The sequence below is a fragment of the Lynx rufus genome, unplaced genomic scaffold (assembly GCF_022079265.1).
Source record: "Lynx rufus isolate CCGP_SWC_20201006 ecotype Redwood Valley unplaced genomic scaffold, mLynRuf1.p SCAF_13, whole genome shotgun sequence".
Classification (NCBI taxonomy): domain Eukaryota; kingdom Metazoa; phylum Chordata; class Mammalia; order Carnivora; family Felidae; genus Lynx; species Lynx rufus.
This window is the reverse complement of record NW_025814827.1, coordinates 50,173,936-50,318,114: the sequence shown is the minus strand read 5'-3', so window position 1 is coordinate 50,318,114 and position 144,179 is coordinate 50,173,936. Positions and strand designations below refer to the sequence as shown.

General features: G+C 36.1%; 1 protein-coding gene across 1 annotated transcript; it reads right to left on the bottom strand.

Annotated features, from left to right (window-relative positions):
• Positions 1–28,795: 28,795 nt before the first annotated feature.
• Positions 28,796–137,330, bottom strand: LOC124508304 (peroxiredoxin-1-like). Its single transcript, XM_047074689.1, is given in 5 exon segments — positions 28,796–29,008; positions 31,765–31,913; positions 31,916–32,060; positions 32,266–32,363; positions 137,171–137,330. Coding segments are annotated over 5 exon segments (765 nt in total).
• Positions 137,331–144,179: the final 6,849 nt, after the last annotated feature.

Genomic DNA, 144,179 nt, shown 5'->3' with positions numbered 1-144,179 from the left:
CACTATATAAAACAACCAGCCTCTAAAACTGGTCACCCAGTACATGCCTGGCCCCAGGGAACGAGGCTCGCCCTAAAACTCACTCCACCCAATCCCCAAGAACTGAAACCCTCAGAAATGTTTCATTTGGTTTTTGGTGAAAAGTGGCGCTTCCACTCTCAAATGCCAGGTCTAGCGTTGCTCTCCCGCATCATATTAACAGGCGATGTTAGCCTTCCCCTACGTGTTTAGGCTGCTAATGCGGGCCACTTAACGCACAAAAATGCTCATCTGTGGAGATTTTCCCAAGGCTGGTCGCGATGCTGGCTCCTTTTTCTTTTCTTTTCAGGGCACGTCCATTCCTCCCTCCCCCTCTGGGGGCTCAACAAGGGGGTCCAACAAGTTTCAGCGAGAGTGTGAGAGCCCTCTCCTCTATCTCCTGCCTGTCAACCCACCCAAGGGGTTGTACATTTTTGGTTTTCCCTCAGGAGCAGGAATAAATGGATGCTTCAGCCACGGCACTGGGTTGCCTCCGTCAGTTAACTTGCCTTCATCTTTCCTTTCGGCCTCCTCACTTCAGTCTGTGAAAGCAGCTCAGGACTGCATTCACAGCTGCCTCTGTATCCTTCTTAGCCCTAGCCTTCTGAAGAAAACTCTACTGGTTTTCTTTTCTGATGGCTGGAAAGCTGGGTTGGAGATGCTCTCTGTATAGGATTGTTTACGTGTCGTTTGTGGACGTTTGTCTAGTTTTAATAACTTTATGGAGGAGACTGTCTGAAGGAAGGAATCACCTGAACCTAGATGATGGCTTTTGTCATATTCTCTTACTCTTTTAAAGTCTGGCCTGGGAAAATCATGTGTTCTCATGATTCACATGTATCAAGTTTCCAAGGAGAAGGCCATCGGGGAGAAAATAAAACAAAACTAACTTTATATGTAGTAAGTATTACTCACTGGGTTTTGGTTTAAAAAGATTATTGTCTTCATGGCTCCCATCGGGAACATTTTTGCTTTTTAAAAACCTATATAGACATGAGAGCAGAGTTTTACACCTCTGGTTCTATCAGTCTCTCCCTATGGATCCTTAGGCAAGTTACTTCAGCTTTCCGGTTCTTTCTCTCTTCATCTAAGACATAAGTGATCTGCATTCATTAATATATAAAATAGCATCCACTTACCAAAATATCAACAACAATAAAAACAATTCCCAAAACCATAAGATTTTTTTTTTTTTTCTGGAAAGCCAGAAGAAAATCTGATTCAAACGACAGCAGCGACATCTAGTGACCATAGCGCTCAATAGTAGTGATGAAGGTGTGGGATAGTTTACTGAGGAATGGATTTTCACAGGAGAGAGACCTGTGGTTTTTCTAATTAATCTTGATTGTCTGGAAAACAGTACTCTCTTGATATCAAAGGATGTTTTACTGAGTTTATATTATGGTAGTAATATATAGAGAGAGGAAAAGACGTTTACCTCGGGTGTCTGCACACAGGGCAATTGCAAGAAGATTCTTCAAAATGTTTTAAATTCCATGTCAGGGGACGTTCTAAAAAATACTTTTGGGCAGTGTACTTTATTGAACCAGTTTTCCAAATTATAATCAAATGTGTTAATACATAAATACTTAGTAAAATTGGAAAAGGAAGAAATTCCTGAGATTTCCTTTGGTCTGGACCAACCATTTAGTTGATTCGAGATTGCTGTTTAGTCAATATCAGGAAACATATTAAAGATAACCCCTCCTTTAAGTTACCACATATAGGGGCGCCTGGGTGGCGCAGTCGGTTAAGCGTCCGACTTCAGCTAGGTCACGATCTCGCGGTCTGTGAGTTCGAGCCCCGCGTCGGGCTCTGGGCTGATGGCTCAGAGCCTGGAGCCTGTTTCCGATTCTGTGTCTCCTTCTCTCTCTGCCCCTCCCCCGTTCATGCTCTGTCTCTCTCTGTCCCAAAAATAAATAAACGTTAAAAAAAAATAAAAAAAAAATTAAGTTACCACATATATTCTCTGCCTATATCATATTTGCTCAAGATGTTTTGAAGTTTGAAGAAATGGGATTCCCATTCCCAGATGGGCGCCATCTCCTTAAATGGAATATCTGGGCACTGGTGAGGTCTTAACAATGGCAGAGACTTAGCAATGGCCCAGGACTTTTCAGAATAACAATTTTAGCATTTGCTTGGCATTTAACAATTTAAACAGAGGTAACAGAAGAATTCATCTCATTCCCTATGACTTTATAAATTGGCCATGTGTGTGGGTGTAGTTTGTGCACATACTCACTGAAGCATAAGTGTGTTTAATTTCGTATTAGCAAAGCAGCTGATGACTACTGGAATATAGAGATCCATGTTTTGTAACTTTAACGGGGGCCAATTTTTTAATTCCATTTTATTTTTGAACAATTTCTGTGCCTTTACTATGGGGTTTGGTCATCGAGTGGCATGCTAGCTATTTAGCTATGTAGTATTTTAAACTAATAAGATAACTGGACTTGTTGTTAATACTTTGGAGAATCTGAACTGGTCACCCAACTTCTCTTGGCCTTAGTTTCCTCCTATAGAAATGAGAAGGTTGAACTCTTCGTTGTCCCTTATAGCTGGAAAGAGCTATAAGTCAATAAACCAGGAACCCTCATTCGGGAAGACTCTCTGTTTTTGCCCCTGTTGTCATTTGTGACCCTTCAGTGTCAGTTCTGAATTTTCCAGTTAGGCATCTCATCAGAAGTAAGAATTAAAAGAACTGACGAAATCTTCTTCGTCATGTCCCTCCCATCTTCTCCTTTGTTTGATTTAAAAGTATGACACAAATTGGGGCACCTGGATGGCTCGGTCGGTTAAGCGTCCGACTCTTGGCTTCAGCTCAGGGCATGATCTCATGGTTCGTGAGTTAGAGCCTCTCAGCCGGCTCTGTGCTGACGGCACGGATCCTGCTTGGGATTCTCTCTCTCCCTCTCTGTGTTCCTCCCCTGCTCTCTCTCTCTCTTTCCAAATAAATAAACTTAAAAAAATTAAAATAAACGACAAAACTCATAGATTTTCCAGTTAATGTTCATTCAGGCGTTGGTATGCACTCAGCTCTCTCTTGCTGTCCATCCAGAAAAATCACAGCATAGGAATGGGACTAAACTAACACAAAGCTGAGGCAGCTGTATTTGAGTTTCTCTAACACGTTCCCATATCCTTAGAGTAATGATTATTATTGGTATTAATTTTGGGGGGAAGGGGGACCAGAGCCAAAGTATTCTGGCGGCAAACAGCCCACATTTCCTCCCAGCTTCTGTGACCCTATGAATAAATTCCTTCAGGAGGCGGCAGTAAAATATCTCCCACTTGTATCTGGCTTGGAACATCATTATACACATTTAGCAAGGAGAAGACTGTGAACAGGAGGCAAATATTACTCCATAATGCAAATACACTCATCATTTAACATGAGTTCCAGTGAGGAGGAACTCTCCTGACCTGGATTGATAGAAAGAACAAGGTTCATTACAAAGAAAATTCTGAATCTGCCAAAGGTTTAGTTTTTAGATGCTTTCCTGTTGTTCTCTAGGTTATCTTCCTGCTTTTCCTACTACTCAGACTGATGATAAAAATACTGCATATTTGTATAAAATTAACAAGGCTTGCTTTTTTCTGTGAATTCCTTTAGACCCAAGAGATATTCTTTTTTATTTTAGAGGTGAGGAAACTGGGGCTCCTGGGTGGCTCAGTCGGTTGAGCGGCCAACTCTTGGTTTCAGCTCAGGTCATGATCCCAGGGTCGAGGATCGAGCTCCGTGTCAGGCTCCTGCTAAGCATGGAGCCTGTTTTAGATTCTCTCTCTCTCTCTCTCTCTCTCTCTCTCTCTCTCTCTTCCCTTGCCTCTCTTCCCCCCCTCGTTCGCGTGTTCTCTTTCTCTCAAACTAAAAAACAAATAAAATAGAAGTGAGGAAACTGACCTAGAGAGGTCACCTAGCTGACCTAAACTCACATCACTAGGAAGACACAGAAAAGGAGCATGGATCCTGGCCTTGGAGGGGGTGCATGTTACTCCTGGTTGTCCTTAGGGTGGGGGCCCTCACGGTGAGACCCGGGTAACTGATTGAACCTGCTACTGTTTGTTAGGCCTCAACAAAGTTTCCACCACACATATGTGAGAAGTTTCAACTTTTGGAGGATTCTAGGGACCGCTTGTGACAAGAGAGACTTTGTGTTTGCTAATCTTCCTTCACGTATGATTTTATCCTCTTAATGCTAACAATGTTATATTTTTAATATATTATTTCTATTTCCTACAGGAGAAGTCTTCTTTGCAAAAATATTGTACTTAAAACATGCTCGTTAACGATCTTGGGGATGTAAGATTTTGGAGTTGGAATGAATGCGAGACATCATCTGTTTCAGCAGCTCTGGAGAGAGATCGCTATCTGAATCGATGGCTCCAATGAGTTGTGCTTAGCTGGAGTCCAGATTATCCTCAGTATCCTGGCATTGTTTCCTGCCCATCTCCTTTGCTTCTTGGCTTCATATGTTAACGTATTTGGGAACTCCATTTTTGCTGGCTACCCTGTGGTCAGGTTTTCCAAGCGGGCTGCCTCGTCAATAGTGCAGTGTAGATCTGGCCAAGGACCTTATTTTCAGCTGGGAGCTGTTAAATCTTCCTCTTGAAGGTATTTTCACTCAAGTAGCTCTCTGCTGCCCTCCACTGGCACTCAGCCACAAGAGCTAGCTAGCCTTCTGCCTCGGTGCTAACTCGGTGCATCCCATCCCTGGCTTCAAAGGAGGTATGGGAACTTTATTAACCACCCTATAGACGGCCTTTGTAGCCCTGAGAAATAGAACCCAAGTCCCTCCGTGTCTACTTATAGTCCATGCCCTCACGTCCTACGAGTTTGCTGATGGGCTGTGAAGGAGTATATCTGACTTTATTTAAGTATTTGTGCTGGCGTATTTGGAAGGGCTTCTTGAAAGTATAAACCTTCTCTTTAATTATCAAGCTGAAATATCCTTCAGCTGACAGAAGACTAGGCCGTAAATTTCTGAACTTGCTGTATTACTCAGTCTTACAGAAAGTGAAATATTTTATTTTTAATGTTATCAAGATACGATTAATTTTATAAAGCTCCCAAATAATATGTACCCTTTTCATTTATTCCACAAACATCTATCAGCCACTATGTATATTATGATATATGCCAGGCACTATTGTTGGTGCTGAGAATACAGCATTGAAAAAAGGAGACAAAAAAAAAAACCTCTGAAAATCACAAAACAATGCTCTGCCTCTCTTGAGCTCACTTCTTAGTTGGGAAAGTTAAACACTAAAACAAATTAATAAGCAAAATGCTCTTTAAAGAAATATGGTATTACCATATCTCTTTCCTACCATAAACACACGGTAATGATCTCATGTATTTAAGAATGCTGGCATTAAGAGAGGCATAATCAGAGGTTAGATAGGGTCTGTGTAGGCTACAAATATTCAGTGTTTTTCTTTCACTTATTCATAAATTTACTATGAGTATAGTATGGGCCTATAAAAATAATTGATGCGGATGACTGTTTGGATCTCTCAGCTGCAAAGATGTTTCGTCTTTTGATTCCATTACAGTCTTCTCTCCTGTTAAAATGTCTGGTGATTGCCACCTTGTCACCCCCTGTAATAGCTGTCTCGGAAGTCCCTGCTATTGCTGGCCTTGATGATGGGCTCTGTTACAGTCTTTCTTTTTCCCTTTGTTTTTATTACGTTTTCTTTCTATGTCTTTTACTTTTTTCCCACAGATTAGCTCTAAAAGATACAACTGGCCAAATGGAATACGTTTGTCCTTTCCTATAGGGCAGAACTATCAATCACAATGAAGCAAGTATAATCCCCTGGCCTTCTCTTCTCTACCGGTCTGTTTGAAGTAAGTGTTTGTCCCAGGTGAAACACGGTTTGTTTGGAACCAAAACAAAACAAAAACAAAATAAAAAAGTAGGATTGGCATTAATTACACATAGAATTTTTTAAATATTTATCTTTGAGACAGAGAGAGAGCACAAGTAGGGGAGGGGCAGAGAGACAGGGGACAGAGGATCTGAAGTGGGCTCCATTCTGACAGCAGAGGTCCTGAGGCAGGGCTTGAACTTGCGAACTGCGAGGTCATGACCTGAGCCAAAGTTGGACACTGAACCAACTGAGCCACCCAGGCACCCCTAATTACAAATATAATTTTTAAGAAAGCTGTGTTGGTTGAAGAGTGCTTCTGAGTGCGTTTTCAGGAACCCAGGGTTGCGACAAGTTGCCTGTCCTTCCTCAGGAATAATGCCATAGCCCTCACCCAGGTCTGCCAGGTCTGAGCCGTCTGCCAGAGATGTATAAACTCGTTGTCAGGAAAGCAGCTTGTAGCTCTCTTAATTGAATAGGAAGTTTAGTTGGTTTCATACTCTTATATTTCTTATGGAGCTTAGCTGTTCAGTTGCAGTCTAAGCCAGAGCTGGCCCTGACACATGCAAAATATTTTGGCCATAGGCATCAATAGCCTTTCTATATCATTCATGGCCAACTTGTAAAGGTCACGTAACATGTCTATATAGCTGCATAGGTACTTTCCTTGCCCAGACTCTATGAAACTGGTATGTGTCCTTCTTGTTCTTTGCACTAGAAACCAATTCTTTTTGGTCAAGTTAAGTAGTTTATTATCTTTGTGAGAAGAGCTCTGAACTTAGAAGATGGTCTTAAATTTTAGACAGTTTGGCAGTTTGGTGTTTAGATAATCAGGGCTTTACATTATTAATTTGAAGTGATTGAATGGAAGAAGTGAAGGGTTAGTTTGTTTAATTGAATTGAATACATTGTCCATTGTAATGTGCACCATTGTTTCATAGATCATAACGACAGAAAAACAAGTGCTGCAAATTATCTGTGACATGCTATAAATTGTGAGATGCATCCATACTTCATTGCTATTAAAATGTTTACATCTCATAATTGCATGCAGTGTGGTACTTCTTTATCTGCTTTGAGATGGATTCAGGTATAGTGACGGTATAGCTTCTTGGGAAGATACATCTAGTAAAAATGCATACTGACTACAGCATTGTAAAGAACCAAAAACTATGATATCAAAAAATCTTTGTAATATGACGATTATAGATTTCAGCATGTTCTCAGACATCTAAAAAATAATTGCTGGAAAACCTTGAATTCTTCTTTTTTAAAAACTTATTTATTTTGAGAGAGAGAAAGAGTGAGCATGAGCTGGGTGAGGGGTAGAGAGGGAGAGAGAATCCCAAGCTGTGAGCACGGAGCTTGACGGGGGCCGATCCCACAAGCTGTAAGATCATGACCTGAGTCGAAATCAAGAGTCGGGTGCTTAACCCACTGAGCCACCCAGGTGCCCCCAAAATCTTTAATTCTTAATAGGAATTGTGAGAAATCTCAAGGTTTCTAAGTAATATGTTTGTATGAAAAGAAAAAAAAATAGTCCATGTTTTGGAAAAAAGCTTCATAATATAAAACTGATTCTGGGTTGTTGTGCAAGAAGTTTTATCCTTCCCTTGGAGGATTTTTCTGCGTTGAACTTTCTAGTCTTGTTATTATGGTGTAGTCTTATGGTATGGTCTTCTACTAGGCAGACATGCCATTATCTGCAACTTGTGGACTCGGGCAGCTTATAAGAATCTAAATTCTCTTCTGTCTTTGTATGTGAGTTAGAAATGTATATTTTTAAATAAATTATTTTATAAAATTTACAAGTTTTGCTTCCTTCTGATTTTAGCTTAACACAGACTCGCTATACAAAATTTCCCAGTGTATTATAAAGAAGAAAATCAGTATAAATTACCTATTGAAACAAACCCAGTGGTGACTTCAGTTATCATTTTACATAATTTTTAAAAACCAGGACTTCTCCTGTGTATAAAGGTCCAATACTATATGGTACAATTTAAATAATTTGGAATATCCTGTGAGGATGCTTTGTGTTCTGACTTTTTTCATTTAGTGTTTTACCATGGGCATTTCCTCATCACTATTTTATTTTTGAAAACCACTATTAACTTATAGACTAACATGTTTATATAATTTATGGATTGACAATGAATAGTATAACCATTGATTCACATTTAGGTTGTTTCTAATTTTTCATCATTAAAGTGACTTGAGATGTCTCTACAACTCTGATTATTTCCTTTTAATAGAGTTTTTTTAGGGGATAAATTTTTTGGATCTCACAGTATGAGTTTTTTTTTAATATAATTTATTGTCACATTTATTGTATGGTTTCCATACAACACCCAGTGCTCATCCCAACAAGTGCCCTCCTCAATGCCCATCATCCACTTTCCCCTCTCCCTCACCCTCCATCAACCCTCACAGTATGAGTTTTTAAAAGACAGTGCCACATATTATTCAATTATACTTCATTAGAGTTCCACTAATGTATCTCACACTGGCAATCTATGAAAGTATCTATCTTATTGAACCATTTTTAAATGTGAACTTTTGCCAGTTTAAGAGGAAAAAGAATAATATTTAAAACTTGTTTTAATGTGTTTTTTTAAATCTCCCATCAAGGTTGAATAAATTTTTTCAAGTATTATTCACATGTTTTTTTTTTTGCTTCTTCTATGGGTTATCTTTATGTCTTTTGTCTGTTTTATGCTGTTTTGTCTTTTTTATTGCAATATAGTGCCTTTGTTATTAACTTATAAGGCTTTTCTATGAAAGTCTATTAACCCTTTGTCATCTGGCTCAAATATGTTTTGCAATTTTTAATTGGTCTTTTCAATTTATTTATGCTTTTGGCCACAGAAAAATATAAATGTTATGTATATTCAGATACTCAAAATGTAATGAGGTTTAAACCTCAAAGTTTAAATGCATGGTGGCTGAAAAACTCAAGCTGTAAAGTTACACTGCCATACTTTGAGTCTGATTCCATCACTTTCTAGGTATGTGACCTTGAATAAATGATTAAACCTTTCCGTGCTTTAGTTTCACTAAGTGTAAAATGAGAATAATAATGGTAACTATCTCATGATGTCTTTATGAGGATAAAATATTTTAAATTCATAGAGAAGATATTTATACAAGTAATAGGGAAATAGTAAGCCCAAAATAAACATTTGCCATTTGCATTATTGCTTTTAGTAGTTAACTTTATGAATTTAAGGATTTTTTCATTGTTCTTAATAATAAAAAGTAACATACACATCCAGAGGTAAGTTGAATACTAACATGTTGTATTAACTAAACTTCAAATTTAGCTAAATTTTGGGATACATAGTCTCATAAATTAAACGAATGATTAATTTGATTATTCTGGGGGAAATACTATTATGTCTTTTTGTTCATGTATCTAACAATTTTATTCATTCTTTCAACACATATCTTCTACTATGTGCCAGGAACTGTAGTTGAACAAATGGTAAATAAGACAGTTAAACAACTTTGCTTTTGTGGAGCTTACATTCCATTTGGAGAGGCAATAAACAAAATAAATCGGTGTCATGAAAAATGTAATGGAGAATAGAGGGCATAAGGAATGTAAAAGAGAGTGGTTAGAATTTTCAGTAGATTAGCCAGGAGAAACCACTGATTGTATTAGATTTCTATTGCTGTCAAAAATTACCACAAACTTAGTGGCTTAAAACTTCACAAGTTTATTACTTTGTATTTTCTGTGGGTCAGGTCAAGAGTTCAGGCACAAGCTACCTGGGTCCTTGGCTCATAGCCTCACAAGGTTGAAATCAATGTTTTGACTGTGTTCTCATTCTCATGGTCCTCATCTACAACTCAGGGTCTTCTTCCGAAGTTATTCAGGTTGTTGGGAGAATTCAGTTCCTGGTGGTTGTAGGACTGAAGTTCCTGTTTTCTTGCTAGCTTGTGACTGAATTCACTTTCAACTCCTTGAAGCCACCTGCATTTTATAGGCATGTGACCCTGATGGGCAATTATTCACAACACAGTGGTTTGTGTCTTCCTTGAGGCCAGCTAGAGTGTCTATTTGACACTTCAATTTCTTTAAAAGGCTTGTTAGGACAGGCCCACATATCATAATCTGAATAACAACTCTTGATTAACTGACAGTCAACTGCTTAAAAACTTAATCATGAGTGATATTCCTTTATATTCACAAATCCACCCACACTCAAGGGAAGTGAGTTATATAGTGTGTATATTCCAGGGGGCAGAAGTCTTGGGGACTTCTTAGAATCTTGCCTATCATATAAAAAGTGATGTTTGGACAAACATCAAGGGATTTAGAGAGTGAGCCATGTGGGTAACTGGGAAAAGTATATTCTAGGAAGAAAGAATACCCCTTGCAAGACCATGAAATTAAAGCATGTGGTATGTTTAAATAACAGCAAGATTGGAGGGAGGGTCTGTGTAGCTGAAAAGAAACACTGAATGGATGGGAGACAACGGAAGTCATGGTATTATGTAGACTGTTGTAGGTTATTGTAAGGACTTCAACTTTAATATGAGTAAAATTGATGCATGGATAGACCATGGTGGAGGGTTTTCAGCAGATGAATAATATAGTCTAACACTTTAAAATAATTCCTCCTGCTACCCTACTGAGAATAAACTATGGAGGGTCAGTGTGGGAAACAGTAGACAAGTTAGAAGATATTGAAAAAATTCAGGTGAGAGTCATGGGGTTCTTGGACTAAGTCAGTAGCAGTGAAGGTGATAAAAAAAAGATTGAATTTTGTAGATATTTTGCAGGTAGAGCCTATAGATTTGCCTGATGGGATAAACGTGAGATGTGAAAGAAAGATAGGCACCAACATTGATTAGAAAACTTTTGGCTTGAACAATGGGAAAGCTAGAGTTTCTGTTTACTAAGAATGGGGAAGCTTTGGGGACATCAGGTTTGGACATGACATCAGATTATTGCTTTTGGTTATGTTAAGCTTAAGATGTGTAGTTGACATCCAAATGAAAATGTCAAATGAAGGTTGAATATGTGAGTCTTCAGAATTAGGTTCAGAATTAGGTCTGGAATGGAAATACAAATTGTGAGTTTTAACATGAATAGGAGATATTTAAAGCCAGTAAGGCCAGATTATTGCTTTTGGTTATCTTAAGTTTAAGATGTGTAGTTGACATCCAAATGGAAATGTCAAATGAAAGTTGAATATGTGAGTCTTCAGAATTAGTGTTCAGAATTAGGTCTGGAATGGAGATACAAATTGTGAGTTTTTAGCATCAATAGGAGATATTTAAAGCCAGTAAGCCTGGATGAGAGACACTTTTCTAGAGAAGACATTCAGATGGCCAACAGACACATGAAAAGATGCTTAATGTCACTCCTCATCAGGGAAATACAAATCAAAACCACACTGAGATATCACCTCGTGCTGGTCAGATTGGCTAAAATGAACAAATCAGGAGACTGGATGCTGGAAAGGATGTGGAGAAACGGGAACCCTCTTGCACTGTTGGTGGGAATGCAAACTGGTGCAGCCACTCTGGAAAACAGTGTGGAGGCTCCTCAAAAAATTAAAAATAGATCAACCCTATGACCCAGCAATAGCACTGCTATGAATTTACCCAAAGGATGCAGGAGTGCTGATGCATAGGGGAACCTGTACCCCAATGTTTATAGCAGCACTTTCAACAATAGCCAAATTATGGAAAGAGCCTAAATGTCCATCAACTGACAAATGGATAAAGAAGATGTGGTTTATATATACAATGGAATACTACTTGGCAATGAGAAAGAATGAAATCTGGCCATTTGTAACAACATGGATGGAACTGGAGGGTATTATGCTAAGTGAAAGAGGTCATACAGAGAAAGACAGATACCATACGTTTTCACTCTTATGTGGATCCTGAGAAACTTAACAGAAGACCATGGGTTAGGGGAAGGGGGAAATAAAGTTATGGAGAGGGAGGGAAGCAAACCATAAGAGACTCTTAAATACTGAGAACAAGCTGAGGGTTGATGGGGGGTGTGGGAGAGGGGAAAGTAGGTGATGGGCATTGAGGAGGGCACCTGTTGGGATGAGCACAGGGTGTTTTATGGAAACCAATTCGACAATAAATTATATTTAATATAAAAAAAGTAGTATATAGAGAAGACCAAGGACTGAGTTCAGCAGACTCTAATATTAAGAGGTTGGGAAGAAGAAAAGGAATGAACAAGAGAGTGAGAAAAAGCAGTAGCTGAGGTTAGACAAAAATCAAGAGTACATAGTGACTTGAAAGCCAAGGAAAGGAGTGTGTGTGGTCAACTGTATTAACACTGCTGGTGGGCCCAGTAAGATAAAGACAGAAAATTAGTTTGCCTTAGCAAAATGGAGGTCATTGGTGGCCATGAGGGGAACAGATTCATTACAATGGTAGAGATGAAAGTCTCTTGAGTGATGATTAAAAATGAATGAAGGGATGCCTGGGTGTTTCAGTTGGTTAAACCTCTGACTCTTGATTTTGGCTCAGGTCATCATGATCTTGTGGTTCATGACTTCGAGACCTGCATCGGGCTCTGCACTGACATTGTGGGGCCTGCTTGGGATTTTCTGTCTTCTCTCTCTCTCTCTCTCTCTCTCGCTGTCATTCCCCTTCTTGCTCTCTCTCTCTCAAAAATAAATAAATAAACATTAAAAATATGAATGGATAGAGAAGAATTCGAGAGACTGTAGACAATTTATTGAGCAGTTTTGCTAAAAGAGAAACAGAAGAGGCATTAGTTAGGAGAACACGGAAAGAGAGAGTTTTTGGTTTGTTTGTTTTTCTAAAGGGAGAAAAAATATGTTTAATTGTTTATAGAAGTGGTCCAGTAGAGAGAGAGAATTTGATGATACAGGAGAAAAAGGAAAGGCTTTGCTCCAGGCATGGTTTTGAATGGGGAAATGAGATGGGACCAAGAGCCCAAGATGGGAGGGGTTGCATGGGTACAGAAAGTTGTGGATGTTCTCCTTTGATTGCTTCGGTTCTCTCAATGAACTAAGAAGCAAGGTCAGCAAAGACTGAGGACGATAATGGAAGTGCATGAAGTGTGAGGAGGAAGGATAAGGTATGAAATCCTTCTGCAGGTGAGCCGGAGAGCAAACTGACTAGGCACATGTAACGTGATTGTTAGGCAGCACTATGAACCTACTTGAGATTCATGTTCATGACTTAATATAATAAGACTAGTTTATATTCTGTGTGCTTTTTTCCAGTCATGTTAGTTGCAGAGGTTCCAGAAAAGTGTATATAGAATAAAGAAAAAGTGATTGTAATGATGGGTCATGGAATTTAAGCTGGTAAGAAGGGAAAGGAGTATATGATGGAGGAGAGAAAAGTGAAAAGCACACATTGATGACCTGCTATGTACTGTGGTAAATTGTTAGAATAGATTAGTAGATTACTAGTCTTTCTTTAAAACCGGCTTGGTGATGATCTCAATGTTGTATCATATAAAGTGTTAGGGGGAAGTCAAGTGGTCATAATCTCTGGCTCCTGGTGGGCCGAAGGTAACTCATCACAGTGATTTATTTTGATTTCAGAGTATATCCGTAGTTGCTGTATCTACTGGCACACCAATGAGGGAGGAAAGGGCAAGAATTAATATCTTTGCTTTATATCTAGATGTATACAGGTAGGCATGGAGAAAGGATCCCTGGACAAAGTTGTAAAAACAAAGTTGGAATTTATTATTCACTCCAGTCAGTATTTCTCTTTGGGACCATTGGCTTCCTCAATTCAGCTCAGCACCCCGTGCTGCCATATGGTTGTTCCATGTTGGCCAATCAGTCTCCCTCCCAATTTCACGGGGAACACCCATGCTTCATAATTTCCTCTTCTCTCAGGTTTCCTTTGTTAAAAACTGCACGTGAAGGGTTCATTCCTACTGAGTCATACATTAACCACTTTGGTTAACTAATTCCAGTTTGGTTAAGTTTTCAATATTATTCTCTCTCTTAGAAAGAATGCTATTTCCATAGTAAGAACCACATATATACTACAACCTGGAAAAAATGTATAAATGCCTGGAAACATATAACTTATCAGTTTTGGAAGAAATAGAAGATTTAAATGGACTGATTACCAGCAATGAAATAGAATCAGTGATCAAAAAACTCCCCAATAAAGAAAAGTCCAGGACTAGATGGCTTCACAGATGAATTATACCAAATACTTAAGGAAAGATTAATTCCTATTCTCAAACTTTTTCAAAAAAAATAGAAGAGGAAGGAAAACTTCCAAATTCATTTTATGAGGCCAGTATAGTAAAAAACACAGTTTATATCATGAACCAGATCACAAATACATGTATCTACATAAACACCCCTATGCAGCTGAAGAGATTTATGAACTCATGCCCCTACTACTTGTGATGCGCTCTGATGCTTTCTGTTATTGTATTCAATTTAAAAACTTACTGGTTGGGACCCTCTAAGTGATGTACCAACCACCAATGGGTTTACAGACTGCAGTTTGACAGTAAGAGGAATTTTGATACTTATAATGCAGGCCAGTTATAATCATGGAGGAGATTTAAGGCAGGTTCCAGCAGAGCACAGTTTGAAAATGAAAGACCTATTGGTTTGTCTTAAATTATTTGTAGTAATTCAAAAAATAAAAAATAAAAAAGAGGTCGGGGTGTCTGGCTGGGTCCACTGGAAGAACATGCAATTCTTGATCTCAGGGTTGTGAGTTCAGGTCCCATGCTGAGTGTAGAGATTGCTTAAATTACTTACTTATTTAATTTTTTTAAAAAAGATTTTATGTTATATGCTAGTGAAATATATTGGTATACTTAGGAGAAATAGATTATGGTCTTAGTTCTACCAAAAATAATGGCAAAGATACTAAAAATAAATAAATCACACTGCGTCGAATCTTTAAAAATAAATTCATGGAGTATGCTAAATAAGGATAACAACTAAGAACATATTCATTAATTTTGATCACCAATTTCTCTTCTTGAAGGCATTGATATGCTTTACTTATTTGTTCAAGACAATAAATGCCAGTCACTATTCTAAAAGACTAGTGACTTTTAGAAGTCCCCCATGATAATTCCATTTTGTTGTTGTTGTTGTTGTTTTATAGTTCTTAGTCTACAGATGAGGAAACAGGCACAGAGATTAAGGAATTTGCCATAGGTTCCCTGGTAAGTAAGAGCGTCAGGCAGTTTGGTTCCTAAGTCCATGCTCTCAACCACTACCATATGGCTACGACCACTACTTAGGGGTGGCTAAGTCAATGTTTTGTCCGCTTTGGGTTTCTTGTATCATATTTCTCATTATGCTACAAGGGACTCAATGATTTCTGGCTATATTAATAATGCTAATAGCTGCCTTTGGGCTGTTATCTCTTTTTAAACTTACGGCACCCATAAAGTAAATGTTTTTATTATTTCTTTGATTATTTTTCACCTTAGACTACAGGTGAGAAAACTGAGGCTGTGTAACTAATTTGAGAGCATGCATGGGTGGTGGAGATAGGTGTTAAATCCAGGTCTCTGTACTGTAGGACTGGGATAAGATTTGATTACTATTAAATCTTTTTTTTTTTTTTTTAATTTTTGGGACAGAGAGAGACAGAGCATGAACGGGGGAGGGGCAGAGAGAGAGGGAGACACAGAATCAGAAACAGGCTCCAGGCTCTGAGCCATCAGCCCAGAGCCTGATGCGGGGCTCGAACTCACGGACCGCGAGATCGTGACCTGGCTGAAGTCGGACGCTTAACCGACTGCGCCACCCAGGCGCCCCTGATTACTATTAAATCTTGATGCTCACTCTATTCCCCCCACTTCTCTGTGAACTCCATATTTACAATGTAGTTTTTTGATTTTCTTTGTGTTGATTTTCTTTGTGTGCCGGCTGCCTTTCTATCACATTTGCTCTCCTGCTCTGCTTCCTCCTCTAAACCTTGAGCAACCATTGACTTTCCATAGTTGCTTCTCTTCCACCGTGGAACTCACGCTGTCACTGACACTGTAGTGTCTGTACTGACTACTGAGGGAGTCATGTTGTCTGCTTTTTAATTATTACATAGCTTGTTCTTTTGAAACTGTCTTCTGACATGAATGAAGGGGCTATTTATTTCCAATAGGAAATTTCATTGTTTGGGGTCAGAAGTCTTTTTTTTTTTTTTAATCAAATTGCTACCTTTACTCTGGGAAACAAGAACACTCTTTCCCTGTACTGGTTCCTGTTTTTCTATTATCAACCATTCTCCGAATACAGAAGAGCATCTGGTTTTACTGTTCACCATATGAGGGTTATGTGTTTATGATTTTGGAATGCCTTGATGGATCTGAGGTATTAATATTAAAGTCCACAGTGGTGAGAAAACATAGTGTAGATGTTTGCCTGCTTGATGGCATGGGTTATGTGGATCTTAAGGTACCTAAGTGGCTTGAATCAAAGACGCTAGATAGCTTACAGTTAGTTCAAAATACTAATTTTGTTTTCTAATATTCCTAGAATATAGTTAGAAAAAACGTTCTAGGTAAAAGTAAAATATATTATTTCAAGGAGATATAACTGTAACCAAGTCAAGTCAAGTAAATACAAACAAAAGATACACACACATACACACACTTGCTAAATTTTAAAATAACAGAGTTTCATTTGTGCTTCTTCAAATTGATCAAAAAGATCATTTTAAACATAAAGATATTGTAGGTAGCCTTCTAAATAAAGCTTATAAAAATGTGTTTCTTAAACTCCTTTCATAACCTGTTAGAACTCACCATCCCTCCTAACTGCTTTATTGGGCAGGTGTAGATTATTGCTGTAGGTGTTATATGAGGCTTCTATCATTTCTCCCATTTACTCATAGCCATTTCTTGGGATAGGGGAGTGGGAGAGGCTTTAAAAATTACTTAGGGCAGCTCTTTCTGCCCACTGGTCCTATCCCTGTGCTTTAATAAAATCACGTTTTTGCACACACACACACACACACACACACACAAATAAATAAAAAAATTACTTAGGTTGAAAATGGCTCATCACAGGTTTCAGTATTTTCCAAAATGGCTCTTAATTGAGTCCTGATAGGATACGTATGTTTTAGTAGCGAACAAGGACTGGAAACCAGCATTTAGTGGAAAGACCATTGAATACCAGAAGATTCAAATCCTAGCATCCATTCTGTTACTTAATAATTGTGTGAGGTAGGGCTTCTCATTCTAATCTCTTTCATGTTCCTTTTATCTGAAATGGAGTTCAAAACACCTGCTGGGTCTAACTCAGAAATTTATTCCCCAGAGCAAGGGAGATGTAAGTGATGAAAGTATATGAATAGCAAAGGCAGTGCTCTGATTTTATTTCTGGATTTGATTTATGTTAAGTCACACAAATCCCCCAAAAGATAAGAATATTCATTGTTATCAACTACTTACCTCTGATTGATCTAAAGTCCTCATATATTCTACAAGTATGCTGAATTAATTGTTTGGATATTATACTGTTCCTTAAGTTTTCAAAATAAATATCACCAGAAAATCCTGACAACTTAAAATAGATTACATGCTTTATATGGTGTCTAAAACTTTTCATGCATTGTAGTAAAAAAATAGTCATATGTTTTATATGACATTCTGATATAAATCCACACATCAACTTGGAGTTTTCTTCATAGCTTATTTGTAATACATTAGTCATTGTTGGGTCTATTAGTCAGAAGTTTCAAATCTATAATGTGGTTGTCATTTTTAGTAATTATTTTTAAAATGCTAACATACAATTTAGTTTGTTGAAATTCAGCTTTATTCACAGATTTCTCCTTCTGTTCTTTTGCAGATCAATGTGGATAATCTCAAAATAACAGTGCCTCTCTTACAGTAAGCATTTTAGATGTGTCATCATATTAATCTTTTGCCCTTTACTATTTCCGTTAATTAATTTTGCCCTTTAACTTTTGCTGATCAATGTGGACTAAATTGTAATTGCAACATTTCTATGAAATAATACAAAATTAAGGCTGATAGTAGCATGCTGTGAGTTAGTGAGAGATATTAACATTTTTGAACTTGGTAAGTTGATTTAAAACCAGTTAGACTTAGAATCAACTTTTGATTTATTTTAAATTGTAGGTGTGAGAATTTTGAATATTATATTGTGATTAAAGTTTTCTTGCAGTGTCTGATAAATACTGATGGTTTGGAAACATGTGGCTTTACATCTCTATTACATTCATTGTCATTACAAAGTTAAAATATGCAGTGAGGTAAGGAAAGGATTAAATATCTCATGAGTGTCTATATTAATTCCCATAAATGAATTGAAATATTGACTTTAATATAGATTAACCAATATGGGGCACCTAGCTGGCTCAGTCAGTAGAGCATGGGAGTCTTGAACTTGGGTTCGTGTGTTCAAGTCCCATATTGGGTATAGAGCCTCCTTAAAAAAATTGATTACCCATCACAGTTGATAGTTTATTCACTAAGTGAACATATAATTATGACTTACCCTGTACCAGATAATGTATGAGGTGATGAGGGTAGAGTGATGAATAAAATTTAATTCCTCCTCCAAAAGAACTCAGATTCTAGTGGAAAAGATGGACACATAGTCATAGGTGTATGTTAAAATTAGTGCCACATTGGAGGTATGTGTTTGGTACTATGGAAACACACAGGAAAGCCACTTGGATCTTCAGATTGAGGGAAGGCTTTCTGGAAAGCCTAATGCCACCTAAGCTCTCTCTTCAAAACATTTAGAAAAAAATTATAAATGGAACACAAGAACATGTAACAATAATGAAATGATTTAGAAGATCTTGTAATCAAAGAAACAGAACCATTTCTATTCAGTGGCTAATTGGTTTCCTAGGGTTAAGCTCTTTTAAATATTTTTGCTTGCATTTCTTTTGGTGATTTCTCCATATCACTAAATTATATGATTAGACCTCCTTGGTGTCTTTTAGAGTTACTTATCATTTTATTACTTCTACAGGTTACTTTTGTGTTCATAAATAATGACCCAACACATTGTTAAGAGATGATACTATCACTTCTGCTGTTTCCTCCATCTTTTTACCTTTGTCATTCTCCACCACTTATCAGCTACCCTATTATTTTTATTTTGTTGAGATTGTTATCATTGTGACTTGATAGGAAACAGCAAACAAGTTTTTCACTTTTTCTGCATTAATAGACTGTGTACATTTATGTTTTTATGACTATGCTGGGTCATGTACTGTGCTCTGATGAAATGGATTCTCTTTTCTTAACTATCACTTACTTAAAATCATGCCAAAGATGCATATTTTCCACATTGGAATCATGACTTTTTACACAACTTTACTTCCCTCTGCCCTACTGTACTTTTGGTTAGAAATTGACTTTTCTTTCTTGTTTTAAAAAAAGGTAAGCCTCCTATGCTTTCAGTTAGCAATTGACTTTTCTGTTTTAAAGACTTTGTTTTCTAGGCCTTACCTTTTAATTGCACTTAGTTAAATTTCTATTCTGCACTTTCCAGCCTCTAGCAATTTGTTGCTCTCTCTCATTTGCTCATATTTCTCTTACCTTCTTCTTGGTTACATATTAATTCTATTTTTATGGATTTTTGTTTTTATTTTAGAAGAGTCTCAGGGGAGTTGAAAAATAGAGATGTATCACTGAGACGTAGTATGAGTTTATAGGAAACTACAAACAGTCACAGATTGTTTAAGGTTGAAATGTTAAACAGCAGGACACATGACTGAAATATTGCTAGGCATCATATCATGAGGACCTTACAGATACATTTACTGAGGACTTTAGACATTATCTTATGGGAGCTGAGTGTTTTAATTGTGAAAGTAGTATGATTATGTGAGGGAGGTATATTTAAAGACTAGAGGCAGGGAGCAAATTTAGAAAGCTGTTGAAAGAGTCCATATTGATAATGAAGATCTGATCTAAAGGGAAATGATCAGAGTGAAGATGGGAAGGAAGTAATAAAGAGATGGTGCAGCAGAAATTTCCAACATTGATTAAAATATCAAAGCAAGAAATGCTAAGAGTCCAAATAGGATAAATGCAAAACCAAACAAAACTGGCAAATGAGGATAAAACTTCTGAACACTACAGATAAAAAGAAAAAGCAGCTAGAAAAAAAAAAGATGTATTACTTTGCAAGGAGCTAATAAAGGCAAGATAAGGGTATTAGCTATTCTTTTTCTAAAAAAATACAGTGGACGCCAGAGGATAATGGAGTGATAATCTTTAAAATGCTAAAATAAAATAAGGTGAGTCATAGGTTATAATTAAAGTCTAGTCTATTTCTACTTTTGTTTGATTTGCTATGTGATAAGGAACGCCACTGTTCATTAAGACAATATTTTTCTGGAAAAAACACTGACTTAAATTCAGGAGATTTGGAGATCACCATAAAAAAGTGTAATTTAAATAGTTAATTTTGGAAGATAATGGGCTAGGTAGAACCACTAAGAGATTTAAACACTCACCATTTAATATGTTCTGAATGGTTACAAGTCCTACACAATCTAGAAGCAAGACTTAGCTTTTTAAAAATTCCCTTCAGGGGCACCTGGGTGGCTCAGTTGGTTAAGCATCTGACTCTTGGTTTTGGCTCAGGTCATGATCTCATGGTTTGTGGGTTTAAACCCTACATTGGGCTCTGTGCTGAAAGCATGAAGCCTGCTTTCCATGAAGGGATTCTCCCTCTCCCTCTCTCTGCCCCTCCCCCACCCGTTCTCTCTGTCTCTCTCTCAAAATAAATAAATTTAAAAAAACTTAAAAAAAATAAAATTTCCCTTGGGCTCTAATGTTTAATAATTTCTAAATCTCTTTTTCATTATACTTAAAAGAAACTTGACTCAGATTAACTATGGCAATATTTGTAAAACATATTAAGGTCAATAATATAAATGAAATGAAAATTATAAGAAGGCCATGTACAATAGAGCGTTTATAAAGAGACAGGTCAGAGTGGGTATTTTCAAGAATGGTTAGACAGTAAATATGAAAATAAGACTATGCGATGTTATGTCCAGGCAGGTATTATGAAAACAAAAGTGAGAGGCAGTACAACATAGTGATTAAAGGTATGAGCTTGAGAAGTCAATTTCCCAAGTGAAAATGCCATCTTTTCAAATTATTAGCTGTGTAACCTTCAGAAGTTTCCTAACCCATCTGAATTTTAGTTTCTGCATCTATAAAACCTTTTGAAGATTGTGGCATAAAATCATAAGCATTCTTCACATGTTAACTGTTATAATGATAGGTTGGCAAAGTAAGGTTAGTACATTCATAGTAATTGTGTAATATTTTTTGCTGGATTCTGGTATTTGGCTTAGGCAAAGGAAGTACCTGAGGAACTTCACATTTTATATAATAATGAAAGAGTGAAAACAGAAAACAAAAAATTATTGAATTCCCACTGAATGGTACGAATTGTGTTGGCACTCCACAGATATAATTTTCTTTAACCTTAAAATGAGTCTATAACATAGTATTATTTTGTTATTTTACAGATGAGGAAGCTGGCTTAGAGATGTGAAGGATCCTAGATCACTGTCAATTTAACAAAATGATTTCTTTTTTTTTTTAATTTTTTTTCAACATTTATTTATTTTTGGGACAGAGAGAGACAGAGCATGAACGGGGGAGGGGCAGAGAGAGAGGGAGACACAGAATCAGAAACAGGCTCCAGGCTCTGAGCCATCAACCCAGAGCCTGATGCGGGGCTCGAACTCACGGACCGCGAGATCGTGACCTGGCTGAAGTCGGACGCTTAGCCGACTGCGCCACCCAGGCGCCCCAAAATGATTTCTTTTATCAGTGAGAAAGTGGGGTGAATTTCAGGGAGGAGACTGATTTCCTTATATGAATCATAGAAAAAAACACAGTAGGTGGTTAACTGCTGACACATAAAACTGATTCATACCTGTGGATATAGCACATCTCCTGTTAACAATGCTGTGTCCCTGCCATCTATGGATGATTATTTGGTCCGTCTGTTGATTTCTTTTCTTTTTACTATCACTTTATTTGCAGTAGAGTCAATCAATTCTAGATGGAACTGAAAAGTAGATGAGTTATATCTTTTCACCTGAAGACGTACCTCTTTCCTTTCTACTTTTCATGTACCCTATCTTTCAGTAAAAACTATTTTTCTTTTTTTTCTTTTTCTTTCTAATTTTTTTTTTAAGATTTTATTTTGAAGTAATCTCTACACCCAAGATGGGGCTTGAACTTACAAGCCTGAGATCAAGAGTCATTCATTTTACCAAACAAGCCAGCCAGACACCTCAATAAAAACTGTTTTTAGAAGAACGTCTGAAGTCAATCATTTATACCTGGATGTAAATTCAATTTGTTTTACCTTCTCCTCAGAAGATTATCTCAAATCTTATCTTCCCTTTATTAGACATTTCACTCTATTAAAGGAAATCTGGGCATTTTTGAGTAAGCAAGGCATACTTTGGGAAGTTGGGAAGTGATCTTTTCAGGATTTCCTGAAATATAATAAATTAAGTTGGAAATAATTTACCTGTATATCAAATAAACCCTAAAATAAAACAGAAGCCTAAACTGGTTATTAACTTTTCAAGCAGTTGTTGAAAATTATTTAAATGATAAAAAAAAATCAAACATCACTTTGTAATATGTCTTTTCTTTATTGGTCTCCAGACTGTGCCCTAAAGTAATGCAGAAGTTCCAAGTTTTTATATAAAGTCAAATCATGAAACATGGTTATATACAGCTGAATTTAGGTATTATTACTATATTTGGATTATATTGGTGGGGTTGCCTTTTTGCTTGTACTTAGATATATGAATGCCTTGCCACTCTCAATTAGTCAGGCTTATATTGATCAAGAATAATTGGAGGGCACGTGGGTGCCTCAGTTGGTTAAATGTCTGACTTTGGCTTAGGTCATGATCTCATAGTTTGTGAATTCGAGCCCCGTGTCGGGCTCTGTGCTGACAGCTCAGAGCCTTGGAACTTGCTTGGGTTCTGTGTCTCCTTCTCTCTCTCTCTGCCCCTCCCCATCTTGTGCTCGCTCTCTCTCTCAACAATAAATAAATATTTAAAAGAAAAAAGAAGAAGATCTTGAGGTCATGAGTTTGAGCCCCAATTTGGGTGTTGAGATTACTTTAAAAAAAAATAACGAGGAAAAGTACTTATGCTGGTAATTCTTGAATAGCTTCTGTGGATAGGAAATACTGGTCTCTATTAGTTAGGGTTAGAGTAGGATGCTATACTAAAGAGAACAATGTTTCAGTAAGTTAAATGAGATGAGATGATTTCTCCTTTACATAAAAGTTCAAACTGAGTGGTTCAACTGTGCTCTATGAGGTTATTCAGAGATACAGGTTCTTTCCCCACTGGTTGCCCTGTCATCCCCTAGAGCTGTCATCCTCTGCATGGCAGAGACCAAGTCTCTGTAAATCCCAGCTGATAATAAGGAGAAGGACAACATGGTGGGTGTATAGTCATGGTCCCAAGACTCAGGTCCATAACAGGCATATATCACATTATCTTCTATGGAGAAAAACAGTCACATGACTTCATTATAAAAAGGAGGCTAGAAAATTCCATTTAGTTTTGTGTCTAGGAATGAAGGGAAAATACATTTGGTAGACAAACTAACAGACTGCCTTATGGTGTGTGCTATTTCTATTGATCATGGTAAGGCTTCCTGATTATATACAGTTTTTTTTTTTTCTGAAAAGGGTAAGAATTGGTATAATTTCTGTATGGACCCTTAAACTGGAGAAATAATAATGACTTTTATTTTTTGCGGACTGTGTGCAGTATTACACTGTGACTATAATGGTGAGAAATTATAATCTTTCTTTGAATAAGATCCTCCCTACTCTTTTTAAAAAATTGATTTGATCTCAGAAGGATAGGCAGCAATATTAAAAATTGTGATTTGCCTATGTCTTGTGAATTTGTTCCTAGTTCCTTTCACTGAGAGGGGAAAAAACCAGCTTCTACTACCAATGCTGCAATGAAAAACATACTTCTTAGCAGATCAAAACGTTTTAATCTCCTTTCTTCCTGAATCAGTGCTTAATTTAAGCATTGCTTAGTAGATATTTTCTAATGTGTCCTCTTTTAAGATGATCTAGAGTACAGGTAACCTTTAAGGGGAGGTTTACTGTAAAGGCTTTCTTTATGGTTAATAACTCATTCTTCAACTGGGATTGAATATTAGATACCTTACAGTTAGATAGAAAAGAGAATGGTGTCCATTTGTGTAGGGTAGTAATTATTCTCTAGTTTTATATTCTGACCAAATATATTATTGATGTAACATGATTTCTGTGTGTGTAACAAGACCCAAGAAGTTCCTTATCACATATTATCATCCCTATTTACTAGCATATGTCTCAATTTCTCAATTACAGATTATTTGTTTTGGTGTAAGGGCTTGCCTTTTTGAAACTCAACTACCTCTTGGAAACTGACTCTTTAAACTTTATAATCATTATATTCTATTTGGCTGAATTTGTTCTTGAGTTTCTTGAGGTTTCATTTTGATAGGAGCAAGCAAGTTGCTTGAAGTAGCGGTGAACAGGTCCACTGATGAGGGAAATGGACACAAAAATATTTTTTTGCTTGAAAGATGAGGTTGATTTGTGGAAATGTTCTTCATGGAGGGTCGCTTTCAATTCTAACTGATTTAAAGAGGATAAATTAGAGTTGATCGTGTCCACTGAAAGAATTTTTTTATGTGCAAAAGGTATGCAACATTCCCTGAATTTTTGGTATTCATTTTTAAGTTAGAAAATTACCATTGGAGATTTAATGGAAAAAGAATAAAAAAAAAGCCTCATTTGCAAAATCATAGTTAATTGAAAACACCAAGATTTCATTTTCATTAATCATGCTAAAAGTTTTGATGAAGGTATTTTTAAATTTATATAGTACCTTAATGATAAAATATATTGGTGATAAATCCAAAGGATTGGTGAAATAGGATTTAAGTAACATACTTTTGTTAATAAAGGTATTGATCTATTGCCGATATTATAAAGATATTAGTACAATGTTAGCATTTATTTTCAGCCCTGAGCTTTAAAAGAAATTGCAGATAACATGGCTTGGTGATGAGAAAGAGCTTTTCCCCTAACTGGACAAAAAATATGTACTGTCCGTTTTAATATTATCTTAATGTTTAGGCCTTTGTAAATTGTAAAAAAATAAAAGTTTAAAATTTGTGTTAGGTAAATCTCTCAGTTTAAATTGAATTCAAGACATTGTTGTGGTTGCCAATAACTGTACTCGTGTGAATCCTTGAACTCTAAGTTTTAGATTTAGATTTAACAGATAACTACATTGTCGACTCTTGTAAGTGCATCGGCCCTGTTTTGTTCTTTGTTTGTTTTTACAATTCTTTTTTTTTATTTCAAGTTTTTATTTAAATTCTAGTTAGCATATATGGTAAAATTGGTGTCAGGTGAAGAATTTAGTGATTCATCACTTACATATAACACCCAGTGCTCATCACAAGTGCCCTCCTTAATGCTCATAACCCATTTAGCCCATGCCTCACCCACCTCCCTCTATCAACCCTCAGTTTGTTTTCTATAGTTAGGAGTCTCTTAGGGTTTGCCTCCCCCCTCTCTTTCTCTCTCTCTTTTTTTTACCCCTCTCCTATGTTCATTTGTTTTGTTTAATTCCACATATGAGTGAAATCATATGGTATTTGTCTTTCTTGGACTGACTTATTTTGCTTAGCATAATACACTCTAGCTCCATCCATGTGACTGCAAATATGGATTTCATTTTTTGATGGTTGAGTAATATTCCGTTATGTGTGTGTGTGTGTGTGTGTGTACCACTTCTTTATCCATTCATCGGTTGATGGACATTTGGGCTCTTTCCACAATTTTCCATACTGTTTTCCAGAGTGACCGTACCAGTTTGCATTCCACCAATAGTGCAAAAGAGTTCCCCTTTCTCTGCATCCTCGGCATTGGCCATATTTTATTAACCTTTCTGTAACTAGTTTCTGGCATATACTAAACATCTGTAAATATTAAATGGCTATTCAATACATCCTTACTAGATTTACATTTAACATAATTCACAAGTAATTATTGATTCATTTTTAAAATTCAGTGTACTAAAGAAGGGAAAAAGATGAGTAGAACAAATGGTCTGGTTAACAGAGGAGAGCCTAGACAAGTGCAAACATAACTAATATAAAGTAGGGTGAGCTGAGTATCCTGAGATAAATGTAAACAATGTATAATAGAGGTTCAAAGGGCAGAGAGCTTGCACAGAGTTTGAAGATTGAGGATTGTCTTCAGGAGGATGTGACATTCAAGTTTGAACTTAAAGGTGGTCATGCACCTGCACAGCGGATTGGAAGGACAGTCATGGCAGAGAGCATATTCTATATAAACAATCAGTGCAAATCAGCCTATTTGCTACCTCTGAATGGCTATAACTATTCTACAGGGATCACTTCACAATATGTAGTAACAACTTTGTACCAAGGTTGTTATCCTGATTCTCTCCACTAAAACGTAAACTTTTTATGGGTTATAGGTTGGTACATTTTGTATCCTCTGCTACATCTATGAACTCTCTGTATGTAAAAATATTTTAAAAATTTACTTGGCATCTTTCAAATTACCAAAGATTTTACAGTGTTACTATTTATGTTAGGTCTACTGATTGACAGCCAAAATAGCTCCTCAAATGTGATACATAATCAACCATTTCTAGAACAGCAGCTAAGGGCTAAGGCACTGGAGTTAGGACTGCCATGTTTTAATTACTGGTTTAACTACTTACCAACAATGGGATCCTGGCAATGTATCAACCACAGAGGACTCAGTTTTGTCATCTATGAAAGGGAATGATAATCATATTTATCGTATAGAGCTCTGTGATAGATTAAAGATGTCTATAAATACTTTGCTACCCTTCTCTTTGAGGGTGATGTTCAATTTTCATCTCTTTGAGTCTAAGTTGGCCTTTGTGATGCCCTTAATGAATCGATTGCAATGGGAGTGGGATTCTGGGACTTTTGGAGTGAGATCTGAAGCTCTGCAGTGTTTGCTCATCCCTTTTTGAATTCTTGCTCTTGAAAAACTGTCTCTCAGAGTCCTTAGCCAATCATATAAGAAATTTGACTACCCTTAGACAACCATGCTGGAGACACCACATGTAGGTGCTTGGGTTACCAATATTAGCTGAACTCAGCTTTCCAGCCATTCCAGCCAAGGCACCTGACATGTGTGTTAAACCTCTGGGACTCTTCTGAACAGCCCATCCACCAGCTGAATAACATATAGTGACATCAGCTGACTCATTGTGGAGTAACAGTATCACCAATTCTAACCATATGTGATTTTTAAAACGGATTTCATTCATCATGAAATATAATAAATGGCTGTTTTAAAACACCAAGTTTTGGTTTAGTTTATTAATGGCAACAAATAACTAGAACAGGCTATTATGAAGATTAAGTGATTTAATGTATATAAAACACTTAGCACAGTGTCTGGCACAGAGTAAATATTTCATAAACATTTTTTTCTATTATGGTATTATTGCACCATAACCACAATGATGAAATCTGCATTTGTGTGTGTGTGTGTGTGTGTGTGTGTGTGTGTGATTTGCAAGTACTGAGAAAATAAACTCAAGATGAAAGGCAATAATGTGATGCACTTTCATATAAAATAGTCTTTGTTAAATTGTCCTTCTATAAGGAATTCTTGTTTTTGTCTGGCTAAGCATTAAATAATGAATTAAAAAAAATTATTTTAAAGTTTATTTATTTTTGAGAGAGAGAGAAAGAAAGAGCACAAGTAGAGAGCACAAGAGAGAGAGAGAGAGAGGGAGACTCAGAATCCAAAGCAGGTTCCAGGCTCCCAGCTCAGTACAGAGCCTGCCACAGGGCTGGAACTCACAAGCCATGAGATCATGACCTGAGCTGAAGTTGGACACTAAACCAGCTAAGCCATTCAGGCGCCCCGTGAGTTTTTTTTCTTTAAGGTGTTTTTTCCCCTTAGATGTTTTCTCATATTACTACATATTGTCCATCTGAATGATCTTCACTGCTTTGTTGGCTTCAGTTTCTATCATTTGTTAATCCCAAATCTTTACCTTTAGTTCAACTTATTTTTGAACGTCAGACGTGAAAGTTCAGTTGCTTACTGAAAATCTTCACCTAAATGTACCATGTGGCAAAACTGAACTCATCAGCTCCTCATCCTTTCTCCTCAAATTTCCATTGTTCATCACCCACTCAGGTGTTTACGTCAAAATCTGAGTTTTAAGGAAAAAATCTGGCCTAAGACCACAATTCATATTGGTTATATATGTTTATTAAAATAGGATCCTGTCTGTAGGTGGTAATTGCAGACTTTGAAGCTTTTATAATGTAGCTCACGTACTATGATATAGGAATTTCTATGTTGTATGAAGCAGCAATGTATATAAATAGTAAAGAACACTGTCCAAAGTATCTGATATTTTGAATATGCTAAGGAAGCTACAAAGATACTTGGGATGTAGACCTTTTCTATTGTTTCTTTTTCATGCTCAAGCCTGCAGAAGCTTGTGACTATATACATTCATCCAAATTTTAATCTGAAGGATGTCAAATAGCCGTATAGAATTCATTTGTCTATATATTTCTTTTTTCCCCTCAGTTCAAGTTTAATAGAAACAACAAATAATCTAAAGTGATGCCCCACTACTATACACATCGGTTGTCCTGCCCCATAGCACAGCTCAGGCCACTCTCTCTAGAGGAAGAAAGGGCAGCCTTCCCAACCCCTGCAGGAAAGGCCTGTTCTGTTCCACACCACATCCGCACTGAACCTAAAGTCTTATGTTTTAAGCATGACAATTGTACAAATGAAATCTTGTCTTCATGGTTACCCACTGCAGCCTGGCCCTAAAATGGCCCAGCACTCACTTCTGCTTGGAGAAATATTCTTTGCTCTTCTGGACATCAGGCTTGATGATATCACTGCCAGTCTTGCAGCCTTGGGCACAATTCCCATGCGTGTCAGTAAACTTGAAGGCCTGAATTAGTCTCAGAATCTTATCCATAGAGTGTTCCAGAAGGAAGTCATTCACAGTGATCTGCCAAAGGATGCCTTTATCATCAATGATAGAGAGGCCCTGAACAAGTTACATTCATCAGCTTTAACATTCCATAGTCCTAAAGGCCATATACAAAAGACCCACAGCCAGTATCACCCTCAGTGGGGAAAAACAGAACTTTGCCTCTAGGGTCAGGAACAAGATAGGAATGTCCAGTCTCACATTGTTATATAACATAGTACTGGAAGTCCTAGCCTCAGCAATCAGACAACAAAAAAGAAATAAAAGACATCCAAGTCAGCAAGGAAGAAGTCAAACTTTCACTATTTGCAGATGACATGATACTGTATGTTGAAAACTCAAAAGTCTCTACCACAAAACTGCTAGAACTAATACATGAATTCAGCAAAGTCACAGGATATAAAATCAATGTAAAGAAATCTGTTGCATTTCTATACACCAATAATGAAGCAATAGAAAAAGAAGTCAAGGAATCAATCCCATTTACAATTGGATCACAAATAATAAGATACCTAAAAATAAACCTTACCAAAGAGGTAAAAGATGTGTACTCTGAAAACTATAGAACACTTATGAAAGAAACTGAAGAGAACACAAAGAAATGGAAAAACATTCCATGCTCATGGATTGGATGGAAAAATATTGTTAAAATGTCTGTACTACCCAAATCAGCCTACACATTTAATGCATGCCCTATAAAAATACCACCAGCAGTTTTCACAGAGCTACACATCCTAAAATTTGTATGGAGCCACAAATGACCCTGAATAGCCAAAGCAATCCTGAAAAAGCAAAGCAAAGCAAAGCTGGAGGCACCATGATTCTGGACTTCAATTATATTACAAAGTTATAGTCATCAAGACAGTATGGTACTGGCACAAAAAAAGACACATAGATCAATGGAACAGAATAGAAAATCCAGAAATGGACTCACAACTATATGGTCAACTAATCTTCAACAAAGCAGGAAAGAATATCCAGTAGAAAAAAAAGATAGTCTCTTCAACAAATGGTGTTGGGAAAACTGGGTGACAACATACAGAAGAATGAAACTCGACCACTTTCTTACACCATATACAAAAATAAATTCAAAGTGAATGAGAGACCTAATTATGAGACAGGAAACCATCAAAATCCTAGGAAAGAACACAGGAAGCAACCTCTTTGACCTTAACTGCAGCAACTTCTTACTAGACACATTTCCGGAGGCAAGGGAAACAGAAGCAAAATGAACTGTTGGGACTTCATCAAGATAAAAAGCTTCTGCACAGAAGAAATGGACAGAAGACATGAACAGACATTTTTCCAAAGAAGACATACAAATGGCCAACAGACAGATGCAAAGGAACTAAGCATCATCTGATATCTGATGAATATCAGAGAAATGCAAAACAAAAGCACAATGAGATATCACCTCATACTTGTCAGAATGGCTATTACTAAAAAGATAATGGCAGGTTTTGGCAAGGATGTGGAAAAAAAGAGAACCCTTGTGCACTGTTGGTAGGAATGTAAATTCATGTAGCTACTATGACAACAGTATGGAAGTTTCTCGAAAAATTGAAAATAGAAATTCCATACCATCCAGGAATTCCCCTTCTGGTATGTGTCCAAAGAAAATGAAACACTAATTCAAAAAGATATATGCACCCCTCTGTTCTTTGCAGCATTATTTATGAGTGCCAAGACATAGAATCAACCTAAATATCCACTGATGGATAAATGGATAAAGAAAATGTAGCACAGCTAAGGAAACAACAAAACCAAAAAGCAGCCTACAGAATGGAGAAGGTATTTGCAAATGACATATCTGAAAAAGGGTTAGTATTCAAATCTATAAAGGAGTTATCAAACCCAACAGGCAACAGCCAAACAATCCAGTTAAGAAATGGGCAGAAGACACGAATAGACGTTTTTCCAAAGAAGACTTTCAGATGGCCAACAGACACAGGAAAAGATGCTCAATATTACTCATCATCAGGGAAAAACAAATCAAAACTGCGATGAGATTCCACCTCACCCCTGTCAGAATGGCTAAAATTAACAACACACAAAATGAGATGTTGACAAGGATGTGGGAAAAGAGGAACCCTCTTATGATTTGGTGGGAATGCAAACTGTGCAGCCATTCTGAAAAACAGTATGGAGGTTCCTCAAAACATTAAAAATAGAGCCACCCTACAAACCAGCAATTGCATTACTAGGTATTTACCTAAAGGATACAAATTACAGATTTGAAGGGGCATATGCACCCCAGGGTTTATAGCGGCATTATCAAGAATAGCCAAACTACAGAAAGATCCCAAATGTCCATTGACCAATGAACGGATAAAGAAGAGGGGATATATATGTATATATATGTATATGTACATGTGCATGTATATATATGTATATGTATATATACACATACACACAATGGAATATTACTCAGTCATTAAAAAAATGAAACTTTGGCATTTGCAACGATGTGGATGGAGCTAGAATGTATTATGCTAAGTGAAACAAGAGTCAGAGAAAGACAAATACCATATGATTTCACTCATATGTGGAATTTAACAAACAAAACAGATGAACATAAGGGAAGGGAAAAAAAAAGAGAGGGAAGCAAAACATAGAGACTCTTAACTATAGAGAACAAGTACTGGCAGGGGATGGGCTAAATGGAAGGCACTTGTGATGAGCACTGGGTGTTGTATGTAAGTAATGATCCAGTAAATTCTTCACCTGAAACCAATTTTACTAAATTAAACTAGATTCTTCACCTTAAACCAATCTTACCTTGTATGCTAACAAACTAGAATCTAAATAAAAACATGAAAAGAAAAGCAAAAAAAAAGATTCCATTGTCCTGGACACTGGACACTGGCATGCTTGGCTTCTGATACCAAGGGAATGTTCCTGGGTCCCAGTTCTCTTTGTTTCTTGGGTGTAATGATCCACGCCAGGCAATAGAAATGAGAGCCACAGATGCACCAATCATTTAGCAGCTGAGTTTCTTAAATTCTCCTGCCCTGTAACTGAAAGCAATGATCTCTGCAGGACACACAAAGGTGAAGCCAAGAGTGTAAAAGAACACAACGTATTTTCCTTTGTAGTCAGATAGGCTGATGTCTTTTTCTAAGTTTATTTATTTTGAGAGAGAAAGAGTGCGAGCAGGGAAGGAGCTGGGAGAGAGACAGAGAGAAAATCCGAAGCAGACTCTGTGCTGTCAGCGGTACTCGATCTACGGAACTTGGAACGGTGAGATCATGACCTGAGCCGAAATCAGGAACTGGATGCTTAACCGACTGAGCCACTGAGGTGCCTCCCCTGATGTCTTTAAACTGGCCATCTGGCGTAACAGCCATGGCTTTGAAGTTGGAGTCAGGATGCCCAATTTTGGCCTTTCCTGAAGATATCTTGTCATCAGCAGCTGAGACAGAATGCACCAAGGCCAGTCAGGAAGAAGACACTATCCATACATTTTTTAATGCTTTAAATTTTTAATGCTTTAGCATTAGTAAAGCTAATTGTTGTTGTTTTTTTTTTTTTTTTGGTTGGCACACCAACCAGAACTTTGCTAATGTCATTTTTAATACGATTTTTATTTGTATCTTAGTACAACTTTATGATAATTTATGGTGCTCTAATCTTTAATCCCAGAAAAACTTTCAGCAAAAATTTCTGTGACTTAAATTTGGAAAAAAACCCTTTCTGTTGAAGATTTACCATATATTCTAAAATACTTATATTCTGAGGAGTAAAGGCTTGCAGGAAATTTATACTTGTTTAGCTTGTTTAATCCAGTGGTTGCCCTGCAACTTAAAAAAAGTTCACATTTATCATGCTATTTATTCTTTAGTTTGAAAGACTTAGAACTTTAAAATTGATATTCACTTTAGTTAATTTCATGAATGCCTTTTCTACTGCATTGACTCAGTGAGAGAGGGAATCTTTTATGGGTATACTTTCCACTTGGGTAGACTACATAAGCGTCTTTTTTCTCTTTCTTAAACAGCTTCCCTAATTGTTCACTATTACTTCAGATGACTTCTGAAATTCCTTGACAATCAGTGTTAGGTGAGTTGATTCTGAAGGTGAGACTTTCTCCTTTCACTGCCCGCATTCATACATTGCCAAATCTGTCGTATTTCTTTTGATTCTTTGTCTTTTTCCTTACCTTTTTTTTACAATGCAGTCTTTGTCTTGCCAAGGCTCTTTCAGCTTTACAGAATATTATTTTTGTGTCCCACAATGACTTTAGAAGAAAATTTATCCGTTGAGGATAGCTGTATAGCTCAGAATATTTTATTTAACAAATTATTTTGCATAGGCTTCCTTTAGCCTGAAATCTTCTCTGCACCTCAGACAGGTACCAAATATCGTTGACTTTTCAGAAATGCATCAGTTGTATAAAATGAAGCATATCTATAATATGCTTACAAGCATGTGCTAATGTAATAGCACTAAAGGAAAAATAGTGTTTTGGCAGAGAAAATTTTAATTAGTTGTTTTAGTAAAAATAGCTACAACTCTCCATCTTCTACTCAGCACAGAAAATGCATTTCAGTCTTTAGGTCAGCTCATGTAAGACAATTAACTGGCAGGAGAGTCCGCACTCTTCACTACATGGATCCAACAATATCAGGGAAGTGTTAGAATAACTTAAACTTCCCTAATGAGCTTCAGGGCTTTAATGAGAATATTTTCTATTCTTGTATGATTAATATTGCTCTTTGATAGAAAGAGGACTCGTGTGTGTGAAGGAAATGTAGAACGAAAGAGCTCCAGATAAACCGTTAAGAGGAAGTTAAGAAGTGGTTAATCCCTTAGAGCCCAGAGGGAATTAATTATTGATAACTAGTAACTGCCACCAGCTTGAGTAGTTTCTCCAAATAATTATAATAGCCTACAATAAAATAGCAAACAACTATTTTTAAACTACCAGCATTTTAACCATTTATTTTCTGAATTTAGTCAACTAAGCGATCTGTCCTGTCTGGCTATATAATTATGTAAAATGGTGAACCTATATCATGTATTTAAAGACACTATTATTATTTATAATAGTCTTATTTTTTTGTGCATAAAAATAGTCGTTGTAAATCACTAAGTCAGAGTGGATGAACCAGTTCTGTGTGTTTGTGTATGTATGTGTTTGTGTGCACGTATGTTTGTGTAGGTACACAGCTCTGTGTGCGTGGGTACGTTTGGAAAGTTAGAAAATTAGAACAGGATGAAGAGGAAAGAATAAGAAAAAGAGACGATCCAAAAGAGTCACTGATATTAAGTAAAACATTATTAGAATATGGGGACATACATAATCAGTGGAATTTTTGCACAAACACAAGTACAGGTTTCCCTTGCTTTCCTAGAGTTCGCGTCTATGAAAGACTTACATTAATATCTGCTTTCACTAACCCAAAAGAAAGCCAGAGAGAATTTTCACTTTTACGCAATGGTGACTGCTTCTTCGTTTTATGCCATTTCAGCTTATGTCAGGTTTCATAAGAGCACTCTACTTTCAGAGAGTGGGGGAAACTTGAAGTTTTTAGTTATTGTTTTTCACTATCCACTTATCCACTGAAGCAGACTGTAAGATGTCAAGAAGTAATGAGAATTTAGTGAGAGGAAGTGACTAGAAGTAGTGAGAAGTAGAAGTAATGAGAAGAAGTGAGGATGTTAAGGATGATGAGAAAAGTAAGATACAGGTAGATGGTCATCCCAGTATATTTATATTTATTTTTTTAAAGCTAATCAGTGTTTTATTTTTTATCATTATTACTTATTTTGAGAGATAGGGAGCTCAAGTGAGCGAGGGGCAGAGAGAGAGGGAGAGAGAGAGAATCCCATGAGGGGCAGAGAGAGAGAGAGAGAGGGAAAGAGAGAGAGAGCGGGGCCTACCTGAAGTGGGGGCTCAAGCTCACCCAATGAAGGGCTTGAGCTCAGTGGTCATCACATTGTAATAGAGTTTAGCCACGTACGTTGAACAAACACTGGATAGAAGTTTGATGAAGCGTAGGAGACTAGGATGGCTTTTTAAATTGTAACTGGGGAAACCGTGGTGATAGAGAAAAAGGAGCAAGAGCAAATACAGAAGTTGGAGGAGGGAACCATTTTGTTGTTGGTGTTGTTAGCTGTCTCTGAATGTGTGTTCAGAAGGTTTTAATTTCAGCAGGAGACGTCATGTGTATTTATTTAAAAAGCACTTAAATTGATGATGTCATGATCTAGCTATACTTGTTGAAACTTGTTAAGAAAGACAGTCTCTTGCATGCAGTCTTTCAGTCCCAGCTTGGCCCAGAAGAATGGGCCTCTGGCCTGGAGTACATCCCTTACCAAGAGATAGGGAACCCACACTACCTTGCTGGGCTTATTACTTTGTGTGGGAATATCTTTCCCTGTGTCAAACTCAATGCACTCCTTTGTTCTGCTGAAAGACACGCTTCAATGACCCTCAGGCACACCTTGAATTTTCTGTATTTCATATCCTCTAGGGGAAAGATTGGGGTCCTTATACTGCAGCAAAAATTGGGATGCGTGCAGTCACGCTGCCTGTGATAGCTATGGAATAGATTTGTTGGCCGAGGGGAACTAGTGCATTGCAAAGGATTGGATTTTGTGTACACGTTCTTCCTTTTCTTGCTACAAATAAATACGGTACCACTTGGACTGGTGTGTGTATTATCTGTTCTCAGCAACCTTTAATATTGCACTAGTGTCTTCCCTGGGTGTCACTTATTTGCCTTTCAAGCTTGGCTGCACTCGTGTTATACTCTATCAAGCACAGCCTGACCACCCAGTGGATGGTGAAACAAAGGTTTTCCATCTCAAGCTTCAATAAGGATTGTGCTATGGTTTGGAGGTAGGAAGGGAATTACAATTATTATTCATCCATTAGTACTGATTACCATTAAGAATGGATAGTCTGGCAAATAGCTGGTCTATCAGCTTCTATGTTGTGCTTAGGTCACAGAACATTGGTCAATCTAGCATCAGTTCAGTTGACTGATTTGTGCCTTTGGTACAAATGTCTTAGATGGACCACGTAGCCATTCCTCTCTTGGGTCTCATACTCTCCCTCTCAAGATTTTTTCCAGGGTTAACAGGTGAGTCTCCTCCCTGCTCTGGATCCCCAAACTTCTCCTATTTCACATTTAGAGGAATCTCCAATCCACTTCCTCGCGTAAGCTCTACTTTCCCTATATTTTTTCATATTTGACATTGATTACCATTAAAACTAGAATCTGAATCATTACCAACAACTATATTACCTATTTTTCCTTGAACCAAAGGCATAATGTTTAAAACATTCCATGAAGAAAGGGGCAGTATGTCTAGTATGGCAAAGAAGGAGGAGAGTAACAAAAGAGTTGTGCATATTGAAATTATTTAAACATTCATATTCTGCCAAATTTGTATATAAGTGTGCATATTACTTTCAATAATTACAGAGATATAAATGGGTCTTAAAAATAGCAAAAAACCATTTTGTCAAGTTGGAGTCAAGGAAGTATGGAAATTCTCCCCATTTTAAGTGTTCTTTAATTATTGGCCTTTCTGTGGTTGAATTTATATTAACAAAGATAATTGGATATTAAGGCAATTAATCAGAATGCTCAGCTTAAAAATAGCAGTTGAAAAATAAGTGAAATTTCCTACCGAATTCTACAATTTGGTCTTTATACAGAAAAGATTGATTAGGTAGATGCTGAACCCTTTTCTTTACTCTTCAGAAAAGATTGTTCTCTAATTGTCACTGTATGTGAAGTAAAATGAAGATAGATAATACAAATATTCTGATTGACCAAAAGATTAAAATTGTGAGTCTTCCAAGAAATACGTGAGGATTCAAGAATATCTTATTGCAGTTTATTTTTTTCTGACTGGTTTTTTTTTTCAGCCACCATCTTCTAATAACGCACAACTACATCTTTTCTTGTTAGAACATGTTATCCAGCACTTTTTGATTACATGTTCTCAGATAATAGCTGGGGCAGATTGACCAAAGGAGAGCAATTTCTTTAATCAGGATAACATAATGATTCTATCACAAACTTTAGACAGGACTATGGATATCACCAATTTTTTTTTCTGGTCTTTTAATAGCATTGTATCTTTAGTAGAATTGAAGACAGGACCTTCTGTAGGTCTCAATACAACTTTATAAAAGACCATAACAATGCCTTACGAATCAAATCCATTTGCTGTTCTATAGAAAAGCAAGTTTTTTAGTAACTTGGCCATAACCTGAGGACAGGGACCCTGCAAATATTAAACAGTGGAATGTAGTGAACAGGAATCTGAAATTTCTGCCTGGCCAAAGCCAGTGGCCTTTGGCTTCTCTCTGTTCTTGAGTCATTTTATGGGAATCAGTTTCTTCATCAGTGAAAAGAGGGTGCTGTCCAACATATTCTGATGTCCTTTTAGTTCTAAAGTTCTTTGGCTAATTACCTGGAGTCCAAGTGATGCCCTCAATCTGGCTGGTATGTAATAAATATTTGATGTTTATGAACAATGTTTGACTTATGTATGTGGAGAAACACATGCTATATGGAAATACCATGGTGTCTTCAATACATATTATTTTGGGAGCAGATTAATTTGGGAGCAATGTGATTAAAATGTATGAATACTTTGTTTACTTAGGTCAAAGAGAAATAGTTGTTTTTTTAAAATAATGTAAACTAAGGGAAAATAAAATACTCAGTATACTAGTTTAAAATATTTTTCAACTAGTGGTTGGAATATGTTAAATGTAAATATGTTAAATAACATTATTTATTTTTATCTTTGATAAGGTGCCATATAAGTGGTTGGAATATGTTAAATGTAATGAATATATTTAAAAGAAAATGTTTAAGATATCTGAGATGTTTATACTTTGTGAATACAACCAGTATATTCATTATTTAAAAATATATACTGGACGAAATCAATATTTACATAAGAAAACAGACTGCAGGTTTAAATTTGTCTGTCAATAAGACTATAATAGAATCACGTGTCATGTATTTGTATGACCATTAAAATTTGAAATAGAAAAACAGAAAAGTATGCTTTTAGTTAACGTGTCTTACATGTATAGAATGAATTGACAACTTTCATGTGTATGAATTACTAATAATAGTTTACATTTTTAATACATGTGCTGCTCTAAATAATTACCTATATTTGCTCTTTAATCCTTTTAACAACCCTATAAGGTCTTTACAATTATTATCATTATCCCTATCTTGCAGGTGAGGAAATTGAGGATCAGAGATGTTCATTAATTTGTCTAAAGGCACACAATCATAAGTGGTAGGCCCAAGATTTAAACTCCAGTATTCTGGTTTTATGCTCTTAACCAACTGTAATATTGGTTTTTTGTCATGATAATTTCTGAAAGAATTACTAATCATGTGAAATGCATTACATCATTTATTTACAAGTTTACTAAGGATAAAATTGACCTTTCCATGTGTTCAAAAAAGTGCATTGTTTTCTCCTTTATCCACATTTACAATTTCTGTTTTTTTATCCTTTGTAAAACTAAGAAGCTGTACTATCAACTTTTTCTTTTGTTTTAATATGAGACCATCATTCAATTATATGATTTGCTAGCATATATAGGATGCTAGGATATATCAATGCGTTTTTTTAATCTCTTGCTTTTAATACGTAGGGAACCAATTTCTGATGAATTGCTGAACCGAGAACTATGTTCTCTGTAAGTTATAAGTAGCCCATATATGTCTCTTTTTATTCTTTAGGAGGCCTTATTTAGTTATGTTAACATCATCTCAGCCCAGAGTGTGTTCCCTCTAGAAATCATCGATCATCTGTTTTAGTCAAGCAGCTGACATTCAATCAATCACATGTTAATATTACTTCACTTCTTATTCAGAGGTTTCAAACATCTATCTCTTTCACTCTCTTTCAAAACCTTAAATGGGACTGACAATTATAATGATGTATCTTGTGATACAAAGCATAAATTGTAAATAAGTCACGAATAGTAGTCACAGAAAAGAAAGAAGGCTGAGAAAAAACCCCAGTCAGATAGTGTGCAATAGTTCCTTCCTTTAGTCAGGGAAATAAATGCTTGTTTGCAATAGAATCTAACTATTATAAGACCCTTTAAGAACAATTCCTGTTGCAAAGTGAGAACATTTGTAGTTCCGTTTAAATAACGCAGCACTTCCAGTCTGTGAAAATAGATAAGCTTCCAGGATTCTTTTTGTGGAAAGATAAGTCACATGAAAAAACAAAACCAAAAACCAAAAAACGCCTTAAAAAAATACATTGGTAGACATATCTTAGCAGGAAAACATTTTTTTGGTGCTGGACAAATAGGTATGTGTGTTTGATTTAATGGCTGTGTTTCTGTACTCAACTGAATTTCACAGGGTCACATTGATACATGGTTAGATCAGAAATTATACAGATTCTAGTGAATTCTTATTAAAATCAAATGCTTTGAAAAATTGCAATATTTTGATTTGATCATCTAAAAAAGTTGTATCATTTTAGTCTTATCCAAATTCACTCAGAATATAGATGAAACTGTTCCATGTAAGTTTTACAATTTTTGGTTAAAATTTTGTCTTTCTGAATTGTGTTTATTCTAGAAATCATATTGCTCATTGCTTTTGCAAGTAGTGAAGAGCATTGTTTAGGAATATAAATCAGTTAGGATGCTTTGTGGAGCAAGTGACTGAAAAATTGGCTTAAGCTGGTTTAAAATAAGAAAATTTATTTTTTGTCAGGGATGGCATCGAGGTAGATTGCTTCAACAGCTCAGTCTTCTCATCAAGGATCCAAGTTCTTTGAGCTTCTCCACTCTGCTGCCTACAACATCAGCTTTACACACAGGTTGATTTTCTTTATGATTGTGAGGTAACTGCTATGTGTTTTGTTCTTGTCATGTGAGTGTGTATGTGACACACACACAGAGAGGATTTCTCTGTGAATACGTGAATTAAACTGGGATAACTGAGGAAAGAGGAGAAAGGAAGAGAGGATGCTGGGTGATCATCCGTGTCCAACACAGGAAAGCAATGTAACATAATGATAAATATTTTTGGATAGCACATTTTAATAAAGTCTGACTCCACTAGATTAATATTACTTGGAGCAAGATTTAAAACCGTGTTGAAAAAAAATTCCCGTTTCCTAATTCTTACTTCCTTTTTGAAATTCAGTTATGATCACTTAACATGGAGACTCTAGATTCTGAATTATACAGCTGCAAACTGGAATATTTATTTATTTATTTATTTAGTACATAAGCATGTGTGAAAGTGGGGAAGGGGCAGAGAGAGGGACAGAGAATCTTAAATAGGCTCCACGCTCAGCATAAAGCCATTGTGGGTCTTGATCCCATGACCCTGGGATCAATCATGACCTGAGCTGAAATCAAGAGTCTGATGCTTAACTGAGCCACCTAGGCACCCTAGAATTCTTTTTTAAAATATTTATTTATTTGTTTGTTTGTTTATTTATTTATTTATTTATTTATTTTGAGAATGAGAGAGAGAGAGAGAGAGAGAGAGACAGACAGAGCCATCAGGGTAAGGACAGTGACAGAGGGAGAGAGAGAATCCCAAGCAGGCTCTGTGCTCAGCTCAGAGTCTGACATGGGGCTTGATCTCACAACCATGAGATCACTACCTGAGTGGATATCAAGAGTTGTACACTTTACTAACTGAGCCACCCAGGCACACCCCCCCCCAGAAGTTTTAAATGTAAACTAATTTTATGAATTTGTGAGCTTTTATTGTATTCACCTCTTATGGCAGAGATTGCTGCTTCTTCTCTCAAGTTTTCAATGGGCCAGAGTTGCTTAGAATAAACACTGCTTAACAGACTCCTTTGCAGCTAGATATAGTCATTGATAAAGGTCTTTGACTTGGATGTGAGTGGAAGTCATGTGTGCAACTTCCAGTTTACACTTTAAAGGGAAAGTATAATATTTGATGGGTGGTAAACACAAGAAAGAAGGAACCTAGACAGCTGGTCACTTTAAAGAGAAGATCTAATGTATCAGCCTAGATACTTCCGTCTGCCTTGTAAGCTAGTTTTAATCTAGGCTGAACTTACATATTAATACAATAGATAGCCAATATTAACATACTATCTAGAAATAAGGGGTGATTCCTTGTAACTAGAAGCTGGATTACAATCTTCCTGAGTACAAAATAAAATGTACTTCTTGTTTTTGAATATTATTAGGAAAAAGTAGTGTTGTATGGAGCTCCTGATATTTTTATTTTGATCTTATAGTTTTTTTAATGCACACAGCAGATTTAACTGTTTTGAATGAATTTACTCATTTTAAGGTATCAACATCCAATCACTTCACTTAAAATAATCAAACCGTTTGTGTATACACACACACACACACACACACACACACTCACACAGCATACATCTCCACTGTTTACTGTCTCAAAGCATTTTAACAAGGTATTGTGCTGGCAGAATTAATTAGATCTGAAAACTGGTATAATAAAAACAATAAAAGCCATAAGAATGCATTAAAATAGAATACCAAAATAATAGAATGTAAGGTTTCTAAAGTTGTATTTGACTAGTCAAATGTTCCTTAATAACTGGATGCATGAGAATACATTGTTCGTTATAATATTAAAGGAATGTAATGAAATGGAAATTGAGGCAATAGAGAATTCAGTATGCACAATTATTTTAAATTTAAAATCTTCCCCATAATGAACATAGCTAAAAACATAGAAGACAAATGATAGAGAAATTAGAAGCAATTATCAAAGGAATTCTCAGCAGAAATTTCTGATTTAAATTAAAGCCTATGATTAAAAATCTGCCTCTTTGTCCTTCTCCAGTCTTCCCACAATCCACTACTACACCACCATGTAACTTAATTTCTTTTCCTCAAAGGCACTCATGCTCTGATCCATAACAAGAATGAACATATCAGATTTATGTCTTTCTGGCTTCTGCTTCTATAATGGGCTAATACTTAATTTTAAAAAGAACAAAATGGAAATATTATTGAACAGTGGCCACGAAAAACAGAATTATTTTTCGCCTACATAACGCCATTAATTTTGTGAATGAAAAGGAGAAAGTTTTCAAATTCTTTTTTATTGATATTTGAAATATAGCACGGTGTATTTTGGTAACTGGAGCTGACTTACAACCATTTAGGTATCCCAAACATTAAAAAGATTATAGTGCATCATCTCCAGATACAATTCATTTATTCATTCAAAACTGATTTTGAACATCTGCTCAGGGATTGTTCTAGGTGCTGGAGACAAACAGTAAAATAATATTACTTGTTCTTATTATGTTTGTATTCTGGTGATTAAAATCAATACTATATCATAAAACAAGTATGGGGCAATTCAGCATAGTTGTATTTTTTGATGAAACCTATTATGATTCTTTGGGAAATATAAAGTTCCTTATACATGGTGTTTTTTGTGCATATAATAAATTTCATATTGCCTATTATACACTGATACCATTATTTGCTGACTGTTTTGTCATTTTTCAGAAATCATTGATAATTAGTTATTTTTAAAGTAGTTATTAAAAACTCTTCATCTAATCTTTTGTCTTTCCCTTTGGATGGAATTGCATTTTATAAAAGGTCCAAAATGACCATATAAAAAACTAGAGAAACTTGAAGTGATTTTAAAAGTCGAAATAATCAGTTGTGGGTTTTTTGTTTTGTTTTGTTTTGTTTTTCTATTTATACCCAAGTTACCTAGCATATAGTGCAATAATGATTTCAGGAATAGAATTCAGTGACTTATCCCCTACATATAACACCCACTGCTCAACTCATCCCAAGTGTTTTCCTTAATGCACCTTGCCCATGTGGTCCATGCCCCCACCCACAACCCCTCTACCAACCATCATTTTGTTCTCTATTTTTAAGAGTCTCTTATGTTTTGTGACCCTACCTGTTTTTATATTATTTTTGCTTCCCTTCCCTTATGTTCATCTGTTTTGTATCTTAAATTCCACATATGAATGAAGTCATATGATATTTCTCTCTCTCTGACTAATTTCGTTTAGTGTGATACCCTCTAGTTCCATCCACATAGTTGTAAGTGGCAAGATTTCATTCTTTTTGATTGCTGAGTAATACTCCATTTGTGTGTGTGTGTGTGTGTGTGTGTGTGTGTGTGTGTGTGTGTATAATGTCCTTATCCATTCATCTGTCAATGGACATTTGGGCTCTTTCCATACTTTGGCTATTGTCAGCAGCACTGCTATTGTCAGTAGTGCATGTGCCCCTTTGAAACGTTGCTCTTGTAACCCTTGGATAAATACCTACTAGTGCAATTGCTGGGTAGTAGGGTACTTCTATTTTTATTTTTGAGGAACCTCCGTATTGTTTTCCAGAGTGGCTGCACCAGTGTGCATTCCCACTAGCAGTGCAAAAGGGTTCCTCTTTCCCCACATCCTCGTCTGTTTTTGCCTGAGTTGTTCATTTTAGCCATTCTGTCAGGTGTGAGGTGGTATCTCATTGTCGTTTTGATTTGTTCCCTGAGGATGAGTGATGTAGAGCATTTTTTCATGAGTCTGTTGGCCATCTGAATGTCTTCTTTGGAAAAGTGTCCATTCATGTCTTTCACCCATTTCTTCACTGGATTAATTGTTTTCTGGGTGTTGAATTTGATAAGTTCTTTATAGATTTTAGATACGAACCCTTTATCTGATATGTCACATGAAAATATCTTCTCCCATTCCATCAGTTGCCTTTTAGTTTTGATGAGGTCCTAATAGTTCTCTCCAGAGACATGTTGAGTAAGAAGTTGCTGCGGCTGAGGTCAAAGAGGGTTTTGCCTGCTTTGTCTTCTAGGATTTTGATAGCCTCCTGTCTTAAATTTAGGCCTTTCATCCATTTTGAGTTTATTTTTGTGTATGGTGGAGGAAAGTGGTCCGATTCATTCTTCTGCACGTCGCTGTCCAATTTTCCCAATACCATTTGCTGAAAAAGACTGTCTTTGTTCCATTGGATATTCTTTCCTGCTTTGTCAAATATTAGTTCGCCATACGTTTGTGGGTCTATTTCTGGGTGATCTATTCTGTTCCATTGATCTAAGTGTCTGTTTTCGTGCCAGTACCATACTGTCTTGATGATTACAGCTTTGTAATACATCTTGGAGTCTGGAATTGTGATGCCTCCAGCTTTGGTTTTCTTTTTCAGGATTGCTTTGGCTATTTGGGGTCTTTTGTGGTTCCATACAAATTTTAGGATTGTTTGTTCTAGCTCTGTGAAGAATGCTGGTGCTATTTTGATAAGGATTGCATTGAATATGTAGATTTGGGTAGTATAGACATTTTAACAATATTTGTTTCTCCAATCCATGAGCATGGAACATTTTTCCATTTTTTTGCATCTTCTTCAATTTCTTTCATAAGCTTTCTATAATTTTCAGTGTATAGATTTTTCACCTCTTTGGTTAGACTTATCCCTAGGTATTTTATGGGTTTGGTACAAGTGTAAATGGCATTGATTCCTTGAATTCTCTTTCTGCTGCTTCATCATTGGTGTACAGAAATGCAACAAATTTCTGTGCATTGATTTTATATCCTGTGACTTTGCTTAACTCATGAATCAGTTCTATCAGTTTTTTGGTGGAATCTTTTGGATTTTCCACATAGAGTATCATGTCATCTGCAAAGAGTCAAAGTTTGACTTCCTCCTTGCCAGTTTGGTTACATTTTATTTCTTTGTGTTGTCTGATTGCTGAGGCTAGCACTTCCAACATTATGTTGAATAACATTGGTGAGAGTGGACATCCTTGTCGTGTTCCTGACCTTAGGGGGAAAGTTCTTAGTTTTTCCCCACTGAGGATGATATTAGTGGTGGGTCCTTTGTAGATGGCTTTTATGATCTTGAGGTATGATTCTTCTATCCCTATTTTATTGAGGGTTTTTATCAAGAATGGATGCTGTATTTTGTCAGTTTCTATCTCTGTATCTATTGAGAGGATCATGTGGTTCCTATTCTTTCTTTTATTAATGTGTTGTATCACATTGATTGATTTGTGAATATTGAACCAGCCCTGCATCCCAGGAATAAGTCCCACTTGATCGTGGTGGATAATTCCTTTAATGTATTGTTGGATCTCTTTGGCTGATTTTTGCATCCATGTACATTAGGGAAATTGGTCTGTAGTTCTCCTTTTTAGTGGGGTCTTTGGTTTTGGAATGAAGAAAATGCTGGCCTCGTGAATGAGTTTGGAAGCTTTCCTTCCATTTGTATTCTCTGGAACAGTTTCAAAAGAATAGGTGTTAACTCTTCTTTAAATGTTTGGTAGAATTCCCCCAGAAAGCCATCAGGCCCTGGACTCTTGTTTTTTGGGAGATTTTTGACTACTAATTCAATTTCTTTACTGGTTATGGGTCTGTTAAAATTTTCTATTTCATTCTGTTTCAATTTTGGTAGTTTATATATTTCTGGGAATTTATTTATTTCTTCCAGATTGCCCAATTTATTGGCATATAATTGCTCATAATATTCTCTGATTATTGTTTGTATTCCTGCAGTGTTGGTTGTGATCTCTCTTCTTTCATTCTTGATTTTATTTATTTGGATCCTTTCCTTTTTCTTTTCTTTTCTTTTCTTTTCTTTTCTTTTCTTTTCTTTTCTTTTCTTTTCTTTTCTTCTTTTAATATAATTTATTGTCAAGTTAGCTAAAATACAGTGTATAAAGTATGCTCTTGGCTTCTTGAGTAGTTTCCCATCATTCATCACTTAAATACAATACCCAGTGCTCATCCCAACAAGTGCCCTCCTCAATGCCCAATGCCTATTTTCCCCTCTCCACACCCCCCATCAACACTTAGTTTGTTTTCTGTATTTAAGAGTCTCTTATGGTTTGCCTCCCTGTTTGAAACTATTTTTCCCCTTCCCTTTCCCTATGATCTTCTGTTAAGTTTCTCAAATTCCACATATGAGTGAAAACATATGTTATCTGTCTTTCTCTGACTGACTTATTTCACTTAGCATAATACCCTCCAGTTCCATTCACGCTGTTGCAAATGGCAAGATTTCATTCTTTCTCATTCGTGATTTTATTTATTTGGGTCCTTTCCTTTTCCTTTTTGCTCAGATTGGCTAGGGGTTTATCAATTTTGTTAATTCTTTCAAAGAACCAGCTCCTGGTTTCATTGGTCTGTTCTACTGTGTTGTTTTGTTTTTCATTTCGACATCATTGATTACTGCACTAATCTTTATTATTTCCTATCTTCTGCTAGTTTTGGTTTTATTTGCTGTTCTTTTCCTAGCTCTTTAAGGTGTAATGTTAGCTGGTATATCTGAGACCTTTCTTCCTTCTTTAGGAAGGCCTAGTTTGCTATCTACTTCTCTCTTATGGCCACCTTTGCTGCATCCCAGAGGTTTTGGGTTATGGTGTTATCATTTCCATTGGCTTCCATGTACTTTTTAATTTCTTCTTTAACTTTTGGTTAACCAATTAATTCTTTGGTAAGATGTTCATTAATCTCCAAGTATTCGTTGTCTTTCTAAATTTTTTCTTGTGGTTGATTTTGATTTTCATAGCATTGTGTTCTAAAAATATGCACGGTATGATCTCAGTCTTTTTGTGCTTGTTGAGGGCTGATTTGTGTCCCAGTATATGATCTATTCTGGAGAATGTTCCATGTGCATTTGAGAAGAATGTGTATTCTGCTGCTTTAGAATGAAATGTTCTGAATAGATCTGTTAAGTCCATCCGGTCCAGTGTGTCATTCAAAGTCATTGTTTCCTTGTTGATTTTCGCTTAGATGATCTGTCCATTGCTTTAAGTGGGGTGTTGAAGTCCCCTACTATTATGGTATTATTATCAATGAGTGTCTTTATGTTTGTGATTAACAGATTAATATATTTGGATGTATACATGTTGGGGGCATAAATGTTTACAATTGTTGGATCATGGTGGATAGACCCCTTAATTATAATATCATGCCCTTCTTCATCTCTTGTTATATTTATTTTAAAATGTAGATTGTCTGATATAAGTATGGCTACTCTGGCTTACTTTGGCAACCTTTAGCATGACTGATGGCTCTCCATCCCCTTACTTTCATTCTGAAGGTGACTTTAGGTCTGAAATGAGTTTCTTGTAAATAGCACATAGATGGATGTTGTTCTCTTAACCATTCTGTTATCCTCTGTATTTTGATTGAAGCATTGAGTCCACTGACATTTAGAGTGAGTTCTGAAAGATCTGAGTTTAGTGCTATTGTGTTGCCTGTACAGTTGGAGTTTCTGGTGGTGCTCTCCGGTCCTTTCTAGTATTTGTTTTTGGTCTTTTTTGTTTTGTTTCATCTTTTCTGCCCTCAGAGAGTCCCCCTTAAAATTTCTTGCAGGGCTGGTTTAGTGGTCACAAACTCTTTTAGTTTTTGTTTTTCTGGGAAACCTTTATCTCTCCTTCTATTTTGAATAACAGCCTTGCTGGATAAAGAATTCTTGGCTGCATATTTTTCCAATTCAGCACGTTGAATATATCCTGCCACTCCTTTCTGGCCTGCCAAGTTTCTGTGGATAGGTCTGCTGTGAACCTAATCTGTATTCTCCTGTAGGTTAAGGACTTTTTTTCTCTTGCTGCTTTCATAATTCTTTTCTTGTCTGGGTATTTTGTGAACTTGACTATAATATGCCTTGTTGATGGTTGTTTTTGTTGAATCTAATGGGAGTTCTCTGTGCTTCCTGGATTTTGATGTCTGTGTCTTTACCCACGTTAGGACGTTTTCCACTATGATTTGCTCACTTAAAACTTCTACCCATTTTCTGTCTCTTCATCTTCTGGGACTTCCATAATTTGGATGTCATCCCTTTTTAATGAGTCACTGAGTTCTCTAAGTCTTATATTGTGATCTTTTACCTTAGTTTCCCTCTTTTGTTCTGCTATATTGTTCTCCATAAATTTTTCTTCTATATCGCTATTTTGCTGCTCTGCTTCATCTATTCTTGCCCCCATGGGATCCATTCGAGATTGCATCTCAATTACAGCATTTTTAATTTCATCCTGACTAGATTTTACTTCTTTTATCTCTGCAGAAAGGGATACTACGCTTTCTTCTCATTATTATAATAAAATATTTATTATATATTAAGGAAGTAAAATTTGGAGGAAGAAAAAAATTAATAAAATTATAAATAAAGTTAAAAAATTTAAAACAACACAAAAATCAAATAAAGGAGGCTCAATCTTAGGCGTGTTTTGGTCTGGTTGTTGAAATAAGCTTGGTAGAATAGAGAAAAAATAGAAAGAAAAGAACAGAAAAAAAAAAAGAAAAAAGTAAGAAAACATTTAAAAGTTAAAAATATATATAAGAAAATAGAATAAAATGAAATGAATAAAGTAAAATATAATAAAAAATCTAAAAAATAAGTAATAAAATTTAATTTTATTAATTTATTATTATTTATATTTATTATTAATTTATATAATATATAATATAATATAATATATAATAATATATATTATATATAAATTATATATAATATATATAATAAATATATATTATATATAATATAATATAAAATAATATAATTATATAATAAATATTAATTTATTATCATAATAAATTATTAATAATATTTTAATATATTAGTACTAATAATATCAACAATTAATGAATAATGATTCATTATTGTTAACAGTTAATTAATAATTAATAATATTAATATCATTAATAATAATAATAAATTATTATTAATAATTTATTGTTTAAAGTAAATAAAAATTTAAAAAATAAGTAATAAAAATTTTAAAATTTTTATAAAAACAGAAAATAAAAATAAATGCTTTCTCCTTCTGTATCCAAGAATAAGAAAAGAAAAGAAAAGAAAAAAGAAAAGAAAATAGATGGACCAGTGAACAGAATGAAATCTGAATGAAATTACATCCAGTTTCCCCTAGAAGTCAAACTATGAAGCACTTCCTAGTCTGTACACTAAGCAAGCGGCAAGTGCTTGGTTGGTGCAGTTGGAAGGGGCTTGGTGTAATGGCTCTGTGCTCCACTAGTTAGCGCTGCTTAGCTTACTGGGGCTGATAGGTGTGGTTCACGTGTGCAAGTATGTGCATGCATGGGAGAGGTGAAAATGACGTCACCTAGCTTCCCAGTCTCTAGCACCAGAGTTCTGCGCTCTCACCGACTGGCAATCAAGCACCCCTCCTTTGTCTCTGGCTTCTGTCCAGTCCCTGCTTCTACACTGTCTGTGTCCAAGCCGTCAGCCTTCCAGGCAGCACCTCCCTCCCAAATTTTATCTCAGATGGTGTTTCCAAACCCCTTACTTTTGAGGGCTCTGCAGCTTGGATCCAGTCTGACCCTCTGGGGGAGGGTCTTGGAGAACAATGGCCGGGTGCTGGCTTGCATCTGGGAACATTCAGGCAATTGCGCTGCTGTTGAGGCTCAGAGATTGTGGCCAGGTGCCTGCTTGCCCCAGAAAAAGTTTGCGCGATCACACAGCAGCAGCAGTTTAGGATTATAGTAAATCACAACACACAACTGGTACCAGGTTTCACTGCACCCTAGTGTCTTTGTTCCAACACCAGCAAACGTGGCTGTTCTCTGGGGTCCGCTGGGACCTTTGCCTATGGGGTGGCCGTAAGGCCTCTACCAAATGACCTCCTAGCAGGGGAACTGCTTCTCCTCCTGTGGAACACAGATCCCTCGGACCTCACTGTCTGCTCCTGGGAATTTGCCTTTCCCACTAGAGCACTGCCAGGTATTAAATTCCAGAATTTCTGACTCTGTGCTCTCCTGTTTATAGAGTCCTAATGGTATTGGACTCCTTTATCCTTTCTCTCTTTCTTGTTCAGTCACTTGTGAGTGTTTCCACTCTTTCTCTTTCTCTCCAGCTATTTTTTGGGGGAGTGCTTTTCCTGTATTCTCCCCCATTTCTCTGTCCTCTCTCTGCAAAGACAGCTCCCTTCCCTCCACGGCTTCTCTCTTCCCCAGTTCACCTCTCTGCGTTGTGTACCTGCTGAGTTCTGTGCCTCAGATTATGCAGATTGTTGTGTTAATCCTCAGATCAATTTTCTAGGTGTGCAAAATGGTTTGGTGCTGATCTAGCTGTATTTCAAAGGTGAGAGAGGCAGAGAATTCCCATGCTGCTCCTCCATCTTGGCCCCTCCCTCAGCAATTGTGTTTTTTGGGAAGATTCTGTTAATCAATTTTCTTGTGGATTCTGCATTTTTATATTTACATAATTCAGTGTATACTTTAGGAGGAGATATCAGAGAATTTTTCAATGTGATATTTTGTACATACAAAATAATCTATGTAATATAAAGCCACATTATTAACCATAACAGTAAAAAATAGCAAGAATGTAACATTCTATTTAAAAGCTAGACTATTGTTAATATTATCTTATATGAATAATTTACAGGAAAAATACTTGTTTTTGGAGGTTTTTTTTCAGTTCATGTCCCCCTTATATTTTAACTGCCATCTGTACAATATTGTCAGCATTAACTTGAGAAATATGTAGCTATTTTCTCCTTTTTAAATGCCGAAGTTACATTTTATTTTGTGACAATTCCAAATGTATGAATATATGGCAAGAACAATATAAATAACTTTTTTAAAGGAAGTATAATTGGAATACAGTATCACATAAGTTTCATGTGTACTACACAGTGATTTGAAGGTTATATATAATATGAAATGATTACCGTAATAAATCTAGTTACCGGTTGTCACCATACAAAGTTAGCACAATATTGTTGACTATATTCTCCATGATGTACCCTACACCCCCAGGATTTATTTGTTTTATAATTGGGAGTTTTTACCTCTTCATTCATTTCTCCCCCCATCCTCCCCCCCCCCCCCTCAGCCTCTTCTCCTCTGGCAACCATTAGTCTGTTCTCTGTATCTATGAGTCTGGCTTTGTTTTGTTTATTTTGTTTATTAGATTTCACATGAGTGAAATTATATTTGTTTTTCTCTGAGTTATTTCCCCTAGTATAAAACCCTCAAGATCCATCCATATTACTGCAAATGGTAAGATTTCATTCTTTTTTTTATGTCTGGCTAATATTTCATTGTACATACATACCACATCTTCTTTATCCATTCGTCTATCGCTGGTTACTTAGGGTGCTTCCATATCTTAGCTATTGTAAATAATACTTCAATGAACGTAGGGGTGCGTATATTTTTTGAGTTAGTGTTTTCATTTTCTTGAGATGAATACCCATGAGTGGAATTACTGGATCATGTGGTAGTTCCATTTTTTTTTTTTTCAACGTTTATTTATTTTTGCGACAGAGAGAGACAGAGCATGAACGGGGGAGGGGCAGAGAGAGAGGGAGACACAGAATCGGAAACAGGCTCCAGGCTCTGAGCCATCAGCCCAGAGCCCGACACGGGGCTCGAACTCACGGACCGCGAGATCGTGACCTGGCTGAAGTCGGACGCTTAACCGACTGCGCCACCCAGGCGCCCCTGGTAGTTCCATTTTTAATTTTTGAGAAACCTTCATATTGTTTTCCATAGTGGCTGCACCAATTTACATTCCCACCAACAGTGCATAAGTGTTCTTTTTTCTCCAATTTCTTGGTAACATTTACTTTTTATCTTTTTTATTTTAGCTATTCTCACAGGTGTGAGGTGATGTTTCGTTGAGATTTTGTTTTGTATTTCCCTGAGGATTAGTGATGTCAAGCATCTTTTCATGTGTCTTTTGGCCATCTCTATGTCTTCTTTGGAAAAATATCTTTTCAGATCTCCTGCCTATTTTTTATTGGACTGTTTTTCTTTCTTTTTGCTATTGAGTTGTATGAGTTCTTTATATATTTTGGATATTAGATCTTTATCAGATATAGCATGTGAAAATATTTTCTCCCATTCAGTAGATTGCCTTTTCATTTTGTTGATGGCTTCCTTTGCAATGCAAAAGACTTTTAGTCCCAATAGTTTAGTTCATTTTTGCTTTTTTCACACTTGCTGAGGGAGTCAGGTTCAAAAAATAAAAGTCACTAAGACCAATAATAAGTTGCTTATCACCTATGTTTTCTTCTAGAAATTTTACAGTTTAGATCTTACATTCAAGTCTTTAATCCATTTTGACTTAAATTTGCATAGAGTGTAAGATAGTGGTCCAGTTTCATTGTTTTGCCATGTGGCTGTCCAGTTTTCCCAATGCTATTTAAAAGACTGTATTTCCTGTTGTGTATTCTTGCTTCCTTTTCTGTAGATTAATGTATCATATATGTGTGTGGTTATTTCTGGACTCTATTTGTTCAATGTACCTGCTTTTGTCCCAGTACCAGACTGTTTTGAACTACAGTTTCGTAGTTTGAAATCTGGGAGCACGATATCTCCAGCTTTGTTCTTTCAAGATTGCTTTGGTTATTCAGGGTTGAAGCTTATGCTTATTTCTTCTAGTTGTGTGAAAAATGCCATTGGTATTATGATAGGGATTTCATTGAATCTGTAGATTTCTTTGGGTAGTGAGGACATTTTAACAACATTAATTGTTCCAGTTGTGATCATGGGATATCTTTTCATTTATTTGCATTTTCTTCAGTTTCTTTTCTTAAAATTTTGCAGTTTTTATTATACAGATCTTTTACTTTCAGCTAAGTTTATTCCTAAGCGTTTTATTGTTTTGATATTATTGTGAATGGCATAGTTAAATTTTTTTTCAGATGTTTTATCTTTAGTATATAGAAACACAACTGATTTCTGTATGTTGATTTTGTATCCTGCAACGAATGCCATTTTATTAATTGTTTGATGGCTTTTTTGCTGTCCCTTGTTCCTTTCTTCCTCTTGCTGCCATCCTTTGTGAAATGATTTTCTGTAGTGGTATGCCTTAATGCTGTTCGCTTTATTTTTTGTGACTCTAATGTAGGCTTTTCCTGTTTAGTTACCATGGGGCTCATATTAGACACTTTATAACAGTCCATTTTATGCTGCTAGCAAATTAACGTCAATACATATATAACTCTACCCCTTTACTCCCCCTTTTATGTTCTTAATGTCACAATTTAACTATTTTTATGTTGTTTATTCATTAACAAATTATTGCAGCTATAGTTATTTTCAATACTTTCAGCATTTAAACTTTATACTCAAGTGGTGAATATGCCACCATGTTATACCAGAGCACAGTATTGAGGTATTATAAATTTGATTATCTACTTACCACTATCAAAGTGTTGTATGTTCTCATATATTTTCATGTTACTTGTTAACATCCTTTCATTACAGCTTGAGGAACTCTTTTAAAGACACCCTGGTAAAGTATTCTTGGTTGGCAGGTTTTTTTTTCTTTCTTTCTTTCTTTTTTTTTTTTTTCCTTTTAGTACTTTGAGTATATCATACTTTTTTCCAGCCTGTAAGATTTCTACTGAAAAATCTGCTAATAGCCTTATGGAGGTTCCCTTGTAAGTTATAAACTTTTTTCTCCTGTTGCTTTTAAGATTCTTTCTTTGTCTTTGTTCACATTTGATTGTAATGTGTCTTTGACAAGGTCTCTTTTAGTTGATTTTGTTTGATCGTGTACAAGCTTCATGAACTTGGATATCTAAGTTCTCCCCCAGTTTGGGAAGTTCTCAGCCATTATTTCTTTAAATAAGTTTTCTTTTTCCCTTTTTTGTCTTTTCTCCTTCTGGGACTCTAATAATTCCTAAATTTGTCCTTCTTATAAGTTTCATAGATCAAGTAGGCTTTCTTCTCTCCTTTTCATTCTTTTTTCATTGTTTCCCTCCGAGTGTATAATTTCAAAGTCTGGTCTTCAATCTCATAGATTGTTTCCTCTGCTAAATGAAGTCTGATGGTCACCATCAACAATATCCAAAGTGTGGAAAGAGCTCAAATGTCCATCAACTGAAGAATGGATAAAGAAGATGCACACACACACACATATATACACATATATACATATATACATACATACATATATATGCATACACATACAATGAAATACTACTTGGCGATCAAGAAGAATGAAATCTTGCCATTTGCAACAATGTGGATGGAACTAGACTGTATTATGCTAAGCAAAATAAATCAGTCAGAGAAAGGCAAATATATGATTTCATTCGTGTGGAATTTGGGAAACACAATTGATGGTACTGCTTTACTACTGCATTTTTCATTTCATTCATTGTGTTCTTAAGCTCCAAAATTTGTGTGATTCTTTTTTGTGATTTCTTTGATCTCTATGTTAAACTTCCCATTTTTCCTCCTGTATTGTTTTCTTTATGTCATTGGATTGTCTGCTTGTGTCTTTTTGTAGCTCATGGAGCTTCCTCAAAATAGCTATTTTGAAATCTTTGGTAAGTTGCAGAAGTCTCTAGTCAGTGACCAGAAGATTGTGATTCTTTGGTAGTATTCTTTGATTTTTTTGTGTTCTTTGAGGTTTTGCATTGTTTTCTTCACATTTGAAGTAGCAGTTACCTTCTCTAGTTTTTACTAACTGTTTCTAGAAAGAGATACATTCTGTTAACCCTGCTGACATTCTGAGGTTATCTAGAAATTCTGTGGGTACACCTGCTTCATGCTTCTTGCTTCATCTTGTGGCAGAATTCTTAAGCTTATAATGCCTTCTCTGGAACAGCAATATATAAGGCTCAGTGCTGACCACCCTTTTTGTTTCCCCAAAGGTGTGGTTAAGGCTCAAGTCTGTGGTTTCTTCTGGCCTGCAGATTCAGCTGACTTACTGTGCTTGCTCACTAGTTTGACAAAGCTCACTCATACTGCTGTTGGAAGCATACAGGGGGAGCTGGCTGCAGGATGGGGGTATGTGTGATACCCCCATCACACTGTGGAGCACTGTTGGTGCCTGTGGGTCATTTGGGGGATCTGAGATATTCCCAGCAGCTCATAGAATCCCTTCGTGATGGAATGAGTGATACAGTTAGCATCCACATCCCTTTGATGTTCTCTGAGAGTTCTATCTGTCACTTTCCCCACCTCATATAAGTTGTGATTTGCTACTCTTGATGGCTAGAGAGTGAAATGAGCCTCTTTGGCAGTGTCCCACACATCTGGGGAAGCTGGGTGCTCACTCACACACTCTCCCTTTTCCCCTGGGAAAAATCATGGGCCCAGGAAAAACTTTCTTGGCCCTAAGCTATGCCATCTTAGGGCAAGAGTAATATAAAGTCAAATTCTTCCTCTTACCCACCCTAGGGTATCCAAACTCATATATATATATATATATATACACACACATATATATGTATATATATATATATACACATACATATATATGTATATATATATAATTTTTGTTTTTGTTGTTCCATTGGAGTGCTGTTACTTCTCTGGAAACTGGACTTCCACAGAGGCTCTCTCATCCATGAGCGATTATCTGTCATTGTTCTCTAGGGGCTCCTGGACTGTGGCTGACTATAAGATATACTAAAGGTAGTTATTTATCTTCTCTTATAAATGACTATTTTAATTTCTAGCTTGATTCTGGAATTTTTGGTAGAGACTCTAAAAGAATCCACAAATAACGATTATTGCGAAACTTTTTCCCTATACTATAAAAATATTTTTTAGTTTGCTTTATTTTTACATCACCTAAGTCCTCAAGAAAACTGTTCAGTATATTGATGATAGAGGCTATTGATACTGATGTTGATACTGACTTTAGACAGAAATCCTTGTGTGTTTTATTAAGATAAATGTTTATTCTTTATTTTTATATACTTAAAAATATTAAGGAATTTTCATTCTATCCTAATTTATTAAAAACATTTAAAAATTAAGACTACCTGTTCGTGTTTATAAAATATATTTTTAGCATCGATGTCCATAACTAACTGTATAGCTTTTCTTCCCTTATCTCTTCATGTAATGCATTTCTTTAAAATTTTTTTTAACGTTTATTATTTATTTTTGAGAGAGAAAGGGACAAAGTGCTAGTAGGGGAGAGGCATAGAGAGAGGGAGACACAGAATCCAAAGCAGGCTCCAGGCTCTGAGCTGTCAGCACAGAGCCTGATGCCGGACTTGAACCCACGAACTGTGAGGTCATGACCCACGCTCAAGTCAGATGCTTAACCGACTGAACCACCCCGGCACCCCATGCATTTCTTTTTTTTGATGAACTCATGCAATTCACCTGTAAAACTACCTGAAACTGGTTAATTTTAGGGACTATATATTTTACAAATTCTTCAATTACTTTTATGTAATTTTCTCTTTTGATACTTTAGTCACTTAAATATTTTCTTAAAAACATCTATTTTCAAGTATTGGTATACCATATCATATAAGATTTATTTCATAGTAGCAGTGAGGTAATGTCAGCTTTACTGCCACAGAGAATAGGAACAATATCTTAATTATTTCTAATTCCTTTAGAGCCTTAGAATAGTGCCTTGCATATTGTGGGCGCTTAATGACTGTGTTGTATTTGAGGTATAGTCTGAAAAAAGAATTATAGTGAAAATTTACCACTTTTGAACCTCTACACTTGCATAAATCTTAGAATAGGAAAATGAATTTCTGATGACAAAGTTTTAATACTTAACGTATTTGGGGTATATAAAATATGTTAGAGAATATACATTTATTATAGCAAATGAAGTATAAAGATGCTGGTCTTACTTAAAGGTAATTATGTGAAAAAAGTAGCATTCAAAAGGTATAAAAAAACTGTTTCATATTTTCAGTATATAATTAACCATCTTTACATTTATTCAGAAAAGAAAGTAATAAACCACTTGTAAATAATGGTAGTCTTGCATTCTATATACTTACATGTCAATAATCTAAACGTAAATTTTCTCCTGTTCTTAGTTACACAAGTTTGTTTTTGAGATGGTGCGGAGACAGGTATCATTACCATAGCTGCAGTTCCATTTTCTAAGGATGTAAATGTACTCATGTAAAACATGGAGGAAAAATGAAGTTCCACTACTATTGAAAACTATAGTGCATGGAAATTAAATCAATATGTGGCTTTTCAAAACAACATGGTGACAGCTGAGAAGTGACATCTGAGTGCATTCCAGGAAAGACACAAAAGTAGTAGGTGTCTATTAAAATATCAATCACAGGTAGAGGAATAAGAACATATCCTTTCCACATTTTTATTGCCTGATGTTCTGTCCTTTGGTTTCTTGGGATTAATAACACCAGTAAGGAGGAGGCTTTTGTAAAAATGAGTAAATAGGACAGGCTTTAAGAAAATATAGAGAGCTTTTCCTCTATTACTTGAAATTGACTTAGCTTTACTTTGTAAACTTTTGAGCAACTGTAGTGATATGCTCACATGTCATCTAGGTTAATTTACTACTCAATAACTAGTGCCAGTGATAACAACTTCCTTATGAGGACAATTAAGGTATTTAATGATGCCATAGATAAACCATGGAAGAAAACATATATCTAGGTATTAAATAGGAAGAAGTAAACTCGGCCCTCAATTTTGAGGAGCTTAGATGATGTCAGTAGGTATCTTACCAACAAATGCCCATGGTCCTTTCAAAGGCTGTAGTACATGATAAAAGAGTGAGGAAAAAAGGGTCAGAGAACAATTCAGTTACTATAAGACAAAGGATAATAGTAAAAACTAACAGCAGAGTACAATTTGTCCAAAACAGCTTCTAACTGAATTGTATCCTTAACAGTACTGATTTTTTTTTTTAGTTTTAAATGTTGTTTATTCTTGGGAGAGAGAGAAGGAGAGGAGAGAGAGAGAGAGAGAGAGAGAGAGAGAGAGAGAGAGAGAGAGATTGCAAGCAGGGGAGGGGCAGAGAGAGGGAGACACAGAATCCTAAGTGGGTTTCAGGCTCTGAGCAGTCAGCGGAAATCCCAAGGCAGGGCTTGAACCCACAAACCTTGAGATCATGACCTGAGCTGAAGTGAGACCCTTAACTGACTGAGCCACCCAGGTACCTCTTAACAGTACTGACTTAAGAGGAATGCCAATAAAAAAAATCATCTAGGATCCTTGTAATAAAAGATTTAGTCAGATGTTATGCACAATTGGCATACTTTTAAGGCATGCTAGGGTATTTAGTAAGTTTGTATCAAGATGTATGCACACTAAGGTATAAGATAGTTCCTAAATGACATTTGGTTATATTCTGAAAATTTGATGTAAAATGGTTATTTGAAACTTACAATATATTTTTCAAATCAACAATGTTATAATTGACCTTTTGTCTTCCACCTAATTCAGAAAATAATTTAGTCCATGATCTAGCTTAAATCTTGTCAAATAGAAAATAGATGAAAACCATTCAGTTATAGAAGTGTGAATTAAACTGAAAACTAAGCTTAAGTAAATAATCATTTCTTATTTACTTTGCATTTTAAATGTGCTCAAGGAGAATGAACTTGTTTATAGATTAATTGAAGAAATCTGTAAAGTTTTTGAAAGGAACTTCTGGGCATTTTTATAGATTTTACATGTTTTTTATTATTTATTTTTTAAATTTATTTATTTTTGAGAGAGAGAGAGAGAGATTGAGACCAGGGAAGGGGAACAGAGAGACGGAGACAGAATCCCAAGCAGGCTCCATAAGTGTCAGTGCAGAGCCCGATGCGGACCTTGAACTCACGAACTGTGAGATCATAACCTGAGCTGAAACCAAGGGTCAGTGGCTTAACCGACTGAGCCACCTAGGTTTCCCTAGACACCTCATTTTAAAGAGCCTCATTTTAACTCAATAACCTCTTTAAAGTCCCTACTTACAAATATAATCACATCCAAGGTAGTGGGTTTAGGGCTTCAACATATGAATTTGGGAGGTTGTGGGGGGACACAATTCAACCCATTGTATAGCCGTAATATGATTATGGCTAATTTGGATTGGTAGAATTCTTTCAGTCCTAATCAAATCACTGTTAAAGAATGGAGAATAAGCAATTGAGGAAAAAAATGGAGGTGGGAGAGCCATGAGGAGAATATTTTTTAAGTTAGTTGGTAAGAATGGAAAAATATTGGGAAGTAAGATGTGTGCATGTGCAAAATTAACTGAGTCTAGGGAAGTCTTTACCAGGGAATTAAGTGACGTTAGAGGGATCTGTGAATCGGTATCCTTTTGTAGGTAGGTTGCTGTGTGAATGGAACAAAAATGAAATGAGCTGAAAAAACTGGGTAGGGGTATGGAGGGGAAAGCAGTGTGTGACCTACTGTTTACATTCACAAGTAATTCACAGGTTGAACATTCATTATCTTGGAGTTGTAAATTACCTAACATTAAGATATCATCCATTTATATTTATATTGTTTTTAATTATTATGTTATTGACATATAATTGACATATAGCATTATGTTAATTTTAGGTATCAACATAATGATTTGATATTTGTATATATGATTACAAAATAATTAACACAATAGTCCAATTAACATCTGTCACCGTATATAATTATACAAATTTGTTTTCTTGTGATGAGAACTTTCAAGATCCGCTCTCTTAGCTACTCTCAATTTTGTAATACAGTATTATTAACTATAGTCACCACTCAGGCACATACCCAGAATTGGAATTGCTGGATGGTATGGTATTTCTATTTTTAATATTTTGAGAAACCTCCATAAAGTTTGTCATAGTGGCAGCACTAATTTACATTCCCACCAATAGTCACAAGGGTTCTTTCTCCTTTTTCCACATCCTAGCCAACTCTTGTTATTTCTTGTCTTTTTAGTAGTAGCGTTCTGACAAGTGTGAGGCGATATCTCATTGTGGTTTTGTTTTGCATTTCTTTGATGAGTAATGATGCTGAACACCTTTTCATGGGTGTTGGACATTTTTATGTCTCCTTTGGTAAAATTCAGATCCTCTGTCCCTTTAGATTATTCTTGAAATGGGTTGTATGAGTTTCTTTTATATTTTTGGATATTAACCTCTTGTCAGATATAACTTGCATTTTTTCCCTCCCATTTGGTAGGTTGCCTTTTCATTCTCTTGATACTTTTGCTTTGCTGTTCAGAATCTTTTCAGTTTGATGCAGTCCCACTGTTTATTTTTACTTTTGTTGCCTTTGTTTTTGGTACCAGATCCAAAAAAAAAATCATTGCCCAGACATATCAGGGAGCATGCTGGCTATATTTTCTTCTAGGAGTATTATAGTGTCAAGTCTTAAATTTAAGTATTTAATCTATCTTGTTTTAATTTTTATATATGTTACAAGATAGTGGTCCAGTTTCATTCTTTTGCTTGAATACCCTTTATTGGAAAGACTGTCCACTGTCCTTCTCTAATTGTTTATTCTTGGTTCCTTTGGTGTAAATTAATTGACCATACATGTCTATTCTGTTCCGTTGGGCTATGTGTCTGTTTTTATGTCAATACCATAATGTTTTGATTACAGTAACATTGCAACGTAGTTTGAAATCAGGGTGCCTGATGCCTCCAGCTTTGTTCTTCTTTCTCAGGGTTGCTTTGGCTATTTAAGGTCTTTTGTGGTTCTATATTTATTTTAGGGTTATTTGTTCTATTATTGTGAGAAATAGCATTGTAATTTTGATAGGGACTGCACTGAATCAATAGATGGCATTGGGTCGTATGGACTTTTTAACAATATTACTTCTTTCAATCCATGAAGACAGAATATCTTTCCATTTGTTTGTGTCTTTTTTTTAATGTTTATTTATTTTTGAGACAGAGAGAGACAGAGCGTGAATGGGGAAGGGTCAGAGAGAGAGGGAGACACAGAATCTGAAGCAGGCTCCAGCCTCCAGGCTCCGAGCTGTCAGCACAGAGCCCGACGCGGGGCTCAAACTCACAGACTGTGAGATCATGACCTGAGCCGAAGTCGGATGCTCAACTGACTGAGCCACCCAGGCGCCCCATGTTTGTGTCTTTTTAAATTTCTTTTCTTAATGTCTTAAAGTTTTTGATATATAGATCTTTCATTTCCTTGGTTAAATTTATTCCTAGATATTTTGTTTTAATGCAATTTTAAATGAGATTGTTTTCTTAATTTCTCTGATAGTTCCTTATTAGTACAGAAATGCAGCAGATATTTGTATATTGATTTTGTAGACTGCAACTTTACTTAATTTGTTTATTAGTTCTAACAATTTCTTGGTAGAGTCTTTATGGTTTGCTCAATAACTCTAAATATCATTTCATCTGCAAATAGTGAAATTTTACTTATTCTTTTCCAGTTTGAATGCCTTTTATTTATTTTTCTTGCCTAATTTTTTCTGACTAGCTCTTCCAATACTATGTTGAATAAAAGTGGCAACAGTGGGCTTCTTTGTGTTCCTGAGCTTAGAGGAAAGCTTTTAGGTCTTCATCACTGAGTATGATGTTAGCTGTTGGCTTGTCTTATGGTCTTTATTAAGACATCTCCCACTTAATAAAAGAGCAAATCTTGTGGGATTGAGATTTGGGGGGCAGATGCACCTGTGTATGAAACTTGATTTTGTAGCCTACTATTGGGTAAGCTTGGGTAGTTATTTTATCCTTCTGAATCTGTTCTCCACTCTGTAAAATGTGGATAACATTATATACATTTTATGTTAGTTTGGGGGATTGGTGGAATAAAGTATGATATAGAATATCTTCATTCTATTGATTCTATATAAATGGTAGCTATAATAATAATAATGAAGGTATTTATAATAACTAAACTTTTTATTAGTTTCCTAGGGCTGTTGCATCAAATTATTACAAACTTGGTGGCTTAGAACAACAGAATTGTATTCTTTCACAATTTTGGACCCTTGAAGTTTAAAGCCAAGATGTTGGTAGGATTGATCACATTCTGAAGGAAATCCCTCTGTGCCTCTCTCTGTCTGGCTGCTGGCAATCCTTGGTGTTTCTCAGCTTGTAGATTTATGACTAAAATCTCTACCTCTGTTTTCATACCTGCATATACTCTCCCTTTTCTTTTAAGGACACTTGTCATTGAATTTAGGACCTACCCTAATCCAGATAATCTCAAAGCCTTCAATTTAATTAATTCTGGGAGATGTTTTTTCCAAATGAGGTCACATTCATAGATTTCAGGTGGATCTATCTTTTGTGAAATTACCAATCAACCAGTACAATGGATAAATACTATAATTTAATGAAATTTTAAGGATAATTTAGATAATAATATCATGCATTTGAGAAATACTTTATAAATCACTTTCTTATCTCTTTTAAGGTTTGATATTTAAAATAAAGCCTAAAATGAAATTTACGAGAATAAATTTTTGGCTTATTCAAACTTGAGTAAATCAGGGGAATTAGATATTTATTTCAATATGAACTATAATATGTGGAATTTGGATAATAATAACTACTGATAATTAATGAAAACTAGTGTTTAGTGTTTATTATATATTTAATGCACATTTCTTTATATGTACTACCTCATGCCATCCTCACAAAAATCACAGGACACACAATAGCAATCCCAAAATAGTTACATATATCTTCCATATTTGGAAAATTATAATAACATTGGCAAATAGACCAAATTTGAGATAATTCATAAATATCTTATATTTGAAATTTTATTGAATACATAATGAAGGCATAGTAAAGACTTGCTTATAACTATGGCGGGCCACCTGACCGCATGGAGTTTTTTGAAGGAAGTTTGGGTTAGACCTAGTTGCTTGAACATGAAGACAAGATGCAAGTTTGTTCTTCCATCATTTAACAAGAGAGCTTTTGGAAAAGTGGGATTGGAGATTGCTTCTGGGTATTGTTGTTGAGAAAAGCATGGCACGTGACAGAATAGTGGCTCACAAATTATTCTTTGTCCAGTACACCATGACTATGATGAAACCTCATTATCTAAGGGGCATACGACTCTGAAAGGATAAGCTATTATTGTTGGTGCCAAATAAAGAGGTTGTAATAACCATTCTACTTAAGAAGAAATATCTTTGAGAAATCAGAGGAACTGTGGCACTAGTGTGGTGGGGCGGGGGGGGGGGGGCAGCCATATTGGAACAGGGTCCTGAAAAGAGCAGTAGAATTAGGAAGTGGCTCAGCATCACTAGAGCCTGCAGGGATGGTAGGAGTTGGTGAGGTAGCAGAGTACTAGTTAATAGCAGCAGTATTGACAGCCAAACTAGGGAAGGATGTTAATTAGACAAATTATGATTTTGCACTGCTTTCTTTAAATAAGGAGAAAATTGTCACTTACAGATTGTAGAATTGATCTTGTCAGAAAACTCGATGTCTGTTGGAGGCAAAAATCTTTTGATGTTATATACTTTTGAAAATGGACTAGTAGAAATGAAGTCTTTAGAAGTTTTTTTTTTGTTGTTGTTGTTGTTTTAAATCATGAAAAAAAAATGCCTTTTCCCTAAACACTTGAAATTTCAATGCCCCAAATGTTCATAACATCAAATTAAATAAAATACATTAAAAGTCATCCTGTAGGGGCACCTGGGTGGCTCAGTTGGTTAAGCATCTGACTTTGGCTCAGGTCATGATCTCATGGTTAGTGAGTTTGAGCCTCGCATTAGGTTCTGTGCTGACAGCTTGGAGCCTGGGGCCTGCCTTGGATTCTGTGTCTCCCCTTTTCTCTGCCCCTCCCCTGCTCTCTCTCTCAAAAATAAAAAATAAACATTAAAAACTTAAAGTCACCATGTAGAATGGCCATATTGGTAGAAAACATCGTCTTGGTCATTTGATTGACCTACATACAACTTATTTGTAAATTTATAGAACATTGCTTTTATCATAATATAGAGCCTCTTAGTAAATGACAGTGATAGGAGTTTGGGAACTTATCCTCCCTGTTTTTTTTTTCTTCCTTTCCAAACTATATTAAATTTGCAAATTAAAAAAAAAACAATATCACTGTGATTCTACTTGGAAAATTTTGATCTGAGTGAAAAATGATATGTAACAGATCGTAACAGATATCCTTCGGCAAATCTAAAGGAAAGCGTTACTTGTTCTTACACATTTGATGCGTCATGAAAAAATTCATCACTAGGACTTACAACAGAAAACTGTTATAAAGGATAATTGTTAAAAAAGCTATTTTAGGATAGAATAATTGATTGCTGACCCCAACACACACTTGCTTTTAATCTGGTGCTGAAGTTCTCTGTAGGAAACATTAAAACACCTACAAATCCTTTTGTAGTTTGGTGGGAAAAACAATAAGTAAGAGAAACTCATAGTTATGTAATCTAATTTGATTTCTTCCATTTATTTTCCTCACTTACCTCTAAATCACATTTATACCACTGATTGCCAATCCAAGTGTAAATGTGGAAGAGGGGTATATGGGAAAGTGTATTTCTTGAAGTAAATTTTGAAATCTTTAAATTTTCATCTGGAGATCTTAGAAAGAAGATTGATATTTAGAAGAATAGATATCTTCATTACAAATACGAGATATTTTTGGGGCACCTGGGTGGCTCAGTCGGTTAAGCATCCGGCTTTGGCTCAGGTCATGAGCTCACAGCTCGTGGGTTCGAGCCCTGCATTGGGCTCTGTGCTGACAGCTCAGAGCCTGGAGCCTGCTTCAGATTCTGTCTCCGTCTCTCTCTCTCTGCCCCTCCCCTGCTTGTGCTCTCTCTCTCTCTCAAATATAAATAAACATTTAAAAAAAAACAAATACAAGATATTTTTTATATTTACATTTTATATAAATTTGTGCAGGGAAACAGGATTTATGTGAAGTGAGTGGTCATTACCTTGGGATAAATATTTTCTTTCTGAAATTGCTAATTTCTCCTTCTCTTTTTCCTTAGCATTGTGCTACTATAATCTTAACATGACCAAATATTTTATTTAAAGAACACTACTTGTTCGTGACATCCATGTACCTGTGAACTTGTTATATGACAGTTGCCAGTAGCTCATGGAGATGGGCAACTTACAGCACTTCCAAGTGATTATGTTCTGCTAAGAAAACAAGCTGATATTTTTGTGTCTTAACATATACAAGTTAATTTCTCTCTTACATAAAGTCTGCAGTTATATGCTCCCTTCTAAGGGTAGACTTAGAAATCTAGGCTGTTTTAACCTTATGGCTTTCTCAGCTCAATAAGTGGATTCCTCTGTTGCCACAGAAGGTAAAGGGAGAGCAAAAGGTTTATATGTTGGCTTAAACATGCTTCAGTCTGGAATGGATACATAGTATTTCTGTGCACAGTCTGTTGGTCAGAACTAGGTCTATGACACAAGGCCAGACTGTAGGAGGGTTCTGAAATACGGGTGAGCACATGGATAGACAGTGTGTAGGAAATGCCGCTGTCACATAACTAAATGAGTCTAAAGGAAACAATTATTGATACAGATTATAATCAGCCTACACTGTAAAGTATGGGAATGGATTATAGTACTTTGCTACTTGTGTTGAAAGATTCTGCCTCCTGCATTTGGTCAGATTGAGTTTTCTTACAAGAATAAGAATGTCATCCCTTCATCTGGCTGTGATTTGAGAGGAAAGAAGAAAGATTATTTGTGAATTTGGGAAAGGAATTTGTTCTTATATAAGAGGTAACAGGAGAAGGGTTCTAGTAATGGAAGTGGAATAAGTGGTTAAGGAATATAAAACTAATTACTTAAGTAGAATGTCAGTTTTATAAATCTCTGTGTATTTACTTATAACTTTAGATACTTTCCTCTGTTAGAAACATACTATAATTTCATACTCAATGCATTTGTATATTTTTGTCTTGCATATTTCTTCCACAGAGAAATTGAGGTATTGTAATTATAATCGCTATCTTAAATATCTTGTTCCTCAGATGTGTATCATTGATCTACATAAAAAGACAGTTTAGGAGCGCCTGGGTGGCGCAGTCGGTTAAGTGTCCGACTTCAGCCAGGTCACGATCTTGCGGTCCGTGAGTTCGAGCCCCGCGTCGGGCTCTGGGCTGATGGCTCAGAGCCTGGAGCCTGTTTCCGATTCTGTGTCTCCCTCTCTCTCTGCCCCTCCCCCGTTCATGCTCTGTCTCTCTGTCCCAAAAATAAATAAACGTTGAAAAAAAAAAAAAGACAGTTTAAAGTAGTTAGATGAATTTGTTGAAAGATAGTGAATGTTTCTCATGACTTTTATTAAAACTAGGTTTTTGGGTTATTAAAACTATTACTGACACTAATAAAAATAGTCATGATGATAATGATGGCAAACACTTACCTCAGCATATGTTACAAACCAGACACTGTTCCAAGTATACTATATATGTGTGTGTGTGTGTGTGTGTGTGTATACATATATATGTACATATACATATACATGTACACATACATATACTATGTATATATAGTATACTTGGAACAGTATATATAAAAATCTATATATAATATATATAGTATATATTATATATAAATATATAAGTATTTATATATTAAATATTTGCATAAATATAAATATATATACAATATTATATATATGATCTTTTTAAACTTTATCCTAATCCTTCTTGGTAGGCTAGTTAGTATTTTAAAGGTAAGGAACTTGAAAGTGCAGCCATGTTAAGTGACTTGCTCAACTAAGTTGATGCAAATATTGTATATTGGGAAGGGAATTAAAGTTACTAGTCTGCCTCACACCCCTATTTGCTCCCTAGTTGATAAGGTCCAGATTTGTTCAGATTTCCAAAACAGAAATCCAGAGCTATGACACAGGTCTCCTGACTTCCAGATCAGGTGAAAAGAATCATGCTTTAGAGCAAAACAGTTATTATTTAATACGTCAAAATGTTTAAATTGCCTTCTCAATTCTTTGGACACAAAAAATTTTGTTTTGGGGATTATAGTACTGCTATGAAACAGGGATTAGATAGGGCGATGCAGTAGGATTTCATGAGGTGTGAGCACTAAAGGCAAATTGTATTGTCAGCCAAAAGGATGCTGGCTGTGGTACAGCTTTTCATTTTGAAATATTAGAGGAGTAAGAGAAATCTATAATTCATCTAGACTCTTGTTAAGACATATTTTTTTAAAGATGAAATCATATGTCAACTTTTACTTTGATTGGATTCTCTCTGAAAATGCTTTTGTACCATGTTGAGTACCCCCAAATAATTACGTGCTGAATGTAAATAATGCATTAATATAAGTGCTTGGGTGGCTTGGGTGCTTGGGTGGCTCAGTCAGTTAAGTGTCTGACTTCAGCTCAGGTCATGATCTTGCAGTTCATGAGTTCTAGCCCTGCATCGGGCTCTGTGCTGACATCTCAGAACCTGGAACCTGCTTTGGATTCTGTGTGTCCCTCTCTCTCTGCCCTTCCCCCACTCATGCTCTGTCTTTGTGTCTCTCTCTTTCTCTCAATAAATAAACATTAAAAAATATTTTTTAAATAAGTACTATAGAGGAGTTGGTAAAGATGAATGTATTGAATATTCCATAACTCACCTATATTTCTCAAAGCAATCATTTGGAAACATATTAGTTGTTACTTTTAGCTGGTAATTTAGATGGGTACAACAAATAGGTGTGATAGCGCCATTTGTTCTTGATATTATCTTACCATATATATTTTTTAAAGCTACATATGTTAAAAGCTAGAAATACAGAGAAAAATATTAGTTACACCATGCACTATTAGTGATGATTAATAGGGTCAAAATTTTCGTATCTTTTTAAAACTCAGAAATCTTTACTGGGAGCTATGAAGTCTCTTTTCTCCTCCTTCCCTGTACCATATACTCCTCATGCTCTCCCCAGAGTCACCCTACACTATGAATTTGTCATAAGTTCCTCTGCTTTATCATATTAAAATTAACTTCCTATACATAAACAAATACACTAACAAAATAAAAGTATCATATTAAATATCTTTCTACAACTTGTTTATTTCTAATTGTTATATTTTAAACCTGTTTTGATACATTTAGATCTAGTGCATTTATTTTAATTGACTTTTCTTGTTTATATCTCCCTGGAAGAAATGGAATTACTGGGTTGTATAATTGTGCTTTTAAAGACTTTATTAGGTAACATGGAATTGTTCTCCAAAGTGGCTGTAGTAATTTATTCTCCCACCAGCATGGGGAGAGTTCCCATGAGTTTCTACACCTTTGGCAATATGTGGTAGTAATAGATTGTAAAAATTTCTTTCCCTCCAACTTTTAATTATTGTCAATTTTTAAAACTGAATTATTGTATATCTTTAATTTTCTTGACAAGTATGTAATTCGGTTTGCTTTTTACCAGGCAGCATTTTTATTATGTTAAATGGATGTCAGATAGATTTTAAAAAAACTTTTCTTAAACATTTTATACTCTTAAGTAAAAGGATTAAACTTGATAACTATTCCATGAATATCCATTTAGATTAGCTTATTCAAATGAATTCAATGACCTGCATTCAGTCCAAACTATAGTCTAAATAAATTATATGACTGTATATTGTAAATGTGGATATAAAATCAGTTAATCTATGTGTAATTTATAATGAGCAACAAAGGCAGGTCCCACCTCCAGAGTATCTATTTTGTCTTGCTTGTATATTTTGCCTCCCACTGCTGCCCTTCAAATCATTGCAGTTTGCCCTGAAGATAAATTCACAGCTTGAACTTTTCATTTAGCTAATTGGTACTTGTTTTTGCCACTGAGTTGTTCTCATTCAATTGGGTAATGAAAGCGAAAATTGCTTCCTCTCAATGTCTCCATTTAAATGTAGAAAAACCATAAACATAGCAGTACTTTGCTTAAAAGTAATATGGAGATAAGAGAGCTTTTGACCTTAGAGCAAAAAGTCATGCCTGAGGTGAAACTTTTGGTATGGCAAGATAAAGAGGTCAGAAAATTCTCAAAAAAGCAACTATAAAATGGACATACTGTCAAAAACAGCGAAATAAGTCATACAGAGAAAGAGCGATACCATAGGTTTTCACTCTTATGTGGATCCTGAGAAACTTAACAGAAGACCATGGGGGAGGGGAAGAGGGAAAAAAAGTTACAGAGAGGGAAGGAGGCAAACCGTCAGAGACTCTTAAAAACTGCGAACAAACTGAGGGTTCTTGGTGGGTGGGAGGGAGGGGAGGGTGGATGAGGGGTATGGAGGAGGGCACCTGTTGGGATGAGCACTGGGTGTTGTATGGAAACCGATTTGACAATACATTTCATATTAAATAAAAAAACAACAGCCATTTTACAACATTTTACAGCCATTTTACAACAACTCTCTTGATTTGGAGTGGAAGGTGAAAACCCCTGCTCAGCAGTGTTGTCAATAAAAGCAGTGATCTCGATGGCAAGTCACCAGGAAAGGCTAATAGCTCAGCTAGTCTGAGGTTGTCATTCTGGCTACAGCAAGCAGCAGACATGACCTAGACAAAAATTTAACAAGGACGTCCAGGAAATGAGGTAACCAGAGGAGGGCTTGATTAGCTTTTACACATCCCTGGGTAACCGGAAGTCCATGTAAATGTTCATGGGAGATTGACAACAGACTTTTCACAAATCACAGGTGGTCTGGGAGAGTGTGTTCATGCACAGATCGTACATAAGAGAGCCTGATGGAAAGTGAAACCTGGAGCATATGTGAACAATGCTGAACTTTTAATGTCCTCCCCAACCTGTACCCAGATCCTTGGGCAGAGGGTGGAAACCTTTCTTGGATGAAGGTGTTTGTGTGCAACCTGTGGCCATAATCTATGCAGGTATAGAACCAGTCCCTAGGAAGCCAATCTTAAAAATTAACATGAGAATTAAAAAAGCTCCCTGAGTATAGACATCAGCAGTGACATCCTGCAAGTGAGATATATTCCACAGATTTAATCCAGGCAGATTACTAAATAATCAAACAGACTGTAGAGAGCAAGATGGAGTCACTCAATTCAAGCAGTGACTTATGTCAAGCAGTGATACAAGCAGCCCAGGGCATTGCAGCCAAGACCAGATATTGCTGAAACCAGCACAGGCCTGACAACCGAAGTGGTAACCAACAGAACCAGAGAAGAGCCGCAAAGTCCCAAGATTGACTAAATTCCTATTAAAAAGGGAGGGTTTTTGTGGCAAACTGTTAGCCTTTCCAGACGCTGACCCTTTCATGTCTGACCACATCAGAATGTCAACTACCACCAAAGGATCTGCCCAGTTGATCTCTGACATAGCAGAGATTCTCCACTGCTTGAACATAATAAGCAGCATGAGAACTGACCTTGAGGGCACCTAGGCCTCATCTCATTTGCAGGCTTGCAGACTGACTTCGCATTTGGTTCATTAACTTCCTACCCCTTGTATCCTGTTGTGTGACCTTGTACTGTGCTATTGTGCTTTGTGCCATGTGTAAGGAGCCAAGTTAAACATGTAGTGAAATATCATTGCGTTTGGAGCCCTGAAACTGCTTTATAGTTATTTTATATTAACCTTACTTTATGATAGAATAAAGCTGACATCGTGGAGCGACACAATTCATGTGTGTGCCTTCATAGCATGTTTGTGACACAAACAAATGAACAGCAACAACTACAACCCCTAGGAAGGAAATATCAGAATCTGGACTGTTTATAATATATAAAACAGTATCTAAAATGCTAGTTTAAATAAAAGTTTATGAGAAAAGAAAAGAAACAAGAAAGTGTAACCCTAATCAGGAAAAAGAAGCAACTAGAGATTGTGAGTTAGCCGAGATGTTGTAATGTAGAAAATAAAGATTTCTAAGGAGCTATGATAATTATGTTCAAAGAATTAAGGGAAACAAGTTTAAAGAATTAAAAAGCAGCATGATGACACTTGCTGAGTAAATAGAGATCTTGATAAAGAGATTAAAAACTATAAAAAGAGAAACCACGTGGAAATTCTGGATTTGAAGAATATAATAGCTAAAAATTTTCCTGGGGCGCCTGGGTGGCTCAGTCGGTTGAGCATCCGATTTTGGATCAGGTCACCATCTCACAGCTTGTGAGTTCGAGCCCTGCATCAGGCTCTGTGCTGACAGCTCAGAGCCTGGAGCCTGCTTCAGATTCTGTGTCTCCCTCTCTCTCTGCCCCTAACCCACTCACATTCTGTCTCTGTTTCTCTCAAAAATAAATAAACATTAAAAAGAAGTTAAAAAATTTTTTCCTAAAGGGGCTCCTATCAAATGGCAGAGCTTGTCAGATCGGATAAATAAATCAAGATCCAACTATCTGCTCTCTATAAGAGACAGTTTAGATTCACGAAAAAAATAGGTAGAAAATAAAAGGATGGAAAAAAATACTGCATAAAAATAACCACAAGAGACCCAGAGTAGTTATTTTCATGTCAGACAAAATAGACATTAAGCCAAGAATATTACATGTGACAGAGGGATTTTACCTAATATAAGAAGATTAATACATTATAAATATATAGTAATTATAAATGTGTACACAGTTAACATAGATATAAAATAAGTAGAGCAAAACCAGAAAAAAATTGAAAGGAGAAATAGACAATTCACCAAATCATTGGAGAAGTTAATTCTTATATCTGAAAATTAATAGAACAATTGAGCAGAAAATTGGAAGGGATATAGTAGATCTGACCAAGTCTGTGAATGAAATTTACCTAACTCAAATTCAAATAATCATTCCACATCGTGACAGGAGAATAAACATTCATTTAAAATACATATGGGACATTTTAAAAAATAGGCCCCATATTAGACCTTAAAAAAATTTCAATAAATTAAAAAGCATTAAATCAAATGAGCATACTGTAGTTAAATTATAAATCAACAAAAGAAAAAATTGGAGAAATTGCCAAATATTTCAAAATTACACACATTTGTAAGAACTTAGATGTCAATGATTTAATCACCAGATAAATTGCCAATATTTTTATCTGAACAAAAGTGAAATACAACATAATAAAATTTTGTGGGTGCATTTAAATCAATGTTTAGAGGAAAACTTATAGCTTGAGACACCTATATTAAAAAAGAAAAAAAATTCTAAAATCAACAATCTAAACTTGTATCTTAACAAACTAGATAAAGATCAACTTAACCCAAAGCAGGCAGAAGGAATGAAATAGTATGGACTAACATGTAATGGAACAATTAAGTAGAACACCAAAAAACAATAGAGATAATCAATAAAGTCAAAATTGGTAATGCAAAGAAAAACAAAACCAGGAAACTTTAACTAGAGTGGCCAAGAAAATAAATGGGTAAACACATGAACTGACAAAATCAAGAATCAAAGAGGAGGCATTGTAAAACCTTCAGAAGGAAAGGAAAATGTGTTGTCAGCCATTTGTTGTGTGTGTGTGTGTGTGTGTGTGTGTGTGGCAGTTTTAAAGCTTTTAAAATCAGTACTTATTGATGGAAACAACTTGACCAAAAATCTGTCACAGAATTTGGTGACTCACTAAAACATTATAAAAAATAGAAATTAGTAAAACTAAATCAAGAAGAAATAAAAAATGTGAATAGACACATAAGAAGTAGAAATTGACTTAGTAGTTAAAAATGTTCCTACAAATAAAAATCCCAGGCCCAGATAGCTTCACTAGTGTATAATATCAAATATATAAATAAAAAACACCAGTTTTACACAAACTTTAGATTATAATTCATTCAACTTATTAATAGAATAAAGGTCAAAAATTATATTGTCATCTCATGAGACACAAAAAATGTTTGACAAAACCCAGCTACCATCAACGTAAAAACTCTCAGCAAACTTTCAGTGAAAGGGAGTGAAGTTTTTTTTGTTTTTTTGTTTTTTTTGTATCTCACTTGTTCCTTTTTGTTGATAGCTGCTTTCTGGACACAACAGAGTTGAGTAGTTGTGATAGAGAATGTGTGACTGGCTAAACCTAAAATATTTACTACCTGCCTCTTTGTAGAAAATGTTGGCTGACTCACAAGACAAAAAACATTGCGCGGCAGGTGGCTAATGGCATTTATGTTGGAAAGGAAGAAATGAAACTGTCTTTATTGTCAGATATGTTGCTATATATGGAAAATCCCAAAAATAACTACAACAAAATAACATGTTTAGCAAGGTCTCAGGATGCAAGATCAATGTTAAAAATGAAGTGCTTTATATTCATAGCAATAAACAGAGATTTTTGAGAACATTATTTTGCCATCCTTTGGAGTCAGCCCCCCAGCCTTCAATGGCAGTTCCCTTGACCCTTGTTGCTCAAGCTCTTATAGTGGTTGTACAAAATCCCTAATTCCTAAATTCAACCCTCACAGGAGGAATTCATAGACTGAATTCCTGTTCTTATAACCAAAGCCTAATAGATACAGTAATAAATTTGGATTTAGAATACTAAGTACAATGGGGACACACTGAAGACATGAATAATCTGGTTCATGTTTTTGTAATACTACTCTTTTTATATCCAATCAAGATCCCCTGATTCTTTTTTAAATTATTATTTTAGAGAGAGAGAGAGCACATGAGGTGGGGAGAGGGAGAGAGAGAGAGAGAGAGAGAGAGAGAAAATCTTAAACGGGTTCCATTCTCAGCATGGAAACTGGTGTGGGGCTTGATCCCACAATCCTGGGATCATAACCTGAGCCGAAATCAAGGGTGGGTTGGTCACCTGACTGAGCCACCCAAGTGCCTCAAGATCCCTTGATTCTAAAGCTTTGCTGGTATGCAAACTTTGTTTCTGACTGGGTATTTGCTCAGACTTTATTGTTGGACAGATTCTGAGTCAATGATTTTGGGATCTTGATTGTTCTATCTTGGATAGAGACCTGAATTCCAAACTCATTCCATCAGTCAACACTGTATTTGATTTTAATTTCTCGTCTGAACATCACACAGTTTACTTTTTTCTGGCCTAGCTCCTCAATGGGTTCTGCCTACCACTGCTTGTGATCACATGCTAATATGCACAGTGTTATGAAATAGCAATATAATTTTTTTAGAAGGCTTAGTTCCACTGGACCTGGTTAAAACAGAACAAAACAAAACTTGTTGCTGGAAACTAAATTATTTCTTAGAAGCAATGATTTTTATGACAGTATACTATTTCACCTTTGGTATTACTACATATAAGACCATACTTGTCAATAGTCAATATTCATGCCATAATAATGATGTTTCTAAAATATGATTACTTTTCAAGTAATTTTGATGAGTCAAAGAATCATTGAATCATGATAAACCTTGAGATGACCTGATATTTTTTCAGAAAAAAAAATGAAGTCTTATCAGAATTAGTGGGAAGAATGATAGTGCTTTGCCTGATAGACCGGTCAGATGATGCTTGGCTTTTATTCCATTTCAGAAGGAAGCCATAAATTTCTATAAAAAACAAAGTGGTAATATGATAGAGATCTGGAGGATCATTACCACTGCCTTTATCTACAGATAGTATTTAATAGACTAGTATAGTAGTCAAATTAGATTTGTTCTGTTCTGCATCTATCTACAGTACTGTTTGTCATAAGCAGTTATACCAACAATCTGCAAAATTGATTAGAAGGCCATGGGCTGGCAAATAAACGTGCATACTTTAGCCTAGTATTACACTACATGGATAAAATAATGCATTGCTCAGTTTGGGTCTATATTACAAATGTGGAAATTACTATATACGACCATCTGAAAATAAACAGATAATTAAAAAAAAAAACAGACCTGAAACCATAAAACTTCTAAAAGAAAACATAGGCAGTAATCTCTTTGACATAGGCCTTTGCAACTTTTCTAGCTATGTCTCCTCAGGCAAGGGAAACAAAAACAAAAACAAAAATAAATTTTTAGTACTACACCAAAATAAAAAGGTTTGTACAGTGAAGGGAAACATCAACAAAACAAAAGGGCAATTTACTAATGGGAGAAGATATTTGCAAACTATATAGAGTAAAAACTTGGTTTGTGAGCATAATTTGTTCTGGAAATATGCTTGTCATCCAAAGCATTTGTATATCAAAGTGAATTTCAAGAACCATTGACTCAGTTGTGATCATGTGACATTCAGCATCATGTACTACTCGTATTGCAAGACATCGCTCATTTATCAAGTTAAAATTTATTAGAAATGTTTGCTCGTTTTACGGAACGCTCACAACTTACTCGCAATCCAAGGTTTTACAGTAATCCAAAAGTACTGTATAGTTCAAAATATATTAAAAAACTCAAATAACTCAATACCAAACACAATCTGATTAAAAATGGGCAGAGAACCTAAATAGACATTTTTCCAAAGAAGACATACAGATGGCCACCAGACACATGAAAAGATGCACAACATCACTAATCAATATGGAATGCAAAACAAAACCACAGTAAGATATCACCTCACACTTGTCAGAATGGCTAGTATCAAAAAGACAAGAAATAGTGTCGGCAAAGAGGTGAAGAAAAGGGAAACTTTGTGCACTGTTGGTAGACATGTAAATTAGTACAGCCACTGTGGAAAACAGTATGGCGTGTGCTCAAAAGTTAAAAGTAGACTCGCCATACAATTCAGTAATTGCGCTACTGGGTATTTACCCAAAGGAAACAAAAACACTAATTCACCCCTATGTTTATCGCAGTATTATTTACAATAGCAAAGATATGGAAGCAACCTAAGTGTCCATTGATAGATTAATGGATAAAGAAAATGTACGCGCACACACACACACACACACACACAAGGAACATGAACTTAGCAGCAAGAAAATGAGATCTTGCTATTTGTGACAACATGGATGACCCTAGCAGGTATTACGCTAAGTGAAATAAGTCAGGGGTCACTTGGGGGGCTTAGTTGGTTAAGTGTCCAACTCTTGATTTCAGTTCAGGTCATGATCTCACAGTTCATGGGATGGAGCCCCACATTGAGCTGTGCACTGACAGCACGGAGGCTGCTTGGTATTCTCTCTCTCCCCCCCCCCCACTCTCTTCCCCCCTCTCTCTCTTCCCCTACTGGCAAATGTGCTCTCTGTCTCTCAAAATAAATAAATAAAAGCTTAAAAAAAAGAAAGAAGTCAGAGAAAGACAAATACTATATAATGTCTCTTGTATGAGGAATCTAAAAAACAAAACAAATAAATGCACAAACAAAATTCAGAAACAGAATTATAAATAGAGAACCAACTGGTGGTTGCCACACGGAAAGCGTTTGGGGGGGATGGGTGAAATAAGTGAAGACGATTAAGAGGTACAAACTTCCAGTTGTAAAATAAATAAGTCACATGGATGAAAAGTACAGCTGAGGAAATATAGTCAATAATATTGTAATAATCTTGTAATAATGTTGTATGGTGACAGATTTTAACTACACTTACGGTGAGCACAGCATAATGTATAGAATTGTTGAATCACTGTGTTATATACCTAAAATTAATGTTGCATGTTAACTATACTTCAATAAAAAGAAGTAAACAAGAATCAAACAGAATAAATAGGAATAAAACAAATAAAAATTCTGATGTACAAAAGTTGTAAGGTGTATCTGTATTAACAGGTGCTGTAAAGAGAATATCGTGTCTCCCAAAATTCATATGTTAAACCCTAACACCCAATATGATGGTATTTTCAGGTGGGACCCTTCATCAGGGCGGAGCCCTCATGAATGGGATTAATGCCTACATAAAAAAGACCTCCTAGAGCTCCCTTGCCCCTTCCACCATGTACAAATAAAGCAAGAAAACAGCTGTCTATGAGCCAGGTGGAGGGTCTCTCCAGATACCAAATCTGTCTTGATTTTGGACATCCCATCCTCTAGTACCGTGAGAAATAAGTATCATACATAAGCTGTCCAGTCTCTTGTATTCTTTTTATAGCAGTCTGAATGGACTAAGATACAAGATACATAAGGGAATTTGAAGACTGCTATTTGGATCATTTGATATAAATCCTTGGATGCAGAAGATATAGTAAAATTTCATTTTATATAATACTGTTTGTGATAGGCAGAAGTCTAGGGTGGTCCCCTTAAGATTCTGGCCCCAGGTGCACACACATCTTTTCCCACTTATTTAATCAAACCGTAATCTAGGCACTGCCGTTAAGAGGTTTACAGATGCGGTTAAGGTCCCAAATCAGTTGACCCTGGGATCTGGAGATTATCCAGGTGGGACACATGTAATCTAACGAGCTCTTTAAAAGCCAGGTCACGGGCCGGTCACGGAAGTCGGAGACGCAAAGTTTGAGAAAGATTTAACATGTTATTTCCAAGCTGAGGATGAAGAAGGTGCGTGGCAAGAAATGTGGCAGTCTTCAGAAGCTAAGCGTGATCATTCTGGCTGATAGCAAGCAAGGAAACAAGAGCTCAGGCCTGCCTTAGCGAGAAGGTGGACTCTACTTATTCTGAGCATGGAATTGGCTTTTTCCCAGGTCCTCCAAACAACAGCTCAGCTCTGCTTGTACCTTGAATTCAGCGTTGTGATATTGTGAGCAGAGAACCTAGACATGATATGCTGGACTTCTGATCTACAGAACTGTAAGTTAATAAATGGGGGCTGTCCTAAATCTCTAAGTTTGTGATGATTTGTTAGGTGCCAATTAATTCCTAACGGATCATTTACCTGGAAATAATTATCGTTTAATTTCCCTTTTTCAAGGCCATGCGTGAAATAATTTCATGATATTTATGGGCCTTCATGAAATACTAAATTAAAATGTTCTACGTTATAGTTCACTAATGAAGGACAAATAAGGAAATATCAACACATTTTGTATCTCAACATTTTCTTCAGGGCAGTACATTGGCATTTTGTTTCCTGGGAAATCTATTTTAATGAAATAAACTTAGTACCGATTCTGACAAGTATATTTCAGTCAAAGCTTAATGTATTGACTCAAAATATTTGGTTGTTTATTAGAGAAGGATTATAGCTATCAGAACAGGAACTGCTCTCCCTATCTGCTCTAAAAATAATTGTAAGAACTTCACTATTTTCATGGATATGACAACATCAATCTCATTAACTACTGTAACTTACCTCACTAGGGTGAATAACACTGATTATTCAGCCAGGGTCTATGATGGTGACACTGACAGGTGTTATTCATGATGACTTCTATGAGTTATAAACCTATGACTGATGAAGAACACTGCCAGAAAGTTTCTTCATGGATCCCCAAAGCCTGTAGTTATTGCCAAACACGTTTTTTATTTAAATTTGGAGATGATTCATTTGAATTAGTGCATAACTACCAGTGACTCTCAGAGAAAAGAGCACTAGCTCGGAAAACTACAGGCCTGTCTATAATTTAGTCTCAATCAAAGCAACAATTCAAATTGTAGTCTCAATCCAGGCAAGCTCCAATAATTAGAACTTATTTCCAGGCCCATGTAGCTTTGGTTTCCCGGGCTGATTTTTACAGCAAATTTCTTGTGACCTTGAACAAGTATTTAAGCCTCTTTTCTCCTAAAATAATAACGAAATTGGAATATCTGAAACTCTCTCCTGATGATTTCTGGGAATTAACTTTTTAAGACAGCATTGAGAGACTCAGAGGGATGGCAGAGAAATTGAAATCATCACAAATAACAAGATTAATAGCTCACCAAATACTTTCTAGTTACAGTGTGAAATCAGGGCTAAAAAAGAAAATTCTTAGCAATAAATGATGAAGTCATTTCTCCCAGTGACTAAGGGAGTAGCTGATAAGAATTTCATAGTCCATTTAAATATTTAAAAACTTTTGTTACGGGGTGTCTGGGTGGCTCAGTGGGTTAAGCATCCAACTCTTGATTTTGGCTCAGGCCATGCATTTTGGCTCGAGTTCCGCTTCGGGTTCCAAGCTGACAGCAGAGACTGCATGGGATTCTGTCTTTCTCTCTCTCTGCCCTTTGCCCACTTGCACTCTCTCTCTCTGCAAATAAATAAACTTAAAAGATACTTTTCTTATAGGAATCTACTCCTATAAGAAATCGTTGCACTATATGCTAACTTGGATGTAAATTAAAAAAATAAAAGATATAAAAAAGTGAAGCATAAAATTTTCAAGTAGAGGAATAATATAATGAGCTTCAAGCATTCATAAACCAGCTTCAATAGTTATGAACACATTTCAGATCTTACTGGGATTATGTTATCATTCCATGTTATTTTGAAGAAAATATCTACATCATACTACTTTATCTGAGTCCAAGTTTTCATTCAGGTAAAATACAGTGAATTCTAATGTATTTCCAAATGGGGTTGAAACTAAGACAAAAAAAAAGTTGCGTTTGTTAATTATTAGTCACTTGAACGCATAAAAAACAATTAAAAAATTTAAAAACTTGGTTAAATAAACAGTATAGAACCAGGAGTTTCATTTGAAATGAAGGAAATAATTAAGTAGGCAGTACTGAAGTTTCATCATATTACAATGTGGAATTGTTTAAGGGACACTAGTAAAGAAACAACAAACTCTTTGAGGGCAAAAAATACCTTTTCCAACTATTGATGGAAAAAAATGCACTACCTTTGGTAAATATTAACTAAGGAGACTTTGAATTGTGTTTAGTATTTATTTTAGCATCTACTTTTGGATCATACACCTATTTGCTCATAAACGTGTATTATCTAATTTTAGCAAGACTCTAACTTAGAGCATTTTTACCACATTTATAGTCTTAAATGCATCCTATGTATGTAGACTGTAGGAACTGCCCACTTTATATAATGCATTGACAATGTTCTCATAAGACATTTTCGGGTGACTTCTATTCTTAATAGAACCTATTTGAGATTGTTTTTAACCTGAGAAGTTTCTGAAGTCTTAAGTGCTTAAATATGCTTTTTGTATCTTGAAGTCAGTTTAAATATTCCTTGCAAATGGAAGGACCTTATTGAGATTTCTGAAATAGGAACTCAAAGTGATAGGCAATAGCTAGGATTTTTATGGAAAGAAGACTAGTGTAGGGGAGCCTACTGTCTTATGAAATAAATGGTAAAGTAGCATTTAAACTAGAAGACAGATCATGGTCAAACTTGAACCATGTTAGTTCAATAGTTAGAGCACATGAAAGAGGAATCAGTGACACATAGGTTCAGCAATAAAGCATTGTTTACTCTTCATTTACTCTTGTAGAGCATTTCCACTTACTGCACTGAAAGTTAGAGCAGCTGACCTGCAATCCTGCATGGGTGTGGAGAGGGAGATCTTGTGGGGAAGGGAAAAGAATCAGGTGACCCAGTCTATTCTCAAATAGACTTCTGAATAAATACACTAATACATTTTTATCTCTGCAATCCCTTCGGGGAATGTCCCTAGGTGAGGATTAGGTAAGTAGAATGCAGAGGCTAAGGCTTGGGTTCCTGGAGAACTTCACAAAGGCTTTTCACCACTCTGGAGTGTAAAATGGACATGTTTTAGAATCTAAACACTTTTTGCTGTGTGAAAAACTCCCTGAATCTCCTTCATTTTGTTCTAGATTGGAAGGAAAGACCTGGGGAGCTTCCTTTGATGATTCAGACTTCTGTTTGCTTTACCTGAATATCCTGATTTCATGTGTACTTGTAATTACTTAGTAAAGCATGCTACTGGGTATGATCTGTGATTAGTGTGTCTGATTTGACAACTCAGTGTATGTGTTAGTTCCTTTCTGTCTGGAGTGGGGCAAAATATGTGAATATGTGTGAAAGAAGTCAATTTATCCATTTAAGTCAATTAGTGGCTTCAAATGCAGTGCCTTTTAGGTGAACTCAATTTTGTTTTCAGTAAATAGCCTTTTTGGGTATCTCTGTCCTCTCAGTTCTTCCCAGAGCACATCTCTCTTCTGCTCTCTGGTTCTTCTAGTCTCCAGTAAGTCATATGTCCTACTCTTGGTAGAAAAGCCTGTGCTCCCCTCTCTGCGATTAGTTTCTCAACTTCTGCTCTCCTTTCATGGTCAACAAATGGTGATTTTTCCCTTAGTCTTTTCCACTCATAGAAACTTGGTTTACAACAAAGTAAGAACAATTTTCAGGCTGTTGTATATGACATGTGTCAATGACATGTTGCTTCCTATGCAGAAGATTCAGTTCTTAAAAATAAATCAAGCAATGCATGTGTCCCACCGGGTAATAGACTATAGAGATCATGGTCAAACTTTTGGCATATGCTGGGTAAGGAAGGGACAGAACAATCCTGATCCTTTGCATACATGAAAGGAAGAGATAAACATTTAACATGTGCATTTCATGTTGCCATCCTCTCTCAGAAGGCCAATCAGATAGTCACTCTTGTCACTCTTTTCTCTCTAAAGCCTAGAGACTCAATCATGTATATGCAATGCTGTTCTGTAGGTTGATGAGGATAGAGCTGAACACAAAGTTCAAGTGAAAAGATATTTGGAGCATAGCCAGATTTAGACATTTCTCCTTTATTATTATGTTTTTAATGTATTTTTGAGAGAAAGTGTGTGTGCAAGTGGGGGAGGGCCAGACACACACACACACACACACACACACACACACACACACAGAATCTATTTTCACCTATCTTCCTTTATACTATTTTTCACAGTGGCTGCACCAACGTACATTCCCACCAACAGTATACAATGGTTATTTTTACTCCAAATCCTCTCCAACACTTAGTATTTCTTGTATCTTTGATACCAACCATTCTGACAGGTGTGAGGTGGTATCTCACTGCGATTTTGATTTGCATTTCTCTGAATATTAGTAATTTTGAATTTCATGTGCCTGTTGGCCATCTGTATGTCTTCTTTGAAAAAATGTATATTCAGGTCCTCTGCCCATTTTTAAGATTATTTGGTTTTTTCATGTTGAGTTGTAGGAGTTCTTTATGTATTTAGGACATTAAGACCTCAACAGATCATTTGCAAATATCTTCTCCCATTTAATATGTTGCCTTTTCATTTGATGATTTTATTTTGACTTTGCAAAAACATTTTTGTTTGATGTAGTCTAAATTTTAATTTTTACTTTGGTTTCCCTTGCCTGGGGAGACCTATTCAGAAATAAGTTGCTAAGGTCCATATCCAAGGGTTTACTGCCTATGTTTTTTTTCAGGGGTTTTAGGTCTTACATTTAGGTCATTAATTTATTTTTAGTTTATTTTGTGTATGTTATAAAATAGTGTTCGTTTCATTCTTTTGCATTTGGCTGTCTGATTTTCCTAACACAATTTACTGAAGATAATCTTTCCCCCAGTGTATATTCTTGCCTTCTCTTTGGTACATGAAATGACTGTATTTATTGAACTATGTGTCTATTTTGGTGCCAGTATCTGTTTTAATTACTATAACTTGGTGGTATATCTTGAAGTTAGAGATTATAATACCTCCTCCTCCTCCAGCTTTGCTCTTGATCAAAAAGAACTACTGGAGCTATTCAGTGTCTTTTGTATTTCCATGAAAATTTTAGGATTTGTTTGAGATGTGTGAAAACTGCTGTTGGTATTTTGGTAGGGATTATATTAAACCTGCGGATTCCTTTGGGTAGTATAGACCTATTAATAACATTTGTTCTACCAATCGATGAGCGTGGAGTATCTTTGCAATTATTTGTGCCATCTTCAATTTCTTTCATCAACATCTTAGAGTTTTTGGACAGGTCTTTTACCTCCTTGGTTAAATTTATTCCTAGATACTTTATTCTTGCAATACACAATTGTAAATGGGATTATTTGCTTATTTTCTCTTTTTGCTAGTCTGTTATTACTATATGGCAACAGAACGGATTGCTGCATATTGGTTTTGTATCCTGCAACTTGACTGAATTCATCTATTACTTCTAATAGTTTTTTGGTTACATTATTAGGGTTTTCTATATATGGTATTATGTCTTCTGCAAATAGTGACAATTTTACTTGTTTTTTACCAATTTGGATGCCTCTTATTTCTTCTTCTTGGCTGATTGCTGTGGTTAGGACTTCTAACACTAAGTTGAATTAAAGTAGTGAGAGTAGGGGCATCTGGATGGCTCAGTTAGCATCTGACTCTTGATTTCAGCTCATGATCTCACAGTTCGTGGGTTCAAGCCCTGTGTCAGCCTGTTTGGGACTGACAGTCAGTCCTCTTTCTCCCTATCTCCCTTTCTGTCCCTCTCTTTCTGCCTCTCCCCTGCTCTATCAAAATAAATAAACATTAAGAAAAGGCAGTGAGAGTAGACATCTTGCCTTGATCCTAATCTTAGAGGAAAAGCTTTTAGCTTTTCATTGCTGAGTATGATGTTAGCTGAGCGTTTGTTATATACAGCCTTTATTATGTTGAGATATGTTCCCTCTATATTTATGTTAATTTTGAGATCAAGTGTTTTAAATATATAAGAAAAATTGGTATTAAGGTTTGTATACTTTCCAAATAGATACAAATACACAATGAATGTGTGGTATGCAGTTTGCTTAGTTCCGTGAATGGCACTGTCATGTGTAGTTAAACCAGCCAGAAGAAACTGCTTTTCATCGTAAACATCAAGTCCATCAACAAATCCTTTAAAAAAAAGAAAAAGGTTATTTATTTAATTTTATTTTTTAAAATATATTGAATTTTTTTTAGAGACAAAGCATGAGTGGGGGAGGGGTAGGAGAGACAGAGAGAGAGAGAGAGAGAGAGAGAGAGAGAGAGAGAGAGAGAGAATATGAATCTCAAGCAGTTTCCACGCTGTGCATGGGGCTTGATTCCCATAACCCTGGGATCATGACCTGAGCCAAAGTCAAGAGTCGGATGCTCAACTGACTGAGCCACCCAGGAACCCCTATGTATTTATTTTGAGAGAGAGAAAGTGAGGGAGGGGTGGGGGATGAGGAAAAGGGAGAGAATTTTAAGCAGGCTTTGATGCTTGGAGAGGAGAAGCCCTACTCAGGGCTTGAACCCAAAAACCGTGAGATCATGACCTGAGCTGAACTCAAGAGTTGGATGCCCAGCTAACTGAGCTACTCAGGTGCCCCCATCAAAAAACCCTTTGGAGGGGCACACACGGGGGGCTCAGTCAGTTGAGTGTCTGACTTCGGCTCAGGTCAAGATCTCATGGTTCATGGGTTTGAGCCCATGTCAGGCTTTGTGCTGACCTAGTGAGGCTTCTTCAGATTCTCTCTCCCTCTCTATCTGCCCCCTCCTCCCACCTTACACTTGGACTCCTCTCTCTCTCAAAAACATACATTAAAAAAAACCCTTTTGATTTTATCTTTTTAATATCTTAAAAATCTTCATACTTCTTTCCTCAAAATCACTATAAGGCCATCATTTTCATATGACCTACTGAAATAGTCATTAATTTTATTTCCTGGCATACTCTTTATATCTCCTCCAGTAAGTTCTTTGTAGTACAGTTACTGAACTTTTCTAAAGGCAAACCTTCTGTCAACTCCTTGCAGAAAACCAGTCAGTGGCTTCTATTGCTTTTAGAATAAAGACAAAATTCTTTCACATGTTCTATAAGGGCCAATAGAATATGATCTCTATCCAATTTATTGAGCTACTGATAACTCCAAAATCTATTAAAGCAGGCCTGATTTGCTTCATTATCTTTGAGACGGATAGCCAATTGCCTAAATGTCTAAAACTGATTGCCTGTTCTCGATCGATTTTCAAAGTTTGGTTATTTGTTTCAAGATATTTGGCCATTTTGTTGAGGCTGCCACTCTTTTGGGCATAAAGTTTCTTATAATATGTCTCTATTGTTCTTTTAATATATCTAAGTTTCATATCTTATAACATAAAAGTCATTCTCACAAATGACTTATTCACACCTTTCAGGAATGTTTATGGTGAAAATCTGTAATCTCAGGCAGTAATCTCTTCGCAGAAATGATAGACTACAAAATATCATGAGTAGTTACCTGTAGATAGTTGAATAACAAGTAATTTTTATTTTTTTCTCTTCGTATACCTACTTTTTTAAATTTACGAGAATAAACATGCTCTATTTCTGCAAATATAAAACAAAACAACTCTTTAAATACTCTTTAGAGTATTGGCAATAGAATTAACTGTTAATGTATTTTGGAGGTAGCAGTTGTAAAATCTGTACAAAAAAATCGTAAAAGCACTGGAAAACATTTTAAATTAGATAAAAATTGGAGAAGATTTTACTGTTGAAAAATTGTAACTCTATAGGGTAAAAAATCAGGAGTTTGCAGTTAATTTTTCTGTATGTTCTTCTCAACCACTACGTCAGTGGCAACAGAAAACTATATATTTACAGGTTGAGGTGACAACAAAACAAAATGAAGCAAAACAACATAAAAAAGCAGTTGAGGGCTAGAAAGGATTGCTGTAAATTGAAGAGGGGAATCCTATGAAAGTTACAGAATGTGTGACTCGAAATCCGGTGAAGACGGCCTATATCTCTGGTACTAAACTACACATGTGCAGGGAGGAAGCTACAGGGACAGTCCCCAAGCAAGCAGAGATAGGAGAGGAAACTAAGCCTTGAAAGACAGAGCTGCACTGGATGAGATTAGTGTTTGCTGTGATTTTAACGGAGTAGATTTCTCAAACTATACACAGCTTGGTGGCAGGCAGCTGAAGCATTAGAGGCTTGAAGCCTCAGAGGACAGAAACTAAAACTGGAAGAGTGACTGACACTTGAGGGAATCACTTCACCCATGTGGTCCTAGAGACTGTCGGTCCTCAAATCCGTTTCTATACTCTGCTCAGACACTTGGCTTGCCTAACTGCGCAACTGGCAGATGCAGGGGACACTCTCAGGGTTCCAGGATGAAAAAATGTAGCTTCAGGAATTTGTGAAAATCAAGCAGAGATGTCACTTACTGCAAAATACACTGTAGAGTTTACACTTTGAATCTGGAATAGATAGTTGTATATTAGAACAACAATAAACTACAGAAAACAAAGGACGCAACAGCCGAAAACAATCCTCAGAAGAAGACAACAGATTGCAATATCTAAAATGTTGTTTTCTAATTTTTTTAATGTTTATTTATTTTTGAGAGAGAGAAACAGAGTGTGAGCAGGTGAGGGGCCGAGAAAGAGGGAGACCCAGCATCTGAAGCAGGCTCCAGGCTCTGAGCTGTCAGCACAGGGCCCGATGCAGAGCTCACACGTATGGTGAGATCATGACCTGAGCTGATGTCGGACGCTTAACTGACTGAGACACCCAGGCACCCCTAAAATGTTGTTTTTAACAAAAAAATCACTAGACCTGCCAGAAACCCAGGAAAGTGTGACCTACACTTTGGGGTGAAAAAAAAGCAATCAGTAGAAGTTGACTTTGAGTGGGTCCAGAAACTGGATTTAGCAAATGAAGATATCAAAACAGCTTTTATAAATGTGCTCAAAAAATTAATGGCAAATATACTCAAATAATAAAGGAAAAATTGGTACTCTGAGTAGTTAGGGAAGTTATCAACAGAGAGACAGAAACAATTATAAAAAGATACTCGAGATGTATAAAGCACAATAATTAAGAAAAGTTGATGGATATGTTCAACATTTGTAGGTGGTAGGAAAAATATTAGTTAATTTGAAATTATATTAATTAAAAATTACCTAGTGTGAGTAACAGAGGGAAGTTTACTTTAAAAAAAATAAGCAGAGTTTTAGAGAGCTATGGAACAAAATCCAATAGTCCAACATACGTGCAATTTATGTCCTAGGAGGGAAGGAGGGAGAGAGTCTCAGGAAAAGTATTTGAAATTATAAGGGCCAAAATCTTCCCAAGTTTGGTGGGGGAAAGTGTAAACATGAAGATTCAAGAATTATTAATAAAACTCAAGATGACAACAGAAAATCCCACCTACTCATATTTTAGTCCAATCACTCAAAGTCAATGATGGAGAAAAATATTGAAAGCAGCCAGAAAAGTTTAACAAATTACATGCAAGACAACAGTACAATTCACGATTGACTTCCTGTCAGTAACAAGAGTCCATATTGTATTGGAAAGACATGTTCACATCGCCAAAATTGTCTGTTAAGAATTTTATATCCATTGAATCTAGCATACCTGCTTTAAAATTTCTAAACGAAGTGCTTTAGACTGAAGAGAAGGGACACAGATGGTAAGTTTAGATTTATAAGAAGTGAAATTCCCAAGAAATAATATGTTGGTAAGTATCAAAGGTTACATTTTTCTTTTGCTATCTCAAGTGTTTTAAAAGGCATATGGTGGCTCCGAGTTGAAGTTACAACTGAATATAGGGTTTATATATAGATATATATGATAATAATAATGATTGGGGGATAACTTGGAAATATTATTCCAAGTTTCCAGTATTTAACTTAAATAATTAAACATTAGCTGTCAGAAGCTTGTGCTAAATTAAACATGGGTGTTGTTATGCCTGGCAAACACTAAAATGAAATGCAAAGAGTTAAAGCTAGTAGGCCAAGAGAGAAAATGGAACACTCGAAATAATGTAACATGAAATATGGCAGAAAAGGAATAAAGAGCAGATAAAAATAATAGATATTAAATTAAAAAAGAAAAAAATGCCAGACCTAAGTACAACCATATTGATAACTCCTTCAGGTAAAATGGGCAAAACACTCCAGTCAAAAGACTGTTGTTCATCTCTAATGGAGTATGACTCAGCCAGATCTCCCCATTTGGGACAACATGGATGGACCCAGAGGGTATTGTGCTAAGTGAAATAAATCAGAGAAAGACAACTACGATAGGATTTTACTTATATGTGGAACCTAAAAACAAAACAACAAAAAAGCAGACACAGGCCTATAAATACAGAGAACAAACTGATGGTTATAGGGTATGGGGAAAAGACTTTTTCAGAGTGTGCAAGAAAACAAGAACCAGAAGCAGCTGGAGGCTTTCTGCAAGAGATACAGTTGGGCACAAAGACACAGGTAGGGTGAATCTACAAGGTAGACAAAATATGTACTATGCAAATAGTTAAGACTAGGAAAGCTTGAATGGCTATATTAATGTAAGAAAAAGGGGCACAGGGGGCATTGCAATCACTGAAGTCACTGACTCTTGATCTCCATTCAGGTCATGCTCTCCCAGTTTGTGAGTTGGAACCCTGCATGGGGCTCTGTGGTAAAGGCTTGGTTGGAGTCTGCTTGGGATTCTGTCTCTCCTTCTCTCTGCCCCTCCCCTGTTTGTGCTCTCTCTCTCTTTCTCTCCCTCTGTCTCTAAATAAATAAAATTTTAAAATGAAGAAAAAAAAAAGACTTCGGGAAGTCTGGGTGGCTCAGTGAAGCATCTGACTTGATTTGGGCCTAGGTCCGATCTTACCAGCGTGAGACTGAGTCCCGTGTTGGGCTCTGCCCTGGGTATAGGATTCTCTCTCTCCCTCTGCCCCTCCTTCACTTGTGTGCATGCTCTCTCTCAGAAAAAAAAAAAAAAGACAAGAAGGGTTACAAGAGACAAAAAGGCTTTTTTCCTAATGATAATCAATTTAGGCCAAAAACACCACTGACAGACTTAATTGAGAAATAGACAAAGGCAAAATTATTGGTGGTTTTTAAATTTTTTAAATGTTTATTTTTGAGAGTGAGAGTGAGAGACAGTGAGAGAGAGAGCAAGTGGGGGAGAGGCAGAGAGAGAGAGAGAGAAACAGAATCTGAAGCAGGCTCCAGGCTCAGAGCTGTCAGCACAGAGCCCAAGGTGGGGCTTGAACCCATGAGATCATGACCTGAACCAAAGTCGACACAACTGACTAAGCTACCCAGGTGCCCCCTTGTGATTTTTAGAAACACATCGGTCTCAGGTATTGAGAGTACCATTTCACAACAAAGAATCAGCAAGGATGTAGATTATTTAACAACTGATTATATCAGGTACCATAAATTTTTATGGTTTTGGGTTTTTAATTTAGGTCTTTGGTCCATTTGGGGTAAATTTTTTTGTGTTGAATATGAGGTATGAAGAGAAATTCAATCTTTTGCATATGCTGGAACCACATGTTAAACAGAAAATCTTTTCTGTATTGAATTTACTTTGCATCTTTCTGGAAATTGCCTGTATATGGGTGGATTTATTACTGGACTTTTTAATGTACTCCCTTGATGTCCTTCCCCACGCCCCTCAAACCACACACCACATTTTATGGTAAGAATGGAAATCAGGTTGTGTAAGTACTCCAAATTTGTTCTTTTTCAGAATGTTTTGCCGACTCTAGTTCCTTTGCTTTCATATAAAGACTTTAGAAACAGCCAGTCAATTAAAAAAATGTTGAAATTTTGATTGAAATTATATTGTACATGAGTTTGGGGAGAATGGACATATTTAACGCTATTGAGTCTTTAAAAAAAATTTAACATTTATTCATTTTTGAGAGACAGAGTATGAGTGGGGAGGGGCAGAGAGAGAGAGAGACAGAATCTGTAGCAGGCTCCAGGCTCTGAGCTGTCAGCACAGAGCCTGATGCAGGGCTCAAACCCACAAATTGTGAGACCATGACCTGAGCTGAAGTCAGACGCTTAACCGACTGAGCCACCCACGTGCCCCTGCTGTTGAGTCTTTAAATCCAGGAGCATGATATTGCTCTACCAGTTCAGGTTTTGATTTCTGTAATTAGCGCTTTATAATTTTAGCATAAGGATTTGCGTATACTCTGTAAGATTTATACCTATGTTATAAACTATTTGGTGCCACTTTAAATTTTAATTTGTCTCAATTTCCAATCGTTCATTGCCACTATATAGAACAAAATTGTTCTGTTCATGTTGTCCTCATAAGGCTCAACCTTGATAAACTTGCTTTTTAAAAAAGTGCTAGTTACTTTTTTTTAAAGATTCTTTGGAGTTTTCTAGGTAGACAGTCTCATTTTCTAAGAATAGCGACAATTGTATTTCTTATTTTTTTTTAATCTGTGTGTCTTTTTTTGTCTTAGTGTGCTGAGTAGGATAGCCAATGCAGTGCTTACTAGGAGTGGTAAAAGCAGAAATCTCTGTGTTGTTCCCAGAGGGAAAGGAAGCATTTAGTCTTTTACTATTAAGGATCATTTTAGCTGTAATTTTTTTGGTGGGTGCCCTTGGTCAACTTTGAGAATGTTCCTTTCTATTACCGGTTTACTGAAGGTTTTATCATGAAGGGGTGTTGAATTTGTCAAAAGCTTTTTCTGCATCTATTGAGATAATAACAGGGTTTTTCTTCTTGTTCTGTGGATATGGTGAATTATAGTCAGTCCTCATTATTTGTAGATTCCATGTTTGTGAATTTGCCTACTTGCTAAAATTTATCTCTAACCCCCAAATCAAAATTTGTGGTGCTTTTGCAACATTTTCAGACATGCACAGAACAGCAAAAAATTTAGCTCAGCCAGTGTGCACGGTCCCAGCTGAGGTCAAATGAGGTGATGTTTCGCCTTCCTCTTCAGGCTCTCAAATTATAAACAAGCATCATTTTCATGGTCTGTTTATTTTCATGTTATTCACATTTTTGTACTTTTGTTGGTGATTTTACTGTTTAAAATGTCCCTTAAGCATACTGCTGAAATACTGTCTTGTGTTCCTGAGTGATAGGACTTACAGAAGAAACGGATGTGAAACATCAAACTTTGTTCAGGGTAGAAGGATACTGCTTTTGGTCAGTGGGTCCAGTGTTAATGGATGAACAATATATATTAAATAAGGTGTCATAACATTTTTCCAAAGAAGACATACAGATAGCTAACAGGAAGATGAAAAGATGCTCAACATCACTCATCATCAAGGAAATACAAATCAAACCACGATGAGATACTACCCCACAACTGTCAGAATGGCTAAAATTAACACAGGAAACAACAGATGTTGGTGAGGATATAGAAAAAGGGGAACCCTCTTACACTGTTGGTGGGAATGAAAATTGGTGCAGCCACTCTGGAGAACACTATGGAGTTTTGCCAAAAAGTTAAAAATAGAACTACCCTATGATCCAGCAAGTGTACTACTAGGCATTTAACCAAAGAATGCAAAAATACAGATTTAAAGGGGCACATGCACCCTAATGTTTATAGAAGCATTATCAAAAATAAACAAACTATGGAAAGAGTCTGAATGTCCATCAACTGATGAATGGATAAAGTACATATGTATGTGATGGAATATTACTCAGCCATCAAAGAGAATGAAATCTTGCCATTTACAATGACATGGATGGAGCTAGAGACTATTAGGCTAAACTAAGCAAGTCAAGCAGAGAAAGACAAATACCATGCAATTTCACTCATTTCTGGAATTTAAGAAACAAAACAGATGAACATATAGGAAGAGAAAAAAAGAGGGAAACAAACCACAAGAGACATTTTTTTTTTTTTTGGTCAAGTTAACATACAGCAGAGTCTTGGCTTGAGGAGTAGATTCCCGTGATTCATCACTTAGATACAATACCCAGTGCCCATCCCAATGAGTGCCCTCCTCAATGCCCATCACAGACGTTCTCCACTCCCTTAACCCCCACTGCCATCAACCCTCAGATTGTTCTATTTAAAAGTCTTTTATGGTTTGCCTCCCTCTCTGTTTGAAAGGCCCCATATCTTCAGTTAAGTTTCTCAAATTCCACGTATGAGGGAAATCCTATGATCTCTTTCTCTGACTGACTGACTTTGCTTAGAATAATACCCTCCAGTTTCATTCACATTGTTGCAAATGGCATGATTTCATTCTTTTTCATCCCTGAGTAGTATCTCCTTGTGTGTATATACTGCATCTTTTTTACCCATTCATCTGTTGATGGACATTTGGGTTCTTTCCATACTTGGGCTATTGTTGATAGTGTTGCTGTAAACCTTGGGGTGCATGTGCCACTTTGAAACAGCATACCTGTATCCCTTGGATAAATACCTAGTAGTGCAATTGCTGGGTCATAGGGTAGTCTTATTTTTAATTTTTTGAGGAAACTCCATACTTTTTTCCAGAGTGGCTGCACCAGTTTGCATTCCCACCAGCAGTGCAAAAAAGACCCTCTTTCTCCGGCTCCTCACCAACATCTGTCGTTTCCCGAGTTGTTTATTTTAGCCACTCTGATGGGTGTGAGGTGGTATCTCAATGTGGTTTTGATTGTATTTCCATGATGATGATCAATGTTGAGCATCTTTTCATGTGTCTGTTGGCCATCTGGATGTCTTCTTTGGAAAAATGTCTATTCATGTCTTCTGCCCATTCACTGGATTATTCGTTTTTTGGGTGTTGAGTTTGGTAAATTCTTTATAGACTTTTGATATTAACCCTTTAACTGATAGGCCATTTGCAAATATCTTCTCCCATTCTGTCAGTTGTCTTTTAGCTTTGATTGTTTCCTTCTGCTGTGAAGAAGCTTTTTATCATGATGAGGTCCTAATAGTTTATTTTTGCTTTTGTTTCCCTTGCCTCCGGAGACGTGTTGAATAAGAAATTGCTGCGACCGAGGTCAAAGAGGTTGTTGCCTGCTTTCTCCTCGGGGATTTTGATAGCTTCTGTCTTACATTGAGGTCTTTCATCCATTTTGAATTTATTTTGGTGTATGGTGTTAGAAAGTGGTCCAGGTTCATTCTTCTGCATGTTGTTGTCCAGTTTTCCCAGCGCTATTTGCTTAAGAGATTGTTTTTTTTTTCAAATGAATATTATTTCCTGCTTTATTGAAGATTAGTTGGCCATATCTTTGTGGGTCTATTTCTGGGTTCTCTCTTCTATTGGTCTGTGTGTCTGTTTTTGTGCCAATACCATACTGTCGTGATGGTTACAGTTTTGTAATACAGGCTAACATCTGGCATTATGATGCTTTCAGCTTTGGTTTTCATTTACAACATTACTTTGGCTATGCGGGGTTCCATACCTGTTTTAGTATTGTTTGTTCAAGCTCTGTGAAGAATGCTGGTGCTACTTTAATTGGGATTGCGCTGAATGAAACCACAAGAGACTCTTAAAGATAGAGAACAAACTGAGGGTTGGTGGAAGGAAGTAGATGGGGGATGGGGTAGATGGATAATGGGTATTAAGGAGGGCACTTGTTATGATGAACACTGGGTGTTGGATGTAGGTGATGAATCACTGAATTCTACTCATGAAACCAGTATTGCACTATGTGTTAACTAACTGGAATTTAAATAAAAAAGAAAATAAAACTCCTATAAAGAGATGGTGAATCAAGAAGAGGAAAAAAAAAAGTAAATGAGGTATCATAAAACAGAAACACACTAAAACAAGGTTCTATATTGATCAGTTGATGAAAATTCATCAACAAAACCATCTGCCTGCAGCTTGGTTTGTTGGATAGTTTTAAAGTATAATTTCAGTTTCTTTAATAGATTTAGAAATAATCAATTCATCTAACTCTTGAGTGAGATTTTGGAGTTTGGATCTTTTAGTGACTTTAATACTTCATGTAAGTGGTTGATTTTATGGGTGTCGAGTTGTTTGTAGTGTTCTTAGTAACCTGTCATGATATTGTCTCTTGGATTTCTGACATTTTAATGTGTATGTTTTTTTTTCTCTTTATGTCTCTCTTTCTCTCTGTCTTTCTGTCTCTTTTGGTTTGCCTGGCTAGAGGCTTATCAGTTTTACTGATCGTCCCCCCTCCCAACACTCCGTCCCACCACAGAACAAGTATTTTGTGTGTTTTTTTCTATTGTTACCATTTTCATTGATTTCTGCTTGTACTTAATTTCTTTCTTCTACTTGCTTGAGACAATTTTCTCTTTTACTCTTAAGTTTCTTACAGTGGAAACTATGGAATATTGATTTAAGATATTTTTAGCTCATCTAAGATAAGCATTTGATATATACATTTTCCCCAAGCACTGCTTTAGCTTCTAGCATCACCTACCACATTCTTACTTTCATTCAATGCAAAATATATTTAACTCTGTTAGATTATTTTTGACCCTCATGACCCATTAGAATTGTGTTCATTTTCAAATATTGGAGGGATTTTCCAGATTTTTTTTTTTTTTGCTGTTCCTAATTTTATTTTTTAAATGTTTGTTTGTTTATTTTGAGACAGAGATAGACCAAGCACACACATGTGCTAGGTGGGGGGGAGGGGTGGAGAGTGAGGGTGAGAGAAAATCCCAAACATGCTCTGCACTGATGGTACAGTGCATGTGGGGCTGAATCTCACAAACCCTGAGATCACGATGTGAGTCGAAATCAAGAGTCGGACGCTTAACGATTGAGCCACCCAGTCTCCCTGATTCCTCATTTTAATCTATGATTGTTAGAAAACATCATTGTGTAAATCAATTCTTTAATTTTGTTGAGGTTTGGTTTTATTTGGTGTTTTGGAAAGTGTTTCACATACCTTTGAAAATAATGTATATTCTGCTATTACTTAGTGGAATGTTCTCTAAATGGCAAATACGTCAAGATGATTAATGGCATTGTTCAGATCTCCTCTGTAGTTACTGAACTTCTACTTTTTCTCTCGGTTACGAGAGAGAAGTGTCAAAATCTCCAACTGTTAACCGTGGGTTTTCTCTTTGTCCTTTCAGTTCTGTAAGTTTTTCTTCATGGGTTGTGAAGCTCTGTTGTTCTATACACATTTAAGATTATGAATTCTTTTTGGATATTGACTTTATAAATATAACTATATAGCTATAAAATATAACTGTATAACTTTATAAATATAACTATTTCATCTTTATTTTGATTAGTTTTTACATGACCTATCTTTTCCAATATTTTTGCCTCAATGTGTACTGATGTGGTTGGATTAAAATCTGCCATCCTCCTAACAGTTTTGTTTTAGTGTCATCTGATAATTATATTTTTTTCTCTTTTATAGCTTCTTTTGTATTGAGTAATTTTTATAACTCCCCTTTATTCTGTTACTGTCTTATTCATATCTCTTACTTTTTTTTTTCCTCAGGGGTTGCGTTAGAATTTACAATATGTATCTTTAATTGGTCAGCATCTATCTTCAAATAATATTAAACCACTCCATATGTAGTTTAAGGACCACAAAGGGGGATAGGCTAAATTTTTTCCTCTCTACTTTTGCACTATTAATTTAGAAATTTAAGCTTGTACCTATGCTATGGATGTAAAATAAAGAATTCCTGTTTTTGTTTGGTTAGAAATTCATCTTTTAAGACAATTAGAAACAAGACAAATGAGTTTTACCTTTACTTTCATTTGTGCCAGTGGGTTTTCTTTATTTCTTGATGTAGATTTAAGGTTTTCTCTGGTATCATTTCTTCTGCCTGGAACATTTCCTTTAACACTTGTCATAATATAGATCAGCTGGCAATGGATTTTCCAAGTTTTTCTTTCTCAGATAAAGTTTTTATTTTCACTTTTATTTTCAGAATATATTTTAAGAGTATAGAATTTGTAGTTAAGTTTCTTTTTTTTTTCTTTCAGCACTTGAAAGGTGTCACTATATTTTTACGTGGCTTGTATTGTTTCTGGTGATGTTTGCTGTAATTCTCACCTTTGTGCCTTATCTATGTTATGTACCTTTAATCTTTGGCTTTTTAAAAGGTATGCTCTTCACTGGGTGTTGTATGGAAACCAATTTGTCAATAAATTTCATATATATATAAAAAATAAATAAAAATAAATAAAAATTAAAAAAATGTATGCTCTTTGCTTTTGAGGGGTTTGAATATGGTGTGTGTGTGTGTGTGTGTGTGTGTGTGTGTGTGTGTATGTGTGTTGTATTTATCCTAATTTATGCTTAATGTTCATTGAGATTCTTGGATAAGTGTTTTGGAAAATTGTCAGCCATTATTTCTTCAAATGGTTACTTTTCTTAGTTTCCTTTCTATCTCCTTTTATCATTCCAATAGCCTACACATCAGTCTGTTGATACTGTCTCAGAGCTCTAATTTTTTTCTTTTCTACTCTTTCCTGTTAATGTTTCCGTTTGAGTTATCTCTGTTGATCTGTTTTCAAGTTCACTAATTGTTTCCAGTGCTGAGTTGAGTCTACTGATATACCTGTGAGACCTTCTTCGTGTATGTTTCTATGCAAGCATGTCGAGTTGCTTTACATTTTCTGTGTTACAATTCTCATATTTAAGACGTCTTGTTGATTGTCTTATCTCTTGAAAGGAAATTTTTTTTTATTCCTTTTATGCTTTTAATTTTTTGTTGACAACTAGTATTTTATGTAGGCTAATGGAAACTAAGATGAGTAGGTGAAAAGAAATATGGGTCCATATCTTCTTTTGCTAGGCCTCTCGGTGGAGGGTTGGACCAATTTGTCAGAAATTGAACCGAAGTTGGTCTCTTTTGTTGCTATGGTCAACCTCTGTGGACTGCCTGCTTCAAATTCCTTTAGCATTACCTTGTGTTTAAGGTGGGGGCTGGTTTGCCAGAGGGTTTTTCTCAATATTTGCTTTCTCATCAGCTTTAGGTCTTTGAACTTGTGTACCAGAGAGGGTCTTTATCTTCTTGAATCTTTCTTAGCAGTAGAGTACTTCTGTTACTTGATGTTCTGGTAGTTTGGTGGTAGGGGCAGGAAGAGGAAGACTTTCTCCTTTCTTCTGCTTCGGCATTGATATTAGGTTGGCACTATACCCCTAGATTCTTTTGGGGATGAGGGGACTTTTTCAGTGATCTTTCACTCTTCATCTCAGAATTTATTTTTCTCCTCCCACATGGGTAGAGGGATTATTGTTTCCTTCCTTCAGATATACCAATGTCATAAGGAGACATTTTTAATAGTACTTTGAAGGGCAAAGTGTTTGCTGCCCTTCTCCCAGCAGTTTATGACTTTTATTCTATAACGGTAATCAGTGGGGCAGAATCTGGATGGTGCTTCATGCTTTTTCTTTTTCTCCAAGTACTTGTTTTCAACTTTGGTATTTGTCTTGTTTTACTCATCAGTATGTTTGAAAAACTTCCATGTTGTTTTGGATATAGTTTGTTCATTCTTATTGCTGAAGAGAATATTATTTATCTATACATTGCTATTAATTCTACTGCTATTGAATATTTGGGATGTTTCTGGTTTGGCTCTAATGTGAATAGAGCTATATATTCTTGTACATGAGTTTGGTGAACATACATATTTTGCTTCTATTGAGTATATTTACATCTATGAGATTAATTGTTGAATCAAAAACTATGCATATAATTAGTTTTAGGAGACCCTGTCTAACAATTTTCAGAGTCATTATACCAATACACATTCCTTCTAGTATTGTAAGCAAGTTTTAGTTTCTCCTTATTGTTTCTATCACTTGGAGTTTTCTTTCCTTTTTCATGTAGCCACTCTAGAGAATATTGTTCTAATTTTTATTCCCCTCATGACTAATGACGTTTGCCACCTTTTTCATGTTGGCTGTTTGGTTAGCCTCTTTTTTAGTTGCCTAATCAAGTCTTTTACTCATATTTCTACAATGGGTATTTTGTTTATATTTCATTGGTGCAGAGCACAAAGATCAGATATGGACTATGTATATATGTCAACTGATGGACGAATCTGCACTGTAGTAGTGGGGGTGGTTTTTTTTAAATGTGGGCGGTAGAATTGTTGATCACTTTATTTTAATTCCTATGTTTTTTTAATTAACGTGTGGGCGTGACTGGGTGGCTTAGTTGGTTAAGCCTCAGACTCTTGGTTTTGGTTCAGGTCATGATCTCACATTGGTGGGTTCAAGACCCATGTCAGGCTTTGTGCTGACAGTGTGGAGCCTGTTTGGGATTCTCTATCCTTCTCTCTCTGCCCCTCCCTGACTTGGGCTATAGTGCTCTCGCTCTCTTGCTCTCAAACGAAATAAACTTAAAAAATAAAGTAAATTGTAGACTTTTCATTTATTTTTTTATTTTTATTTTTTCAGAAAGAGTGAAAGCATGAGAAGAGGAGGGGCAGAGGTGGAGGGAGAGACATAATCTTAAGTAGACTCCAGGCCCATTGTGGAGCCCCATGGGGGCTTGATCTCAGGACCATGAAGTTGTGACCTGAGCCAAAATCAAAAGTTGGATGCTAAGCCACCCAGGTACACCCCCATCTTTATCAATTTTTTTCCTAAATGTTCTATAGTAAATATCTATATATGTACAACTTTAATCAATCAAAAGGTTGGGAAACTAAAAATTAAGTCTTATCATGACATAAGCATTTCTGATGATTACAACATAACTTTAATTTATAAATTGACCCAATTGGCAAAATGGTAAAATCTAGCCAGAGATTTAGAACTTTCAGTATTCTTTCTGTAGTTTTAGTGAGAATATGAATAAATCAATGAATGGGTGAATCAGTAAATGACCCAGAGAAATCTCCTTTTGTGTGATTAATAATTTCCATATTTACTACCTATAAATGCTATTAAAATTTCATTTTTGATGTGCTGCTAAATCACTAGCCTCAAAACTCTGTTGGTCTAATTTTAAAGGCTAATATATAGGTTATTTTGAGGGCATTACCTGAAATTATAGTTGTCTTCTTGGAAAGAAATAATATTCTTAGTGAGTTTTTCCATATATTATGTTACATAGTATAACATTTTGAATAGAGAAAGATTGACTTGTAATTGCTAACTGGTGGCTCATTGTTTTTATTATCTTTGTTCATCTCACTATATCTCTTATAGATGTGTTTTTGTCTCATCTGGAATAGAATTTACAAGGATTCATGCTAGATGTTATGTAGAGTTTAAATATAGTAAATTTTGAATGTCAGTTGTACAAAATATGAACCTCCTTTACATTATTATCATTAAGGACAGGATTCAAATCTTTATGTAGACTATTACAGGAATATCATACAATTTTTAAGCAAATAGTTGCTATATAATAGGCAATATGTTTACTATAATGCTCTTCACCAAGTCAGATAAAAAACAAAAGCTCTGTTTTTATATCAGAATATGAAAGGCCATGAGAAAAGTGGTTGGATTTATTACTTACAAGTTATCCACATAGAACATATATACAGTATCCTACCAAAACAATTTCTTCTAATTTAGTGGCTTGGCATAGCTTAAAATAGAATTCACTAAATAATATGTCTTCAGACTCATCGATTGTAGACATTGTAGTATGAAAAATGTAAAGCTAACAGTAACTAATGCTCTTCAAAAGTATGGTAGCCTTTGCAAATTGTTTGGAATTAATTTGTTTTGAGTAAACGGAAATTAGTCTGTTAAATGAAGCTTTTAAGACAGGGATTGCAAAGGGGTAAGAGACCATCTCACCAGGATAGCTTAAAACCCACACATTTGTACGTGTCAGGAGAAGTACTGTCTTTAAAAATGATCTTATTCTTTACAATTGTCTGAGATTGGTGCCTCCTGATGTGATCTGGAGATCTGGCAAAGTAGAAACATATTTAGATTCTTACTCATTAGAATACTGAACTCATCCATCAGCAGGATTGACAAGGTCTTAGACAAAGCATTTTGCCTGGCACACAACCTGTACTGAGATTTTCCTGTGGCTATAATGTAGCACACCTGACAGATGTTTGAGTCATTTAACACAGCAGGCGGTACTCATAAACACCACAGACTGGCATTCAACATGATAGGGATTATTTTTCTTTTGTCTGCCTGAAGTTATATGGCCTATAATCAACAAAGGATTTAGGCATAACTAGCTAAAATGTAGGGTGTGATATCATTTATATGCGATATTTCTCATGCTTATAAAGCTTACAAAATATCCCGGAAGCTGAGATACTTTTTGACACAGGTGAAAAACATTTTACATACGTTTCCCTTTTCATGATTAGAACTGGTTTAGGAAAGAAAGGCATCATGGGTATTATTCACAGAGTAAAGCTTCTGTATCACTATTGATTTTCTTGATACTTCCTTAATGATGTAATGGGCTTTACTAAGCCCATACTAATTTTTAAATTCAACATGGTGGTGATGAAGTAAACAGTAGCAAGGTCACTAGTTAAAAATTCCCATTTACAGTGTGTCTACATCAGAACAAGAAAGGCAGAAATAAATATATGCCATCTGTAGTTGTAAAACTTTCATGTCCTAAGGGATAGAGATAGATGCTATTAATTTAAATGTCAAGTTTGCATTGAATGAAGCACAGCGATTTTATTTTATTTTAATTTTTTTAGCACAGCGATTTTAGATTTGACTTTATTAAAGTTCTTTTTTTAGGTTAAGTTTCTCACTTGGTAAGTGGCAATTGGAGGACATGCTCATTTATAAAAATTATTTAGGTCCTTTGGGGAGCAGTAACATGCAGGGGGGCATGATGCTTTCAAAATAACATTTTATTGCATTTACAAGTTATTACATAATCAAAATAATCGTGTATTCTACAACTGTATAGGGACTTTAAAAATAGGAAAATTAATAATACCTTAAAGGAACAAATAAATAGCACAATTAAACCATGGTAACATTCTGGCATATATAATACCTACTTTAGAAATTGTTTTTGTAAGCATGCATTTGTTGGAAAAAGTTTCCGGTTTTGTTTTGCGTAGGTCATTGCTTTTTTTCAGTTTGCTTTAGGGTTCAGTGATTTGCTGGATACAGCTGCATGTGCAGATGCAGAAACAGTTTCATCCCAGGAAATAACCATAGTTTAGCATTTAGGTGCCAAGGTAAGTCTGTAGAAGTTAATGAAAACATTCTTTAAGGCTATGCCCAACCACGAGGACTCACTGGAATTCTGAAAAACCCATACGTGTCAGAAAGGTTGAGATTAGTTTATCTTTCCAATGTTTTATTTACTCCTGTCGCTAGCTACAGTATACTAACTGCTTTCCTAATACTCATTCTTTAACTCCTACATTTCCAGGCTGATGACCCATACTGACATTGGATTTTTGGCCCATTGGTAGTGATATTTTGAGCAAGGTTTTCTTAGCTAGCTTCAGGATTAGGTATTCTGTCCTGCTAGCTATATTGGGAAGGAGCTTCTTAAGTCTCATGTGACCTATATATACATATCTGCTTTTGTTTTTTCTTTCTAACAAACTCATTCAGAAGGGGAAAATCAGAGATTTGAAATGATATAATTGGGACCTGCCCTGTGGGTACTGAATCCATATTAGTCCCCTCAACTAGAAAGATGTTTCTTCACACCTAAGCCCAGTTTCCGTTTCCTTTAGGGAAGCCTTCCTGACCTTTCTGACTAGCTTGAGTGCTTTATAAGGTACTTTCCAAACATCGTGTAACAGCATTACTTTTTAATGAGTATCACCACTGTAGTTTCATATTTTTGATAACTTGATTAATATCTGTTTCTTCCACTAAACTCCAAGCTCTGTAACTACAGGGATTGTGTCTGTTTTTTTCTTACTTATATCCTTGGTGCCCAACATGTCGTGGGGACTCAGGAGGTAGTTGTTGAACAAATGCATTTCATAAAGCACTAATTATATTATTTATATATTTCTAATGTTAAATCACTATTTTGACACCTTCTCAAAACACAAACGACTCTTAGGGCATTTCGCTTTGTGTACATTGTGTGATTTTGGCACACCAATATATAACATCCTTTTTCCCTCCGTGCTGTAGAACCAACAGAGAGATGTATCCAAAAGTCAGACATGGGTTGGAGGACATGGCTTAAATGTGTGGCCAAAGTGGTGTGACTGATTTCTCACCATTACTTATTTCAAGCTTACTCGCTAGCCATTGTCAGATCCCTACTTGGCAGCAAAGTGAAGTAAAAAAAGTACTTTTGATCAGTGGACACTGGAGAAGTAGGAAATACATCAATGGGGGAAAATGCTGGGATAGGGTATAGAGAAGATTTAAGAGCTCTTAAAGACAGGGAGTAAATGGGGTGTAATTATAATTTATACTAATAACTAATACTTAAATATTAGTAAGTAATAACTAACACGAATAACTAATACTTAAACTTAATATCAGTATCTCTAAACTTAAAACTACTTTAAATACTTAAAACTATTGCAAGCACAAGCATATGACAAGAAAAGAAAGAACGTTGCCTTTTGCATGAGTTTTTCTCTCAGTCATGACATACAAAGAAAAGACAATTAGTAGGTATTATCCCCATTGTTGAAATTCTTCAGAAAAAACATAGGATATTACATATAATATCTTTAACAATAAGCCCCACTCTATGTGTCATTTGTGCTTCATTAACTATTAACTGTTGACAGTAGTGTGTATATATAATTTATAATTGCATACTTTTTCATGGCATACACAATAAAAAGCTACTAATACTTGCCAGTCATTTAGGCTTCAATTTGGACATTATATTATCTAGAGAATATGTGTAAAGTCCACTCCTGGGTTCCTTTTCCTTTGGTCTCTTGGAAGCTTGTACTGTCTATTGAAATAGTTTTGCAGGACCTGCTTGTATTGTCTGTTTGCAGCTATATCTCTCTCAAGACTGTGGGGGCAGGGACAGGGTCTTACTCTTATGAGAATTCGCATGGTAAAATACTTTGGTACATAGAATGTACTTGAGGAGATAGATGGATAAATACTCATCAAAAAGCTGCCAGATACTGAGCAGGTATAATAGAATTGGGTTACAGCAAACCTTGGCATAGCTGCCCACTTTCAAATCACCCTACAACTATGGTAGGTGCTGTCCTCCGGTCTCTCTGGTGTCCTGGCCTCCCTTTTTTGGGACTGCCTACCCAGTGGACTCAATATTGAGTACTCTTGTAGTCATTCAGCCTGTGGCTCCAGGAAGATAGCAAAAATGAAGAAGCATCTCCCTCACTCACTCTTAGTAATGACTCTATGTCCAGCTCTTGTTGTCTCATTCTATTGCAGTTCTTCCTGTTTTTAGGCTACAAAATGGACAGCTAATGGCTAAGGGAGGGAGATCAGGCATAGGAAGTGTTGGAGACAGGGGTCTCAAAGCCTCTCTAACGAGGCACTCTTTGCCTCTTTGAACTACAACAGTCATGTACGGAGTAGCAATAATAGTCTTAAGCAGCTTCCTGTGCTGACAGCGAAGGATCCCATTAGGACTTGGCACTAGAGAGAACGATGCCAAAGGCAAAGTCACGGAGGAAGCTGCTCCAGGAATGCAGGTCAGGCTAGAGGTGACCTGCAACAAGGTAGAGACCATGAAATTGTGGGGAAGTAGGTGAATTTGAGAACTAGGGGAGAGAGAGAAAGTAAGGATTTGAGTCCTGGATGAACAGCCCATGTTTCTAGACAGCTGCCTGTGTGCTGACAGCATTCATTAAGAGAACGGATCACTAAGGAAAGAGGAACATTTTGGGGATAAAAAAAAAGCCGAGTATAGGGTAACAATTAGTTACTTTAATGGTTCCACTCTGAATTCTAGTCTCAACACACAGTCAAGCAATCATTGTTACCCAGTAACCTTTTTGTATTTTCTTGGTGAGGCCTAGACCACACTCTCCTTGGTGACACTACCAAATAGTTACTGCTTCTCCTCAAACCCAGCTCTGGAAACTCCTCCCTCCTGCTCCCTCCCCCCTCCCCAGGTAAGCTTCCTCTCCTTCTCAGGAAAAACAGAAGTAATCTGGGAAGAGTCCTGTCCACCCACTTCTAATCATCCCCCAGGCCCTTAGGACCCCGATTTCCTCTCTAGGCTCTCACCTTTAATTTTGCCCTCAACATTGAAACCAGAGTCATCTTTGAAAACTGCACATCAAATATTGTCTCATCTTTGCTTACTGCCTCCCAGTGGCCACCGAGTCAGACTTCACGTGTAGCGCTCTCTCTCTCTCTCTCTCTCTCTCTCTCTCTCACTCACTTATCTAGCATTGTCTCTTGCCACATGTCCCTGTACTTTTCACACTGACTCAATACTTCAAATGCACTACATTTCTTAAAGTCTTCAGATATTTGCCTCTGCATCCCATCTGATGTGTATTGTGATTTGCTTTTTATTTGTATCATTATTGCTTAATTTTGAGTCTTAAAGTTTTTATTTAAATGCCATTTCCTCCTGGAAACTTCCCTGACTGCCACCCTTCCCTCAAATATGAATTAAATTCTTCTCTTGTGCACCCTTCCCCCAACCCCATATCTGGTATTTCCCTTATGGTATTACATGTCACAGAACTTCATATTTTCTATTGATCTTTCAGAATCCTAAATTACAATGTATCAAGGCAAGTCCTATTTCTGTAGAGCTCAATAGAGTTCCTATTACATACTAGATGTTCTATTAATAGTTGGTAATGAGTACTGAATGATTTATATGATATTATTCTATAAACTGGAACAATTTTGAATGGGTAGGATACCTAACCTAAATTAAATAAAGTGTTTGACTTGTATCATGTAAATGTAATTATTCTTAGTGTAAGTGGCAATTATTATTAGTATTTTTTTTTTTGGTAACAGCTTTATTGAGGTTCAATCCACTTACTATATAATTCACACGTGTAAAATTATACAATTCAGTGGTTTGTAAGGTATTCAGATTTGTGCCTCAGTTACCATGATCAACTTTGGAACATTTTCAATAAATGGCAAATCTTGATCATTGATGATTTGGTACATTAGAATCTTGTTTTTGCCCATCTGGAGTGTTTTGATAATTATTTAAAATAGTTTGTTAATGTGGATCTCAAACGGCATCTTCAGATTACAGTGTCATCATCTTTTCCTAACCTGTCACACTATACTGAGATTTGAGAAAGCCTTAATTTCTAATATTTTGCTTAATGCAAATTCAAAGTCATGAAATTATATTTACCTACGAATATTACAATGTTCTAAAAGTAGAACCTTTTCTCTCTAGCTGTAATGAGTCATTTACCTTTTCTCATCCAGGAAGCATGGTTCTCATTGTCAAGGTTACTGTCATTTGCATATAACTGAGTATCACTCCTATTCTGCCTAGGTTACTTTCAATTCTCTCTTTAAATTTTTTTTGTTGTTGTTTGGTTTTTATTTTTTTAAATTTAGAGACAGAGAGAGTGCACTAGAGGGGTAGAGGGAGAGAGGGAGAATACCAAGATGGCTCCATGCTTAGCTTGGAGCCCAACATGGGACTCAATCCCACGATCCTGGGATCATGACCTGAGCTGAAATCAAGAGTTGGATGCTCAACCTAATGAGCTGCCCACACACCCCTCTGCTGGTCCCTTTAAAAACCATTGTACACGGTCAGATTAAAAACCATTGTACATGGTCAGATTAACCTTCTTAACATATTCACTATATTTCTTTCATTACTTATGGAACTAGATTTCAAAATTTGATATGGGAGAAATTTTTATTCTCATTTGGAGACTGTCCATTTATGAATCAGATGCGTGTGTGTGTGTGTGTGCGCGTGTGCGTGCTTGGCAAGGAGCCATTGCTGGAAGAAAAGAAGATAATAATTTCAGGAACAGGAGAGTGAGGAAAAGAGACACATGGGCTATCATGTTTAGTAAGGCAGGGAGATCTGCCATGACATATGAAGCTCTGGGAAAGGACAAGTATCAAACTAATCTTTAGGATATTTTGCTGTTTTATTTAATACAGTACTCTCGTTAACCATTTCTTCAAGAAAAACTAATACATTGAACCAACAGATCTCACAGGATATTTATTATACTTCTCACTCCCAAATACACATGTTAAAACTCCAATTTCAAGATCAGTAACAATAGCAGCTACCCAGAGAGTGTCATTATTTTTGTCTGTCATCTCCCCTTATGCAGTAATGGTAATTCCCACTCGTGATTGAAAATTCAGGCAAGTCCATGTATTTTCAGTTCTCTCTTCAGATAAAAAAACAAAAACAAAAAACCACAACAAAAAAACTATGGTCATTTTAAGTGTCAAGGATAACTATTATAATGAATGGGGTTCCTAGGTGGCTCAGTTGGTTAAGCGTCCGACTTCCGCTGAGGTCAGGATCTTGCGGTTTGTGAGTTTGAGCCCCATGTTGGACTCTGTGCTGACAGCTCGAGCCTGGAGCCTGCTTCAGATCTGTGTTTTCCTCTTTCTGCCCACCCGCCCCCATCCGTTGCACTCTCTCTCTCAAAAATAAAGAAACATCAAAAAAAAAAAGGGTCTAGTACCATGTTATAATCAAACTTTGAATCTGATATAATGTTAAAATTTTCCCCATCTGAGACCTTTTGCAAATAGAAAATTTAAAACGGAGGCTTGCTCCTTTCTTCTTTCCCAACCTGTTGTTTCTATCCTTCCTCTCCCATTTTGCTCCATTTCCTAACTTTGTTGAAGCAGGGGAAGGAATGGTTTTGGAAGAGGGCAGCAGGGATGTTTTTGGACTCTGGGTTTAGCTGATGATTCTCTGGGTGTTTAGATTGCTTCTTGGAATGCGCAGCCATTGTTGGGGATGCTCATCCATTTTCTTGATTTGGGTGAATGAATGCTCTTAGAGTTCATGTTTTTTTTTTTTTTTTTTTTTTTTTTTGCCCTATGGGTAATTTGTGATGTGCTCATAGGTTCTGACAGCTGAAGTCCTTTGCCTCTGGTGGTATACTAAATATGACCTTGAATTCTTTGCTGCTTCCCTATCATAAAGCAGAATCCATCTCCCAATTCTGTGGATGGGTGGCCAGCTTTGATAAAATAGAATGTTATGGAAATGACATTGTGACTTCTGAGTTTGGCCTCATCCCCTTGGAATACTTCTGCACTCATGTGAAGATGCTTGAGATGAAAAAGACAAGTTGGTTAGAGAGGGAGGCCAGCTCCACCATCCCAATTCTTCTCATCAATCACCAGGAGTGGAGGCTCCTGAAGTAGGAGTGGGACCATCTTACTCAATCCTGCTTCATTTAAGCTGCAGGCCGACTGAATGAACCAGCTCTGTTAATCCACACAACTGGGAAGAAATAAGAAATGGTTTTAAGCCCCAGTTTGTGGAGATTACACAGAAATGGATCCCTGTTGTACGACTCTAGGCGATTTCGCTGGTTAGGCTCTAGAACAATCACATGGCCACGTGTGCCCCATGAGAACTATTTGTGCATACGTAGTCCAGATGATCTGTCTCTCTCCACTTGTATCTCCCAAGCAGGAGCTGGACACCAGCCTCCCAGTTACTCTCCACAGAAGTCCTCTTCCAGTTGTCTTTCTTGACCATGCACGATAAAAGACATAGTACAATATATGTGGCTTTGGACTATAATCCTTATCTATAATACAATACTGAAGTCTAAGAAGTTCTTAATAAAGAAAAACATGAACATGTCTCTATCTCTTTATACACGTGCGTACATCTTGCATATTTATTTGGCAGCAATGCCTGAGTTAAATTAGCATGAGGCTATAATCTTTATAACCTTTAAAAAAATCCCACTTGGAATATGCTTAACATTTGACTGCAGAAATATTTATATATATAATATCCACTGAGGGCGTGATATATATACTGTAATATCTTTCTAAAATAAAAAAAATGACTTACGAAATATACACGATAGTTAACTTTATGTGTTCACTTGACCAGATCACAGGTGTCCAGATATTTGGCTAAATGTTATTTCTGGGTGTATCTGAGGGTGTTTCTGGTAAGATTAGCATTTGAATCAGACTGAGTAAAGCACATTGCCCCTTCCAGTGAGGGTGGGCATCATCTAATGCTATGAGCATTTGAGTAGAACAGAAAAGTGGGAGGAGGGAATATTGAGTCTCTATGCCTGACTAAGCTGGGACGAGGGTCTTTTCCGGGCTTGGATGGGAACTTGAACTGTTGGCTCCCCTGGCTCTCTGGCCTTCAGGCTTGAACTGAAACTGTACCACTGGCTTTCCTGAGCCTCCAGCTTGCAGATGGCAGATGGTGGGATCTCTCAGTCTTTGTAATAGTGCCAGCCAATTCTGTATATTAAATGTTTCTCTTTCTCTCTGTATGAATACATATCATGTCCTAGTGGTTCTGTTTCTTGAGAGAATCCTAACTTATATATTCGCTCTCCTCCACTATTTCAGGAAAGAGGCTGTGCAGCTCTGTGGAGTCTCCTTTTCTTCTTTGAATGTTTGCATTCTGATGGAACACCTCATTTTGGTGTTGGATATCTAGTGTCTTATCATTTTGGTCAAAATGCCTGTTTTAACATTTTGTTATCTGTTGATGGACATTTTTCTTCAATTTACTAGAATTACTATTTAAATTACTAGAATTTACTATTTCTTTTAGACGAATTACCATGAATAACACAATGCAAAATGATTATTTTTTTTAAGTTTTTTTATTTATTTTGAGAGAAAGAGGGGGGGAGGGAGGGAGGGAGAAGGCAAGTAGGGGAGGGGCAGAGAGGGAGAGAGAGAATCCCAAGTGGCTTCCAGGGCCCTGTCACCAGAGCTGGATACAGAGCCCAGTGGCTACACACAGGTCTCTCAGGCTCCGTCTCACGAACTGTGTGATCATGACCTGAGCCAAATTCAAGAGCTGGACGTTTAACAGACTGAGCCACCCAGGCTCTCCAAGAGCTTGTCTTATTAGACATTGTGAAGACATGATTTATTTTCTCTAAGAAATTCTCTTAAGGGACCAATAAACTTTGTAACTCCCTTATATCTTAGCTCCTCATTCCCTCCCAGATATGAAATAAAATTGTGTTTTGACTAGTCAGTCTTCCTAATTCATGGTGGAAGAAAGTCAGTGGGTTCACAGGACTCTGCAGGCCCATTTCAGGGTCTTGGGAAAGGGTGGTGCGGAAGGATGAAGCAGTTTGTGCAAATCTCAGGCTTCTCAAACGTACTGAGTCTAGTGGATTTCCTCATTTAAGCGTTTTAAATAGTGGAATTGATGATTTTCCTTGAAGAATTGATACTTCTTGTATGAAATACGCAGACACTTTGGGATGTTTGTATACAACTTTTGTATATATAGATATTGTTTAAGCTTTTATCCCAACTTTTAGCAACAGGTCGTCACAACCACTGTTTATTTCATGAACTTAATTTTTTACGCCTTTTCCCACTACATAAAGCTTTTATTATATCTTAAATAGGAATAATAATAGATCTCTACTTCTTTTGGAACTACTCACTGAGCTTTGCAAATAGTCAACTTAGCATTTTTCTATATTTTTTGCAATATAAAAAATTGACGGTATCTCCATTTAGACTTGTGAGTTATTTTGGAGCAGTTCTTTGGATTTGAGTTTTCTTAATACCCTTCGTATGTAACAGGTGTTTGATACCTATTAGACATAAATAATATGTATTTTGAGCTGTTCTAACCTATGTCACATACATATAAGTATCTTACTCCAATTCACTTTCCCTTCTCTGCTTAGGCACACATCCAATGCTACCTTCTGCCTTATCTAGTCAGTTTAATCCTCTTACAATTTTCAAAAAGATTTTTATAGTTCTCAGAGTACTTTTTTGTATGTCATTTCATTTGATCCCCATTTCTATGAGACAAATTCACAGAAAAGAACAGGTACCAACCACTAAATAATTCACATTAAGCCACAGAACTACTAAATATAAAGTAAAACTAGAAGTCAGTGCTTTCGGTATGATTATGAAACTTTTCTAAGTGTTATCTTTTTATTATATAACAAAAGATGCCTGTTACTTTTACTTTTTTCTGCCTCAGATCATGAAGGTGATGATAAAAATATGTCCTTGTGGGGCGCCTGGGTGGCGCAGTCGGTTAAGCGTCCGACTTCAGCCAGGTCACGATCTCTCGGTCCGTGAGTTCGAGCCCCGCGTCGGGCTCTGGGCTGATGGCTCAGAGCCTGGAGCCTGTTTCCAATTCTGTGTCTCCCTCTCTCTCTGCCCCTCCCCCGTTCATGCTTTGTCTCTCTGTGTCCCAAAAATAAATAAAAATGTTGAAAAAAAAATTTAAAAAAAATAAAAAAAAATATGTCCTTGAGATTCCTTTTCATTTGGTGTATGAATTTTTGTGTATATATATATTTTTTAAAAAATAATACACTAGAGTGTGTGTTCTCTAAATATTTTCTCTATTTGACTACTAATGGAATTGAACTTTAATAGATAAATAAAACATAATTTATTGTAAGACAAGTGGAATGGCTTTGTGAGAATCTTAAATCATTTAAAGGCACTTGTTTGAAAACCTTGGAAAATCAAAAAATACTAAAAGCAGCTGTAATTTCCAAGTTGGCCACAAGATGGTAGCAAATTCCTTTGTTTAGTTTTAAGAATTACTATCCTTTCCTGAGGTTGAAAAATTAAACTCGTTTGTGTTTCATGATGAGCTAGTTAAAGACTGCAAATACGTATTTAACATGCCGTCCTCCAGCCAGAATTCCCCCTTTGACTGTCATCTGTATCAACATCCTTACAGTTCAGTGTAGTGGAAAATGGGCATGTTCCTCTTTTGGGGATTTATCTTTAACCCTTACTATCAGGCGAGTTCTTTGTTTTTTGTTTTTAATGCCAAACCAATCAGCCTCTTTCTCTCCTCTGACCCTTTCATAGAAATTGCTTTTAACTGAGCTCTCATGATTACTTGGTTAATACAGAAATTACGTGGTTTATAGGCACCCAAATACATTCAAATGCAACTAGGAAATTCCTGACATAGGGATTAAAAACTATGATGGTAGCACTGCCTTGATTCAACCCCTTATTGTCTCTAAAATCAAGGCCTTAGATCCTTTTGTTTTTCTGCAGCATTTCTCCAAGTATTATTCTCAACTCATTCTCTCCATCTCAATTAAGGTAAGTCTTACTGCTGTTACCACCACGCAGCTCATTTACTTCCATGTACGTTTTAGTGGACTACGCGTTTCTACCACCTCTTTGCCATTTCATCTCGTTCTTAAAAGTTTATTGAAAACTTGCCTCTTGTTGAAAGTGTACCTTTTCACAGGGGACACTGTGAAGGGGACACAATAATTCAGTGTCACCTTACTCCCTTGTGCCCACCTTCCTAGAACTAGTCTACTTGCCAAATAAACTACATACAGATGTACATAATTTCTGCTTTTTTGAAAACGTTCTTTAATTTTTTTTCATATTTTAAAATTAATATGATTTCAGTCTTTGGAGGAACAACCTGCTAGGGAACGAAGTTTAAAATTTCTATTGACTTCCACTTAATTTGTTCTCTAATATCATCTATAGTGTACAATGTAAGTTACTCAAGACTTACTTTAACCTATTTATATGTATCATAATAGAACACAGTAAGCTTTGAATATCATCCCAACATCTCAGTGGTTAAAGATTAAATAGAATTTTTATTATCTGACTTTGACTTTCTGTGTATGCAGGCATGAATATAATCCTGATACCAACTTTTGCCATAAAACCAAACTAATTACACTTTTATAATGTGACCTGTAGATATTTGATATGAGTCAGTGCATTAGTATCCTAGAGATACATAGAACTTTGAAAAATTAACCTAATGAGTCCATGAAGGAAAATCATACCTAGAGTCTCCACAAAAGATACACCTTCATCTAATCTCTATAGAGAACAGAGAAAAAAATCTGTAATATCCTTCAGCTATTATGTCTGTTACAGCCCTCGACACATCACTGGCTAGATGTTCTTTGTTTTTGCCCAGGGCAGATATTTCGGCTTATATAATAGTGTGTTTGAATTTACCCAAGGCTAGATGTGGCTTTGCTTTATTATAATATCATATTTGATCCAATACCTTGACAACTGGCCTTTTTTAATCCTAGGGACATTTTGATGTTTGTGATGGATAATGTTTCCCTCTTTTTCTCCTTTTGCAACAGCAAATTTGGTACACCGCTAGGAACTGTACAACACAATATATGCTTTGGCATGATAATTTTATCCTTGGATTTATTATTTTTTCCCCCAATTCTTCCAGTCCCTAAGCTTGTTCAATTATTTATTTATTTTACTGTTCCCTCCCCCACATGTACCTTTTCTTTGCTTTACTGGAATATTTTGCTGTTAATTTTTATTGATGTGATTGATACATAGATGCATCCTGGCTTCAAGCCTGTAATATAATGATTCGATATTTTTATTTATTGCAAAAAAATCACCACAATAAGTTTAGTTGATATCCGTCACCACACATAGTTAAATTTTGTTTTCCTTATGATGAGAATTTTGAAGATATACCCGCTTAGCAACTTTCAATTATATAATACAGTTTTGTTAACTAGAGTCGTCATGCTGTCTATTACATTACCCTGATTTATTCTATAACTGGAAGTTTGTACTGTTTGACCACCTTCAGTCCTTTCACACTCTGGCTCTGGCAACTACCAGTCTGTTCTTTGTGAGTTCTGGTTTTGTTGTTGTTATTATGGTTGTTGTTGTTGTTAGATTCCATATACAAGTAAGATAATGTGGTACTTGTTTTACTCTGTCAGACTAATTTCACTTAGCTTAGCTTGACTCAAGACCACATGACTCCAGTTCCATCCATGTTGCCAGTGGTGAGATTGCATTCTTTTTTATGACTGAAAAATATTCCATTGTGTGTGTATGTATATGTATCTCTCACTCAATCTCTATTTCTCTCTGTCTCTCTCTTTATCTATCTATCTATGTGTTAGAATTTATTTATTCATTGCTCCACCAATGGACACTTAAGTTGTTTCCATATCTTGGCTATTGTAAATCATAAATCATCCTACATTCAAATGGGGATGTAGATATCTTTTCAAAATAGTGTTTTCATTTCCTTTAGCTAAATACCAAGAGATGGAATTGCTGAATCATGTAGTAGTTGATTTATTTATTTATTTTTGAGAAACCTCCATACTGTTTTCTATAGTGGCCTCACCAATTTTTATTCCCTTAATAAGGCATGAGGGTTCTCTTTTTTCCAAACCCTTTTCAACACTTGGTATTTCTTGTCTTTTTGATACTAAATAGTGGAAAACATGTGAGATGATATTTCATTGTGGTTGGGATTTGTATTTCCCTGATGAGTGATGTTGAGCAAATTTTCACGCGCCTGTTTGACATCAATATATCTTATTTGGGAAAATGCCTACTCAGATCCTTTGTCCATTTTTTAAATAAGTTTTGTTTTTGTTTTTGGTTTTTTTTTGTTTTTTTTTTTGCTATTGAGTTGTGTGAGATCTCTCTATATTTTGGATATTAATCTCTTATCAGATATATAATTTGTAAATATCTTCTGTCATTAAGTAGATTGCCTTTTTATTTTGTTGATGCTTTCCTTTGCTGTGCAAAAGTTTTCAGGTTGATGTAGTCCTCCTTGTTTATTTTTGCTTTTATTTCCTTGGCTTTTGGTGTCAACTCTAAAAATTCATCAAGACCAAAGTCAAGATCTCCATCTATGTTTTTGTTTAGGGTTTTTATGGTTTCTGGCCTTACATTCAAGTCTTTAATCCATTTTTAGTTTATTTTTGTGTATGGTATAAGATAGTGGTCGAATATTATAATACACAGACCCCCATTGATAATAATCCCCTGAGAATTGTACTTACTAAGCAAACAGTGCTAGTTTTAGAAAAATTTCCTGCCTCTATAATCTTCCCATACTGCAGCATGTGATTGAAAGTCCATCCTCAGACTATTTCTGGGAATGTGGTTGACTAGATAGTTTAAAATTTTCTTGCTTAAAAACAATTAAGAATGTTTAATTTAGCTTGCAAGATAGTTGAGGACCACAAGGGCTCAGAGTAGAGAAAGAACTGAAAACCAAAATTATAAGCTATTCCTAGTACAAAGATTGTCTTGTGGGTATTGCCAAGCCCAAGGTGATTGGAATTCGGTAGCTACGCTAAAAACGGAGCCAAGAACTTTAAATTGAATAAGGTGACACTTGGATCAAGCTTCTTAAATAAAACAGTGCTAAATTCTCAACAAAAGAACCTATACGAAAAAAATAATCTTACGGGAAAAGAAATCTTTTTTATGTTTGAAAATCACACACCACTATATAACTCAAAGAAGAAATCATAATGGAAATTAGACAATATAACTGAAATAGAACATGATATATCACAAGTTATGGGATATGGCTAACACAATGCTCAGAAAGTAATTTATTGCACAAAAAGGCTAAAAAATATGAGCGCAGTGTCCAGCTTAAGAAGCTACAAAGAGAGCAACAGAATAAATCCAAAGTAAATATAAAGAAGCAAGACTGACAGAGAGGGCATAAATAAACAAACAAAGCAACATAATCACACACAAAGCAGACATTAAGAAAATATGGTGATCTTATGGCCAATAATTTTGAAAAGTTGGATGAAAGGTACAATTTATTAGGAATATATAACTTGTCAAAGTCTAACTTAAACAATAGGAAACATGAAAAGATCTGTACTTAATAAATTGAAACAGTGTTTAAAACATCTACCACTAAGTAAATCTACCTACCTCCCATTCCAACCTTCGCATATCTACAAAACAAACTGGGTTTATAGGCAAATTATATCAAATATTCAAGTAAAAGGTAGCTTTTAACACTGTTGTCATCAACAGACAGTTTCAGAGACTGGAAGAAGTAAGAAGATCGTCTCACTTTTTAAATAGAACTGTTTAACCAATGTCAAACTTGTAAATGAAAAGTTACAAGCTAGACTATTGGATGAACTTACAAGCAAAAAACCTCAAACCAATTAATGACCAGAACCCAAAATGCCTAAAAAATTGCATCATGCTCATATGTGTTTTATCCCAGGAACATGGGGGTGATATACTACTGGAAAACCATTAATGAAATTGATTACTTTAACAGATGAATGTAGAGAAATCACAGGGTTATCTCAACAACAACAAAAAAGTCAACAGAATCAATGTTCTTTTATGATAAAACTTCCTAGAAGAGTAGAAATAGAGGAAAACTTCCTTAACTCCTGAAATCTCACTCATAGTAGTGAAATATTAAAAACAGTCCCCTTAAAACCGGGCATGAGAAAAGCATGTCTTATTTTGCATTGTACTGGCCAGACCAGGAAGCCTAGAAATTAGAGTAAGAACATACACGGATTGAAAAGGAAGAAACTGTACTCTATATTTGAGGGTACTAAGCAGCCCATGAGACTTTACAACTAAATTGCTAAAGAAGAGATTTTCACAGTTTTATTACATATCAAATCCTGGAAAAAAATAGTTGAAAATGTAATTTTAAAAGGATAGCATTTAATAGCAACTAAAATGTAAAACAGTAGGAATAAATCTAACAAAAGATGTGCAAGGCTTTTATGGAGATAATTATAAAACTTTATTGACAGTCATTAAAGAAAAGCTAGATCAATGGTGAGAGATATTGTATGTGATAGAAAGACTCAAGATACTAAAGATGTAAATTATCTCTAAATTTATATATAAATTCAAAGCATTATTCCAATAAAAATCTCACTTGTGTTTTCATGGAACTTGGGAAGATGTTTCTAATGTTCACTTAGTAGAGCGAAGGGGAAAGAAGCTGAGGCAGCTATGAACGAGAACGTTTTGAGGAAGTATCCTTCCAATATATGAAGTCACTGTAAACTCATAGCAATCAAGAAGAGGCAAAGTTGACATGGGAATAGAGTAATGGACTAATGGAGACAGATGGAAAGCCCAGATACAAAACTGTGTGTGTGTGTGTGTGTGTGTGTTTGTGTAGTTGATATGTGCGAGACAAGTTTCTGCAAATCACTGGAGAATGCACTTTTTATAAATTACCCGTATGGAAAAAAATAGGATCTTTATCTTTCATTACAAATAATAACAAAAACAACAAAACTTCAGTGTTGAATGAAGACCTAATAAAACAAAACTTCAAGACTTTGTGAGGCAAATGAAGAAAGATAACTCTATTTTGTGGTAATAAGGAATTTCTTGTTTTTAATTTTCTAATTTTTAAAAATAGCAGTATGGGTAACAGATACTGTTATATTAGTTCCAGATGTACAGTACAGCGATTCAACAATTCTATACATTAGTTAGTGCTCATCACAGTAAGTATACTTTTAATCTCCTTCAACTATTTGACCCATTCCCCTACCCACTTCCATTCTGGCAACCATCAATTTGTTCTCTACAGTTAGCCCGTTTTTTTTAGCTTATCTCTTTTTTTCTTTGTTCATTTGTTTCTTAAATTTCACATGAGTGAAATCATGTTTGTCTTTCTCTGATGGGCTTATTTCACTTACAATTATACCCACTAGATGCAGCAATGTTATTGCAAATGGTAAGATTTCATTCATTTTTATTGTTGCATCATATTCGTGTGTGTGTGTGTGTGTATCTATAACACTTCTTTTTTTTTTATTTTTATTTTTTTTTAAAATTTTTTTTTTCAACGTTTATTTATTTTTGGGACAGAGAGAGACAGAGCATGAACGGGGGAGGGGCAGAGAGAGGGAGACACAGAATCGGAAACAGGCTCCAGGCTCTGAGCCATCAGCCCAGAGCCCGACGCGGGGCTCGAACTCACGGACCGCGAGATCGTGACCTGGCTGAAGTCGGACGCTTAACCGACTGCGCCACCCAGGCGCCCCTCTATAACACTTCTTTATCCATTCAACTGTTGTCAGACACTTGGGCTGCTTACATAGTTTGGCTATTGGAAATAATGCTGCAATAAACATACAGGTGCACATACCTTTTTGTGTTAGTGCTTTCATATTCTTTGGGTAAATATTCAGTAGTGAAATTACTGGATCATATAGCAGTTTGATTTTTAATTTATTAAGGAACTTCATACTGTTTACCACAGTGACTGTACCAGTTTGCATCCCCACCAACAGTGCATGTGGGTTTCTTTTTCTCCACCTCCTCTCCAACACTTGATGTTTTTTGTGTTTTTGATTTTAGTCATTCTGAAAAATGTGAGGTGATATCTCATTGTGGTTTTTATTTGCATTTCCCTGATGATGAGTGATGCTGAGAATCTTTTCATGTGTCTGTTGGCCATCCGTCGGTCGTCTTTGGAGAACTATCTTTTCATGCCTTCTGCCCATCTTTAATTGAATTCTTCAGTTTTGGGGTGTTAAGTTATATAAGTTATTCATACATTTTAAATACTAGCCCTTTTTGGATATTTCATTTGCAAATATCTTCTCCCATTCAGTAGGATATCTTTTAGTCTGTTGATTGTTTCCTTTGCCGTGCAGAAGTTTTTTATTTTGATGTAGTTCCAGTAGTTTGTTTTTGTTTTCCCTTGCCTCAGAAGACATTTGGAAAAAATGTTCCTATAACCAATGTCCAAGAAATTACTGCCTGTGCTCTCTTCTAGGATTTTTATGATTTTGGGTCTCACGTTTAGATCCTTAATCCATTTTGAGTTTATTTTTGTTTATGGTATAAGAAAGTGGTCCAGTTTCATTCTTCTGCATGTAGCTGTCCAGTTTTCCCAACACCTTTTGTTGAAAAGACTTTTTCCCATTGCATGATCTTTCCTTCTGTGTCAAAGATTAATTGGCCATATAATTGTGGGTTTATTTCTAGGCTCTCTTTTCTGTTCCATCAATCTATATGTCCTTTTTTGTGCCAGTACCATACTGTTTTGATTACTACAACTTTGTGGTATATGTTGAAATCTGGGATTGTGATACCTTCAGTTTTTTTACTCTTTTTTTTTTATTTTATTTTATTTATTTTATTTTTTTTTATATATATGAAATTTATTGACAAATTGGTTTCCATACAACACCCAGTGCTCATCCCAAAAGGTGCCCTCCTCAATACCCATCCACCCCCCCCTCCCTCCCACCCCCCATCAACCCTCAGTTTGTTCTCAGTTTTTACTCTTTTTAAAGATTGCTTTGGCTATCCAGGGTCTTTTATAGTTCGATACAAATTTTAGGATTATTCTAGTTCTGTGAAAAATACTGATGGTTTTTTGATAGAAATTGCATTAAATGTGTAGATTGTTTTAGGTAGAATGGACATATTAACAATACTCTTCCAATCCCATGTGCATGAGATATCTTTCCATTTGTTTGCGTCACCTTGAATTTCTTTGATCAGTGTTTTATAATATTCAGAGTACAGGTCATCTACTTCCCTGATTAAGTTTATTCCTAGATATTTTATTATTTTTGGTACAATTATAAATGTGGTTGTTTTCTTAGTTTCTCCTGCTGCTGCTTCATTATTAGTGTATAGAAATGCAACAAATTTCTGTACATCAATTTTGTGTCATGTGCCCTAACTGAATTCATTTATCAATTCTAGAAGTTTCTTGGTGGAGTCTTTGGGGTTTTCTCTATATAGTGTCATGTTCTCTGCAAATAATGGAAGTTTTATTTCTTCCTTACCAATTCTATGCCTTTTCTTTCTTTTTATTGTCTGATTGCTGTGGCTAGGACTTTCAGTGTTATGCTGAATAAAAGTTGTGAGAGTGGACATTTGTCTTGTTCCTGATCTTAGGGGAGAAGCTCTCAGTTTTTCACAATTGTGTATGGTGTCAGCTGTGGGCTTTTCATATTCAGACTTTATTATGTTGAGGTATGTTCCCTCTAAACCTACTTTGTTGAGGGTTTTATCATGAACGGATGTTGGTTGTACTTTGTCAAATGCTTTTTCTGCATCTGTTGAAATGATTGTACGGTTTTTATCCTTTCTCTTCCTGATGTGATGAACCTATTGATTAATTTGTGAGTGTTGAAGCACTCTTGGATTCCAAGAATAAATCTATTTGATTGTAGTGGATGATTTTTTAATGTATTGTTGGATTTAGTTTGTCAATATTTTTTGAGTATTTTTGCATCTGTGGTCATCAGAGATGTTGGCCTGTAGTTGTCATTTCATTGTAGTGTCTTTATCTCATTTTTGATATCAGGGTAAACTGGCCTCATAGAAAGAATTTGGAAGCTTTCCTTCTTCTATTCTTTTTGCATAGTTTGAAAACAGTAGATATTAGTAGCATTCACCTGTAAAGCCATTTGGTTCTGGACATTGCTGGAAATCAGTCTGGTCAAATTTTCTCTTTCTTCATGATTTGTTTTAGGATGTTCTATATTTCTAGGAATTTATCCACTTCTTCTAGGTTCACTTTGTTGGCATATAATTTTTCATAATGTTCTCTTATGATAGTATTTCTGTGTTGTTGGTTGTTATTTCTCCTCTTTCATTTCTGATTTGAGTTGTCTCTCTTTTTTTTGAATGAATCTGGTTAGAAGTTTATTAATTTTGCTGATCTTTTCAAAGAACTAGCTTCTGGTTTTATTGATCTGTTCTTTCTTGTTTGTTAGTAGTTTCTGTATCATTTATTTCTTTTTTAATTGTTATTATTTCTTTTTCTGCCTTGGGGTTTTGTTCATTCTTCTTTTTCTTGCCTCTTTAGGTGTAAGGTTAGGTTCTTTATATGAGCTTTTTCTTGATTCTTGAGGTAGGCTGCTATTGCTATATACTTCCCTCTTAGAACTGCTTTTGCTTTATCCCAAGACTTTGGACCATTGTGTTTTCATTTTCATTTGTTTCTATGTAATTTTTTATTTCTTCTTTGATTTCTTGGCTTACCCATTCATTGGTTAGTAACAAGTTATTTAACCTCCATGCATTTGTGCTCTTTCCATTTTTTTTTATTGTGGTTGATTTCTAGTTTCATAATAGCATTGGGTTCAGAAATGATGCATGGTATGATTTTGATCTTTTTGAATTCATTGAGACTTGTTTTATGGCATAATATGTGATCTATTCTGGAGAATGGTCCATGCACCTGAAAAGAATGTGTATTCTAATGTTTTAGAGTGAAAAGTTCTGAATATATGTTAGGCCCATCTGGTGCAATGTGTCTTTCAAGGTCACTGTTTCTTTATTTTTTTGTTTGGATGATCTGTTCATTGACATACGTGGGTATTAGAGTCCTTAACTATTATTGTATACTATCTATTACTTCCTTTATGTTTGTTACTTACTGTTTTATATATTTGGTTTCTCCTATGTTGTGTGCATATTTACAATTGTTACATGTTCTTGTTTGATCCCTTTATCATTATATAGTGTCCTTCTTTGTCTCTTGTTACAATCTTACTTTGAAAGTATATTTTGTCTGATATAAATATTGCTACCCTGTTTTTTCACTTCCATGAATGACAAATGCTCTTTATCCCTCTCTCTATTTTGAATGGTAGGCTTGCTGGATAGTGTATTCCTGGTTGCCTTTTTTTTCCTTTTCATATTTTGAATATATCATGCCACTCCCTTCTAGTCTGTAAAGTTTCTGACGAAGAATCAGCTGATAAACATGGGATTTCCCTTTTATATAACTGTTTTATTTCTCTTGTTGCTTTTACAATTATTTATGACTACTTTTTGCAATTTTAATTACTGTGTGTCTTGGTGTGGACCTCCTTGGGTTGATTTTGTTGGGGGCTTTCTGTGCATCCTGGATCTGGATTTCTGTTTCCTTATCCAGATATGGAAATTTTCAGTTATTATTTCTTCAAATAACTTTGCTGCACACTTTTCGCCCTCCTCCTCCTCCTCCTTCTTCTTCTTCTTCTTCTTCTTCTTCTTCTTCTTCTTCTTCTTCTTCTTCGATCCCTATAATGTTAATGTTACTATGCTTGATGGTGTGGCTGAGTTCCTTAAGTCTATTTTCATTTATGATTATTATTTCTCGCACATGCTCAGTTTGATTGCTTTTCATTATTCTATCCTCCAGATTACTGATCTGTTCTCTTTCTTTGTTTAGTCTACTATTTATTCCATCTAGTATATTTTTAATTTCATTTACTATGTTCTTCATCTCTGATAGGTTCCTTTTTATGTTTGTTGTCTCTTTGTTAAGGGTCACACTTAGGTCTTCCACTCTGTCTTCATGTCCAGTGAGTATCTTTATGATCATTACTTTAAATTCCTTGTTAGGAATATTACTTATCTCCATTCCATTTAGCTCTATTGCTGTGGTTTTTGTCCTGTTCTTACATTTGCAACATAATCTTCTGTCTCTTAATTTTGTCTAACTCTGTATCTGTTTCTACATGTTAAGGAAGTTAACTAAATCTGCTATTGAAAACAGTAGCCTTATGAAGAATTCATGAAGTGCCCTGCAGAGCAATGTCCCTGTTCACCAGAACCTGGCTTTTCAGAGTTGTCTCCTTTGTGTGTTGCATGTGCTCTACTATTGTGGCTGAACCACTTTTACCTTTAGTCCAGTTGTCTGAAGTGGCTCTTTTTGCCTGTTGTGGGCACTGTTTGGTCCCTGAGTTTAGTGGACCAGGCTGGAGCCACCTTGGCTTTCAGTTGAGTTAGACCAGGAGTTTGCCAGAGATGCAGTAGCACAAATTGCTGGGTGCTTTCCCTGTGTTGTTCCCTGGTGGGCAGGGCCTGCATCCAGACCAGATGTCTTTTCCCATCCCACTGCTGAGAGTGCAGTTGGACTGTGTGTGGTTACTTTCCCTTCTTTACCAGGAAGGAGTCACTTTACAAGGGGGATCATCCCTGTTGGAGCTGCTTGTACTCTCCCAGGCTTGTGGCCCCACTTTGGATGGTCTCTGACCAGGGGTGTGTTGGAGGGGGTGTGTTTGCAGGAGAACATAGAGGCACAGTGCGCTGTTAGCACGATTGGTAGTGAGTGTTGATATTGTGCTGACTCCTACAGTTATGTGCATGTCTAGGTTGAGGGTTGGGGGAGGATATGGCATCCACCAATTACTTTGTTCCTAGAGAATCCTCCCAAAGATCCCTGCCCCTCCAGTACAGGCTCTGGGGTTAGTAAACAAATCTCCCTCCTGTATACTCTAGGCACTTTTCAAACTGCTGCTTTGCTGTATCTTTTTGTGGCTGTTTGCTGTACTGTCTCTTTAGGGATGGCGACTCAGTTTCTTCTGGTCCTCTTGGCTCTCCTAGAGCCTACACTGTTGATTTAAAAAATTCCAGGTGTTAAGCCCCGATGATTGTGAGAACTTGTGACTTTTATGCCTCTCTGGTTTTCATGTGGTTCCTTGTGCCTGGAGTTCTTGGGTAAATGGTTTGTCGCTGTCCATTTTCTGTGCCCACCATGTTCCTCCTTCCTGAGGATAGTCCCACAGGTCCATTTAGCTTATGACTGTATCTCTGTTCTTCCTCCCTTCTTCATTGTGGGTCTTCTATACATTTAGCTGTGGAGAGTCTGTTCTGCCAGTCTTTGGCTCATTTTCTGGTTTACTTACACTGATGTCAGTGTTACCTAGTTGTATCCATGGGACAAGGTGAGCTGAGGGTCCTCCTCCTCCACCATATTCCTCAAAAGTTTGTAGTAGTGAAGAATTTTTTGAACAAGGAACAAAACAGGAACATCTAGAACATACGGGATATGTTGGTAAGATGAACTATGGGAAAACTAAACACATGTGTTTATAAAAAATTTAAAAAAGAGAAAAAGGCAAGTGAATGGACTTGATGAAGACACATGTAGTTCATAAAGTTGACAAGGATTACTACCAGGAATATGTCAATCCTTTCTATGAATCAATACAAATGTAGTCAAACACTCCAATGGGAATGGAAAAAAAGTGAGAAGCAAGAAATGACATCTCACAGGTCAGTAAATACATGAAATGACCTGAAACTTCATTAATAAACAAGAAAATGCTGATTATAACCATAATAAGTTACTATTATTATGTAACTTATTATTATGTGGTTTGGTCTGAAGTTAAACATCTAATGTATTGACAATGATTTGTAGCAAAGTATATCCAGCCATTTTGAATGGTGCTTATTTTTAATAACTATATATCATATTCCAAATTAAGATAAAATTAAATTTCTAGGGCAAGACAAATGCCCAGACTCCTGAATGCCAACTGCCTTTGTAATGGAAAATTCGGTACTAATAAGTCTAATTGAATCAAAGCACCGGCTACAGGTGTTGGACCCTGTGTGTGTATGTGTGTGTGTGTGTGTGTGTGTGTGTGTGTGTTTGCATATAGACAGAGAAAAGGAGAGATACAGTAAGAAAGAGAATGAGCTGTGAGTTGATGAACACTATGATTACAGAGTTTTTATTTATTAAAAATTTCAAAATTCTCCACAAATAGCATATTTAGATTGCATTTCTGTCAGGTCGTCTTCCTTCTCTTTCTCCTCTGTCCCTATTCAGCTCAAGTAGGGATTTTCAAATACCCATCTGATGCTTGCATATCTCAAAAATTATTGCTGTGATGCTTAGGGGAAATGCTACAAATCATCCTTTCATAACTCTTTAAATTAAATACTATATAAATATAAACACAAAATGACATATGAGTAAGAACACAAATGACTGCTCTGCAATTTAAAAATTTCTCCTTATTGCCAGGTCCATTATTTTTTCCTCAGTGACTTCTCTAATGTAGATTTTAAAAATCCATGTATTGAACAAAAAAGCCATGTAGTAAAAACCTATCTTTATATATTTTTTAAAGGATAGAGCTGATTGTAATTCAGCTAGGACCCTTTGTGAAGATTAGCTCTATTCCTGAAGCTACAATTTTTGCTGCAAATGCTTTCTTATTCTTTAGAATAATTTACCGAACCTCTATTATAAATACGATATTTCTTTTCTTATATGTGTACCAAGGGCTTAACAAAAGGTTTTATTATCAGTTACTTTATCTAGATTCAAAGTCTTTAAAGGAATGCTTGATTTTAATTATTTTATGAGACTTCTGATATATTAAGTTAGGTATTCTATGTAAACATTTTACATCTTAGTGAAAAATACTAGAAAGCTGAACTGATGGCAACCTGTATTGATATTCTTGAGACTAGTTAGAATCTATTTACAATGTGCTAATTTCACTGTATCATTAAGTGTAAGAATTCCCTTGTAATTTATACATTAATGATGATATCATGACTAAATAGTCCTTTTCAAGTTTATTAATAATCACCAGGGTGAAGGTAAATGTAATGCTTACTGCGGAAGCAAATTTGCTTCTGTATGTTCACTTCCACAGTGGTGCAGGACATTTATTTGCAGAATTTTCCAGTTCACCTACTGGTGTAATGTTTACAACCCATACATATCAAAATCCGCTTGTTCATGGTGGATATGTCTTTCCTCTTGAGGGTCTAAAAAGAAACACATGGAAACAACTCGCGTTCTCCTCAAGCCTATGTGTAGAAAGTCAGCGTCATAAGTATGTCTCAAATGTAATCATTCACTAAAACACCATAATTTTGGTCCAAAGTCATTTTTCAGACCCCTTTGTCCAAATCCTGTTTCCAAGAGAAGGGTTCTGGTTCCTGCGTTTGCCTTTCTTAGATATTAAAATATGGAACATATGGTAACATAACCACCTTTCTCTCACAACACAAGGTTGGAGGGTTCATAATAATTTTTGACCACATTGCTTTAAATTGCAAATTCATTCATTCCCTAATCTGTTTTATTTCTAACTTTGTATTCATTTAATAGGGGCAGCAATTAGAATTACTAATATGGTCTGGGAAGATGAACTATATATACAAGCTTCCCATAAGTATTTCTCCTCGTGTGTAGACTTTGGGCTATCACAATTCAGGGCAGCCATTCTACCTCCTTTTCCTTTTGGGGAGCATTGGACACTCCTGCTGTTTACTTTGGTAATACCACTACAGTTCTGTGGCAACACCAGTCAGAGTTGTCTCTAAACCACACCCTAAAGTGGTCATTTCCTTCTCAACCCTCTTGGGATTGTTGTTAGGTGTATTGCAACCAATAGTTAGAGCTTATGGATAGTTGAGAATTTTGTTTGCCCTTCCTCTCTGCATGAAAACAATGAGTCCCTATTGCCTTTACAATAAACTTATTTCTTGACTTCTGTAGCTGTTAGTAAGTATACTTAAGGTTTAGATCTATTTCCAAATATGTTACTTATATGCTTACTACAGGAACTGTCTAAAACAGAGGACTATTGAAACGTATGCCATGAACAGAGTTCTTTTATAATATTCTGTTTACTACAACACAGAGTTATAGCTCATTTCAAGCTTCCTAGATTTAGCAACTGTGTTGTCAACAGGAAAAGCTGTCTGGAAAGTCATATTTCCAACATGATCATACACAAAATAATAAATAGGTACCCTAATTTAAGTATATGTAAAAAGAATTTAAGAATACCATGAGCAAGTAAATACACCCACACAATAGATGGTAAGACTGTGACCAAAGTATTCAACTAGTGATTCCACAACTGGCATCACAGGAAAGAAAGACTTAATTTCTCTCTGGATTTAATGTCCTCATCATTAACTATGGGTTTGTTCTGGGAAAACATTATTTTAATGTTTCCAAGTCTTAATTTTGTACCATGTGCTTGGATGACTGCTAGAAGTCAGCATGCACTGACTACTAAAAAAATAAAAAAAAAAAACAATAAGCCGCACATGGTTAATACATTATTCTTTTTAAGGACTGACTGAAAGCAGAAGAAAAAAGTTATGACTCCAGAAAGAATAAATTTTAGCCTACGAACTCAGATGAGCATGAGCTATATTACATCATTTTCTTTAAATCAACTTAAATATTTCCTGAGGGCAGTTTAACTTCAGTTACTGAGATTTCCTCTTGCTTGCAAAATTGTACAAATTCCGTGGTTTCTGTCAAATACTGAAACATGGTAGCTCCTCCTCTAGTTGCAGGTCCCCACTGATTACTTCGGAGAAACCAGTGGTGGGCAGCTTCTATGGCTCCCCAGGTTTCCCAGTCTTAGGTTTTGGTGCCACAGGTGGATCTTGTGCACCACACAGCTTTCATGTCCTGAAAACTGTCACACACACATTCCCCCCGCCCCCACTGCCCTAACACTGGTACAGACTTCCTTAACATTTCCTAATTTCAGGGCCATCTTTTTTTCTCTCTTGTGACCCTCAGAAGAATCCATTTTGTCCCTTTCCTATCTAGAACACTTGCATTAATCTCTTCAAAGAGTTTAAACTTTTACAAAAGGCAGTGACAAATGTTTATTCTCAAAAAAGCTTTTGCTTTCAGCTCAGCAAAAGTCCCTAAGCAAAAAAGAACAACTTCATTGAAAAGGGTGAAAGAATTATATTAGGCATAGCAAAAATGATTTAATACTTTAATAAACCTGCTATAACTGTATCTGGGATGTTTCAGAATATTCAGTGAAATTCCCTAATCAACTTGTTTGTGAAACACAGCCAGAATTTTACCACAAGTGGTGATGGTTGTGATGTGTTGGTGTGAGTCTTCTTGAAGAGGGTATATGATTTAACATTCCTTGAAGCCTATAAAACTACATTAATGAATTCAAGTTTCCATTTGTTGTCAGTGTTAGAGTGTCAAGTCCTTGAAGGTAGGGTCAGGGAAAAGTCAGCATAGCTATTTGTTGCACAGACCAGCTCAATGCCTGAGATAGACCAGGCCTTCAGTAAACCCTTGTTCAAAGAATGAACGAGTCAATGGAGCTAAATATGATAACATACTAAAACTCATTTTCAGTACACAACAACCTATAATGATACTCCCAAGGACTTCAAGGTGGTGAGGCATCTTCTGAATCATCAAAGACAGTTTCAATTATAAGCAGTTTGTCATAAACTATATTTACACTCTATTTAATTCTAACTCCTTAATATTGATAATTGACATTTGGTGGAGTTTTATGAAATTCTGCCAGAACATTCAGTTAATATTTCATTAACTAGAATGTTCCTATTACCTAACTATACTCTTCTTATAAGACTTGAATCTACAAATGTTTGAGATTCACTCTCCGTAGGATTGAAAAAAAGAAAATGCATTGGTGAAGAGACATTTGCATTTACAGCAGCTATTTTGTGTTAATTTTTTAAAAGTTTATTTTAAATCTTGTGATTAGCAGTGAATTGGCTTCTACATAATCACTAAACATCAAAATAGGTACATTTTACAGATTGTTCAAATCTCTAAAGAAAGATCATCTTTACAAGAAGAAAGAAATTCAGCATGGTATTTATTAACACCCCTGTCTCCTTCCCAGACCTTTTTGCACAAGGTCTAAATCTACTCTATGCCATTGTCCCCCAAATCATCTTTTAATTATTATCTGTTACACAGTCATATATTTTATATACTCTGTCAATACCTTTCTTTATACTATTAATCATATAATGGATTGGACTCAATTACTTGTAGATTGTGTTAACATGCTTTTAAATTGATTCTCTGAACAGAACACATGTGCTTTACGTGTGTCTGTTAATTTTTAGGTGTTTGTCTTGTTTCCCTTAAGGTTATTATATATGTAGCTTTAAAATGATGGGTTAACTTGACTCATTCAAGAGACCGAGATGTCTTTTTGTCTCTTTGAAGGCATGACTTATAAATCTGGGTTCTCTGTTTCATTCCTGATTTTTTTCCCCAGAATTTACTTAATTTTAATGTGATACATATTTTCCACCAAGCCTACATATAAAGCAGTGTTTAATATTCCAGGCGTGCTTTTCCACCAGTGAATCTGAGAATATCCTGAGTAAAAGGTGGGACTTCTAAATATAGTTAGGTTGTTGTGAACATTAATGTGCTCATGTTTTTAAATCATGTTTACATGTTTGGTAAATATTTAGATTAAAAATATCTATCATACAGGTCAAAACCTGGGTGTTCCCAAACTTTTAAAAGTGTGATTCTCATTTCTCCTTCTCTTGAGTATCTGTTAATTACTCTCCATGTTTAGAGGATATTTTTTTTTCCAAAAGAGCATTGATGAAAACTATAGCTTGAGTGAGTATGTAATTTAAAAACAGAGATTGAATTGCATGTTCCTTTTTGTTTTGTACTCTTATTAATCAAATTGTAGTTCCTTTTTCCTTTTATCACCTATCCAAGACTGTAAAAGGAAGATAGCTACACGTCCCAAAACAAGGATTAGGCTGGGCCTTGATGAGTGGCATGGGTGCCACTGCTACACATAATGAGGTGCTTCCTACATGTTAGGAGATGGAGAGTATTGCCATTCTGTGGCATCACTCAGCAGGTGCAAATGCAGTATGAAATGAAAACTCCCAACCCACACAAGGCACAGAGTAAAAACAGATAGCACTGTGTAGTCACTGCTGTGCCAGGCTATTTACTGTCATAGACAACTCAGCTCCAGCTAGGCAAGTGCCCCAAATCTCTCTGAGTCTGACACCTGCAAGAGAAATTATGTTTCACTCTGTGCTACTTTGGTTGTGTTGAGTCCCCTCCAGGAGTCCTGGTCCTTCCAGAAGAAAACCAGTTAAAATGTTCAGGAGCTGATGACTTTCTTAACAGGGAAGAGTGATGTGAGGGTGGGGGCTGGTGCTATTTGGAAATGTGGGTGATTCTCAAAATGGATAAGAAGGTGGTTCTGAAATTAAGTGCCATGTGGAAATATCATGCTTTTTTTTTAACCTGTGAGGGAATATTATAGCTAATATTTTTGTTCCATTGTTTAAAGGTCTGTAGGGAACCTACCATCCATCACATCTGAAGTAAGGATGAGTAAGAGGTTTATATAATAGAATTATGCTAATTTATTCAGATAAATTAATACCACCAGTTTTTTAGAATATCATGGCTTATCCATTTACCTACCTACTTATGTGTTTATCTAATTGACCTCAGTCTATATTTCTGATATTATTAGAGCTGATAATTAATAATTTAAAAATATACAAATATGAGTACCTTCAGGGGTCATGCCTGGATCTTCGTTACAGTATATTGAGAAAGAAAATGTGTCTGCTTATTTGGAGCCTATATTTTATGAAGTTTGAGTAGTGGATACAGAAAAATGAGTAGCATGATAATGTATATAGTAATATTGGACTAATTTTAACAGGGAGGAAGAGATGGAGACAATTACGATAAAGATTAGTCTGTTTTAATCAAAATAGTAATTATAAATAGTTTAAGATTAATGCTGCTTTATTATACTAAAATGGAAATGCTGATATAAAACAAATAAGGTAAATTAAAATATCAAAATAGATGTGAGCGGTGTTTCAGAGGTTGAGTTGTTAGAACTTCACATTGACTCTGTATCGAGGAAAGTTATAGCTTTCTAAGTTTTCTTCTCTTCATGAGACAATAATAGTACTAAAACAATAGCTGACAAGGTTTTGTAGGGATTAAGCAGAATAATCCCTTATGTAGCAATGTGCCTGGAACATAGTAGGTACTAGGACAATAATAGCAATGACCAGATTCACTTACTAGTAAACTCTAATAAAGTCTCAGAGGGAGTATGAATTTAAGCTTTGTAGTTTATATTTTGCCACAATTATCATAACATTTTAGATCTGAATAAGTTAGTATTTGCAGATTTATGTATATACACATCTAATTGGAAAAATGTATCTGGAATAAGATCTTTAAAAATCTAAAACAGGTTAGGCACTAATATTTACCTCTTATATACAAAATGACATATAATCAAGTTTCCTTATTTTACATAACTTCAGGGGCTACCAAATTCCTTCATTTACATTGACACACAATGTCCCACAAGTGTGGCTTTTGCCTATTGCATTCATTATGATCTGGATTCTGACTCCATCAATCAGCTGAAGATTTTCTCTAGTTGACCCCTTTTCTGCCAAACCCAATGTTGAATACTTTAGACCCATGGCTTTCTTGGTATCGAAGATGATGATTGTTATATTTTGGGTGGGAAAGCAAAAATAGCCCGTGGCCAGCATAGTCAGTATAAGAGATAGTAAGGAAGTCTAATAAACTAGATTTGTGACTGGTCAGAAGTATAGAGAGAAAGAAGTAAGACCTTAGATGGACTCCCAGCTTTTTAATTTTGCTTCCTGGGGGTACTGGTGGTCCATTTACTGAGCTAGAACATACAGGAGAAAGAAAAATTTTGGTAGAAAATTTGATTTCAGTTTGAATATAGATTTTTGAGGCAACTATGGTACATGTATGTAATAGACATTGAACATATGGGTCTAGAGATTAGATGTAGAGTATAGTAATGAAGTTAAGAAGTATGAATATGGGTTTGTTTTTACACGATAATTTGATGCTATGTGCTTGATAATTGTTAAGAACATGTAGATAGAACAGGTTGTAGAAATTGGTGCAGCCGCTCTGGAAAGCAGTGTGGAGGTTCCTCAGAAAATTAAAAATAGACCTACCCTATGACCCAGCAATAGCACTGCTAGGAATCTACCCAAGGGATACAGGAGTACTGATGCATAGGGGCACTTGTACCCCAATGTTCATAGCAGCACTGTCAACAATAGCCAAATTATGGAAAGAGCCTAAATGTCCATCAACTGATGAATGGATAAAGAAATTGTGGTTTATATACACAATGGAATACTACGTGGCAATGAGAAAAAATGAAATATGGCCTTTTGTAGCAACGTGGATGGAACTGGAGAGTGTGATGCTAAGTGAAATAAGCCATACAGAGAAAGACAGATACCATATGGTTTCACTCTTATGTGGATCCTGAGAAACTTAACAGGAACCCATGGGGGGGGGGGAAGGAAAAAAAAAAAAAAGGACGTTAGAGTGGGAGAGAGCCAAAGCATAAGAGACTGTTAAAAACTGAGAACAAACTGAGGGTTGAGGGGGGGTGGGAGGGAGGGGAGGGTGGGTGATGGGTATTGAGGAGGGCACCTTTTGGGATGAGCACTGGGTGTTGTATGGAAACCAATTTGTCAATAAATTTCATATATATATATAAAAAAATAAAGCTATAACAGCTTAAAAAAAAAGAACAGGTTGTAGATTTATGTGCAATTTCTGGACTGCAGCTCTAACTTCATTCCTTATTTGAAAACACCCATGGCACATCTTTGTGTCTGGGACACCAGTGTGTAGTTCAGAAAGAACCTTTGAAATTAAAAAGAAACAGAGCTCTGGTATTTAGCAATATGAAAGAACACATATGTAGATCTAGATAAATCAGGAAAAGGAGCTGGATAGGAACTATCTGACATATGGGAGGAGAAGCAGGAGAGAGGGACATCACAGAAGACAAGTGAAATAAAGTTTTAAGAATAGTGTACTTGAATATCAAAAGTCACCATAAGATTAAGAAAGCTAAATGAAAGATTGTATTTCTGTTTTAATCAAAATTATTGGTGATTGTTACCAAAACAATTCCATTAAATGATTCTGGATAGAACGTCTCTGGACTGGACTGGGGAGTGACGGGTAATCAGTAATTAGCAACAGGGTTTGGGAATCCTGGAGCGATCTCGAGAAGAGTGGTTCTGTGCTCATAACCAAAAGAAGCACATATACCTGGACAGCAGAAAGGTGAGAGGAGAAATTATTTTGAGATGAGAAAGATTTGGCTTGTTCTTAATCTCTGTAGAAGGACCCAGGAATAGAGAGGTTGAAAATGAGAGAAAGAGAGAGGGAGAAGAGAGATGATAAAGTCTTAGATAACTTAAAGAGCACATGGGAGGAATGTGAAGAATCAACCTTAATTAAAAGTAAAAATACTACTCTAGGAGGGAAGAAAGTGAAAATGTAAATAATATAATAAAGTGGGAAGTCGAGAGGATTTACATCTGATAGCACTGTCATAACATGATCCTATCATGACAAGGAGGTAGTGTCACAAATGGTATGAATTTTATTTTTGGCTGGCTAGTAGGGGAGACAGACATGATAGAAGCATATAATAAATAAGTGAAGATCGGTGCTATTAAGAAAAAGAATGGGGTACTTTGAAAGAGATTTGTAAGTTGTGTAATTCAGATTGAGAGTTGGGGAAGGCTTTCAATTCAACTGATATCTAAAGGATAAGCTGAAATTAAGGAGAAAAATGAGAAGGGGAACATGTCACATCAGTACAAGGTACCTGGACACTTGTTAACTATTGTACTGGTGTTCACTGTTTTCTATAGTGAGTGCTTGTGGTGGAACGAACAGTTGGGACAAAGTCTTAGTTGTTTTTTCACCTTCAGAATCTAAAACCACTAGATTTAAAAAAAAATATTTGAGTATAGTTGAGAGCCAGTGTTACATTAGTTTCAGGTGTACAACACAGTGTTTTAACTTCTCTATACACTATGCTTTGCTCACAAGTGTAGCTACCATCTGTCACCATACAACACTATTACAGTATCATTACAACACTGTATTCTGTACACTGTGCATTTTATCCCCATGACTTACTCATTCTACACCTGGAAGCCTGTATCTCCCACTCCCTTTCCCACATTTTGCCCATCTCCCCACCTCCTTCCCTCTGGCAACCATCAGTTTGTTCTCTGTATTTATAGGTCTGCTTCTGCTTTGTGTGTGTTTGTTTGTTTGCAAATGAATACAGTAGTAAAACCATTGTTTAATGAAAAGGAATTACATGTATAAATGTCAATGTGAAATAGATGCTGTGGTCCATTTTGTGTGGAGACTGAAGCTCATGGAAGTCCCTTCTGCGGTGTCCCGGAACTCGGCGGTGTTAGGATTCAACATCCAGGTGTGTCTGATGACACAGCTGGACCTTGAGTCTGTTTCCCGTGTGTCTCACGAGACACTCATTCGACTGGTGTCTTAGTTGGGGCTGCCATAACAAAACACTGTTGATTGTGTGGTTTATAAAAAGGCAGAAATGGAGTCCTCACAGTTCTGGAGGCTAGAAATCCAACCTCAGGGCGCCAACATGGTCAAGTTCTGGGGAGAGACATCTTCTGCGTTGCACATACATCCATATGACATCCTCACCTGGTGGATACAGGGGAAAAGGAAGCAAACTTTCTCATGAATTCTGTAAAGGCACTAATCCCGTTGCCGGGCTTTGCATTTTTACAGCCTTATCTAATCCTAATTACTCTCAAAAGCTCCACTTTGTCATACCAGCACATTTTGGGGTAGGGTTACAACATACGAATTTGAGGCGGCACATTCATTCTGCAACAGATAATTCCTTCCCTTTTTCATTTGTGTTAGATTTCTTTGCTTCCACTTCCAAGGCTGGATGTCATTGAGACCTCTGTCTGGGTTTATTCTCTTCCCCCTTTTTTACTTCTTTAATGGCATCATCTATGCTCACAGCTTTAATTAGCACATTCGGATTCCTGATTCCTACTTTTACATCTTCAGCTCTGGCCCATACTTCAAATCCACTTTTTTTCCAAATGTTTTCAGGAAAAATCCATGTAAATGATCTGACACCTCAAATTCTGTGTGTTTCAAATTGAACGTGACATCTCTTTATGTGCCCAAATGGCTCTCTTAACTAGTCATTAGTGTATATATCTTGAAACCATTTTTATTTCTTTCTTCCTTTTTTTAAAAAACAAATCTGTCATGAAGTTTCCAAGTAAAATGGAAATTACATTTCTTCTCCTTTCTCTATACACTAGTTCAGGCTGAAGGCGTTACACGCTGCAACAACTGTCTGCTTTTCGTGCTCCTGGGAGTTGTCATTATCAAATACACAATCCTTTGGCTTTCATGGCAATTTGTCATGTTGGTGCCTTCCTGACACGTGTTTTTATATTCTTTTTTCACAAAAGTCTTTCATAAAAATGGGGTATTCACATCATGGTCTTACATAAAATCTATTTTGATAGATTTTCTGTGCAACCTCTGGTTGGTGGTATCCCTGGTCTATCATCATTCCACAGCCTTGTTGAGGTTTCCTTGTGGGTGGAGCGTATTTCCTCAGCCCATTGACTTGAAGTTTGCCCATGTGACTTACTTTGTCCAATGAGATGGGGGAAAATTCAGTGTGCTTGTGCTGAGTGGACTTGCAGAAGCATTGTGTGTCTCTGTCCTTTATCTCATGCTCCTGTCATGTACCATGAGAAGAGCACTGTGTCGTTGTGTTCCTTTGGCCAGGCTCCTGGAGTAAGAGTCACTTGGAGTAGACCTGAAGTGGACTTCCGGGAGGAGAGCTGCCCCAGGAAACCTGAGATTCATGAGCAGGCTATACATAGTGGCTTAAAATCTCTAGTGGAGATTTTGAGGTTGTTATGCATTATCATCATAGAAATAGCTGGTTAATGTACAACTATTACAGAAAAACCAAGCCTTTTATAACTCTGAGGTTTGGTTTCCTCCTACCTATTGAGCTTTGAACTAAATGTTTTGAAGAAGAGTTTGATCGTGGTTATAATAGCTTTGTTTTATGTGTTGGATAATCTGGAAACCTATAGTTAAATATCATGATAATCTTGGGATTTGGGGGGAGGTATATATTACAATTATCAATAGAATTTAAGTTAGTAGAAATGAATCATTAGAAATGAAGCTTTTTAGTAGTAGAAATTCAGCCAAAATTAGTAGAAATTAATTTAATACAAATTAAATCTTTTCTGAAAAGATTTTCTGATCAAGTCTTTTTGAAATTGGCTTTGGGAGACCCAACCTGAGATACATAAAGGTTTCCTTACTCTTAAAACTGGTTCTGGGGCGCCTGGGTGGCGCAGTCGGTTAAGCGTCCGACTTCAGCCAGGTCACGATCTCGCGGTCCGTGAGTTCGAGCCCCGCGTCGGGCTCTGGGCTGATGGCTCAGAGCCTGGAGCCTGTTTCTGATTCTGTGTCTCCCTCTCTCTCTGCCCCTCCCCCATTCATGCTCTGTCTCTCTCTGTCCCAAAAATAAATAAACGTTGAAAAAAAAAAATTAAAACTGGTTATTGTTGGCTCTTTATATACGAGGAAAGGATTGTACTGAGGTCCTTAGCTCTTTTGAGTTAAGGAAAGCCATATTTATCTTTTCACAGAACTTCTATTCTTTATGAGATAACCTTAATTAGTTCCTTGAACACTTGTCCAAAACAGCTACTTTCTAAAGGCTTTGCAGAAGGAAACATTTCTTGTCTCTCTCATGTGGTCTTTCTAGGATCCTTTCTAAGGCCTTCTGACTAACACCATAGAACAGACATTGACACATTTTCATGTGAGCCTTCCAAGGTCCATGAAATTGTGTCATTTATTATCCTTGATGTGTGACTGTAATCTTCAGAGCATCTTGCTGGTTATTTGCCTTATAAGTAATTATCTTGAGCCAGTTGAATTTTTTCCAACATGGAGTTCTCAACAACCAAGACCTCCAGAGAGATAGAGACACAGAAAAGCTAGGGTTGCATATTTGTAGGTTTGTTTTAGTATTATTCATTTTCACAGTGTGTTGAGCAGCCTCAAAGTCATAGGCTATATACCAGAGAATGAGTAAAGTCTGGTAAATGAATCTGGGAAGCACTGAGGGCCCAGTTGAGATAATATCATTAGTTGTGAAATGCTGATGAGGATCAGTTGGAAGAGAAAGAAGGCAGGCATATTAAATGGGTGAAAAAAAGCACATGAAGTAGACTAAAGAACTAAATTGGAAATAAGAAATTTAAAGGATTTTCAGTAGGGAAAAGTTGGAATTATTTAGGAAAATCTTTGGAGGCTGGTGTAGAATGTTGAGTCAGAAAAGGTAAAATGGAAGATGAGAAGTAGAGAGCATATTAGGACATTGTTAAAAGGGCATTAAAAGGGTAGAGAGCATATTAGGACATTGTCCCATTCTGTCCCCATTTGTTCAAATGTGAATCACTTTATGACTGATGGAGCAGTTTCTTGGTATCAAGTTATACCTATTGTTTCTCATTTGCAGAGTGTCTAAGTGGAAAGAGCCTCATTTCTTTTGATCTTCTAGCCTGTGGGCCAAATCCACTGACTGCCTGTTTTTGTAAAAAATGTTTTATTGGAACACAGCTACACCTGTTTATGTATTGTCTATGGCTGTTGTCACACTAGAAAAGCAGAGTCTAGTTGTTGCAATGGAGATTGTATGGCTCACAAAATGTAACATTTTTTACTATCTGGATTTTTACAGAAAAAGTTTGCTGACCCTCGCGTAAGCCCCATGGCTTTCATACTTTTTTTGATTGGTTCCTAAGGGAATAACTCTATTTTACCTCTCACCAATGTACAGGAGCCCACACAGACAAAAAATGTATCTGGGAAAATATTTCCTGCAATAATTGTTATATGATATACTTTTTCCCTCCTATGTAATCCCCTTCTCTTTCAGCTTTAAAAATGCTGTCTGAATCTTCATTGTTTACCACTATCCTACCCTCATACTTAGGACTGTGCAAGCAGTATTTCCTGCATATACCCTTGTCACTCATCTGTTTAGAGCATTGAGTTGAGATGAGCAAACATTTAACCTAAACAGAAATTTCATTATGGATAGTATTAGCAAGTAAAAGAAAAAAATGAAGCCAGCCACTTGACGTGCTACGGTCGGGGAAAGATTGAAAAGGAGCACCGTGCAATGTGTGGGAACATGAGGATGCTACCAACTTAATGACCTGAGATTGTTTACAAGGCTTCCTCAAGAACTTAATTAATTTCAAATGGGCATCGTACATTCCTGAGAATTTGGCTCAGTGCCACTTGTTACTGTCAAATTTTTCATTTGTAGTTTGGGAGCAAGAACTTAGCATAGAATACACTAAGACAAGAATCCAAATACCATATAAACTTGCTACCACTGTCAAACAAATTCTGATTCCCCCCACTTACTCGTTAATTCACTCACTTAGTAAGCACCTATCCTTTGAGATTCTTTTTTTTTTTAAGAAAAAATTCTAGACACAATGTTGCCATTCAGGATAGAATTCTACCTTTATGAAGCCTCCTGTTCAATCGGAGAGACAGAAATTAATCAAATAATCGCCTAAAACTGCATTTATGATAAGGGCTCTGAAGTTGAGTTACAAGTGCTGTGGAGCATATAATAGGGCAATTTGACCTAGTCACGGAGGTCAGTCAAGACTTTCATGAAGAAGTGAAGATTGACCTGGTAAGACAAGGAATTCATGACTGAAGACGGCAGGGATGAGTGGACCCTCACAGTATGACTTCCCAGAAAAAGACTCTGGTTCTCTCCTTGAGCAGTCCTATCGTCCTATTTCTTCTATCTTTACTTAAGTTGTTGTTTATATTTCTCTCCATTGCCTTTTGTCCACAAAATGGAGATAATAAAGCTTAAAAACTCTATTATGTGCTTTTCTATTTATTCACATTTTTCCATGTAAGATGTACTCACATTTGTGGAAATGGTTCTTGTTCATTGGGATTAAGTCTTAGACAGTTTCCTTAAATAGCTCTATAAATCCTCATGAAGACCTGACCTTGGCTTTCAATCAACCGATATTTATGGTTTGAAAATGCTTCCTTGTGAAGCTGATAGGTTCAGTCACTGGCCGTGGATTTATGGTTGCATTTATTATGACAGGTTTGGACTCTGAAATGATAGCAAAGTAAAGCCATTGCAAGAATGATTTTTCTTGTTGAGATATAAAGCTTTCTATGGCTTCCTTGCCCCCACCCCTATCCTTAGAAGTTTCCTTTGGAAAAGCAACCGAAAAACAAATTATAACTTTTATTTTCAAACATTTATTTAAAAGTCGTTTTTCTGCCTAATTTCTGTTTCTTAATGTGTTGATGTATCTAGGACTTTTTTTTTTTTTTTCCTTTTAGGCTAACATAAGGAATGAGCCAACAAATAAATCTCATTTTACACAGTTTGTTTTAACCATCCTTCTATGTGAGGGATGTGGGATAAAGTGTTTTGTTTATATAGTTGTATAGCTGTTTTGCTAAAGATGAAGAACAGAATTCTTTGGTGTGAAATATAATGAAAATGCAAATTCAGTACACAAAACTGTAGCAGGACTCTCAGTCCATGGTTGACAATGACTATATAGACAAGATAAAACATCCAAAAAAAAAGATTTAATAGTGCCAGTAAGATAGCATTCTGAATTTTTTTTTCTGTAGACAGTAGTGACATTCTAATATTTTGATTATGTGAGTAGTTCAATAGATTAAAGAATTTGTGAAAAACGGATTCTCGAGTTAGGGTTATTAATATCCACTTACATAGGGAGAAGGTCCGGTAAAATGTTCCTTCCTTCTCTACCCCTACTGCCTACTCTCCAAAGGAAATGCAGAGAACTGTAATTTAACAATGCAACTTGCAAACAGCCAAGCAGAATGAGAATACATTCAGTGATGTAGAAATGTGCTTTTGTGGGGATCATTGCCCTTAGGGTATTATCTTACTCCATAATGAAGTTAGTGCTCATTGGTTTTCTCGCTAAGTCAAGACTGGTTTTTACTGCTAAAAACAACCCGAGAACCCTTAAAATCTTTCTTTTTCTCTGAATTACACGATGCCCAGACGGTCATGGAGACCTGCAACCAGCAGATGGCGCTCGGCTTCTGTCTCAGAAAAGAAGTGAGTTGCTTGTTCTTCAGCCTCTGCTTATTACCATTCATTTTAAGGGGTGAAAAACAGTGTTGAGAGAAAAATCTTTGTTAGCACAAAGCCTCTGTATTGGTGAGAGACAAAATTACATTTCTAGTTCATTCAAAGACTATTTGGTAATCTCTGAATTTTACAAGTGAATTTTGCAAGTTAACTCATGGGAGGGAGTATGAAGAAACCCCCTATGTTAATTGGTTAACTAGGCACACTGATTTGCTTTATATCAGTGCACTCATGTTGTATATGAAAGCATGGAAAAGGCAGCTGATATTTTCATGCATTTTGAAGGAAGAATAAAATGGCTGATTCTCTCTGCCTTGCCTGTTCACAGATTTTGTAAGCCGAGGAAATGGATACTACGGTTGTTTGTAAAACCGGATCCAAACAAAGAAAAAGAGCCAGGATGCTTTCCTATAATACTGACACGTGTACCACACTCTAGCAAAAGGATGAGGCTGCAAAAGAAGGTTTTAGCTTAGCATTTCAATTCTGAAATGGATGGTCCTATTTAATTTTCCACACACAATATCTTACCTCGCTAAAGAATACATTAATATTACTAATCTCACTTATGTAGCAGCTTTAAAAGGCCACAGCAACAAGGATATTTCTAAAGGAGATTGTAGTCATTTCTGCTGGTATAGAAAATTCCCTACCCGCACTGAAAGTAATTGTGTTGGTAATCTCACGCTATTGCTTTAGCGGGAGTTTGCATCGGTCTTTGCTCCGTGTGAGCTGTATAGACAAGCATAATGGATGGAGTGATGAGAGGGTGCATGATGAATTAATATCCCAGAGGTCCTGAAACTAATAACAATGAAGGCTTTTCTGTGGCCACTGGGCTCCTGGATTTGTATTGTGAAATGTGAGTCTGGAGTCGTCTGCTGACTGGTCGCCCTGTAGAAGGTTAGAAGGAAGAGTTCCCTCAGTTGCAGGATTAAAAAAAGAAAAGAGAAAGAAAAAAGGAAACACAAGACATGCTTTTGCTGCCATTATAACGAACTGAAGTCACGAACCAAATATATACTAGATCTCTCTATAGATAAATGTAAGGAATCCCCCCTCCGATGTTGCACTTGGTAAAATATCTATACTGGCTTTAGTATTTGCTTTTGGTTTTTATTTTGTTATAGAAAGAATGTCATATTTGTAGCATATTAAGCTGCTGCTTCAAACGTGTGGAGTAGGCATCAGCGATGGATCGAAAGCGTGCTTTTCTCTTTGTCATCCTTGGAGGTGTTATGGGGGAAAATAGACCTAAAATAGACAAGAGCACAGGTAAATCTTGATTATTCATTATTGGACTTACTCTTTGCTTCATTTCCAAATTCTTCCCAAGTGCCTTACGCTGGGGACAGTACAGGGCACTGAGGATCACAACAGGGAATAAATGTGGTTCCTTCTCACAGAGATACAGACGTGACTATTAGTAATAATAGTGCAATAGGATATATATTGTAGTAGAACTGGGACAAAGGTGCTTACTTCGAATACACTTATTAGCCCAGAGGACTTGAATTAAAGATAGACTTGCTACCAAAATACATAAAAGCCATTTCCTTTACAGAAAAGGTTATCAGCCAGGAAAAGTACAAACTTAGAAAGAAAGGGGACGAGTGTCTTTGTCCATGAGATGATTCCACTTCTGGCCAGCATAGGAGAGAGGAAGGAACTGCCAGCAGAGGCTATGGGGAAGCCGGCCAGTGCACTGTTACTCGTGACAGTGTGCTTATAAAAATTCAGTTTGGCTAATGTCCAGAAGGCAAATACTTTGACATCCAAACACCGAAATGTATTGAAACGTAGGGAAACATCAATACTTAAAACGTTTGTAGGTTTAGACTACTCACGTACTTTTTCTTTTCCCATTCAGGCAGGTATGTGAGAATTCACTCTATCTTGCACCTGACTTTTACTCCCCATATTTCTGAAACAGAATCCTAGGCATTTTAATGAAGTGGTAAATAAGTAAAGAGTAATGTATACACACACACACACACACACACACACACACATCTGTGGTTTTTACAATGGATAAATAACCACGTGCTATAATTTTATAATACTTGCTGATATAAATAGGCCTTATTGGAAAAAAAAATGGGGTGGCCATCAAGATGTGAACATTAAAATACATACGTAAACATAAATATAAAGAATAGAGGCAGAGACAGAGAGTTGAGTTCATGAGCTGGTTTGAAATTTGCTCCATGATTTTGATAAGTCACTTGTATTTGCTCTTGTGTGAAACACTTTCAATAACCCTTATTGGTAAAGCACTTGGAGATCATGGGTTGCAAAGTGCAATTGACTGCGAGTGTAGGCTTTGGAGCCTTACAATTGAGAGTCATCATCAATTTTATCTTTGCTGGCCTAACTACAGAGATTATTTTTATACAGAGAGGTGGCTCTTTCATTTTGGAAACACTTTAAGCTAGGTGCTTCAGTAATGAATCTTAGATCAGGAGAAAAATTGGTTGCAATAATAACATATATACCAATCACTATTTGAATGCTCTTATAGCTTTTCCTACTTGCCCTGGAATAAGAAAACACAAATATTTTGAAATAATTCCTTATGTGTCATATTCTGTATTTATGGCATACTGGCATATTTCAGGAGATAAAATCATGCAGGTTTATTTTGGAAAAGAAAGAGTATTTACTTGAGAGATCTTCCCTGATAGCACATATTGCTATCAACTCTTTAATATTAAACAGGTATTCTGGGATGATACTGAATTTATTAATCGCAGAAAGGAGAAGCTTTATAGTCGCTGGGAATGCTGTTTCATCACCTCTCAGCCAGAAAGTGAAGAAATCTGAGAGGCTAAAAGTGGAAGTAAATTACACTTTCCTCACTATCACCTTAACTTTTCCAATCAGAGGGAGTTCTCCGAGCAGGTAGAGAAAAGGCACTGAAAGAATTGGAAGCTGAAATAAGAGCACTGTTGAAAAATACATCACAAATGACTAACAGATTGTAAATGAAAGTTGGGTGACTTTCAGGTGGGAGCTACTAACAGCCTGGGAGTCAGCGCTTGACCTCTTTTAATGGAAGTTTTAAGAGAGGACTGGAGGTGAGGAAGGGGTCATTCAACCGATGTCAGAGACTCTTGAGCAGTGCTCCTGGTGGGCTGCTAGGATTCTGTAGAAGGATGGGGGAGGAGTGTCAGACAGTGGGGCAGAAGTCAGCTCCCTAGCCAATCTTGAGCTGTAGCAGTTGAAAAACGGTACAAAGTATAGGAAGTCAGATCATTTATTTAACTTAGGCTTTTATTAAGATATAATAAGTTCTTAGATTTGTATAGCACATTATGTTTTAAAGCCCATTTGCCACATTAATCACTAAGAATATCAAAATAAAGTGTATTTTCATCTTAAAATACATTTCTATGCTTGATGTGATTAAAAAAATTCACTTACAAGTCACCTGGGATAAGAACAATAATAGAAACCAATCTTTTGCAAATACAGTTTGCTCTTATGTATAGGAAAAGTTGGAGAGAATAAAAGCCATTAAGGCTGTGTATGAAAGATACATTAGAGTTACATTTATATCATTGATTACACTGTTTCTCAATTATACAGAGTGGGGAAAAAAACACAAGCAATTAATCATGGTAGATTACACTCATTTTGTATTTGGCCAACAGTAGCAAGTAGTTATTAAGAAGTCTGAATTCCAATTGTTTCTCTAAATAATACTTTGTAATATCTTTTGCTTATGTGATTTCTGTAATACCCTTTGGTAAATGTGATTATTTATACCTAGAAAAGAGTTTAAAATAGCTCTCATTCCCTTTTTTATAATTATACTTTTAAATAGATTTTTTAATACATTTATATTCTTAATATGATGCCATTACCAGCCCTGCCATTTGTCTTGTTTAATCTGGATATGCATAATTATAAACCACACCAATTACACCCACTATATATGCATTATCAACTGGGTAAACATTTAGTAGTAAAAATAGGATTAAAATTTTCAGATAAAAATACCCCTAGTTTATGTAAAACAGTAATAAATAAGAACTGGGAATTACCAAAATTTTTATTTTACAGAAAAGTGTTAGTTATATATAAATGATACAATTCAGTATGGACAAAGAGGAAATCTATCAGAAACTTAATTCCTCAGGTGGACTTTAGCAATGGGAAAAATAACTTATTTGAGATATTGATAGGACCTACAACGTTTCTATGACCTACCTAAAACCTACATTTTAAAATGGTCACTGGCAGCAAAAGAAGACAGTGTATTATGCTTTTTTTTAAGAATTGAATATACTGGTCCCGTATTATCCTTTATTTGCATTCAACAGAAAATAAGAAATTTGGAAATACTTAGCAAGGCCAGAAAATTTTTTTATGTTAATGCAATTTGAAACAACCAATTTTGTCTTCGAAATGGTAAACTGTTGACATACGGCTTAAAATGACTGGATTCATAATGAAAGGTTTCCCTCGATGTCCATAACATTTGGAAACAAAATTTAGCCATACATTTTTACAGTATGAAGTTGGTCCAACTGTAATCCTTCAGATGGCATCCTGTTGACCTAGCTGCTTTATCCGTTGCTTGCGCTGTTTGCATAAACCATATCTATCTGATAATTGAAACAGTATTCACGAAAAATGGGATATCCTGAAGTAGGCTGAGCTCCTCATAGTAACTTGTATTTCTGTAACAGTATAGTTCCTGTCATAGGGAGTAAATTCTGAATACACATTCTATTAATGATTGCATTTAAACTGACCTAAATGATTCTACTCAAATAGTCAAAGGGACAGATTGAAAGTGATGGTAAATGTTGCTGACAATTACTCTGACCTGAGGAGAGAGACTTGGCCTGATACAGAAAAGGGGGTGGGTGAGCAGAAAGGGAGTATGAAGGAAGAGAGAAAAGAGGAAAGGAATAGGGCAGGCCAGCAGGCAAGAAATAGGTGAAAATTCATTGTATTCACATGGTAACCAGGGATCAGTCTAAAATTGGTGAGCTGGGTGTTTGAAGTTTTTCCAATGAATTCACAGTGTACTTAGTGGGTACTCACAGAAGGAGGATCTTCTTTAATTAAAATAAAGGCATTTAATAATTTGTTTAGTTTTATTTTAATTAGTGTCGAGCAAACAATTGTATGCCACAGAAAGTCCTTGGCTTACAGTCGTCCATATTTCATGTCTTTAGACTTCAGCAAAACAAAACACATACCTCGAGTGTGAGAATCACCGAGAATCTCTAAAGATCAGGTCAATAAAAACAGACAACTGTTAACTAGACATTTTAGAGAAAATAAGCAATTTTATTTTTGTTTGGGTTTCTGATTGCCAGCTGCTCATTTCTATTTTTCCCAGGCTTGGAAACATGCATCAGTACAACTGACAGTGAGAATTAAGGATGCCTTTCCTTTCTTCTTCTTTTTTAAAATATAGTTTTAGAGTAATCTCTATACCCAAAACAAACAGACAAACAAATAATCTCTACACCCAACCTGGGGCTCACAATCCTAAGATGAACTCACAATCCTGAGATGAGCTCACAACCCTGAGATGAACTCACAATCCTGAGATGAACTCACAATCCTGAGATGAAAAGTCATAGGCTCTACCAACTGAGCCAGCCAGGTGCCCCTCCTTTACTTTCTTCTAGATTCATTCTTGGTGCTTTTGCTGGGTGTTGTCTTTGAATCTTAGCTGAAGTGCTTCTGTTCTCAAATCTCTTTATAATTTCCCTTAACATCTAGTATCACCTCTATTCAGGTGATTTCCAAGTCTACATCTTGAAACCATTCTTCCTATACTTGTTCTACATTTCAGGTTTATATTTTATGGATATAAAATTAAACATTTATAAATAGAATTCATTTTTCCAACCAAAATCTCTCATTTCTAATTTTTTAAATTTCACCATTGTATCCACTTAGACTCAAACCTCAGATTCACATTTGACTCCATTAATTCCTGTGACATCTATTTCTTTTATTCTCTTATTCACTTACCTTGTTCCTGGTTAGCAAAAACAATCTTAGGGGTGGCTGGGTGGCCCAGCCAGTTAGGCATCTGACTCTTGATTTTGGCTTAGTCACAATCTCGCAGTTTGTGAGTTCAACCCCATTTCAGGCTCTGTGCAGAGCCTGCTTGAGATTGTCTCTCTTCATCTCTCTCTGTCCCTCCCCGCTTGCTCTCTCTCTCTCAAAAAATAAACTTAAAAAAAGAATACAATCTTAATTTGTATTCTTACCTCTCTGGAGGATTGTTCTGTATGTCATAGGCAATTAGTTTTCTTAAAACTTTTATGAGGACACTCAAAATCATCTTTACTTTAATGCCAATCTATTTTTCTAGTCCTAAAATATGTCTTAAATTCTTCACTCCTGAGAGCGCAACCCATTTACTTAATCAGTGCATTTGCGTGCATACTTCTGTCTGTATGTTGATCATTCTTTCTGTGTAATTATCCATACTCCTTTCTCTGCTTTCATTAACTGACTAATTTTTAAAATTCTAGGTCATATTTTAAGCTCCTTCTTGAGTTTTCTATGTTGTACTTAGAGTTATGCATTTTCTGTATTTTGACATTAGGCTTGTTAGTTTCCTTCTTGTTCCCCAACTATCATTTTGTCAATAAGTCTCCATAAAATTTCCCAAGCTCTTCCTTCTGTTTTTATTCTTTTCTCCAATCTGCCAAAAATTTAAGGTCACATATGCAGCATTGTGGTCTAGACTCCAGTTACGTGATGTCCGTTGAAGGGGTGTGAACTTGCCGTCTTCCTTTTTCCACGTTGTCAACACTGTTTAATCAAATAGAAGATGGATGAATTTTTTTTTAGCCCACATAATCTGCTTGAGGTTCAGT